General features: G+C 47.5%; 7 protein-coding genes across 8 annotated transcripts; 2 read left to right on the top strand and 5 right to left on the bottom strand.

Annotated features, from left to right (window-relative positions):
• The first annotated feature begins 6,043 nt into the window (after positions 1 to 6,043).
• On the top strand, positions 6,044 to 10,399 carry LOC127675824 (rhox homeobox family member 2-like). The gene is made up of 5 exons (XM_052171948.1): positions 6,044 to 6,067; positions 6,877 to 6,997; positions 7,156 to 7,522; positions 9,088 to 9,133; positions 10,349 to 10,399. Exons 1-5 carry the CDS (start codon positions 6,044 to 6,046, stop codon positions 10,397 to 10,399), a joined length of 609 nt encoding a protein of 202 aa, XP_052027908.1.
• A 51,517-nt stretch (positions 10,400 to 61,916) lies between these two features.
• LOC127675777 (rhox homeobox family member 2-like) lies at positions 61,917 to 63,947 on the bottom strand. Its single transcript, XM_052171881.1, has 4 exons — positions 63,866 to 63,947; positions 63,220 to 63,682; positions 62,554 to 62,599; positions 61,917 to 62,012 (listed from the first exon to the last, which is right to left on the bottom strand). Exons 1-4 carry the CDS (start codon positions 63,945 to 63,947, stop codon positions 61,917 to 61,919), a joined length of 687 nt encoding a protein of 228 aa, XP_052027841.1.
• A 9,502-nt stretch (positions 63,948 to 73,449) lies between these two features.
• LOC127675784 (rhox homeobox family member 1-like) lies at positions 73,450 to 75,472 on the bottom strand. The gene is made up of 4 exons (XM_052171888.1): positions 75,391 to 75,472; positions 74,744 to 75,206; positions 74,073 to 74,118; positions 73,450 to 73,545 (listed from the first exon to the last, which is right to left on the bottom strand). The coding sequence occupies exons 1-4, from the start codon at positions 75,470 to 75,472 to the stop codon at positions 73,450 to 73,452; spliced, it is 687 nt and encodes a 228-aa protein (XP_052027848.1).
• Positions 75,473 to 86,122: 10,650 nt separating this feature from the next.
• On the bottom strand, positions 86,123 to 98,832 carry LOC127675744 (rhox homeobox family member 2-like). Of its 2 annotated transcripts, none has more exons than XM_052171828.1 (4): positions 98,674 to 98,832; positions 98,066 to 98,528; positions 86,701 to 86,746; positions 86,123 to 86,170 (listed from the first exon to the last, which is right to left on the bottom strand). In XM_052171828.1, exons 1-4 carry the CDS (start codon positions 98,753 to 98,755, stop codon positions 86,123 to 86,125), a joined length of 639 nt encoding a protein of 212 aa, XP_052027788.1. In that variant the 5' UTR covers positions 98,756 to 98,832. The 2 variants fall into 2 exon arrangements, with proteins under 2 accessions (XP_052027788.1, XP_052027789.1); XM_052171829.1 differs by lacking the exons at positions 86,123 to 86,170; positions 86,701 to 86,746 and adding exons at positions 95,860 to 95,865; positions 97,312 to 97,357.
• Positions 98,833 to 104,418: 5,586 nt separating this feature from the next.
• LOC127674656 (uncharacterized) lies at positions 104,419 to 109,357 on the top strand. Its single transcript, XM_052170324.1, is given in 9 exon segments — positions 104,419 to 104,485; positions 104,584 to 104,669; positions 105,135 to 105,621; positions 105,684 to 106,410; positions 106,446 to 106,767; positions 106,770 to 108,584; positions 108,586 to 108,943; positions 108,946 to 109,317; positions 109,320 to 109,357. Coding segments are annotated over 9 exon segments (4,272 nt in total).
• Positions 109,358 to 115,754: 6,397 nt separating this feature from the next.
• Positions 115,755 to 117,776, bottom strand: LOC127675771 (rhox homeobox family member 2-like). Its single transcript, XM_052171873.1, has 4 exons — positions 117,695 to 117,776; positions 117,048 to 117,510; positions 116,384 to 116,429; positions 115,755 to 115,850 (listed from the first exon to the last, which is right to left on the bottom strand). The coding sequence occupies exons 1-4, from the start codon at positions 117,774 to 117,776 to the stop codon at positions 115,755 to 115,757; spliced, it is 687 nt and encodes a 228-aa protein (XP_052027833.1).
• Positions 117,777 to 126,997: 9,221 nt separating this feature from the next.
• Positions 126,998 to 129,075, bottom strand: LOC127674331 (rhox homeobox family member 2-like). The gene is made up of 4 exons (XM_052170094.1): positions 129,006 to 129,075; positions 128,359 to 128,821; positions 127,627 to 127,672; positions 126,998 to 127,093 (listed from the first exon to the last, which is right to left on the bottom strand). The coding sequence occupies exons 1-4, from the start codon at positions 129,073 to 129,075 to the stop codon at positions 126,998 to 127,000; spliced, it is 675 nt and encodes a 224-aa protein (XP_052026054.1).
• Positions 129,076 to 141,560: the final 12,485 nt, after the last annotated feature.

Raw genomic sequence — 141,560 nt, 5'->3', positions numbered from 1 at the left:
GTTACTGAAGTCAGAGTGTTCCTTGGTGTCACCGTATGTCAAAAGGACAATTTTTATAGATTACTTTTAAAGTCTCTCTCTCTCTCTCTCTCTGTATGTGTGTGTGTGTGTCTGTATTTTTATATGTGTATATGTGTGTGTGTATGTGTGCATCTGTGTTTGTATGTGTATATGTGTATGTGTCTCTCTGTGTGTGTCTGTGTGTGTGTGTCTGTATTTGTATGAGTATATGTGTATATGTGTGTGTGTCTCTGTGTGTGTGTGTATGTGTGTGTCTGTGTTTGTATGTGTGTATGTGTTGCTGTGTGTGTGTCTCTGTGTGTGTGTATGTGTGTGTCTGTGTTTGTATGTGTGTATGTGTTGCTGTGTGTGTGTCTCTGTGTGTGTCTGTGTTTGTATGTGTGTACGTGTTGCTGTGTGTGTGTGTGTGTGTGTGTGTGTGTGTGTGTGTGTGTGTGTGATTCAACCACATGTTTGGGTAGCTGTGGATGTCAGTAGAAGATTCTGGACTCCCATAGTTGAAGTGACAAGTCATTGTGAGCCAGGGGGCATGGGTTCTGGGAATGCAATTCAGGTTCTTTAGAGGCCCAGGTGCTCTTAATCCTTGGGCTATCTCGGCAGTCACCTCAAAAAAATCTTTGCCATCTGTGGTCTTTGTGGGTAGAAAATGAGATCAGAAGGCTCACTGTGCAGCCTGGGCATGGTTCAAATGGAAAATGCCTGGAAGGGGCAATTTGACTGTGAGGTAGTTCCCAGGCAGAGCCCAGCTCTCAGAAAGCTGATAAGTTAGACAGGCACCTGTGGGAATGTGGAAAGGACACATTCCAAATGCCGGGTCCTCTGGCCAGTGCCTAGGGAAGCCATGCAGATAAGGTCACCCATCCTTAGAACTCTTGTGACCATGCTGCTGCATCTGCCCGAAAGTGCTGATAAGGAACTTCAGAGGGCTCAAAGATAAGAGAGAGAAGCCAGGTGCTCCATGTTTGGTCCATTTTCCGGGAACTATTTTGCAGTGCTGGCGCCAGAAAGCCTGGGCTTCCCACATTCCAGGCAAGGCCTGCACCCTGAAGCAGTCCGTCAGCTCCTCACAGAATTAGAGCAGTGAGACACCAGGGTCTTCTGAGCAAGATAATATTAATATAAAATCTATTGAGACAGATTCGAGGGCAGCCAATATTACACAATGTGTTTTCTGATTTATAGTCCTGATTATCATACAGAACAAATCCCTCTTCCTTCCATCTTCCTTCCATTGTAGAGATGGTTTAAGAAGAGGAGAGAGCAGTTCAGGAGAGGACAGAGTCAGCCAGGCATGAGTGGTGGTGCTCCTCCGGGGACCCACTCCACCTCTCTGTGAAGATGGTGCAGGAGCCCTAGTGTATCACCCTTGACCTGGAGACAGGTGCAGACTCCTGCTTACTTCCACCAACATGTTATTACATCTTTATTCCCTAAGCTCTTGAATATGAAATAAATAGATTCTCACTTTATTTGCTTCATGTGTCTTCTGGAATAGTATGGTATGTGTCTCCCTTTCCAAGGAAATGCTATTTATTTATTTATTTATATTTATTTTTATTAATCATTCTATATGTTTACAACTCAAATGATATCCCTCTTCCATGTTATCCCCTCCACCACTCTCCCATCCCACATCTGCCCTCCCTCCTCCCTTTTGCCTGTATGAGAGTGCTCCCCCACCTGCCCACACTCTCCTGCCCCACCGCTCCAGCATCCTGTTCCTGTCGAGCATCAAACCTCCTCAGGACCCTACCGTTGCTGTGCAACAAGGCCATCGTCTGCCACATATGTATCAGGAGCCATGGGTCCTCCATGAACACTCCTTGGTTGTTGGTCTAGACTCTGGGAGAACTGGGTGGTCAGCCCGGACTATGTTATTCTTCCAGTGGAGGTACAATCCCTTCTACTCCTCCAGTCCTTCTGCCAGCTCCCCTCCAGCTTCCCTGAGCTCAGCCTGGGGGGTCCTGCAAGCATCAGCTTCTGCATTGGTCAGTTGCTGGCCAGACCTTCCATGGACCTGCCACGCCTGTCTGAAAGCACCTCTTGACCATAACAAAAGTGGTGTTTGTTGTCTGCAAACATGATGTGTCCCCGGGTGGGTCCTTTTCTGGTTTTCCCTTCCTTCAGTCTCTGTTCCATTTTCTGCTAGTGTTCTTCCTTTGGACAGGAATGTTTCTGGGTTCAACAAACTTTGAGATGGGTGGGTGGCCCCATCCCTCAACCAGGGGCTGTGCCTATCTACTGGAGGTGGTAGTCTCTGTCCCCCTTGTCTGTGCCTTAGGGCTAAAATCTATCCCCTTGGGTTCTGGGAGCCTCACGTTTTTCTGATGTCTAAGAGCCTCCAGAGGCCGGGCCTCAGAACAAGGTCTCCTTCTGTGGGGTGAAGTTACTATGTGACCGTCCATAGCCATTTAATATCACAGACGGTTATCATATGTCACGGTGAGTTTGCAATGACCCATACATTGCTTTGTCCTGTATTTTGAGCTCTCCCTCCTCACCCTGGACATACTGTACCCCAGATTTGCAAGAGCAACAAGGAAAACCCCCAAGAAAAGACAGCCTTCATCCGGAAAGAGTGGGTTCCAGCCACAGGCGGCATTCCATATGCACCGTTGAGTATGAGAGAACAATTCTGGGAGGTCTTTGATTGCATGTATGTTTGTATGTTTGTTTTGTGTTTGTTTTCCTGGTATGTTTGAAGTGGACAGAGCATCGGTAATACAGATGAGGATCTTTTAAGTAGATACTAGCTAGAGACATCTGGAAGGAGTGACTCTCCTTTGAAAAATATCTGTGTGATTCTGTCGGCAATCCTGTAGGCCTTTTCTGGATTAATGATTGACATGTGAGAGTCTCTCTCACTGTGGGAAGGAGCATCCCTGTGCAGGTCATTCTGGAGCACAGAGAGTGCAGTCTGAACAAGCCACGTGGGCCAAGCCAGAAAGCAGGATCCTTCATGGCTTCAGCTCCTGCCTCCAGTTCCTGCCTCCACATCCTAGTATTGGGGCTCTTGAAATCGTTCAGCTCCCCTCTTCCCCAACATTTCCTGAGCCAGAGATACAGGAACTGTGTGTCAGTGTATTCACTGGGGCTGGGCTCCCCAGGATCCTCTGTTCCCTGCACCTTCTCCAGTGATGGTCTCCATTTACTTCAGAGACACGATTCTTCCATGAGGAGTAGTGATTATAGCCTGAATTTTTCAACCCTTACTTCTTATGATGGTTCTTAAATGCTTTAAGCTCCATTTTAGCCCACCACCCACCAGAGGGAGTGGAAAAGAAAGACTACGGGGAAGTGGACCTGTTTAGACATGGTTCTTTGGGGGCAACTTCTGTCTGTGTCCTCCGGCAATCAGCATTTCAGTTCACAGGTCAGCAATGGCGGCTCAATCCACTCCCAGTCACTTCAGGGATCCACCAGCCGTCCGTTTGGTCGTCTAGATAGCGAACAGGAATCAGCAGTGGTGGCCCTATCTACCCGAGCCCTCCAGGCCTCGGCCTAGGCACCAGTCAGCAGGAGGCACCAGGACTGAAGTCAGGAGAAGGTTTTGTCTGTGCCTCTCTCAGTGAAGCAAAGATCAGGGAAGACCAGAGACTCACGGCCATTGCAGTGACAGTTAGCTCTATAGGCAAGCCTAGCTAAGCCTCCATCATCACTGTCCCTGGAGTCTTTTTCTACTTCCTCCAAAGGTTCCTTGTCCTCCACCAATCTTCTCTCAGTCTGCGTTTGCCTCAGCACACATCTTGCCTCATCTGACATCACTCTGCCAAGCCTCCCAAATTCACAGAAGCAGTGGGAAACTGCAGCACACCACCAGGTGGTTTTCAGCCCCTTTCTCTCTATGGAGTCCCGACAAACAGAGCTCGACTGTGCCCTGTAAGGCAGACCAGCACGTGCCTGTCCTTACGGATCCTTCACCACAGGTCCTTTCATGTGCTTGCTTCACCGGGACATCCTTCCTCTAGTGTCTGCTTCAGCTGAATGTTTCTTCACAAGTCTGCCTTAGTTTTTCACCGGGTCAACTTCAGGAAAACACTCCATCATGGTTTGCCCCAGCCAAACACCATCCAATACATCTGACATTCCAAAGAACCCTTAAGTTTTCACTTCAGGTAATCATACTTATCTACTTCAGGTAATCATACTTATCTAAGGATATAAATATATGATGTATAATGTAGCTCTGAATTATGCTAGTCTTTCAAAATGACAGTAGTAGCTTCTCTTCTAAGATTCATGATCTCAGGAGCCCTGCTGTATCAACCAGGATTCTTGTAGTAGGGATATTTTCCCTTTAGTTGAGTGTGCCCTAATAGGCCAAATCAACAGCTGGTGACTTTCACCAACATGTGTCGCTTCTTACACCTCTATGCATATTTCGTGCTGGTCATTATTGTGATCCAGACCTATGTCATCATTGATACACTGCTCCCCCCCACACACAGCCTTGGCAGTGTGCATAGCAATTTCTTGTAGCATGCCAGCTAGACCCACAGGGAGGGTGCTTTCAGGATATATTCAGCTGCTGTAGAGTGTCTTCAGAAACAGGGGGTAACCAATAGGTGCATACATTGTCAGTATTTGGGGAGTTCTTTGAACCACTCTCAGCACTCATTCAAAAGGAGATTTGCAAACGTCCTCCCCTGAAGGGCTGGACAGATACCTGCATGGTTCTGGGGTCTACTGTTCTGGCACAGGACCCAGGTAAGCTTTCACATGGGACACCCACACACACCTGCACATACCAGTGCAGACACATGCACATGCGTGCACATCACTTCTAAAAAATGTTAACAAATGAAAACTTCCCGATTAGCAATTAACTGAATTCTTATCTTCAATTACATACTTTCTTTTTCTGTATTCCGCTCTGGAAAAATTACATTGAAATTCCCATAAGTTCATCCAGGTTTTCCATTAATGTTTATTCTAGAAATTCTTTCCAACTTTTCATGATTTTCATCACAGTATTATAGCCTATGCTTAATCAATTGTAATTGTTAAATATACTTTTATTTTTAACTGATTTTTAAGATATTCAAAATATTGATTCTGTAATATTGAATGCAGTGTATATATGTGTGATATATACATATATACACATATACATCAGATTCAGAACACACTTTGGAAATGTCATGTTACCCACACAGAGCCTTTCATAAACTGCCAAGTATTCAAATATACCATAGTGATGGCTTGTAAAATCAAAATGGCTTTCTGTCTGTCTATCTACCTGACTCTTCCTCTGTCTCCTCCCTGTCTCCCTGTATCTGTTCCCTGCATCTATGTCTCTCTGCATCTGTGTCTCTCTGTGTGTCTGTCTCTGTCTCTCTGGTTGTTGTAGTTGCTGCTGATGATTGGGATCTGTATGTTTATATGATTTTTTTGGTTTTTTTGGATACAGGATCTCATGTAGCTCAGGCTAACCTGTAGCTTCCTGTTTATCTATAGAAGACTTCTGTTTGGTGCTTTAGTTGCCTGTAAGTTGCTACTGTAAGCAAGCCCACACCTCTGCTCCTGTTTGTTACTCCAATTAAACCAATCACATCATCGAACTAGACTCGATATAGTAAGGCTATATCAAGTCTTGTCATGTACTCCAACACTGAACACTCCATCGGCTTCTGTCTGCCCAAGGTGTTGGAACACTTAGAAGACAGCTTGTGCCATGTGGCTTTGCATGCCCTCAGCATATGCTCTCTACAAAGGTATTAGGGTTCAGGGTGCAATTGTCTATAACAATTCTAGTTCTTCAGTGACCCTACTGCATCAAGTGTGATGGGACAGTGTTCTAAACAGCCTACTGCTAGGTAGGAAAGACAAGGCAGTCTGGGAAGATAGCTCATTTGGTAAAGTGTACAAGCCTGAAGAGCTGAGTTCGAGTCCCATACCCTCCCCAATTGCAGACTTTCTTATGCTCATCTGCCACTTCGGCACTGATGGCATCAAGTCCCACACGTTCCTAGGAGTTGCTGACCAGTGCTAGTCTAGCCTGCTTCGTGACCTCTCAAAGGTTATGGTAGAGTTCCTGAAGGTGCCTGTATATACACATGTCCGCGTACATGAACACATGGATCTGTACATAATCACCTCTTTAAAAGACAGTATACATAAAAGGTGACTCTTAACGCTCGCTTAGCCATATAAAGTCATATGGAGAATTTTATAACATAGACTCAAAGGAATCCCACCACACAACAGATCATGCTAATGGGTTGTAACCCATCTTAATGGTAGTTAGCAGTGCTAAACAGTGTAAATCACCCCAGTTTCCCAGCAGATGTGTATGTGTGTGTGTGTGTGTGTGTGTGTGTGTGTGTGTCTGCGCTAGGTCTTCAGAGCAGCCAGCACCCTCTATATGTACTCTTTTCAATATCTTACAGCTATCCTGTGATCATATTTCCTTTATTTCTGCCAAGCACCAGCTTCCAGATGTAGAATAGCAGAACAAGAGGTGTCCACCAACATTTCTCACCAGACCCCTGAGCTCCTGGGAAAACTGTTCTTACTCCCTGAAAATTCGTTGGAACAGTTCAGCATATTCCCTGCTCTGGGAAGATACTTCCCCAAGGCCAGAGTAATCAGCAGGCCCACAGCCTAGAAGCCCAATTTTACACCCCCACATTCCCACGGCTTGTACCCTTCTTGAAAGTACACTCTGCTCATTGCAACCCCAATCTGCTGTTACTGGTTGTATCTGAAAGATGCTCAAGCCACAATAAATGGCATTGAGAAGGCAGGCTAGTCAGGCTGGCTGTGACTGACTAGATACATTGTAATGTGGCCTAGGCCAGAAGAGAACACTTCCAGGTCATGGGTCAAAGCTTTTGTTCTTAATGCTGAACGAAGGAAGAGGTTAAGCCCAGAATCTCCAGAAGCAGGAGCGCTGTCAACAGCATCCACGCTATGGAACCTCAAGAAGTCACCCAGTCGTCTCATCTGAGAGATGATCAAATTAAAGAAAGCAATGGTGAGGATGGGGATGGGACAGATGCTCTAATTATCTCTCTCATTTTGCAGACTAAGAGACACATGCTTGCAGGCTCCGTCTGTAGTCCTTCTTTGTCCCTCCCCACTTGCCCTGGACTCTGATTCCCAGATCATTCTCTTCTTGTTTCCTCCTTTCAGAAGCAACAGCATGGATAGTCTTACAGGATATGAAGGAAAGAGAGGAGAAAGAAGGTGTCCAGTGCTACCCTGTGTTGGAGGCCATAGCTGCAGAAGGAGAAGGTGCAGATGAAGAAGAATCCAGAGAGGAAACTCCTGCTGGCAATTCGGCCTCCGTAGATGGCAGAAGCTATGATGATGTGACCAGCAGCAGTGGCCAGGATGACGGTCAACTAGAGGAGCCAATCCCCGGGGGCATGAAGGGCCGTCGGGTTCTCCCACGTCCACCAGGACAGCTGCCCCGCAACCGCTACAGGTTCACTGAATTCCAGCTCCAGGAGTTGGAGCGCATTTTCGAACGCAATCACTATCCCAGTGCTGCTGCCCGGTAAGAACGTTGTCAGGCTTGTACTTGGGAGCACCAAATGCTCCCGAGAGGCATCCGGATGGTTCTTTCCCTCCTGAAATAGAATCTACCTGCAGGCTATAGACTCCCACACCCTAGTCTTTTGCACTTGGGTTTTGGGATGAGGTGGGGGAGGCAAAACAGGAATGAAGATATTTTCATGCAGTATTTAAATGAATCAACGAATGGTTTGAATGGGGGTGTAAAGTCTGAAGGTGGCTGAGGAAATACAGGATGGTCTTTGTTTAAAATATGATTGTACATCGCGTAGCTTTTGCATTACATTATATTTTTCTAAGTGCCTTGAAACATTTTTCTTCCTCACTGATTGTATTGTTGATTGTTGATTATTTTGCAGGATTGGATAGGGTGTATTTTTCCCCCTTAAAATTTCTATTCAAGGAAAAGAAAACTGTTCCTAAAAGCAAGATAGAGTCCTGGGCATGGTGACTTGTAGCCTGAGCAACAGAAGTGAGGAGAGAGGCTCACTGCAAATTCCAGGACATCTTGATCTATAGCCCTGATCTGTCAGCCAATCCATCAACCAACCAGCCAGCCAGCCAGCCAGCCAGCCAACCAACCAGCCAAGCTGGTTGGACCCAATCAAAGCTGTTGGTGGTAGTCCTTGTTTGTAATCATACCACTTGGACACCTGGGAGGTGGCAGAATGAGGGTGAGAAGGTCCCTGACAGCTACAATAGCTCTCGGAGGCCTGTGCCACAGGACACCTCAAGCAAAAGGAAGCTTCTCTAGAGCTGGGATTGCCAGAGGGCAACCCCACTGCATGTTTTTCCTCCTCCACTCTCCCTTTTCACCCTCCTCCCTTCTCCTACCTCACCCCTCTCCTTCCTTTCTCCCCACCCTCCCCTTGTTATCTCTCAGTCCTCCTCCTTTGCTGATAGAGGAACTCACTCCACAGCCCAGATTGGTCTGAAACTTTCAGGGAGCCTCATTCTGGTAGTCCAGACCTGCGCCTCTGCCAGCCTTGTGAGATCTTTGACACCATTTTGTGCCTGCTGTGGTATTATTATTTTGTGGTTTACTATTTAGGATTCAGTCAATGGGTTTGGATATTTTTGCATGATAGTGAAACATTAGAAATTCCCATGTACTTTCTATTAATCCATTTCCTTACATTTGAATTTGGCTTTCCAGCCCAACAAAGTTCCTAAAACCTTCTTTCGTCTGTGTATTTTTGTTCACAGCTTTTTGTTTTCTTTTCTTTTTGTGGGCAGTGTCCCAGGCACCGCCACCTGCTGGTGTCAGTAACATTTCTTGTAATGTTTTCTGTTTCGCTGATTTTCAAGTTGTTTCTGGGTGTCTCTGGGACATACTCAGTTTTTCACATTTCAATCTATAGCAGATTGAAAAAAAGAAAAAATTGTTGGTAGAAATACCAATACCTTTTAAAAGCGTCAAAATCCTCAAGGTGAATGTCACAGAAGGGAAATGGTGCTAAACATTTAAAAAGAAGATATAAAGTGCCCTTCTTATTTTTATTGTATCCATGAGGCCAAATACTGAACATTTTCATCTTTTGCCCACAGAAGGGAGCTCGCGAGATGGATAGGTGTGACAGAATCCAGAGTGGAGGTCAGTAACTAGAAAAAAATATAGGCCTTCTAGAACTTGCTTCAGGTTATGAATACCTTTGCCCAGTGGATGAAATTGTATTGTATTTTTTTTTAATTTTATTTTGTTCTGAGGCATGGTCTCTCTACATAGCCCTGGCTGTCCTGAAACTTATTATGAGACTATGCTAGCCTCAAGTACACAGAGATCCACCTGCCTCTGCTGAGATTAAAGACATGTGCTAGCGTGCCTGGCTGGGAAATAAATTTTGAACTTTGTGGGGTTTATACATGGAAAATGGAACAAGAAAGTTCCACAATACTAAAATGTCTCACTTTCAGTGGGAGCATGACTTCCTAAATGTAAAAAGTAAATATATAGTATTGAACCGTATGGAGTTCATAACCCCCTGGGGACTACAGACACAATCTGGATTATAGTTAGTTAAATGTATTAAAGTTGCTAGCAGGAGAACAGTCTCTGAGCCAAACTTGACTTAGCCCCAGTGAAACTGGGTGCGGGAAAATTTTTAAAAGGGAAATCACAAGAAGACCTTGAGTATCTTGCATAGGCAGCCAAGAACTGTTCTGCTTTGACAGGATTAAGTGGTTAAGAACGCCTAAAAATAGTCCTTGAATGTCTGCACAAGCCTATTATAGAAGAAAAATGCAGTTAGTCATATCATAACAACATAGATGGTCCTAGCTGTACATTTTTGGGTGGAGGGGTCACTGAGTCAGGATTACTGGGAACTTATTTTCCAGGGACTGGATAGAGTCAGAAACAAATGACTGGTGGGTACCAAGATGGATGCCTAACACAAAAAGGAGGGTTTTTTTTAGTCATCACAGAACTTGTTTTATTCCTTAAACATAAGGAGACTCTATTTTATTATGCATTTATGAATAGATTATTAATACATGTGCTAAATCACAGAATAAATATTCATTATACATACAAAGAGTTGTACAAATTATATAGATACATAGAGGATATATGAGCCATTCAAATTAGTGCAGCTTAGGTGATAATGAATTATTTTGAATAATAAACTATTCTAAAACTCTATACTCATGGAGGGAGTTTATAAACATTCAGAACTTGGAGTGCCCCTCATGAAATTAGAGCAAGAAAGAAGGTTCTTTCACTGGTGTATAAACTTATATGATCGGTTCTTCAGTTATGATCCTGACTGTTCAAGACACTAAGACAACTGCTTTGTCTCTTTCATTGTAGAACTGGTTTAAGAGTAGGAGAGCCAAATACCGGAAATGCCTGAGGATGTAAATGCTCTGACGTGCTCCTCATGGGGTTCCCTGCAGCTGCACCTTCCCCTACAGATTGCGGAGGAGCGCTAGAGAAACACCTTTGCCCAGGAGACAGAAGCAGAGGAGATTTTGTTGCCACCAATGCATTATTTCTCTCTCTCTCTCTCTCTCTCTCTCTCTCTCTCTCTCTCTCTCTCTCTCTCTCTCTCTCTCTCTCTCCCTCTCTCTCATCTATCCCATCCTTATCTCCTTAGCTCTTTTATTTGCAATAAAGTGGTGAAATCTCAATATATTCGCTTCATGAGGTTTTGGGGATTGTTAGTATGATATGTGTGTAAATTGTCAAGAAATTGCCATTTAAAAAGAATGACAAAGTTCTCTTCCACAAGGTGATACCACGAGCATATCGCAGACACATCTCAAGTATGAGAGTGTGTTACCTCTGACCACGTAGTCCCCTCTACCCACCTCCTGCTCATAATAGATCTGTTCTCTCTCTTTCTTTCTCTCTCTCTCTCTCTCTCTCTCTCTCTCTCTCTCTCTCTGGAAACATTGGAGAAAACAATGCTTAAGTGTGTGTATGTGGAGGGGGGCAGGGGAAGGATGTGGGAATCTTACTTTTAGGTACAACACAGAAATTAAGAAAATTAACCCAACATCCTTTGAAGCTGCACTGAAGGAGGAAGCATCACCTATTGAGTACATTCACATTGTTTTGGATGTACAATCTCAACATATTCACATAAAGTCAGTCAGTGAACCTTTTGTGTATATGTGCCCAAATACATGTTCATATAGAAAGTATACATAGGCTAGAAGGTGTGTGTGTATCTGTGTGTGTGTGTGTGTGTGCATGTGTGTACATGTGCCTGTGTGTGTGCGTGTGCATGTGTATGTATGTGTGTGTATGTGTGTGTGTGTGTGTGTGTGTTCATGTCAGAGAACCTTAGATGCTGTTCCTCAAGTGCCATCCACTTGTCTTTTGTGGCAGGGTCAGTCACTGAACGGAAACTCACCAAGTGATCTAGACTGGGTGGTCAGGAACCGGGCTTTCCCACCTCCCCAGCTCTGTGATTGCAAGGACATGCCATTGCTCCTGGCTTTTAAGCATGGCTGCGGGGGACTGACCTCATGTTCCTGTGTGTCCCCACACTTTGCAAGACAAACACTTTGCAAACTGAACTGTCTTCTCAGCCCCTGTAGACATGATGATCACATGTAAAAGAGATCAGTTCTTATGGTCAGATAATGAACAGGGGCTTCATTTTCTAGTATCAGATTATGTTAATGCTGAGCATGTGCCTGTGGCTTGGATTTCTGCTGTCTACCAAGGCTATAAATTAGACAAGCTCAGTGAATGATCCAGGTCCTATTTTATGATCCGTGACAACAGAAATCATCAGTAGCCCCAGGGGTCCAGTCTCTGCCACCTCCAGAGGAAATTAACTTTCTGTTGCCTGCTCCTGTTGAAATTTGGACTCCCTGGGTGCCTGCTGGTCTCCCTAGCTGACATTATTAGGTATGGGGATTCCTCCATTGCCTAAGGAGCTATAGAATCTATTTGCATTAAACCATTAATTTTTCTTCTGCTTTTCTATAAATACTTTCTGAGGATGGACTTCTATGGTTGCCTATTAATATAATTTAACCTTGAAGCAGCACTTGGATAGCATGAGTCCCAAGATTGTAATTAATTGTTTTCTTGTTTTCTCTAGTTACCTTTTATAAAATGGTCCTTGGCCCCTTTGGTGAGGTACAGTGTTTTCACTTCAACAATATTAAGTTGGTAACATTATAGGGGGAAGTTGTGATTTTAAACAACTGGAAGGAAGGATAATAGATAAAATAATATTGTTACATATGTAAAGGGTGCTAAAAGCATAGCTCTAAACTAATGTTCACTTCTGTCTTGTTTCTACTGGGAGTTTGCTAGTGTCGTGGGTTCTTGAGGTAAGGAATAAGCCTGCCCCTTGGCAGGCCTAGTACTGGATAGCTATGGTCTCAGTGCAAGTCATTGAAATATTCATTTTGTCAAAGTTGTTTTATGATTTTCATACCAAATTTTTGAATGTTCTTAAAATCAAGGAGAAGCATTTTTTGAATTGTACCCACGGGGAATCCAAGTTTACATTGACTTCAGTTTAAATACATATTTTGCTACCTTTTAGTACTTAATTTTGTATTCCATCCTTGAGAGTTGAATATCAGCCCATCTGTATGTCTATTTGGCTGTGAAAGCAGATTATTTCTCTTTGAAATTATTCTCTGGAGCATTGTAGAGTTCTGAGCCTGCCTAGGAACCACGCCCACTAGACTCCAGGCTGTGGAATCTCTCACATGCTCATTTAGATGACCACATGATCTTACCTGACTGCGCATAACTTTGTTTCTTCAGTATATTCTAATTATTGCTAATTATCTTCCAGAAGGAGCACTAGGGGGTGGGGGTATAGCAGACATAACTGTGACTAAAAACAAATCTCCTAGCTCATAAAAAGAAAACCACCAGACTTCAGTATGATTTCTGTATTTTGTTTTCTGAGGCAGGTACTAATATACCCCATGCTGGTCTTCAGTTTTCTATGTAGTCAAGGATGAGCTTGAACCTCTCTGATCCTCCTGCCTCCACCTCCCCAGAACTGGAATTACAGCTTGGCATCACCACGCCCTCTTTTTGAGGTACTCAGGATCAGACCCAGGGCTTCATACACGCCAGCCAAGCCCGGTCTCACAGCATCATATCCCCAAGCTGTAGTGTGAAGTAGATGTAGTACATTATCAGCACTTGGGAAGAGAGAGACAGGCAGACATCTTTGAGTTTGACATAGTCTGCATAATAAATTCAAGTCCAGCCAAGGCCACATAGGAAGACCAAGTGAAATAAAATAAAATTCCTCCTGTTATAATCTCAGGTAGAAAGGGACTGGTTTGACATGTTCGAGTCCTAATCAGAGAACGCATAAGATAACTTTGTATGTCACTGACCATTAGATTGCACAGAGTACTTCTTATTGCTTTAATTGTATGAAGGTATGAAGTTGTAGATCAGGATTATAGTGGTTGCCTAGAACTCATATTCCAATCTTAGCACTGCAAAAAAAAAAAAACCTCCCTGAGCAACCTACTCAGAGCATAACATGTGTACACACACACACACACACACACACACACACACACACTCCTCACAAACTCTCAGTGAGCACCAGTTTGGTGTCAGGAACTGCGGTACAATTAACCATTTTCCATATTAACAGAAGCAAGAAATTAGAATAGGCCTAGGTGTTCATCAGAACATGACTGAGTAGTGAAAATGTATGATACTTTCTGTGGGTATAATAAAACACTCTGACTAAAATCAACTTAGAGGGTGCAAAGATTTATTTCAGTTTACAGGTTCTGGTTTATCACTAAGGAAAGTCAAGGAAAGCACACAAGCAGGAGCAGAGAGGCAGGAAGCACACAGTAACAGTGCTTGCTGGCTCTGTCATGGGTTCATGTGTAGTTTTCTACCACAGCCAAGGACCACCTGCTAAGGGAACAGTAAAGCTCCCACTGGGCTGGGCTCTCCTATATCAACTAACAATAAAGACAATCCTCTCCAAACATACCCAAACCATGGTCTGATCTGGACAGTCTCTCAATTGATACATTCCCTAGGTGACTCTAGGCCCTGTCAAGTTGACCAATAAAACCAACTAAGGTATGATACATATGCACAATGAAATTTTATTCAACTATGAATAAAAACAAAATTATAAAACTTTCAGGAAAACAGGTGGAACTGGAAAAACATACTAAGTGACAAAAACCTATGCACTTAAAGGCTAACACCACATATTCTTTCTCATATACAGATCGTCTAATTTTTATTCATGGTATATTTATGCGGTGGTTAATGTATATAGTTGCTGGGAAACTAGAAAGGGACCCGTGGGGCAGGTGGGAAAAAAGCTTAAAGGGAGTGGGAGAGGAAAAGTAATATAGTAGATGTGATATTAAAATGCAAAGAGACATACAAGGCTAGAAAATGTTTAAGCATGGATGGGGTAAGACAGGGAGATGGAGGAAAGAAGAAGGAAAGGAGGGGATGAGAGAGATGGTCAAATATAACTAAATATGTACAAAATACCATAAGGAAACCTGTCACTTTATCAGCTCATTGAAAACTAAGAGCAAATCTGGAGTTGCCAGTCTCGGAGACGTTACTGAACACTTAAAACAACACAAGAGGACCAGGCATTTGGAATGGATGCTTTCCTGTTTCCATTAGAGACCATTTAACTAAACACCCAGTGGAATTATTTCCTCACTCCAGGGTCTGAAGATTTATAAATCCCTTCTTTAAGCATAGAATTTAAACTTGAATTGTACTACTAAAGATGTGTTGGTATCACAGAGTTCCTATCAATATGAATAATTTCTATGTCATATGTAACCCTAATATGAATTACACATAGAATCACTATCTAAAGGACAGTGGTTTTAGCAATCAAACATTTAATAAGTTCCATATGTGTGTGTTTTACATACATGTATATATAGTTTATATACTTATATACACATATGAGATATAACATTTCTGATTTAGAACACATGTGTTCATATTTTCTAAGGCTTAAAAAGATGTACATGAAGAATAAACGTGATATTCTTTGTTCCTTGAGTAAATCATGTTCCTCTTAGAAACAGCTCATTCCTGAATGCGGGGGCTTTCTTGTGCCATTGTGTACCCACAAAGGCTGAAAAGTCTTAATCTTATTTTGTGAAGCATGAGGAGTTGAACAACAGATGTGACTTCTCCAGTGGCTGCCCTTACAGATTGCTGTCACGGGGTATGTTGACCTACACTCTGGTTTCAGTCAGTCATGTGCGTCCGTCCATCTTATAAGACTCTCCCTGAGGGCAAATGATGCAAATGTTCAGGACGTGGCATTGCAGATGAAGTAAAACATGTAAAGTCCATTTCACCTTCTTGTGTAAATGCTTTGCCTGTCAAATCCCCACATCTACACTATTCTCTAGTATTCACCTTGAAGCTTTCCTTGAGGATTCGTTTTAATTATGGGCACGACACAATGAGAACCTATTTGGGAAGGGAGTCTCAGTGAGAGATTGTTAAAAAGTAGGGCCCGTGGTCACGGCTGTGCAGGTTTGTCTTAATTGGGTTAAATGAGGGGGAAAACATTTCATGGGTTGGGCTCTGAACTGAATGAGGTGAAAGTTAGCTGAACTCTGACATGTACGCATTCCGTCACTACTCTGTGTTCTTGACTATGAACATTATGTGACTAGCTGCTTCAAATCCCTACCATATGTACTTCCTAGATTAATGGATTGGAGATGTGAGCTAAATATGAATGTGTTTACCTTTAAGTTGCTTGGGCAGGGCTTACCTGACAGGAAAGGAAACTAAAATATTTGCTTTAAGGAATTTTCCCTCAGGCACCAATTTTAAGGTGATATTATTTAAAAAGTATTGATATGAATTATTTTCTAATACAGTTAATGTTGTGCATTATACAGTTAAAATACAACAATTAATCAAGAGAGAATCAAAAATATTACAGAGACTTCAAAGGCACACTCTCAGCCATACCTTGTTTCTCTCCCCTTTCTTCTTTTTTCTTTTTAAAAATTTATTGATTTTATTCTTATGTGCATTGGTGTTTTGCCTGCATGTATATCTGTGTGAGGGTGGCAGATCTTGGAATCACAGACAGTCGTGTGCTGTCATGTGGGTGCCAGGAATTGAATCCGGATTTTTGAAGAGCAGTCAGGGCTGAGTCATCTCTCCAGCCTCTTCTTTCCCCTTTCTAACAGGACTCGGTTTATAAGAATAAACATTGTTCAAACATTTCAAACCAGATTCGCTTAAATATGGAAAGAAAAATCACTGGCTTCCCCCACCCACATAAACCAACTGGCATATCTGTCATTTCCACCAAAGCTCAACCGAAGGCCAAACAAGCCTAGACAGTATGGAGTCTCCAATTGGTTTTATTTTCGTATGGGAAGAAAGGGACCTGGAAAACAACCAAATGGCACCCTGAACCATCTTGTAGTTCTACCGAACTCCAGACCAAGCAGGACAGTCAGTTTAGCTTGTTGTAGCTGAGATTGTGGGTCAGTGAACACAAAGAAGCCATCGGTATGCCAAGCTGCATTTTGCTCTCTGTGTCTCCAATGAAGGACTTTGATTTCTGTTACCGATGCCCCTAGCCACAGCTGCTTGTACCACCGTCCTCGGAAACACAATGGTCCATGAAGTCTTGAGCAACAGTACAAACATGGTCTCTTCCTCTTGGAATTCCTCATGGAATTCTCTTCCCTCAACTGCTGCTGCTGCTGCTCCCTTAGCAGACTGACCCTATACACTGTTTTTCTTGATTCTTCCCTCTCAAGTCAAAAACAGCAATGGAAAGGAGGACACACGAAAGAATCGGAGGGATTTGTGGAAGGAACAGTGAAAAGATACAGAGTGAGTTGGCCAATGGGAAGCTTGTGTCCTCTTCCTTCTCCTGGGCAACACTGGCTTCTTGGATATTGGAAAAGTACTGGTCCAATCCAGGTACTGACCATACCTCTTTGTTCTTCCTTGACTCCCAAACCAAGCAAGAAGATGATATCAGAGATACAGCCTAGAGGAATCTCCATGCCCTGACTCTGGTAGATGAAGCTATATGCCTCTACAGACTGAGACAAATCCCCTTGTAGTTCATAAGTGAAAATAGAGGTATGGCATTTCTCTATTTGGGGTTTACTTCTGATGGTTAGCCCAGATGATAATGTCTCAAGGCAAAGAAAGTCCCTCCTTGCTGACAGTTACTGTGGGTTGAGCCTGTGCTCATATCAGTAGCAGAAGTGCAAGGCTGCAATGAACATGCTCACAGGAGAGGTACAGAACATGGGTCTCCAAGTTGCAGCTCAGTTGATCCTTCTGTCCTTGGTACAATAATGTCTTAGAGTTTCTATTGCTGTGATCAAACAACATGACCAAGGCAGCGAATAGAATGAGTTTATTTGGGGTTTAGAGTTCTAGAGGGTTAGGGTCTGTGATGGCAGGGGCAGCAGGCAATGGGCATAATGGCTGGAAGCTGAGAGCTGAGGGTTCACATCTTCAACTGCAACAGGAAAAGCAGGAAACAGAGGTAACAAACTCAAAGTGGTGGTGCTAATCTTTGGGCTTTCAAAGCCACCACCAGAGACATCCTTCCTCCATCAAGGCTACGTGCCCTAAGCCTGCTCAAATAAGGTAACCAAACGAGTGCCTTGAATTCAAATGCCAGAGACTATGGAGGGCATTTCTTAACCAAACCACCACTTTGCACTCTCTGGATCCTTTAGTCTCATGGGTGCAAGGTAAGCTCACCAGAGAGTACTACACAGACACTCTTAAAGCCAAAAAGAAAGTCTTGGGTTTTTTTGTTTGTTTTGTTTTTGTTTTTGTTTTTTTGCTGGCTAGCAGCTGCACAAGTAACTTACCCAAATCATGCAGCACAAGCCTTACAGCCATTTGTCTTCTGTGCCCAAAACTTAGATCCTGGTTGTCATACTTCAGTCAGCTAGGTTTAGTGTCGAAAGCATCCAAGTAAGGCAGTGACGTATGGTTTGGTGACTGGGGTTGGTGCTGGTAGCTATGGAGGCCCCTCTTGACCCCTGCCTGCTGATGGCATTTACAGTGTCAGCACTAATGATGGAAGCAAAACTTAATTTATATGGGGCCAGCAAGAATGCCTAGAGAGAAACTCTGAATGTTTTTAACTCTTTTTTTAATAAATATTTTTATTTTCTATATTATTTGTTTACATTCCAAATGATTTCCCCTTTCCCAGATCCCCCCTCCCCATATGTCCCATAAACCTTCTTCTCTCCATGCTTTTAACTCTTAAGTGGCTGCTGAGAAAGAAAAGAATAGAGAGAAGGTCATGCCTGTACACGTACACACACACGCGCGTGTGTGTGTGTGTGTGTGTGTGTATGCATATATGTGTGTACATACAGATATATATACACATACATATATTTGAGATCCCCAACACCCACACTTCATTTTATTTTTTTTTCTCTCAGCCTTTTTATAGCCAGTGAAAAACAGTCTCAACAAGACAGCTGAACTTGCCAGTGACAGTAAGGGCAAGCAGGCAAAGATCGAAAGCTTCCTTCTTCCACATCCTTTTAAGTGGACTACCATCAAAACATATGGCCTAGACTTAGGGTGGATCTTCAATCTTCAAATAATTAAGAAAATCTGATTAGGAAAACTGCTGGTCATCATTCCTCTTTGGAAGTTGATTAGGGCCTAGAGTCATAAGGCAAAGGTAACCATGGAGAAGGAATTTGGTATAGCAATGCCTACCAAAAGGAGGGGTTTACCACAAACATTGGCAACGAATCTTTGCAGAAAAGACTTCTGGATAATTGGAAGATTTTATTCAGAGCTTAAAAAATTGAAGTCACATCTGGGAAGTAAGTGAATCTGATAAAACTATGGGTTAGATCCTGAGGAGAGAACAGCAGAGAGCCTGGGTACTGTTGGCTTCATTCTCTTCATCAGTAACTCCAAGCACAGGCTTTCCTGCAGCTTGGCTGAGTTCCCTGTTCAACAGTCCATCTGAAACCAGAGCTTCCTTAGGATGCAAGTATGTGGGACATAAATCTTAACCACCCACCGTATCGTAACGGGCTGAGTCCATATTCTTCTAGAAGAAAGTTGGTACTGGTATCAAATCTGATTCTTTGCCTTTTCCTTACATCAGAAGGATATCTCCACCATTTCCAAGATACTTTGTCTCCAGGACTTCAGACTCGGTTGAGCTGCAAGAAAGTGTGTGGTGCTGAGTGTCATAAAACTGTCAGTGACTGTTGTCAACAGCCTCCATCTGCTTCCCTCTTTACGGACCCAATATGGCTCAAAGATCTACCAGTGCTTGGTTCCTGTCCCAGGTTCACTGCCAATACTTGCATAAAGGAGCAAACAAAAATAAATTATGGATGTTGTGTTTCAATGGCTCCTAACAAGAGACATCTCTCTAACCAGATGGATGCTGATGACCTACAGATTTCTGACCAGCTCTGAGTCTGTCTCCAGGCAGATGAGAACCTTTGTGGCCTTGTCAACCTCTGTGACTGGTCCATTTACAACCCGGATATCATCTGCCTCCCCAAGGTCATCATGTCTCACGAGAAGGTAAATGCGAGGCATGACCCGCTCTGGCTCCATTTGAGATTGCTGCTGCTAGTGCTTCAGCCTTTGTTCTTTCCTCCTGGTGTCACAGAGGTACCAGCCCTTCCCTTGGCACTGTTTGGCTTAGCTGAAACATTCTCTGAGAAGGCAACGCCTGTTCAGATTACCAACAAGCACACTGACAAAAATAAAGAGTTATACGAAAGGAGGTGTGGTGGCATCCTTGGAATAACCAGTAAACTGTTGAAGGATAAGCAGGATACAAAATATATCTCTGGACACATCTTCCAAATGATAGGGTTCAAAATATTAAGCCAGGAAGCCCACTGAGGTGGGGGACCCTTCAGGCGATGTTACCTCATAGCCTGTTTATGACATTCGCTGGCTCTCTGAGTACCTACTAAGTGTCAACTGGGTGACCAACTAATGAGAGTGGAAATTCTATTCTAGTTGTAGGGTTCTGATAAGCAGTACCAGCATGTGTGAGCAAGCACTGAGTGTGCTTGGGAGGTTAAGTGCTGTGGTAAGGATGGTGTCAGGCCAGAGAGACCCCGAGCAGAAGCATTCAATAAAGTGAGTAGACTTGGCTCAGTACACACTGATGCCAGAATCTGGTGTGCTAATCTGAGCTAGAGTCTCAAACTGCACTTGTGTGACACATGGTTGTGGTGGGCAGAATTTCTGTCTGAGAATTTTGAGAACTTTATCCTTGGGTGAGAATCAGCTTTCAGGCTAGTTAATGCCTATTTGTCCCAGCTAATTGTGATTCCAAATGATGAGTTAATATTCAGAACAATGAAAACTTCCTTAAGGCTCTGAACAGAAAAAAGCCTGTTTTTTTGGTCTCATTCTAGAACATGATATTGATATAACTGGAATGACTTATATCAGAATCTCAGGACTATATCTCTTATTTTGAGACAGGGTTTATCTGTAAAAACCTGACCATCCTGGAATTCTCTGTGTAGATCAGCTTGACCTCAAACTCACAGAGATCTGCCTGCCTCTGCTTCCCAAGTGCCAGAATCAAAGGCCTGTGTGCCACTACCTGGTTAAGGACTGTACTCTTAAAGGACATCCAGATTTTCTCCATGGTTTTGAATTATTCCTCTACTCCTTAACAAAGTGTCTATATTTTCTTGCCTCTAAGAACTGTGAAAGGCTCATAAATGCTCTGTAGTGTGCAGATAGCTGATATTTTCTTATTGAAGAGATGATTCATTTGTTTAAATTGAATCTATGATTAAACTTTTATAGTTTATGAAAAAAATTCTCACTGGTGTGGCCAAAACAAAATCAAGTTGCTAACCAAGATTATCCGAAACATATGCATCCCTATGCAGGACTCTGAGATGATTTGTGGGAATGATTCACAGCCTCAAGACCTGCCTTCAGCAGGGAGCTCTCAGTCAAAACTAGAGAACAGACGAAAGTAAACAAAGGGAGGGGTATATGCAGATTCCCTGTGAAACTTTGTCAGAGCTGTGAGGTAAAACTTCTCCTGGGAGAAGTCTTGCTCCTCTGACACCTGGGGTTCTGAGATTCTCACCACAGGTGTGGAATTGTGTGTGGAAAAGCTAGTACAATAAGGCCCTGGCTACACTCAGAGGGAAGGTGAAATGTCCCAAACAGGCCTGCTTCCATCAGTGTATCCCACAGGTCACCATTAATGGAGCTTTGTGACAAAGCTCCTGGCCCTTGGTCCCTGTCTCTTGGCTCCTGACCACTGGACCCTGACCCCTGACCTCTGGCTCCCAACTCCCGGCTCCCGGCTCTTGGCTCTGGCTCCCAGCTCCTCGGCCCTGGCCCCTGGGAACTGGTTCCTCGCCCCTGGCCCCTGACTCCTGACTCATGGCTCCTGACCCCTGGCTCCGGTTCCCAGTTCCTGGATCCTGACCCCTGGCCTCTGCCTCCCGACCCCTGGTCCCTGGCTCCTGGCTCCTGACTCATAGCCCCTGCCCCCTGGGTCGTGGGTCCTGGCTCCTGGCTCCGGTTCCCAGCTCCTGGCTCCTGACCCCTGGTCTCTGCCTCCCGACCCCTGGTCCCTGGATCCTGGCTCCTGACTCATAGCCCCTGCCCCCTGGATCCTGGCTCCTGGGTCCTGGCTCCTGGGTCCTGGCCCCTGGCTCCTGGCTCCTGGCTCCTGGCTCCTGGCTCCTGGCTCCTGACTCGTAGCCCCTGCCCCCTGGGTCCTGGGTCCTGGGTCCTGGGTCCTGGGTCCTGGGTCCTGGGTCCTGGGTCCTGGGTCCTGGGTCCTGGGTCCTGGGTCATCAGTCACAGAAAGCATTATTAGAATGGTGGGTGCAAAGATGGTTCTCTATGGTTCCTTCATGACCACCAAGAGAATGTGACCTGAGACAGCTGGTAGATCTGTGAGCATTGGCTTCTTCTATTTCACCCACGCCCCATGGAGAGGCTGTTATTAAGGTGTGCCTGAAATCACAGAGAGAAGGAGGTCAGCTTAGCCTATTGAATAATAAATATCACCATGGAGAAAACAAGCAAGCATTCAGATGCCACTGAGGCCTGAAGCTATGGGGTACAACCTGTATTCTCATGCTTGAAATACTTAATGAGACAGTTGGCATTGCTGAGGGGTAGATGGCCTCCCAAGTGTGACCCTGGCCTCCGTCCTCTTTGCCACAGGCAGAGAAGGCACGAGGAGTGTCTACCGCCATGTGCCTGCGAGTGATTCACCCGTAGTAAGGATCAGCTGTGTGTCAGGGTAGACAGTCAGCTGAGTCAGCTGCCTCTCCCCTACAGTTTCAACACTTTTGATAGCTTCTTCCAAGATTAAATGACGTGTCTAGATTATGAGGGGCTCCAGGTCCTTGATACCCTCCCAGTACTTCATAATAGGATACTGACATCTGACTACGGGATATGAAGCTGCCCCTTGCTGCTCTTGATAAGTGTTCATTTCTGTTAGGAAAAATACAGAAGTCCCAAAATGTACTCCTATTTCCTGTCCTAAGCAAGGAAAGGGCCGGCTCTAACCAGTCCCCTTCATTGTGAAGTCAGTGATGAGTAAGAAGGAACTCTGGAGATGTTTAGATAGCAGAGCGTCTCCGACAGTGCCTTAAGCAAGGCTTCCATGTCAGGCCAGGGTTCCGCCCTCCCTGTTCCCACTCTCCGCCATTTCCCCTCCCGGGAGCACTAGAAACAAGTCTCTGGCCTCTCCCTTTCCACCCCTTAAGGTTCTCATTCCCTATTTTGTCCCAGACAGTTCCACTTAAACATTTGCTTCCTAGCCGCATAAGATAGACGTTTAACTGTTGCTTCTGCCAGAGCCGAGTGTTCCTCTTCCTGCTCTTCCTGACCTCCTAACCCTGCTCCCATCACCCTTCTCCAGAGACACCCTTAGCAGGAACCAGGTAGAAGTCCTAGGAAAGGTGGTGTCAGACAGCCTGGAGGTGGGAGAGAGGTTAACAATGACCATAAAGATTAAGGGACTCCATCTTCCCTTGTTCTTCCGGGATAGCGTGGCCATTCTGTGTCCCAGCTCTGCTCCTGATCTGATCTGCCTTTTGCAATCATTTTAATAAAAAATTTCCAAGGTGGATCTGAGATGTGGAACCCCCTTTGTCTCAGAGAGGATCCCAAAGAAGGGTTGGTACTGGTTGTAAGCTGATTTTTTAATCAGAAAGAAAGGATAGCATGGTAATGTTCCCTGACCAAGACAATCCTGTGCCATACATTGAGGAATTTCTTTTGTTTTATTGGATATTTTCTTTATTTAGATTTCAAATGTTATTCCCCTTCCACTTTTCTCCTCTGGAACCCCATATCCCACTCCCCCTGCCCCTGCCTCTATGAGGGTGCTCTCCTCCCCCCCACTGCAGCCTTCCCACCCTGGCATTCCCCTACAGTGGAGCATTGAACACTCCCAGGACCCAGGGCCTCTCCTCCCACTGATGTCCAACAAGGCCATCCTTTTTGCCACATATGTAGCCAGCTCCATGGGTCCCTCCATGTGTATTCATTGGTTGGTGCTCCAGTCCCTGAGATCCCCAAGGTGTCTGACCTGTTGACACTTAATACCTAACTCAGCTCCTTCAGTTGCTTCTCCAACTCCAATGGGGAACTGTGAACTCAGTCCAAGGGTTGGCTGCAATCATCTGCCTCTGTATTTTTCATGTTCTGGCAGAGCCTCTCAAAAGATGGCCATACCAGATTCCTGTCAGCAAGCATTTCTTGACATCCTCAATAGTGTCTGGGTTTGGCGATTGTATATGTGATAGATTTCCAGGTTGAATAGTCTCTGGATGACCTTTCCTTCAGTCTCTGCTTCACATTTTGTCTCCATATTTGCTCCCATGAGTATTTTGTCCCCCTTATAAGAAGCACTGAAGCATCCACACTTTAGTCTCCCTTCTTCTTGAGCTTCATGTGCTCTGTGAATTATACCTTGGGTATTCCAAACTTTTGGGTTAATATCTACTTATCAGTGAGTGCATACTGTGTGTGTTCTTTTGTGGTTGGGTTATCTATTTTCAAGTTCCATCCATTTGCCTGTGAATTTTGTGAAGTCATTGTTTTTTGTTTGTTTGCTTGATTTGCTTTGGGTTTTTTTGAGATAGGGATTCTCTGTGTAGCCCTGGTTGTCCTGGAACTCACTCTGTATAAGTAGGCCATTCCTATAGCCTAGAGATATATGTTCTAAACATAGAACACAGTGCTATAAAACTGCAAGCTTCTCTGCATGATGCCTAAGAATGGTCCCTTATAGATCTCTCATTTTAGAGATGTAAACACTGATGTTCAGAGAATGAACTTACCCTTTGCGGTAATCCTTTTTATTTAAAATCTGTTTGTTTGTTTGTTTGTTTGTTTGTTTGTTTATTGTTGTGTGTGGATATAACGGGGGACGAGTGCACATGCCCCAGTGTGTGTGTGTGTGTGTGTGTGTGTGTGTGTGTGTGGTGTGTTTGTGTGTGTGTGTGTGTGTGGTGTGTGTGTGTGTGTGTGTGGTGTGTGTGTGTGGTGTGTGTGTGTGTGTGTGTGTGTGTGTGTGTGCAGATCAGAAGACACCTTTGTGGAGGTGGTTCTTTCCTTTCCCCTTAAGTTTAATTCTGGGATTAAACTAGGGTTCACCAGGTTTGTGTAACAAGAGCCTTTAGCCACCTCAAGTTAGTCTTCTGTGTAGAGTTACAGCCCTAAGAACTGGGAATGTAGTCTTTCTGCCAGTACAGATATTACTTAGTGAACGTTAATTCTTTCTTAAAGAAAAGCAGTTTTCAAATATCTTTAAACTCTATCCACAGGGACTAGAGGAATGGCTCAGTGGTTAGGAGCACTTGGTGCTCTGGTAGATGACTCCAGTTTGATTCCTAGCACCCATGTGATGTTTTTCAATCATCCACAATGCCAATTTCAGGGAATCCAATACACTCTTCTGACCTCTGAGGGCATCACATATGCATGTGGTATGCATACATACATACATACATACATCCCACATAATCCAGTATGAATGAATCTAATAAAAATAAAAGTTTCCACTTTAAGGACTAAAACAATCCAGTTAAAGAAGAACATGGACCCAGAACTACGGAAGACTAAAACTAGAAAACCTCAACAGAATTTAGTGCAATCTACTTGAGAACAAAACAAAACTTGCAAAGTCCTTGGCGGCTTTCCACCCAGAAAGTTGATTCAGTGATTAAAATGCACACTGGGGTTTTGGCCATTTGTTGAACTGGGGATACAATTGAACAACTTGAGGGGCCTGACTCTACTTTTTATAGAATTACCTCAAACTAAGCAATCAAACTCTTTTGCGATGTCCAGTCCCCCTGCCTGGTCTGTGGAGTGCATGCCTATCACAGTGATGGCAACAGTGTTTGTTGTTGGCCTTCAGGAGAGATGACAGTCTGATAAAAGTATCTTACATATGTATTTTCTTTTTGAAAATGAACAATTTTTTAGATAATAACATAAGTCCATCATTTCTCCCTTCCCTTTTCTCTTTTGTGTATGCCCACACTTTTTTTCAAACTCACGACCCCCTTGTCTTTAATTGTTGTTACACATGAATGTATTTAAATAAATATACAAATACAACCTACTCAGTCCATATAATGGTATGTATTTGCTTGCTATTTGCTCTGTGACTGTGAAAATGTATAAAGTTGAAACAAAGAACAGTGCAGTAGTATCTTCTGTCATCATACACTATTTGATTTTAATCATCTTCTCTTCACTCTTTGCAATGCTGATAAAAATTAATGTTCACACTAAGGTTCTTGTCTTCTGCCAAAGACCACAGTGCTGCATATTGCCAGGAACTTGACTGTGGGGCCTGGACCTCTGGAGTTTGAAGGAAGTGTCTCAGTCACACAAACAGCTCTTCTCCCATCAATCATTTGAACGAGGAATTATTCAGCCTTCAAGCATTGGGAGAAAGGTGTTCTTCTTTCTCTAGGAATGAATAGGGGTAATATCTAGGCTGGAGAAAAAGAACATTACATTTAATGTGTTGTAGCGAGAGCTAATACCAAATATTCAAACCATTCAACATCCAAAATAATGAACTTTCTGAGCACCTCTTTCTTCCCTTAACCACCTTGCAAAGACATGGTCTCCCTAACTAGTCCTTGTAGTTAGAAAGTGTAGAAGACCACACTTTCATCTGAACCAAACTTGGTTTGGGTTTTAGATGTATCAGAACAAGTGACTGGGCTTGGTACCACAGTTTAAGCAGAGGCCTTTTGAGCAAGCCACTGAGCTTCAATGGTAACCATAACACTTTTTAAATTTCATAAACTTTCTCTTCATGTGAATTAATCATTTCCAAATTGCCAAAACTTCCCATATTTACTTATCTTGTTGAAGTCATAGTATACTTGTGAGTTAGCGAGGGAGTGTTCCTAGGGTGAATAAGACTAGTTTAGAGAATGGATTTTAGAACAACAGACTTAAAATGACTCGGGTCACAGCTGGAATCCAGGAATTCTCTGTGTTTGCTTAATGGGAAGTCCTTCCTAGTATCGATAAGAGTTGAGTCCAAAGTCAACTAAAACTCAACAAAAATCGCCTGGGATTCTTAGACTCCTTGTTTAAAAGACCCTGATATGGAATATGAGACAGCACATGCCAGGTAGAGAGATTCATTTAGCTTAAGAACCTTTAAGAACTTCGAAAATACACAGATACTGCTTTTAGCTGAATTAAAATGAGAAATGAATATTCATAGGTGCTCTCGAATCTTTCTAGGCTTTGTAGTCATTCGGAGTAAGGGAGAGTCCAAGAGAGCAGTATCTGCAAAACTAGACTACTGACATGGGGACAAACTTCTGCAATGTTGAGGCCAAACTAGAATTTTCTTGCTTGTAGGAAGGAAGGATTGGCCTTGAGAAGTGTCTTGTCTTTAAAAGGTAGCTTCACCTGTCCAGAACTGATGCTTTCTGGTCACCCACTGCTATCCTTGTCTGTAGAATTGTCCAGTTTTAGACTCAATCCAGGTAACTCAGTCTTACCTGCTCCCCACCCCAAATGTTCTCACTCTTCTGCAAAGGGTGAATTCTACCTCTTGGCTTGGATCCAGACACATTCCCAAGTGTCATGAGGCCTGTATGTTTGCTCTTGAGACGTAAACCAGGTCGAGTGGACCTGAAATGCTGTCTAGATGTCTTGTGTCTGAAGTACCTCAAGGCATCTCTTTGCTTAAATTGCTGCCAATGACAAACGAGCAATTCACTCACTTAATGTGTGTTCTAGAAGTAACTAAACTCAGCTACTTTCTATCTTGACTGACCTGGAGTTTGCTGTGTAGACCAGGCTGGCCTAGAACTCACCAGCCTTAGCCTCCAAGTGCAAATTGAAAGTATATACCAGCATGCCTGGCCCTTAATCATATTTTTTTATGTTGAGACAACCGTTTTAATGTTTAATTTCTCCAAAATATTTTAAATAGAAAGCTTCAGAATGGCCTGTAAAATTATCATGTGTACATGGTCTTTGATGTGTATTGTTGCTGAAAAATCTTGTACATTATAAATGGTTTTTGAAAAAATCCAGAGTAGTGGAAGTTGTACAATTAAAATGATAACTAAAATACTAATAAAATGAAAATAAGACCAAACATAAAGGAAAGGGGAATGAGAAGGAGAGAGCTGTGAGGCAGGAGGAGAATGAGTGCAGGACTGGAAACCCAGGTTCAAAGCCTGAGCTGGGCACATCCTACGAACATTCTGTCTGGCTTCCAACTTGTTCATCCATGAAAGGATTAGTAGTAATAGTAGTGGTAGTAGTAGTAGTAGTAGTAGTAGTAGTAGTAGTAGTAGTAGTTGTAGTTGTAGTAGTAATATGAGACAAAGTTAGCAAAAGGACACTCATGACACAGCTGCTTTTCTCCGCCATGCCTAAGAACTCACTGCCATCACCTTCAGCCTGGGGTATATAGTTTACCACCTTCCTCTCTCTGTGCTTGTTCCTTTTCCTTTCTGGGGCCATCCTGTACTAAATAGCCAGGGAAACTGAATGATGGAAATGGGAATTTGGCCCTATGACAGACATGATTATGATTTTTTAAAAGGCCATTTATGAGCTGGGTTCAGAAAGGGCATTTCATACAAGGATATGAGTAGGACATCATTTCCATATATCTAGTAGTGAAGCACAATGGGCTCCCAAAATAGAACCCTGTCAGCAGGTAGAAAGAGACACTTTCTTGTCACACATCTGGCACTAATCACACATGAAACAGCCAATTAGAGGCAGGGGAAAATAGAAACTCAACCAGGTCTATAGCAAGCGCCCAGCTCAGGGAACTCTTCAAACTCTAAAGAGAAACTGCAATCAGGTCCATGAACTACTGGATACTCCAGAGCCCAGACAGTGTGTGTGTGTGTGTGTGTGTGTGTGTGTGTGTGTGTGTGTGTGTGTTGTTGTTGTTGTTGTTGTCGTCGTTGTTGTTGTTGTTGTATGATGTAAACACTGAAGAGAATTCTGTATGTGTTTGCTAAGTAGTTCTAGTCACCATTCTAAATCCCCATCCTTGCACTTTCTCAACAGGTGCTTTGGTGTTCTTCACAGAATGTCTGAACACCTTAATCATATGAAAATCCTAGATCCACTGTGAGCGACAAGGAATGATTTTCACTACACCACAAATGTGCAAAGCTAGCTGATAAGACATTCAGAGGATCTGCCCCTGCTGCTGACTACCCCTCTGATCCAGACTGAAGATTGCTGTGGATCACAGCCTAGAGTCAGCTGTGGCACACAATTCTACCACCACACTGATCCCATTGAACCTCAACCTGGTGGAAGGGATTGATGGTACCACATGCAGCAGCCTATGGGTGGAGAATGTCAAGGGAGATTTTCCTGGGTAGAATCAGAACCCAAACAGATGCTCTGGTGAACCCCAGTGTAGCCAGGCACCTGATGCATTGATCCTTCACCCTTGCTTTTATCTCTGTCTTTCTCTCGCTGCTCTTTCCAGATATGAGACCTCATTCTAAGAACTTGGTAATTATATGGGGGAGAAGTAGATACGGTAACAAATACATTGTTTTACCGAGAAGCAGAGGTCCCAGCAGCAGCAGGAAACTGACTGGCAATGGCAATAGTCTTAGTTAGGGTTTCTATTGCTGTGATAAAACATCAGGACCAAAACCAATTTGAGGACAAAAAGGTTTATCTCAACTTACAGTTCTACACCACAATCCATCACTGAAGAAAGTCAGGGCAGAAACATAAAACATGACAGGAATCTGGGCAAAGAAGCTAATACAGAGGCCATGTAGGAGTGGTGCTTGCTGCCCTGCACCTCATGGCTTACTCATTCTTGCTTTTGTGGCACCCACCGTCTGCAGCCCAGGAGTGGCACTGCCCACAGTGAGCTGGGCCCCCATATATCAATCATTAATCAAGAAAATGTCCTAGTACTTGGCCACAGGGCAATCTGATCAGGGGATTTTCTTCGTTGAGGTTCTATTTCTTTTGTTTCTTTAGCAGAAGGAAAAAGGTCTTGGGACTCACAGTTCCAAAGGGTGAGATGAGCATCATGGCAGGGAACGTGGCAGCAGGCAGACAGGCATGGTGCTGTCTTATCCAGAAGACTGAGGCAGAAATAGAGCTAACAGGGAGTGCTATGAGCTTTTGAAACCTCAAAGCCTACCCCCAGTAGGCCTCCTAGATGGCCACACCTCCTAATCCTTCCCAAGTAGTTCCACCAACTAGGAACCAAGAATTTAAATATATGAACCTATTTGGCTTAGTCTCATTCCAACCACCACACAAACATAACCAGCTTGTCTCATAACTGGTTAGTAGTTTAATGAGCTCATGCCTTTGAAGATTCCAGCAGCTTATTTGCACACTTACCTATGTCTTCTGAACACAGAATGTGTTCTTGTTGAACTAGTTTAAAATAAACCAGCAACAACCACAAATGATAAGCCCTGTCACAAGCAGACAGAAACACTGTGCTGATTGCCGAAGAAGAAAATTAAACAAAAAACCAAAAAAAACCCAACAAAACAGTTGGGTGGTGGTGTTGCATGTCTGTAATCGCAGCACTTGGAAAGCAGAGGCAGGCAGGCCTTAGTTGGAGGCCAGCCTGGTCTACAGAAGCAAGTTCCAGGGTTTAGTGGAGGTTTAGAAAAACTCTTGCTTGTGCCACAAAAAGTTGACACAAAATAGACCTGTCAACAGCGAATTGTGGATTAAAGAGGTCCTAACTCTCTGTGCTGAACCATTGGCAACTGAAAGATTCTGGCTCTCTGCCCTCCATCCCTGCCTAAAGTGTTTCTGATGGCGTTTGAACTTCCTAACATATGTTTGCGAACACTAAGCATAAAGACCCCACAAGTGTAGAAGGCAGAAGGCATCAAAGTAAAGGACTTGCCAGTATCTGGATGCATCCTTTTTCCTATGATAAGAGAAGAAAATTGCTTTTGTTCAGACAGACATATATCAGGCCTTACCCTATGGGCCAAATAAGAGACACCCAGGCATCCCTGCCACATTTGACCAGACTTCTGTCTGCAAGTCTCTAATAAACTACTCTTCATGCAATTCTCGATCCTCTTTGCATAGTCTCATGGCGTCTCATAGCTGCTTCTCATACACTGGGTCTAGGATTTTCAAAAGAAGGTCTAAAAACACAACACAATATTTTCAACTGTAAATCCCAGTCTCTGGTATCATTAGTTACTTCTATCATTATAATCTCTGTAGCTGTTCCTTCAGGGCATGGCACAGCCACTGCAAACATGATCTCACAGCACCTGAGCAGCCTGCACTGAGCCTGCACAAAATAGACCTGTCAACAGCCAATTGTGGGTTAAAGAGGTCCTAACTCTCTGTGCTGAACTATTGGCAACTGAAAGATTCTGGAGGAGGTACAGTCACTACCTTCAGTTGTATAAAAAACGATGAGACCTCTAGGATCAAGTGAACAGTTCCAAATGCATGTTTACACAGACAATCCTGGTTAAAATCAGTGGGTCCCAAAGCAATGGTAAGAACACAGGAGAAGGATATGTATGAAAGCTGCCTTGTAGTACCTCTGTCATTAGGATCATAAGGAAAGTAATGAAGAGGATTATAAAAGAAAGGAGTTGGAGAACCACTCTTCACACTATAATGTTATTTATGGTAGCAACATAATTTAGTGCTATGGATAACCATTTGGTACATGGAAGATAAATCTAGCAAGGACCATTAAGATAAGGACAAATGACATAGAACTCAGAAGCCAAGAAGTCATTTTCCTCTATGCCTAATCCTTATCCCATGTGGAATAAATATTTAACTCTATGGACAACTAGGGTTACTTCAGTAATACTGAACTCCACAGAACCACAAACTAGAAATTTCCATGAGAATGTGAAAACCAACGTCTTCCCAATCAAATATTATGAGTTGTAAGTTAAATGATTTATTGATCTCTCAGTTAAATGAGCTATTGATCTAACTGACAAATCGTTGTAGCCAGATACCTAGTACATCAGGTATGTAGACTTCAAATCTGTGACTCCAGAGCTCCCAAGATGGTCCAGTGGCCCAAGGTGCTTGCTAATACTGATGATGAGTTTGATCCCCAAGACCTACATACTACAAGGAAAGAACAAACCTTTGCAAGGTGTCCTTTGACCTCGATAAATCCATCTGTACAAATGCATACAAACACACACACACACACACACGTGCATGTAATAAGTCTACAGACTTATTTATCCTTCTCAATGGCAAATGGCTATGTCTACTGCTTCCTTCAAACTCTAGAGGCCCAGGCCCCACAGTCAAGTTCCTGGCAAAATGCAACACTGTGGTCTTCATCAAAAGGCCATCCAGAGATTTCAGAAAATGCACATGCCACACTCTACAGCCCGGACAGTGAGCATGGACACCTGCAGCACAGGTGTCCCCATGATGTGTTCCACCAAGCTTAACGATCCCACTGTGTGAATGAACTGGATAACCAGCATGATTCTGCCTCTTGGAGCCATCGATTCCTGTGTCCTCGAACACAAGTGGAGGCCTGCTTTAATCCCTTTAATCTCTTCTACATTCAGAGAGTAAGGATTTCCCAAGCCTTTTTTGAGTGGCAGACTGGCCACAGTAAAAGATAGGGTGGGTCAAGGTAGCTCCAATTTTCCAGTCTCTGGGACCCTGGGTGCCATGGTTACCCCTGATCCTGTATGAAACAGCTATCCTTGACACATATCTTAGATGCATTCTGTTGTTCAGGAATTTATCTTTTCTGTTAGAATTGTTCGTCCCTATCTTCCCCATGTGAGCTGGATGCCCTTTGCCAATTAAGTAGGTCCATTCAATCTCTGGGAAAGAGGCACACAGGATATACTCTGATGACATGATCACTCCATAGTAAGGTTAAGGGAAAGGTTTCCTATTGTAGATACAAAGGAGAAAGAGAACAGCTAGAGGCATCTGAAAGAGTCCAAAGCAGAGAGAGAACGAAGTAGAGGAAACATGGCCATCAGATGACAAGGATATCTGGGAGAGTCAGGCGAATAGTAGGGCATAGAGAATAGAGAAAAGAGTGGGCAAAACAGGAACTGGTCAGGAAACGAAAGAGTAAGAACAGCAGGTTATAAGGAGAAAAAGTAGCAGCCGGAAGAGAGACCATGAGCTGGAGGGAGTTTAGAGTAAGGGAGGCTGTGAGAAAGCTAGGGTGTCAGCCTGGACTTTGAACTGTGTAACAAGTACCTGTGAGACTGCGGGAGGCTGAAGAGCAGCATGAACTTTGATATGCTGATAAGAGGGTCACACGTAGCCCACACCTTTAACCCATACCTTCTGCCAGAGGTAAAGGAAGTGACTCTTTTGGCAGACAGAAACCAGGTCACAGAGCTCCCGAGGAATGCTAGCTTTTATCAAAATGTCAGAAATCCTCCTAGAGTTTACATTGAGCTAGTTTCTGGATATTTGGACTCCCTTTTGGCATTGGAGAATGCAACTCTCCTTTGGACTGGACAGTGGGGAAACAGCCTTGTAATTCCTCTGTTGTTAGGACCTTAAAGAAGGTGGTGATGATGGCCGAGCCAGCTGGTTATAACTACTCCTTCCCACGCTACACTTCTATTGGACAGTAACACAGTTCAGTGCTATGGTTAACTATTGCTACCTGAATGAGATGTGCCAAGGATCACTAAGATAAACAGGAAATGGCATGTGACTAAGGAGTCATTGTCCACCACCCTAGTCCCCATTGCCTGTGGAATGACACTTGTTTCATTTCTTCTGTACCTCCCAATGTGTCACTCCATCCCACTTAGCATGACAACCCTAGGGCCAAGGGTCCAACAGAATATAGGGTCACCTATGAGAGTAGAGAAGGAAAGGGTAATGTCTCAAAATAACCACAATTAAATGTGTCTCAGTCCTGAGTCCACACAGGAAACTCACAGAGGCACACCATGATGGCTTCTGAGAGACAGGAGTGCTTAGGGCTATAAGCCGTGTAATCCCAGAGAGCATCTCCTGCCTCAATTTCAACCATCTGCAGGAAATAAAGGCATTCACTAATATCTGCCTCCTACAAATGTCCTGGTCCTTAATGCAACTCTGAAGTTTGCTTCAAGGAAGTTGGCCCAGAAAAAAGAGGAGTAAGAGGTAGATTCTGTCTCTGTCTGAGTCACAGAGCCCTCTGGTATTGGCTGGAAGCCCTGGTGGCCTGGGTCCCTCTGTGTGCTATCAGCTATCTGGGGTCCTGCTTCCCGACCAGAGACACATTATGACTAGACAAGGAAAAGGGACTTTTACTAGGTTTAAGGTCACAATACCACAAAAAGCGACACAGCCTAACAAGTCTGCTTATATTACCTAAAAAGGAGTCTTTGGGCTAATCTTGGATATTTGTGAAGAGAATCTTGTATCTTAGCACCAGTTGCCACCATGGAAGCTTGTGTTCACATCCATCCCAGCCTTACATCCAAAGTTGGCCTAAAGTACCAGGCACAGCAGGCCCTGTCTAGGCCTCCAGGGGAGCTCCTCCCATCTGTCTAGGTGAAAATGCTTTCAGAGTCATCTGGGGTCTAAGGTCAGTAGCACAAAGTGTTTTCCAAAGTGAGCCACGCCTACAGAAGACAAGACAGTCGCCGTGGTCTTCTTGTCATTTTTTTTTTGTCAAGAAATCCCTAGAGTATTCAAGACTGCCAGTCTTGGCATACAGGTAATCTAATAGGCTGATCATCAGAATGTTGTTCAGGGCAGCCAGGAGAGCAAGGCAGAATCCAACATCCCATACTTAGTAGGGGGCCAGGTTGCCTCATCTCTAGTATCTTTGCTAGTTTGAAGGAAAATGGTCATCAATATAAATGGAAAGAATTTATCTTTAACATTACTAGTGATCTTTCAATCGATTTTAGCAATGCTTTAGTAGTGCTTTACGGGTGCTCAGTGCCACAGGGAGATGGCGGCTTTCCCTTACCTTCGCCATGTATGTCAAGGCTTTACTCGCCTGATTGCCTGTAATAGAGGTATACTTTCTACCCCTGGTCAGTCTTTACACCGCATCTATGTATAGTCACGGGGAAATATTGCTTCTTGGGAAATGTCTTCCCAATTAAGTAGCCTCCATGGAGCTGTAGCAAATGGGAGGTGCTCAGCTGAGTTCTCAATATCCCCAGGCTTGGGAATGATTAAGGGATATCCAACTCAGTCAGGATACTTCATGAAAGAGGGGGACTAAATAGATACCCTAGGAATAACATGATTATTGAGCCAAGCACCATACACACCTATAAACACTGAATATGTCCGGCATCACTTTCTTGGATATTCAATGGTCTTGAGCTCCTCACCTCCACATATCCTCTTCCTAGGAACTAAAAATAAACACTGGATGGACTCCAGCTCAGCTAGAGCACTAACCCATACCTGTGTACCACTCAATAGGCAGGTCAGGGAGAAGTAGATGACAATTATACAAACCCACTGTGGATGTAGAGAGGCTGTTCAAACAAGTCACAGGGCAGGAAGCAGATGATTCTGGACTGAAATCACAGGATATACTTTTGTTCATGATGTCCTGGAGCTTGTATAGGTTGGCTGTCATGGCGAAACTTGGTAGTCAACTTGACAACATCTGGAGATATCTAAAACCCAAGAAGCTAACTAGATTTATGAGGACTTGTCTTGAGTGGATCATTTGAGAGGGGAAGACACACCTTAAGTCTGGGCAGCCCTCTCGAATGGACGTAGAAGAAGGAAGCGTTTGCCCTCCTTCTCAGTGTCAAGCTCATCAACCCTGTTGCTTCAAGCTCCTTTGAAGGTACTAGAAACTGCTTTTGAATTCCAAAAGAGACCAAAGACCAGCTGCCCTCTAGGAATCCTCCCAGACTCTAGTACCAGATTATTATATCAAAATTCCCAGACAAAAGCAATTTAAAGGGGTTTATTTGGTGTCATGCCACCAAGATGCAGTCCACCATGAAAAGACATCATGGTGGGAGGAGCTCAAGGCAACCAATCACGTTGCATCCATGGCCAGGAAGAAAAACCTGGCAAACGTGAATGTTTGTTCTCTGTTCACACTCTCCTCTTCATTCAGTGTGGGACCTCCCAACCCATTGAATTGTGCCACCCATAGTTAAGGTGAGCCTTCCCACATCAGTTAATTTAGGCAATCCCTGTGGTAATCTGAGTGATAAATATCCCTGCAGTCTAGAGCATTTGAATATTTGGTCCCCGGTTGGTGCTTCTACTCAATGTGTGGCCTTGCTGGAGAAAGTATGTCACTGAGGTTAGGCTTTGAGTGGGAAAAGCCTCACCTGCTTCTATTTTGCTCTCCCTGCTTCATGCTTGAGGTTTGGAGATGTAAGTTCTTAGCTTCCTGCTCCGGAAATACATCTCTGCTCTGCTTTCATGGACTCTTATCCCTCTAGAACCAGAATCCTGTGGGGAGCTAATGAAGTTCTGGGTGAATATGCATTATTGACATGAGAATGACCTTTCAAGGACCTCAGTTCCCCAGACACATGGTAAATGGCAAGGCTCTTCCCCTAGCCTTAGTATGGATGTTGACAGTGTCTAGAAAATATTAACCACAGTTTCTTCCTCCTAGATGACTGGAGCCTGAAGTCTACTCCTACAAAGTTCTAAAACTGCGATTTGCCAACCCTCAATCTCTTTCAGACTGCATGTAATGAATTCCTTTAGTTTCCCTGGTACTGGTGTGTCTCCATCAGAGCCCACAACTCACCCAATCCCAGAGTATTAATTAATTAATTAATTAATTAATTAAATTATTAATTCCCCATCACTTTTCTCAGGTCAGTCTCAGAGCAATGCAGGTCACAGCATAAGCTCTATTTATTTTTTAAGTTGCTTTGGTTATGGTTCTTTATCATAGCATTAGAGAAACAGCCAATACATACTCTTACAGGCATACCCAGAGACCTATCTCCTTAGGTAGTTGTAGATGCTGTAAAGTTGACACTATTGCCCGTCGCACTACCTTAATTAGCTTGGAGTCAACCCAGTCACACTGATTGCTTGGATGCACACTCAGCCTAGAGCAAGCCACATTCCCCAAGACTTTATTTGCTCCCAGGCACCCTATAAGAATCACCGCTAACTGAAAGCTCAGGTCCAGCATTGGACAGGCCAATACTTCACAGAGGTCCCGGTTAGGCAAATGAAGCAACTCGCCTCTCTCTCACGGTAATCAGGTGTTAAACTGTGTTAAAATTGCTGTTAGTTTCACCAGGCAGAGCTCACTTGGGAAGTCTTTTGGAAGAGCAAGTCGGAGGAGGGAAGGACACTACAATACCTGCAAAGTCCATTAACCTGGGCCCATGGGGACTCACAAAAACTGAACCATCAACCAAAGAGCATACAGGGACTGGACCTAGCCACTGTCCCCCATTCCAGTCTGTAGCAAATGTACAGTTTGGTCTTCATGTGGGTCCCGTAATAACTGGTGCAGTAGCTGACTCTGAATCTGTTGCTTGGTACTGGATGCCCTTCCCGTACCTGAACTGCCTGGCTGGGCCTCAGTGGGAGAGGATGTGCTCAATTCTGCTGGGGCTTGATGTCCCAGGGCAGGATAGTCCCTAAGGGGAGGGCATAATGGGGGAAGAGATTTGTATGGGTGGGACTAGGAGGAGAGGAAGGAGGGGGACTGTGATTGGTATGTAAAGTGAATAAGTAAATAAATAAATACTGTTAGTTTTAATGATAAGTCCTTCAGGTTTCTATTTGTGTTGATCAGTTTTCTGAATAAGCAAGGAGCATGGGACCAGAGCAATTTGACTCCCTAATTAGCTGTTATTAGACTCTCTCTTGCTACCCAAGCTGCCTCAAGCACAGGGACTATCTAACACCCCCCCCCCCAGATTATCCTAATGCCTGCATCAGCTGTCTCAAACATTCTACAGAAGTCTTGACACTGTTACAAAAGACCTATCTGATTGGCCCATCTCCTAAAGCACAGCCCCAGTCAGGATAATTTGAAGCTGTAGATACCAGGTACTCAACCAGGTACAAGCTTGACTTAACCATTTCCACCTTTGCTCTGAGGCGAGCTCTTTCCCTGGTTGGTGGCAGGATCAAAAATGCAAGCTTTAAGGACTGAAATTGGTGCTATATAGTGAACTATGATTAATCAAGCAAAAAGCTGTGATCGGTTCAAATACCCCTTTGGGATTTTGCTTATATAGGTTACACTGAGGCTCCATTCCTACAATCATCTGGAGACAATCTTGTCTTGCTTTCCTTGCTGTTTCCTTTGTTTGACAACAAGTCTAATAATGGCCTTTCTGGAATGAGGTGGCCTTTTCGTGTCTACTTTCAGGGTAGCAGGCTATACTAGAAACACAAAGAACTCAGAGTCAGAAGTGTGGCAGAAGTAAGGACACAGTGACATCAGAGGAGCCAGCTTGACAGCTTAGTACCCACTGAGGCTGATGTTGGCACTGGCTCTATTTTGACAGTGTACTCATTTACTCTGTTAAAGACTGGCTTTTAAGATGACTCAGATTTTGTGCAGTGATTTATTTTTGAAACAATGAAGGTGAAGAAATAAGTATTTGTTTGAGGGTGGTTTTGTTTGTTTGTTTGTTGTTTTTTGCAATTTCATGCATTCATTTTGAGCTGTCAGGAGTTTCCAGTAAGCACCCCCCACGCCCTGTTCTCAGCAGGTTCTTGCACACCGAAAGAACAGTGTAAGGCGGGTAGGGGGGATGGCTCAGTGGGTAGAATGCTCCCCACGAATCCAGGAAGAGCTGAGTTCAAATCTCCAAGTCCACAAGAAGCTGGAGAGTATGCACCTTTAATCCCAGTGTTTCTGTGGTGAAATGGGAGATGAAGATAAACGAATGCTAGGGAATTCACATGACAGTCAGCTTGTCGGTAGCAGAGAAAATAAGGGGAGCCTGTCTTAAACAAAGCAGCAGGTGAGGACTGACAACCAAGGACTGTTGCCTGCCACTGGATCCCCTTCTACCTGAATGGCCCGGCTGCACCTCAGTGGTAGAGGATGTGCTCAATCCTGCTGGGACTAGATGTCCCAGGGCAAGGTGGGAGCTGGGGGGTGGGGGGGTTGCCACTTCTCTCAAGAGAAGGGGAGGCTGGAGTCAACCCAGTCACACTGACCTCTCTCCACACATACCCATGGCTATATGTAAACCTACAGACACATACATGTGCATTCACACACAAACACATCAATGACATGTACACACAGAATCACACGCTCACAACCAAACGATGTAAGCACCATCTTTCTCTGAATACAGACCTGAAGTCAACATTGTGCCTGTCTCTCCTGTCTGCATGGGTGTGTGCCAGCGGTGGCACAAGGAGGAAAGAAAGCTCTGGGGACCTAAATGTGGTTACATAACTGCATATAGCACTCTTGCTCTACTTTCCATGATGGCAATAAATATCCATGAGTTTTGAGGCATTCGGTCTCATTCTAGAGAGGGCGTGGAATCTATTTCACTCTAACAAACACAGAACAAATTGAAAGCATCCCCCCATTACTGCAAATGATCGTATGTGTATAATTTTTCTCATTTTATTGCTGACTTCATATATTTTAATCGTATTCACGACCATCCCCAATTCCTACCAGATCTATCTGCGAACAACACTGTGTCTTTTTAAACAAAATGAAACAAAATCAAGTACAGCTTAAGCTGCCAATATCCTCTTGCATGTGTGGCTGTCAGTGCTGGTGGAGAGTGTAAGTGAGGATACAAACTTCCGTCCATCACTAAGGAGCTACTGGCTTGAAAGAAGAGAGTCGGTTTTCCATTAGTATAATTTTAGTTTTTTTCTCAGCTTAAGACTTTTTGGTAGTCAACTGGGGCCCATGTGCCTTTTGTATCTTTATTACTATGGTTTCTTCTTTGGGACTCTTTCAGTCTCTCTGTCCCTCTGTCTCTCTCTCTCTCTCTCTCTCTCTCTCTCTCTCTCTCTCTCTCTGTGTGTGTGTGTGTGTGTCTCTCTGTCTCTCTCTGTCTCTCTTCTTCCCTTCCCCTCCATCCCTTCCTCTATCCCTTCCACCCTCTCTTTTTCCTAAGTTTGTGGGTACTTCCTGAGAAAAGGTTGACCAAAATTTTCATCTTTCATATCTACCCTTTCCATGAGGTTTAAGCAGATACAGCAGCCTTCCCACGTATTCATGAGCTGGATAGAAGGAATGTGGAGTGCCCAGGCCCTAGCTCTAGGCAGTGTGAACATCCAGACCATCACGGGGGTTAGGTTAATGTGGGTAAGTGATCTCACTCCAGAGGCTGTCTATTAGTATTGGGAGCTTAAACCCACTGCAGGAGATAGAGTCCCAAGATCCTACAGGGCCCAGATTCTAGTCCACACAGTGGCCCTGGTTCCCCAAGCTGACCACATAGTTCCCATATGTATCTTGTGTGCTGTCTGCTTTTTGTTGTAGTAGAATTCCAGGGACTCTTCAACATTCTCTGCCCTGGCACCCTAATCCTCCTGTAGAGTCTTCTGGCTCCTGAACCATATCATTCCCAGGTGCTGGCAGGTGAACAACAGCAGCTCTCACACGTTTGTTCCCCCACTGTTGCCTGACCAGGAAGTGCCTCCATCTATCCCCCAGGCCTTCCACGTGTTGCGTCTTCCTGTCATGTTTACCAAAATCGAACACAGTACGAAAAGGTTATATCGCTTTTATCTACTACTTCCTCGAAGCATCCCTAATGAGGTTCAGTGGCACAGATGGTAGGGACTGTCTTATTTAGTACTCTGTTCATATTGGCCTCCATATGCATGTGTACCCAAATGTTCACCCAAACACACACACACACACTCCACAGTCTCTCTCTCTGTCTCTGTCTCTCTGTCTCTGTCTCTCTGTCTGTCTCTCTCTCTCTGAAAAAAGAAAGAAAAATACTAAGATCAAATAAGGCACTGAAAGAGCTTATTGCTTTGATCATTTGTTTCTTCAAAGATGCCATACTGAGCGAGTGGAGTTAGCTGAAGGCACTGTCTTAGCCAGTTGCCAGCACTCTCATATAGCAGGGCTTCTGTGGCACTTGATCACTCAGAGCAAGGATAATGCAACAACAGCCCTTACTCAGATCATTTTGGTTATATTTCTATTAGAGCTACAAATGCCCCATTCATTCATCTTGGGGACTCATACACAAAAATTTATCCAACAAAGTTAGAGCACTAATTTGACATCAAAGAACACATCTACTAAAATCTAGTACAAACCTTGCAATGGGTTTAATGGAAGTTACAAACAGGAGCAGAGGTTTGAGTTTGTGAACAACAGCCTGAACAACTTAGGAGCAGTTAAGGCACCCAAGGACAGTCTCTCTCCCCATGCAGGAACTTACTGCTTATATATGCTTGAAGATGAGTGAAGGGGTGATCACCCCCTCCTTAGCGACCTACAAACTCCAGTACACTCCCTCCTGTGCACCCACCCAGAAAAGCCCCACATCTCCTCCAGGAGGGAATGTTAATGGATTTAATCTTGTCTCCCTTGTGTAGTCACATCTGCTGTGAGTATAGGAGACATCAGCTAGGCTGTGCCTGGAGGACACTGGACAACAATACCAGACAGGTAACACAGGAACAGAAAGGAAGAGAACCAATCAGATTTTAGTTGAGACAAATATTGCTAAACTAGGTACTGGTTATATCTGTAACCAGGGTGTGCCAGAAGGAGCTGCTATTGGACTTTTGTGAGCTTCGAATGGTGCTGCACCCCTATAGACCCAGCACCCAGACTATGATGAAAGGACAGTCATTGCTTCAAAGTCCTCTTTAAATACATAGGCAGTTAGAAGCTAGCCAGGGCTACATGAGATGCTGAAAAATTACATAAACATACAAAACTAATTCACCAGCAGCATCTACACAAAGCAAAGAGACAGACAGACCGACTAACCAACAGACAGAGGAAGACTCAGCCAGATAGACAGACAGAAAGCCATTTTGATTTTAGAAGCCATCACTTGGTATATTTGGATACTTCGCAGTTTATGAAAAGTTCTGTATGTGTAACATGACATTTACAAAGTGTGCTCTGGCCAGGCAGTGGTGGCACACGCCTGTAATCCCAGCACTCTGGGAGGCAGAGGCAGGCAGATTTCTGAGTTCGAGGCCAGCCTGGTCTACAGAGTGAGTTCCAGAATAGCCAGGGCTACACACAGAAACCCTGTCTCAAAAAAAAAACAAAAACAAAAAAACAAAAAAAAAACAAACAAAAAAAAAAAAACAAATCCAACCCCCCCAAAAGACCAAAACAAACAAACAAACAAACAAAAAAACAAAGTGTGCTCTGAATCTGTGTAATAAATGTGCTTGGCAATAAAAGTATGTATATCCCTGTACGTATACATACACATACACACATACAATACATACACATACACATATACACACTCATACACATATACAATACATATACGTATACATATATCTTCATTCAATATTACAGAATCAATATTTTGAATATCTCAAAAATCAGTTAAAAAGTATATTTAAAAATTACAATTGATCAAACATAGGTTATAATATGATGGAAATCATGAAAGCTTGGAAAGCATTTCTAGGGTTGGGGATTTAGCTCAGTGGTAGAGCGCTTGCCTAGCAAGCACAAGGCCCTAGGTTTAGTCCTCAGCTCTGAAAAAAAGAAAAGACAAAGGAACAAAAAGACCAAAAAAAAAAAAACCCACAAGGTAACCTGGAAGCATTTCTAAAATAAACATTAATGAAAAACCTGGATGAACCTATAGAAATTTGAATATAATTTTTCCAGAACAGAATAGAGGCAAAGACAGTATGTAATCAAAGATGAGAGTTTAGTTAATTACTAATCGGGAAGTTGTCTTTTGTTTTGTCAGATGTGTTGGATGGTGTTTGGCTGGGGAAAACCATGATGGAGTGTTTTCCTGAAGTTGACCCGGTGAAAAATTAAGGCAGACTTGTGAAGAAACATTCAGCTGAAGCAGACACTAGAGGAAGGATGTCCCGGTGAAGCAAGCGCATGAAAGGACCTGTGGTGAAGGATCCGTAAGGACAGGCACATGCTGGTCTGCCTTACAGGGCACAGTCGAGCTCCGTTTGTCGGGACTCCATAGAGAGAAAGGGGCTGAAAACCACCTAGTGGTGTGCTGCAGTTTCCCACTGCTTCTGTGAATTTGGGAGGCTTAGCAGAGTGATGTCAGATGAGACAAGATGTGTGCTGAGGCAAAGGCTGACTGAGAGAAGATTGGTGGAGGACAAGGAACCTTTGGAGGAAGTAGAAAAAGACTCCAGGGACAGTGATGATGGAGGCTTAGCTAGGCTTGCCTATAGAGCTAACTGTCACTGCAATGGCCATGAGTCTCTGGTCTTCCCTGATCTTTGCTTCACTGAGAGAGGCACAGACAAAACCTTCTCCTGACTTCAGTCCTGGTACCTACTGCTGACTGGTGCCTAGGCCGAGGCCTGGAGGGCTCGGGTAGATAGGGCCACCGCTGCTGATTCCTGTTCGCTATCTAGACGACCAAACAGATGGCTGGTGGATCCCTGAAGTGACTGGGAGTGGATTGAGCCGCCATTGCTGACCTGTGAACTGAAATGCTGATTGCCGGAGGACACAGACAGAAGTTGCCCCCAAAGAACCATGTCTAAACAGGTCCACTTCCCCGTAGTCTTTCTTTTCCACTCCCTCTGGTGGGTGGTGGGCTAAAATGGAGCTTAAAGCATTTAAGAACCATCATAAGAAGTAAGGGTTGAAAAATTCAGGCTATAATCACTACTCCTCATGGAAGAATCGTGTCTCTGAAGTAAATGGAGACCATCACTGGAGAAGGTGCAGGGAACAGAGGATCCTGGGGAGCCCAGCCCCAGTGAATACACTGACACACAGTTCTTGTATCTCTGGCTCAGGAAATGTTGGGGAAGAGGGGAGCTGAACGATTTCAAGAGCCCCAATACTAGGATGTGGAGGCAGGAACTGGAGGCAGGAGCTGAAGCCATGAAGGATCCTGCTTTCTGGCTTGGCCCGCGTGGCTTGTTCAGACTGCACTCTCTATGCTCCAGAATGACCTGCACAGGGATGCTCCTTCCCACAGTGAGAGAGACTCTCACATGTCAATCATTAATCCAGAAAAGGCCTACAGGATTGCCGACAGAATCACACAGATATTTTTCAAAGGAGAGTCCCTCCTTCCAGATGTCTCTAGCTAGTATCTACTTAAAAAAATCCTCATCTGTATTACCGATGCTCTGTCCACTTCAAACATACCAGGAAAACAAACACAAAACAAACATACAAACATACATGCAATCAAAGACCTCCCAGAATTGTTCTCTCATACTCAACGGTGCATATGGAATGCCGCCTGTGGCTGGAACCCACTCTTTCCGGATGAAGGCTGTCTTTTCTTGGGGGTTTTCCTTGTTGCTCTTGCAAATCTGGGGTACAGTATGTCCAGGGTGAGGATGGAGAGCTCATAATACAGGACAAAGCAATGTATGGGTCATTGGAAACTCACTGTGACATATGATAACCCTCTGTGATATTAAATGGCTATGGACGGTCACATAGTAACTTCACCCCACAGAAGGAGACCTTGTTCTGAGGCCCGGCCTCTGGAGGCTCTTAGACATCAGAAAAACGTGAGGCTCCCAGAACCCAAGGGGATAGATTTTAGCCCTAAGGCACAGACAAGGGGGACAGAGACTACCACCTCCAGTAGATAGGCACAGCCCCTGGTTGAGGGATGGGGCCACCCACCCATCTCAAAGTTTGTTGAACCCAGAAACATTCCTGTCCAAAGGAAGAACACTAGCAGAAATGGAACAGAGACTGAAGGAAGGGAAAACCAGAAATGGACCCACCCGGGGACACATCATGTTTGCAGACAACAAACACCTCTTTTGTTGTGATCAAGAGGTGCTTTCAGACAGGCTTGGCAGGTCCATGGAAGGTCTGGCCAGCAACTGACCAATGCAGAAGCTGATGCTTGCAGGACCCCCCAGGCTGAGCTCAGGGAAGCTGGAGGGGAGCTGGCAGAAGGACTGGAGGAGTAGAAGGGATTGTACCTCCACTGGAAGAATAACATAGTCCGGGCTGACCACCCAGTTCTCCCAGAGTCTAGACCAACAACCAAGGAGTGTTCATGGAGGACCCATGGCTCCTGATACATATGTGGCAGACGATGGCCTTGTTGCACAGCAACGGTAGGGTCCTGAGGAGGTTTGATGCTCGACAGGAACAGGATGCTGGAGCGGTGGGGCAGGAGAGTGTGGGCAGGTGGGGGAGCACTCTCATACAGGCAAAAGGGAGGAGGGAGGGCAGATGTGGGATGGGAGGGTGGTGGAGGGGATAACATGGAAGAGGGATATCATTTGAGTTGTAAACATATAGAATGATTAATAAAAATAAATATAAATAAATAAATAAATAGCATTTCCTTGGAAAGGGAGACACATACCATCCTATTCCAGAAGACACATGAAGCAAATAAAGTGAGAATCTATTTATTTCATATTCAAGAGCTTAGGGAATAAAGATGTAATAACATGTTGGTGGAAGTAAGCAGGTGTCTGCACCTGTCTCCAGGTCAAGGGTGATACACTAGGGCTCCTGCACCATCTTCACAGAGAGGTGGAGTGGGTCCCCGGAGGAGCACCACCACTCATGCCTGGCTGACTCTGTCCTCTCCTGAACTGCTCTCTCCTCTTCTTAAACCATCTCTACAATGGAAGGAAGATGGAAGGAAGAGGGATTTGTTCTGTATGATAATCAGGACTATAAATCAGAAAACACATTGTGTAATATTGGCTGCCTCGAATCTGTCTCAATAGATTTTATATTAATATTATCTTGCTCAGAAGACCCTGGTGTCTCACTGCTCTAATTCTGTGAGGAGCTGACGGCCTGCTTCAGGGTGCAGGCCTTGCCTGGAATGTGGGAAGCCCAGGCTTTCTGGCGCCAGCACTGCAAAATAGTTCCCGGAAAATGGACCAAACTTGGAGCACCTGGCTTCTTTCTCTTATCTTCGAGCCCTCTGAAGTTCCTTATCAGCACTTTCGGGCAGATGCAGCAGCATGGTCACAAGAGTTCTAAGGATGGGTGACCTTATCTGCATGGCTTCCCTAGGCACTGGCCGGAGGACCCGGCATTTGGAATGTGTCCTTTCCACATTCCCACAGGTGCCTGTCTACCTTATCAGCTTTCTGAGAGCTGGGCTCTGCCTGGGAACTACCTCACAGTCAAATTGCCCCTTCCAGGCATTTTCCATTTGAACCATGCCCAGGCTGCACAGTGAGCCTTCTGATCTCATTTTCTACCCACAAAGACCACAGATGGCAAGATTTTTTTGGGGTGACTGCCGAGATGGCCCAAGGATTAAGAGCACCTGGGCCTCTAAAGAACCTGAATTGCATTCCCAGAACCCATGCCCCCTGGCTCACAATGACTTGTCACTTCAACTATGGGAGTCCAGAATCTTCTACTGACATCCACAGCTACCCAAACATGTGGTTGTCTCACACACACACACACACACACACACATACACACACACACACACACACAGAGACACACACATAGCAACACATACACACATACAAACACAGACGCACACATACACACACACACAGAGACACACACAGCAACACATACACACATACAAACACAGACACACACATACACACACACACAGAGACACACACACAGCAACACATACACACATACAAACACAGACACACACATACACACACACACAGAGACACACACACATATACACATATACTCATACAAATACAGACACACACACACAGACACACACAGAGAGACACATGCACATATACACATACAAACACAGATGCACACATACACACACACATATACACATATAAAAATACAGACACAGACACACACACACACACACATACAGAGAGAGAGAGAGAGAGAGAGAGAGAGAGAGAGAGAGAGAGACTTTAAAAGTAATCTAAAAAAATTGTCCTTTTGACATACGGTGACACAAAGGAACACTCTGACTTCAGTAACAGGACAACCATATAACCATATCGGAGACTTGAAGAAAGTTCTGGAATGGCTGTGCAGTCAACTGGCTTTCTGTTTCTCGCTCACCTGCAGCTTGGCCTCAGTCACACCCATACACCTTGCCAGCTGTTTTCTGAGACAAAAAACAAAAACAAAAACAGGCAGACCTTCAATACTTGGTACCACAGATGAAGTAAAGCCTAAAGGACACTTGGTTTTTGAAAAGATTTGTCTCAATCTCCTACCCTCTAGGCACTCAATTTCTACAGGTTACTTTGATTCATTTGCAAGGTACTATCAATAGACATAAAAACCTAAGCACATATCCAATAACACACTTGAAAACCACTAACATAGACAGGAAAAATGAGCTTGTTGCTATCTGTGGTAGAGCTTAATGCTGTCTCAGATTAACACAGTAGGAAGCGAGAGCTACAGACACAAGTGCACACGTGAAAAAGCTGTGTGAACACTAAAGACAGAAGGAGAAATGCAAACAAAGAGGATTACTTCCTGGAGATCAGATGAGGACTCCTAACATTCAGTGAACCCACACTGATGTCCAGCACGCTGATCAGCAGGAAAACGACACACTACATCGCTTCATGTACTGTGACAGGGTGTGCGTGCATGTGCATTTGTGCTGCTATGTGTGTCTGTGTGTGAGTCTGTGTGTCTGTGTGTCAGTGTGTCTGTGTGTCTGTCTGTCTATATGTCTCCCTGTGTATCTGTGTGTGTTTCTGTGTCTGTGTTTATCTGTGTGTGTGTCTTTGTGTGTTTGTGTGTGTCTGTGTGTGTCTCTCTGTGTCTCTGTGTGTGCGTGTGTGTAAGTGTGCGTGTGCTTGTGCGTGTACATATGCGTGGGCACACGCAGGTGCAATCATTGCCTGTGGCCACAGTGTTCTTGTGAAGATCAGAGTAAACCTTGAAGGACTTGGTTATCTCTGGGTCCCAGGCCAGCATGACCATTTAAGTGCTGAGAAGTCCCAAGAACTTAAATGATAAAGCACACCAGACACAAAAGAAATGTTACAAATCCCTCAGTGCTGGCCAAGCAGTTCTGAATCCCCAGCAGGAGGGAGTCACAAACGAGGGGTTCCCTGCGAGTTCCAGGCTCTCCCTGCTGCAGATGGGAGACCCTGCACAACACAACCAGAAGGAAAGAGATACAAAAGCAGAACTAGGCCTAAACCTGCAGCAGAGGCATACTTCTCTGCACCTGGGGACTCCAGGAGTCACCACATAGCGCAGGCTAGGCCATCTCGGTGCTGAGACCAAAGGAAGAAACCACCATACCCAACACTGAGGCTTATCTGGATGGACAATTTTCTTGGGGCAGAGCACCACATTTTCAGGAAATACTAAAAGCAGCAATAAAGACAAAGGTGCTGCCCATGTCTTACATTAGCAATCACAGAGGGAACTAAGCAGGATATAAAAATGTATCAGCACATTGCCTGACTGTCACCCCGTATCATCCCAACCACATCTCGGTCTTCTGAGGCCTGGCCTCACAGGTTAGCTCAGCAGACACTGACAAAGGTGTGTACTTGCTCCCAGTAGACACGACAGGAGCCGGGCTCCACTGCCTTTTGTACAGCTCCCACTCCCATCCCAGAAGCCCGGGACAGCAAGGCAGGGGTCTGGTAGGCTGGAAAACTTAAGAACTGCTCTCAGTTGTAGCCTTAGTTCTAAAAGGCAAAATGGAGGCAGACAAGACTACACCCCAGATAAACCTGCTTGCAGGGGAGCCTGATTTTGAGCCCAGGGCCCACACATAGGAAGATCAGAAGCAAGTCAGGTAACGCTGGCTTCTGACATCCACACACGAGGTAGAGATCTTGCTCCCACCCGGGACTGACAAAATCCCCAGACAGCAAGGAACCCTTACAATGCAATCTAAGGTTTGTAATAAATGGAGAGGAGCAGGACAGCGGCCAGAGAGTCAGAGGCCTGTCTGTGCCAGCTCGCTCCCTCCTTGAAGGACTGAAGCCACACAATGTGCTTACCCTTCCTCAGCACAGAGATGGGGATTTCTCTGGAAAATCTCTTCCAGCTCCTCCAGCTGTCGCTCTGTAAATCTGTCACGGAGGCGACGGCGGGGCACCAGCACTGGCACAGGCTGTGTAGTGGACACCAACATTGGCATGGCCCGAATGCGAGGCAGTACTGGCATGGCCCGAATGCGAGGCACTACGACTGGTATGGGCCGTACACAGGTCATCCGGACTGGAATAGGCTGTTGCCCAGACTCTGGCCGATGTGGATTGCGAGACTCCTCCACTGCTCTATGTCGTGCCCTGGACACAGGCACTGGCACAGGCGGTGCTTGAGGCACAGGGATGGGCACAGGCGGTGCTTGAGGCACAGGGATGGACACAGGCGGTGCTTGAGGCACAGGGATGGGCACAGGCGGTGCTTGAGGCACAGTGATGGGCACAGGCGGTGCTTGAGGCACAGGGATGGGCACAGGCGGAGCTTGAGGCACAGTGAGGAGCATAGGCTGTACGCGGGGTACAGTGATGGGCACTTGCTCGACACGGGGCACACTAACAGGCACAGAGGAGGCCTGTGGCACAGGAACAGGCAAAGGCTCTACCTGGTACACAGGAACCTGCACGTGCTGTGTCTGAGGCACAGTGATCGGCACAGGCTCTATGTAGGGCGCACTAACAGGCATAGAGTGGGCCTGTGGCACAGGGACAGGCAAAGGCACTACGTGGGGCATCGTAAGAGGAATACACTGTGAGTGAGGCACACAGGTGGGCCTGGGTTGTACATGGGGCACACTAACAGGCACAGAGCGGACCTGTGGCACAGGAATAGGCAAGGGCTGTACACAGGGCGGAGGAACCTGCACACGCCCTGTGTGGGCCACATGAACAGGTATAGTATGAGCAGGAGGCACAGTGATTGGCACGGGCTGCACCTGGGGCACGGGACCAGGCATTGGCTGGGTCTGAGGCACAGGTAAAGGCATAGGCTGTACATGGGGCCCTGGAAGTGGGCTCAAAGCAATGGGCATGGGCTGTACCCAGGGCAGAGAAAAAGGCACAGGCTGCCCATGGGGTAGAGTGATGGGCACAGGCTGTGATGCGGGAACAGTAACGGGCACGGGCTGGACCTGGGGCACCGTGACTGGCATGCGATGCACGTGGGGCACAGGAAAAGACTGGGTCTGGGGCCCGCTGATCCGCACATGGGGCACAGGTATGGGCGCAGGCTGTACACGCGGCACCCTTAGGGGCACAGAGTGTACCCGGGGTCTCAATTGTGGCATCCACTGGACACGAGACCTCACCACCGGCACCGGCCGCGCATCCTCGGTGCCCCGCCTGCCCTCAGCGACTGGCTTCCGAGGCCGAGGCTCCTCTATCTTCTGGCTGCAGCTGCCTGCGGCCCCCTGGGTCGGGTCATCCCTGTCCCCCGGAGCGTCCACAGCAGCAGGATCTTCTCCGGTCTTCCCCTTTCTCCTCAGTTCCCCCAGGTCCTCCACGCCTCTCCACTTTGCTGCTGAGGCTCCCAGCCCAGGGCTCGACCGGTCACTCTCTTCCCCATTCGTTCCCTCTCCATCGGCGGAGGCGGCGGCGGGGGGCACGACCAGCCCTGCTTCCTCTCCTGAAAGTGAGGAAACAGAGACCACCGGCCTGGTGACAGGACCCAGGGTGCTGCAGATGGCCATGGTGTCGGGTCCGGCCTGGTGACAGGACCCAGGGTGCTGCACATGGCCATGGCGTCGGGTCCGGCCTGGTGACAGGACCCAGGGTGCTGCACATGGCCATGGCGTCGACACCGGCCTGGTGACAGGACCCAGGGTGCTGCGCATGGCCATGGCGTCGGGTCCGGCCTGGAGACAGGACCCAGGGTGCTGCAGATGGCCATGGCGTCCAGTCCGGCCTGGTGACAGGACTCAGGGTACTGCACATGGCCATGGCGTCGGGTCCGGCCTGGTGACAGGACCCAGGGTGCTGCACATGGCCATGGCGTCGACACCGGCCTGGTGACAGGACCCAGGGTGCTGCGCATGGCCATGGCGTCGGGTCCGGCCTGGAGACAGGACCCAGGGTGCTGCAGATGGCCATGGCGTCGAGTCCGGCCTGGTGACAGGACTCAGGGTACTGCACATGGCCATGGCGTCGGGTCCGGCCTGGTGACAGGACCCAGGGTGCTGCAGATGGCCATGGCGTCGGGTCTGGCCTGGTGACAGGACCCAGGGTGCTGCACATGACCATGGTGTCGGGTCCGGCCTGGTGACAGGACCCAGGGTGCTGCACATGGCCATGGCGTCGACACCGGCCTGGTGACAGGACCCAGGGTGCTGCGCATGGCCATGGCGTCGGGTCCGGCCTGGAGACAGGACCCAGGGTGCTGCAGATGGCCATGGCGTCGAGTCCGGCCTGGTGACAGGACTCAGGGAACTGCACATGGCCATGGCGTCGGGTCCGGCCTGGTGACAGGACCCAGGGTGCTGCAGATGGCCATGGCGTCGGGTCCGGCCTGGTGACAGGACCCAGGGTGCTGCGCATGGCCATGGCGTCGGGTCCGGCCTGGTGACAGGACCCAGGGTGCTGCACATGACCATGGTGTCGGGTCCGGCCTGGTGACAGGACCCAGGGTGCTGCACATGACCATGGTGTCGACACCGGCCTGGTGACAGGACCCAGGGTGCTGCGCATGGCCATGGCGTCGGGTCCGGCCTGGTGACAGGACCCAGGGTGCTGCACATGGCCATGGCGTCGGGTCCGGCCTGGTGACAGGACCCAGGGTGCTGCACATGGCCATGGCGTCGGGTCCGGCCTGGTGACAGGACCCAGGGTGCTGCAGATGGCCATGGCGTCGGGTCTGGCCTGGTGACAGGACCCAGGGTACTGCACATGGCCATGGCGTCGGGTCTGGCCTGGTGACAGGACCCAGGGTGCTGCACATGGCCATGGCGTCGGGTCTGGCCTGGTGACAGGACCCAGGGTGCTGCACATGGCCATGGCGTCGGGTCCGGCCTGGTGACAGGACCCAGGGTGCTGCAGATGGCCATGGCGTCGGGTCAGGCGACGCCTGCTGCACACAGACCCCGTCCAGGCCGCGCTGCCGGACACGCCTTCCCTCAGGGAAGTGGCCAACCCACCACTCCTAGCCCGCACTGACCCTGCTGCGGCTGTTCCCCGTCACGGGGTGCGGAGTTGGTGTGTCCACGCTCCATGCCCGGCTTCCCAGCAAAGGCGCTTGAGGTCCGCCGCAGTCCCTTGAGCTCCTTCACACTCTGAGCTGGAGCCCCCTAGCGTTCTGGAGGAGGGAGCTGTAGGACAGCAGCAAGGGTTCCCTGCCAGCCTAGGGGACAGCAACCCAGGATATCTTATCCAATCAGGGCGCCCCTTCCTGGCTTCCGGGCTTGATTGACAGTTGCTATGGGTTGAGCCTCCGAAGAGGAAAACTTGAGAGAACTTTGGAGCTGCACTGAACAAGGGGGTGCTTGTAGGGAGGGGGCAACTGAGGTGTAGACAGACCCTTTCAGGTGCAACTTGCTGGGTCTTTTTGTCCTGCTGAAGTAACTTCCTAGGGAAGTGGGCGGGGCAACCGGAAGTAACAGTAGATGCCCCTGTTGCTATGGTTGCCTGTGCTGAAAAACATCCCTTGGTCTAGGGAAAGCGACTGGGTCCCCAGTCCTTAGCCCAGACCTGATATTAAGCCGTCGAGGAGTCTATCCAGGACGATGTTCCTTTGGGCGTTCACAGAATGTGAAGCACACTTAGTGTATGGTGCTTCCATGCCCTGCGGTTACCTGATCGTGGCCACGATTGTGTGGCCGCTGGCTCAGTGGACACATCAGAGGACTCACCTTCACCATGGCGACTGGGCGCGAAATGGAGGGGGGAGGGTCGGGGAGGGACTTCAGAATTTTTAGTAGTCCTTATAACATTTGTTAGGTGCGTGCAAGGGCACAAAGAAACACAGACAGACAGACAGACAGACAGACAGGCATGCATGAACGCATGGACACAAGCACACACGCTTGCACGCACTGAAAGGACAAAGTGTCAAGGGCAGGCTTTGATGCCTTGGTCTCCATCCCATAACGGTCAGCCAACTGTCACTGGCCTAGTCTGATCCTACGGTTGTCACCTTTTCCCAACATGCTCTGCTCAATCTAAGACTAGAAAGGCCCTACACGTCTAGCATATGCACATCCAGTTCCTTTCCTGGTGTGGCACTATGTGGTAGCCCTGATGCCAGAGTAGTAGTTTTTCCTCGTGGACAGGCTGCTGTCAGAGTTCTGGGGAACTAACTCAGGAGCAAATCTGCACGATTGTTTCCTGTCTCTTTGTATAACTTGAAAGTGCTCTTGACAAGGTGTGCAGGAGCCGATGATAGTTTGTCTGTCTCATTCTGCACAGTATTGGAAAGACCCCATTCAGGGACCGAGACTGTAGCCCCATTAGCTGAGCGCTTGTCTAGAATGCACAGAGCCCTGCCTTAGACTGTTCCAACTGCCGAAAGCCACCGGATGTCCCTCTCTGTGATGCCTGTTACATGACCACCCAAGGGTCAGGGGCAACTTCAGTCATCTGTGCTGAGATGGGTTTACACCCCACAACAGTCAAAACAGCCACTCTGAAAGCAGCAATGGAAATACCCCATTCCTTTCCATCAGCTGGTGCTGCTGTCTCCATTCTTCTATAAAACAGCGAGGGATGGGACTCATTGAATTCACAAGTTTCACAGAAGACAGATCCACATTATAGATAAATAGACTGTGTCTGCTCAGTGTTGAGGGAAACTGATGGAGGCCTGTCCCCCTTCAGCCTGCACAGGTTAGAGTCGCCTGCCACTTTTGAGTTGAATGTTCACTGGCCTGCTTCCCTGAATCCCGAGACTGGCCTTGAGAAAGTCCCAGACTGACAATCTTACTGAACTCGTGAGCCTGGGAACATACTGGATGAACCACACCAACAGCCTACGGGGACAATGGCAGGGACTTCCACGATCCTGTTTCTGCTCCCACATGGTCAGAACAGGGATGTGATAGGCACTGGTGACACAGGCAAGGCTCATTCCCTGGTAATAATGTGAGGCCACAGAAAGAACTGTGCTGTGACAGGGCCACTGAAGGTGACAGAGGCATGCTGCCCCCAGCAGGAAGGCCGCTTTGCCAGTCTGTTAGCATCTCACTTAGGGAACAGCATACATCCGCATTCCACATTCAGACAGAGAAATATCGTGAAATCTTCCTCTTTAGTGTTACAGTGGTGGGAGTGGAGACAGAGAAGCATGGCTGTCCCTCAGGAAAGGCAAGCCTGTGACTCCACACAGCCCATGGATCTCCACGGGGCTCCTGGAGTTATGCTGCCCTAGGGCTCCTCTGGGTCCATCATGCAAATGTGGTCCTGGATCCCACAGGCTGTGCTCCTGAGCAGTGCTTTCTTCGCACTGGCCCTCTGCTTGTCTCTCCTGTTGTTAAACCACATCTGAAGGCAGAGGAGAACAGGGAAAGTGTCAATGTGCTGGGCCATTGCTGACAAGGACACATGCTGTACCAATCACTGCCATTCAGTACCACATAGTAGAAGGTGTGGGGAGATGCGCAGACAGCATGGTCTGTTGCATGCACCGCTCCATCAGTGTTGGAGACAATGGCTCTATGTAGCCCTGCCTTCTACATACAAACTTGAAAATGACCTTAGCAATCACTTCTTTACACAAAGTCTCAGCATACCTGCTCCTGCAGATCACACATGGACAGCAGCAGTTATATGCTCAGTGCTAGAACATGGTAAGCAGGACGTGTGAACATAACTTGGACTTCCAATGTGTACTTTTACTGGAACCATATTCACCCATGTTGTTGGGCCTCACATAAGTTCAATATTCCTGGTTTGCATGGTTTTGCTCCTCAGACAAGTCTTTGAGGGCATTTAAACTTGCCCTCTCCCCAAGCTGTTGGGACACTTTGGGCCTTGGGGTCCAAAGGAGGCGACATCTGAACTAAAATCAATCTTCCAAGCTTAACTGGACTGTGCTCTGAAGAAAACTCCCAAAGGAGGAGGAGCCAGCACAGCCTGTGCTGCTAAGCTGCATGCAGGTCAATCTGGCCTTTCCACACACCTGTCACTCTTGGAGAGCGCTCTGTGGGCACATTATTGACTTTTCCCAATAGTTAGAGACTGCTCTTTACTTAGTTAAGTGTGTGGGACCAATTGATTCTCAGGACCTTAATGCAGCTGAAGGCTTGCATGGCCTGGATTCATCCTCCATCTGCTCAATTATCCACCAGAGTGTCCTTGACTTCTGCATGACCCCACTGAAGGTCCCTGGGAAGGACAACCGTGTAGAAGGAATTGAACAGGAGCTCCTGCCTATGCAGATATGCATGCACGGTCCCGGATTCTGCCTGTGTACAATAACAGTCTATGCTGTGGAATTCCCTTGGAGGCTCACAAGGAATGTGAGCAAGGTATGGTAGTTCTGCCTTTCCTTTACCTCCAGGAAGTCAGGTACCTCCAGGACTGGCAAAGAGCACTAGCTGGAGGGAAGTACTTCTGCCTTCTGACCGAGAAGCCGGGGACTTCTCTCAAAGTGTGGGAGTGAGGACATATCTACGGGAGGTGCCCCAGCCCATGACCAGAGGTGCAGTCTGGGTGGACTGCCCCCCACCTTGCGTTCTCAGATCCACTGACCTGCACCTTGGTTTCAGGCACATTCATGCGGCTCGCAAGCACCCCTGTGTGTAGAGAAAAACACAAAGACCATTAGTCCAGATCCTGGGAAAGTCAGAGGATGGGCATGACATGTTCTCCCAGTCCTCCTCAGCTCCACAGGAACACTCAAGTGGCTGACACAACCAGGCTCCTTTTAGAAAGGATTCACCTTACCACAATATTTAAAGTGGTGTGTTCCATACGCCTCGTTGGTCCAGACAATGTTTACCAACATCAGTTAGCTCACACTGATAATTTTCATGGAGTGTTTTCTAAGTGAACAGAGGAGCAGAAGTCTATGATGAAAGTGATGTGCAAAACTAGAACACAGGAAAATGTTGAAATATATGCAAGGCTGTGTGACGGCAGCATGGTATTCACCCAACTGCTTTTCAAGTAAATTCTTCAAGGACTAATGAACTGACCAGGCAGGATCAGGGGTGGGGAAAGAAAACAGGATGGATTGGACAGCACTGGGAATGACTCTTCCATGCACCACAGCACTCAAGAGCTGAGGGTGGAGACCTGGACTTCCAACAACTGCAAACTGAGCTGGAAGGATCCCACTAGCAGGTCTGAGTGAGCTCATGGTGACGTCCATGGTCAGCCTTAGGAAGTCAGAGAGACCCTTCTCAGGACACACAACCAATAAGGGGAGGCTGAGAACCACAGCAGGCTGGCTCAGATTTTTATCCCGAATTTAGAAAACCAGAGAGAGGAGGATTATATCATTTAAAAGGCTCACCTAGATTACCCTGACGCTTCCATTGCTGTCAGGAACCCAAGCAAAGTCCATTTTCAAAACCCAACCATCCCCTCAGTATTAACAAATAAGAAAAGGGTGGCTGTGGTCATGATTTTTTGTGGACTGCCCAAGGAGCATATTCAAAATCCTGGATTCAACCCTAGCCACTGGCAAACAAAGGAAATGACAAGGACAAGCAGGATATGGGAAAACAACATTAGAAAAGAATGTTGTCAAGACGTCTTATCTAGTATGGTAGGTCTAGGTGACAAGGGCCACCTCACCAGTGTTGTTGAGGGAGGAGAGACAAAGGGAAAGCTTCTGCATGTGTGTGTGTGTGTGTGTGTGTGTGTGTGTGTGTGTAAAGTTCAATTCAGACAACAGAGGCACAATAGAATTGAGTCTGAAAGGACTCAATCCAGTCCCTGAATTTCAGGGTTAACCTAAGAAAGACCAGAAACCTAGGGCTGAGAGGTATTTGACACTCCAGGTGACAGCCCCCACTCCCTCTAGCCACAAGGCAAAAATAACCTTCAATTCCCAAGGGGAGGGATTCTAAACAATGAGGGTCAATGTGCAAGCAAGGGTGTGACAGTCAGACTCAAAGGGGACTGACCAGCAGGGATTCCATGGCCAAAAAGTCCAAGAACTGTGCTAACTCAGTCAGGAAAGGGACTTGGAGCTCCCTTGCGGGATGCTTTTAGAGTTTTCCTGTTTAGACAAGGAAGGAATTTGTCAGGTTGTGGGCTGCAAGACCAAGGGAAATGTTTCTTACTCTTTGTCAAGGGAATCACCTTGTAGAGCTGTGTCAGACAAATCACAAGTTACTTGATGCTGCTGTGTCAGAATAGTTGAGACAGATCCTCCATTCTCATTTCTAGGGTGGCCACCAGTATTGAGAAGGGAGGGAAAGGGGCATATGAGCAATAAGCCACCGCTTTCCTGTCTCCACTGAATGACTCATGGACCCTGATGCCACAAAGGACCTTCCCCACTCCCATCTCTGAGCACTGTTTACCAGTAGCTGGCAAGCGATTGTGGATGACAGGGCCCAGGAGGAGTAAAGGTCAGCTCAACAGGAGCGCTAGCCCTGGAGGTCGGGTGCCCAGCACACACCTGGTGAGCACATCCGGGTACTCAGTTTCTTGGAACACAGTGTTCATCTCTTGCACCTGCCACTGTGTGAAGCTGAAAGGGATCCGGTGCCTTCTGCCCTGGCGCTTGGGAATCGCAGCCAGTGGGAAGTCTGGCTCCTCCTGGTCAGTCTCCATGGACTCCTGGTCCCTCTGGTCACCTTCAGGGTCCAGGTCATAGTCAGGGGACAAGTAGTCGTAGTTCAGTATGCCCTGTTGGTCTTCAGAGATATCCTGGCTTTGATGGTCAACAGAGGGTCAACCTGCTGATACTGCTGCCCCTGCTCAGAGGGGGAGCCGCTCTCCTGCTCATAACCCTGGAGATGAAAGTAGAAGTCCTCATCATAGTCATACTGAGGCTCCATGGCTTCTGCTCCTCCCCAACACAGAGGTATTCCATTTGCTGTATATTAATCAGGAGCCTTGCCTGGAGGCATCCAGGAAGTTGGGGACTTGCAGGCTCAGGTCCTCCCCTTTCCAGACTGCTATTGGCCCTCTGTGCTTCCTTTCCCAGTGCGTGGGCCTCTGAAGTGAGCATGGGGTACTGAATGGCCAGAATTACGGGGTACTTCGAGGCAGGCTGTACCTGGACACTGAATCTTCCTTTAAAAACAGTGGATCAGGTGCCCCGTGCAGTCCTGGCCACTGCTCTTGGACCCCACAGAGGACCATTGGAATGTGGCTGTGGGAGAGATTGCAAGCTGACTGTAGCATGGAGTGTGGGGTTGAGGGCAAAAGCTCTTATGAGATTTAAGGCTTGGGTGTGCTACCGGGGAAGTTTTCATTATCCCAGACTGGACACTGCCGTGTCTATAGGTTACATCAGATGATTTTCAGTGAACCCGGTCAGCTCTGGATGTCTGTGCTACAAGAGTCTTCAAGGACTATGAAAGCACAGGCCAGTCACAGATTTTCACCTTTGGCACTGGCAACTTGGTCTGTTATTTTGTTGGGGGGGAGTGCTTTATTCAACACCATACTGTAAGGAACCCAAAGCTGCCCTTGAAACGAGGTAATATACTCTAGATTGCTGGTGACGATCCTTTAGCAGTGACTTTGGATAATAACCAGTTATAGTATTTCTCATGTCTGCCAAGGCTGAACTGCATGGGCTGATGCCCTCTTGGTGTAGTGATGTAGATAAACAACTTAGGGGTGAGGTATATTGGAACAATACCTTCATGAAGTAGGCACTATAGGCGCGTTAAGGGAACAAGCAGAAGGGGTGCTGTTTAGTCCTCCTGCAAGTGTGACTCCTCTGATTCAATGTGTCCCAGGATCATGGGGATTGTGGTGGAGTGTTAATAGGACCCAAGATGGTAAATGAAGTGTTTTCCTTTGGTTTTTGACTTTGCATTTTATTTGGGACAGGCTCTCTTTAATCCCAGGCTATGCTGAACACTAAATGTCCCATCAACACTGTTACAACACACCGGCCTATGGCAGTTCTACCTGAGTGTTTCACATCTCAGGTGTGCATGGAGATACCTGGTCATGATCAGCTAACAGATTTCAAAAGACAGCTAATACAAGTGACTGCCTAGCTGTCTATAGAGCTGCTCACGGCAGGGCAGCTGACAGGAATTGTAAATCTGGTTGAGGTCAGATTTCTCCCCCTATCCATACCATCTGAAATCAATGGCTAGACCTAGGAGAGCCTTGTGAAACAGTTGCAGCCATAGGCAGACTGAAGCAGGCCAGCTGTGTTTTGGAGGAGTAAATAGCCAGCGTCCATTGAAGGGGGTCAGGGAGCATTGCCTGTTTTAGGTGAAAGGGCTTCACGAAAAGATCCAGAAGAGGGGAGGTGAGCATTGGGTGGAGATATACTCTGAGCACTCTCTGGGGCGCAAAAAGCTCTTTAACTGCATGGCAAGTCCAGCAATAACATTAGTACATCAGAGTCCCTGTCAGTAGTGGCAGTGACCTCGGGAACTCTAGTCCCCAAGGAAACTCGCAGGAAACAGGTTATGGCCCCTTCAGGAGAAGTGCTGTGTGGGTCATGGCCCCTTCATGTGGCAGGGCTGTGTGGAGTTTGGATAGCTGGCAGAAGGGCTGTTTACAAACTTTCCTCAGTGAACAGCAGAGTTTCTCCTTCTCCTAATGTGTCAGTGGAAGCTCTATCCCTCAGACAGGTTCCTCAGGGTAGGCTTTCTGATCAGAACCAAAGAACTCTTTTGAACACCTCTTTAGATGGTTTCCCACCAAGCTCTGCCCGTTTCCCGAAGGGGCCTACTCGGAGAGACACTCAGAGTGGTCCCTTGCACAGCACTCCGACCTACAGCAAAGAGACACCTTATCTAAATGGTAGGAAGGTCAGTCAGCATCTGATTCAGGCTTGCAGTCACCTAGAGCTTGTGCCAACAGGGCTGCCTCTGCTGATGGATGCACATGTTGGGCTGCAATGACCTCCAAGAGAAGACATTCCACCAAGGAGGAAATCTCCTGAAGACTCAAGACCTTCCAAATTGAGGTGACATGTTTCACGATACAGAGAGCTCATTATGACACAGAAAGGAAAGAGCTCAATTCCTTCCTTTGGGCTTAGTAGAGAGCTGTTCACATTTCTCACGACTCCCTATAGAGGGTCAAGGGCACATCTCCTGTCCACACCATGGACTACAGGACGAGAACCCTAAGCCACCTCTAGATTCAATTCAAGGACCCTTGGCCCCGTGAAATGGCTGATGGCACTGGATGTGGCATCAAGCTGTCTGGAGATAACAGTTTGTACTTGGAAGTTTGGTGGCAAGTACCCAAATGGAACTCAGAAAATTAATCTTTTTGCTGGAACATCAAACCAAGATCCCAGGGTTCCTTCTCTGTATACCTCAGGATCCCTAGTCAGCCCATCTCTCTTTCTCTCTGAATTCCCAAGGTAGATCTCCTCTGTGAGAACTTGGTGATTATCTAAGGGGAAAAAGATGGTTGTGAAATACCAACAGGAAGTCAGCTAGGAGCAAGAGCCCTGGTGGGAGTGTCAGCTGCTGCAACAGCAGCAGGACCAGGTGGTGGGGGGGGGGGGGGCGGGGGATCTGGAAGACATGGGAGGTCTTCCTGTGGGAGGAAGGTGGAGGATTTCGGGATATCAGGTTCCCAGAGACCACCTGAAGCCCCTGGAAACCACTGTTCCCCCCCCCCACACACACACACACTTGGAAGACTGAGAAGAGCTCTCAGAGTTTCCAAACCCCCATGGACCTAGGAGATAAGGGCTAGGCGCCATCAGGCTCACACAGCCTGAAGGCAAGAGCTCTGCTCAGACTTTATTCCTCCCTCCAGATCCTCCTGCAGCCTTCCCTGTGCAAAGACAGGGAAGTTTATGGAGGCCTCCGGGACCCGCCAGCTTTGCTCATCACCAAATACGTCATGTCTCCTGACCAGCTCAGAGTCGATTCCATTTGCTGTAGGTGTTTGCTCCTGGAGAGACTCACAGCTGGACAATGCACAGTAATTAAGAGAGTATGGACTCCACGGGGAATGGGTTCTCCTGTGACCGAATGAGTCGAACCAGCCTAGCGAATGCGGAGTGTAAAGGCATGTTTAGTGTTGCAGCTCTAGGGCAAGTACACTGACCTTACAGGTCTGTGAAGCCACAAGGCGGGGCTGGGGTAAAGGTTTCTTTAAGGGGCGTGGGGGAGTTGAGATGTGATGGTGAGGTACTGGGGTCATAGCCTTATTTGGGGAAATTTGGGCCCTGTGGGCGGATCTTAGGTGCCGTGGCCATGTTGGAATCCGGAACTAGGGGCTTGCTTTGTCCAGTGTTTTGTGCAGGCTTTTGGAAGGCAGGCTTTTGGGCGGGCTTTTTGAAAACCCTGGCTCTTTCGCGGGCTTTTTCAAGGGCGGGCTTTTCAAGGGCGGGCTTTTGCAAGGGCAGGCTTTTGCTAGCACAGGCTTCTGATAAGGAGAGGAGGGCGGGGACATCTTGGTTCAGGCCATCTTTTTTTTGTCCCTAAACTACCTCCCTAATACTCAGTTGGAAATGGGACATCTCTATCATACCCTTGGTCACAAGGTATAGGTAGGGACGATTGAGGGCGATCCTTCACATATGGCAGGAGAGACTGTTTCATGTTGCCAGGGGCTCTTCCTTTTTATACACCTAGAGCTCCTGGGAAGTAAACTCTGTCTCCCCCCCACACACCAAATCTCATGCACTGAGAGTTCTATGAGGCCAGGGAACAAATACAGAGAGAACTGGTCTCTACTGAGCTGGCATGGGTGGGACCTTGTGCTCTGTGGACCTAATAGGAATCAGCATCGTCTCTCAGGCCTGGATGGACAGATTCCCTTCTCCCTCTGAAGCAGCAGGACCTCTGGCCAGAGTGGCTCCCCTCCTGCTCTGAAGGTCCTCATATAATGTCCCCATTCCTCCTGCCCATCAAACCTGGGAGTAGCCTCTGGGATATTTCCTACAATGTCACAGTGTAAGGGGTCTGGGAAGGGCTTATTGGAGTGTGGGTGGGAACAGCCATGTCTAGAAACAGACTGTCCTACCATAGGGGATTTTCCCTCCCTGTCCTTATAATGACTTGTTTACACATTGGCAGTGATTGCAGCTGGCCATGGTCCCTTTATAGATGAAGGCCTCCTTGTTCTTCTGTCTGCATGGCATGGCTGGCACTGACTAGTATCCTTCAGATATTCATACCCATAGTTTAGTAACATCAAAGACAATGGAGCCAACATATTTAGAATCCACCTCTTTATTGCTGAAATTAATGTAGGGAAGAAAGGTTATCATGGCCATCATGGGTGGCTCAGAGGAAGCCGTCCTCATGAGGCTCCAGGACAGGGGTGGCACTCAAGTGCTTCTCCAAAATCTTCAGGGAGAGTCGCTCTCAGGAATCCCTGGCAGTTCGCGGAGCATTATTCGTCTCCTGTTGCGCTGGAAAAGGCATCTCCTCATTCGAAACCAATTCTAGAAGCAGGAGACAGAGAGGCTTTAGCACACTGAACTCTATTATTATTAAAGAACACATCCTGGCATGTTTTATGCCCTCTTCAGTTGACCAATAGTTTGGAAGGTATTCAGAACCCATCCTCAGGCCTCCTGTATGCTAGTCATGAGCTCTAGCACTGAGCCACTCCCCCAGAAGCATCACTACACCGTTTAAATACCCAGAAACTGTTTATGGCTCTAACCCCAGGAGGGGTTGAAGAGGTTCCTCAGGGATATTCTGATATTCAGTATGCTGGAAGCAACAGGGTTCATTATCACTGAAAGAATAAAAACACCTTGCCAAGAAGCCCCTTGGGACATGGGACACCACACCCAGTCTTTCATCCCTGGGACAGACCCAAAATATTGACTCTTCTCTCCATCCTTGATATATTTCATGCCTTTCTTCAGGAAAGAATTCACATGTTCCTAACATAGATCGTGGGCGTTACCTGGGAATGGCTGTGGAAATGTATGAAAACTCTCCAGCCCAGATTATTTATTTTTTAAATACACTTACCTGCACATCACATTCATCCACACCCATCCAGCGTGCAAGGTCTCTCCTAAAAGGAAGAAGTTCCAACATTTAGGCTTTGGGACGGAAAACAAGTGTGTAAGGTCACTCCTGGTGTGTTTATATATGTTTGTGTCCACATACATGTGTATGCATACGTATTTACTTACACTCACTATTCTTAACATGTACCTGAAACCCAGCTTTAGCAACAGGTTTTTTCAGAGACCAAATTTAAGAGCATCCCCCACAGCACAGATGCCTCCTTAGTGTACCCAAAGTGTAAATCTCAGTAAAGAGAGCATCCAGGTTGAAAGGTATTGACAAACTTTTAACCCAAGGTGGACTGCCTCCTGCTTTTCCCAGCCACGCCCCAGACTTCTCACCCATAGGTCCAGAGAGTCATTTAGAACACCAAACACCTTCTAAATGTTATAATTGTGAACAGCACAACAAAACCCATTGGTTTCCTGTCTGCATAGCTCCCTTAGCCCTACCCCGGGGTCTCACTGCAGACAGACAGTCCTAATTGCAGGCTGAAGGTCCTAACTGCAGCTGATCCAGGCCATTACTTCAGCAGGGAAGAGAGGGCCAGGGAGAGCGAAAGGACACTCTGGACCAGCCTGTGCTATCCATACATGAGGCGCCAAGCACTGGCCATCTACTTACCTTACTCGCAAGGTGGGGAAGCGAGTCTCTCGGAAAAGGCGCTCCAGGTCACGCAGCTGAGACTGGGTGAACCTGGAGCGGCTGTATCTTTGGTGAGCCGGCCTGATCCCAGCTGCTTGATTTCTGCTGCCCTCAGGAATGGCTGCCTCTCCCTGAGGCAGTTGGTGATCGCTCCTGTTTTGGACACCTTCTTGCTCCATCATGTCATCCTCTGAGCTAGAAGCCCCGTCGCCATCATGCCTTCCTTCCATTTCTTCTTCCTTCTTTCCTCCCTCCTCTCCTACTCCTGCGGCTTCCTGAGTGACACTGCACTGGGCAGGCTCTTCTTGAGCAAGCTTGCCTCCAGGGACCTCGCCCTCAGCGCATTGGCCCTGATCAAGCCCACCCTGAGCAAGCCAGCTCAGCACAAGCCCTTTCTTGTCTCCTCCTTCCTCTCCAGCCCGGGAGACCACCGCATTCCCACCTGAAAGACAGAAGGAAGATACAGAGATAAAGATCTGAGCACCGCGGCCCAGGGAGCTCAGGAAATTCCGGAGAGGGACCACAGGCAGGGCTCGGTAACTGTACCCAAGTACATGTGCACTCTGCTTTCTACCCTGTTTCTCCCTGTATTTCACCAAAGTCCACTCAGAACCAGTTTACTCACCATGGTGTTGTTCCTGGTCCCCCTCGGCTCCCATACTCAGAGGCCTTTGGAAAGGTTGGCAGCTGTCTTGAGGAGTCTCCATAGCGAGAATCTCTGGATCCGACCCTGCTCCCAAAGAGGCTTCCAATGCAATGTGCTCACAGTTCCAGCCCCAGAATATATACCTCTGCTATGATCCTTGACCCGGAAGGGTTTTCTCCTCTGGTGCCTCATTCAAATTAGAGTGCGTCCAGAGAGAGTTTCTTCCCTGGCTTCCTGCACAGTCGCAGTGGCTGTGGGCCTGTTCCCTGAGGCACTAGAGCAGAAGCACTTCAGTTCTGCACAGAGCAGAGCAGAGTCCTTTAACACAAGGACTGCAGCCAGTGGGGGTGGGCAGGAGAGAACATGTGGCTCTAAGTTCAGGCACCCCTGTAGCCCTGGTTAAACCTGAAGGGTCCAAATTCATTCTGGAGGAGCAACACAAAGACCTTCTCAAGCTCTGCAGGCACTTGAATCCTGATGAATAATTTTATATAATTATGTAAAAGACGTCAGAACAAATGGCAAAGGCACATTAATAAAGCGCCACAAATAGGACTCTGCCCCATATGACCAATATCATGGTTTGCCCAGATGAACACACTCTTTGCTGCCCCTAAGATGGTTGTTCTGCCCTGAGTAGCCCTGTTTGGTGGCAAATATTCAGGAAAGCCTGTGCTGGTGAGATCCTTCTGAGAGACTGTGTTCCCAACCAGGCTGAGTTCCACCTGTTTCCACAAGTGCAATCTCAGCAAGTGTTTTTGTGGGAAGCAATCTTTCTGTGCCTAGCTGTATCAGACCCAAGGACCCCCGGAAGTCCCAAGGACATTCGTGGTCACCAAAGATCCACCTTGGACACTGGATACAAAGTAGTTGTCTCACAGCCATGGAGGTCAAAGGCCTGTGTGGAATAAGCAATTCTGGATGCCAGTTTTACCAAGGAAGAAAGAATCTGAGGAACATTTAGAGAAATTCTCCATAGTTCATGATGTCCTCCAGATTTAAAAATGCTAAGGACCTCCATGATCTCCTGGGCTATTTTTGTAATAGGATGATTGCCAGACCTGGACAATGGCTGAGGTAATTGTTAGCATCTGAGTGAGTTCTCTGAGGTGGAAGAGGCTGAGACAGTGGGGGGGACGTCATGGTCAGACCCAGGCAGGAAAATGGTCAAGCTCTGTTCTCCTATTGCCTGTGTAGTTAGGGGGGCTGAACCAATCCTCCCTGTCCCTGTCCCCATTTTTGGTCTTTGTTGACCTTGACTCTCTGCTCCCCATTAGTCCCCAGGTGACATCACATCCTCTGAGATGTCAGCTCCTCCAGTCTACTCTTATTTCTCCTCTCTCTTCTCACAGCTACCAAGAAGCAGCTGCGATTGGTGGTCCTTTTCGCTGTGCCTCCCTCAGGGTTGTGAGTCCCTTCTGGAAACAGGGAAGGGAGGCTCACTGGGAAGCTCCCTTCACTTACTCTCAGGATTGGCTGCTGTAGAAGCAGGGCTCTATTAGAAAGGAGAGGGCCATGTGTGCTGTCCTTTAGGACTTGTTGGGCTGCCTGGTCTGCTGACAGGAGCTGCAAAGAAAGCCTTGTCGGTTTGTCTGTCTCAAGTGAGCCGAAAAATCTCTATGTTTGTCCTCCTTAGTGGTTCTGGTGTGGCTGTTTCCAGGTTAACTCTCCTTGTAGCCCTAGCATCTCTGCATCCTATGTGAGCAACTTGCACATTTGACCTTGGGTGCCTTGTTCTCACCACCACCAGAGGCCGAGCTCCTGCATCAGTATCAACGCTGGATTCTGAGATGATTTTCCCCAGATGCTGCTCCCAGGGTGTGCAGGGATCAGGTAAGAAGACATCATGCCTTCAGAGTGGCCCCAAGTCTCTTCATTGCCATGCCTTTCTGTATAGGCCCTGGGACCCTGGGCTCATTGTTTGATCTCTGGCAGTTTCTGTCCAGGGCTTAGCACCAGGAGTTATGCATACAGGTTTGGTTCTCTGATGACTCAGCAAGCTGTGTAGCACATATGTGCTGTGGGGTGGACAATGGTCAGCACCAGGGCCTGCTCTGCTTCAAGCTGTTATCTAGGTGAGGCTGGAACCCAGCACCTATCTCTGCCTTTCCCATGATCCTCCTTGCCTTGTCATTCCTGTTGGTCCCAGGGGATGCTCTCCACTCTCATGTCTCCCTAGGAAGTCTGCTGCTAGCTGGCAGCCCACTGTTAATCCCTGTCTAGCCCCGCTGTAGCAGGAAACCTGAACCCCTGCACCCCTTTTACATTAGAACAGCAGAGGGTTGTATGAGAGCTCAATTTCCTGCCACAGGACAATTTCTTTAGCAATCTTCTGGGACTAACTCTGGGGCAGACATGAATGAATGAAGTCTTGTGTCTCCTCCTTGTTTGGTCACATGTTCACAGATTTAGGTCACTGCTTGTCATCCTTACTAACGCTGTAACGTTTAGCAACCTCATTTAATACTGTTCCTCGTGCTGTAGTGACCCCTAACCATAAAAGCATTTTCCTTACTACTTCATAGCTGTAATTTTGCTACTCTAGTGAATGGTAATGTAATATTTGTGTTTTACAATGGTCTTTAGTAACCTCTGTGAAAGGGACATTAGACTCCCAAAGGGTTTGGCCCATAGGCAGGTTGAGATCTGTTGCTTTAGGTTAAGAAATGTCATTTGGAACTTCTATAATATTTTTCCAGCCCACGCTGCTCATCCTAGTTGGTAAATGAATGACCTGCCTGCACACCGTGTTTCCTGAGGGATTACTTTGTCAGCCTAAGCATATATCCACACGCAGGCTTATACACAGACACATTTACATGTAATCACACATGCAGAAACATCCTCAGTCAAAACCATCTCATCCCACTGACCCATCCTCTAGACAGAACATACTCTGCAGAGTGTAAGAGTCGTTGAAGAAAAATGGAATTCATAAATGGAAAGTGGTTATAAGTTTCACAAAGTTAGTTGCCAGGAGGTGAGACAGAGGGAACAGTCACACTGTTTTATTGAGGAGCACTAGTTGAAAAACTAAACAAAAACAAAAGCTTGAGTCACTGCCCATCTAAAACCCAAGGCAATGCTAAGTTTACCTTAAGAGCATTAAGCCATTTAGAAGCAAGTCCCCAGCTTCAAGAACAAATATAATTGGAAAATGAAATCTTTGATCAACTCTTATATCTGTACTACAGCATATTATCACAAACAGAAGCAATAATAACTGACAATGTTTTCTCAGATTTGAGCCATCTTCCACAGACCTGTGGTCTGCATTATTAGGGACTCTTTATATTTTGTGACCTGGCTGTGTCCAGGTTCGCTCTCCTATGAGGCCTTTGTGATCATAGTACAGTTTACAGTGATCCCTATGCTTCCCAGTTATGCGCAGCTCACTATGTCATTTTTCTATTCTCTACTTGGAACTCCATGACCATCAAGGGAAAACCAGGGCTTTCTAGATTCTTCCTAGAACCTTGGGCAAGAAAGATGTGTGCCTCCACCTATGGGAGCTGAGCTGCAACTGCATCTTAAGTTGCAGCTGCCTGCTGGAACTCCAACTCTCTGTGTCCATCTCTCAGTGTTTCTCTCCTTTCTCTCTGATCTCTGTGCTCTATCTTTGTCTCTCTGTATCTCTATCTCTGTCTGTGTGTGTGTGTGCTCGGTCGTGTGAGCCCCTGTGTGTGCCTGTGTGTGTGTGTGTCTGTGTTTGTCTCTCTCTGCCTCTGTGTGCCTGTGTATGTGTGTGTGTGTGTGTGTGTGTGTGTATTGTGTGTGTGTACATGGATAATGAAGAGTAAGCCCCTCTCTGAACCAGGAAAGGACTCGGCAGATCACTTCCTGGATCCTGACTTTCAGTCACCTACATCTCTGGACTGTCCTTAATTAACCCTTCTGGTATGCTCTACCCCAGCCACAGGCCCTGGAGCATTGTGACTTAACCACTTTGGTATCCAGGCTGTATCCAGTCTACAGGTCCAGTCCCTGGTTCCAGGTCTTGTCCTTCAGGGGCTCAGTAAGAAGACTTCCTGGTATATTTGTGAGAGACACATGGTTGAAAGAGACACGGATAGATAGAAAGGGAGGACAGGACTGGGAGGTAGGTGACAGACATCTAGGAGGATAATACAATCAAGAAGGAGAAGATGGGCTGGGCGTGGTGGCACACACCTTTAAAGCCACCATTTGGGAGGCAGAGGCAGGCAGATTTCAGAGTTGGAGGTCAGCCTGGTCTACTGAGTGGGTTCTAGGAAAGACAGGGCTACACACACAGAGAAACCCTGTCTTGAACCCCCCCCCCAAAAAAAATGAAAGAAAGGAATAAAGAAAACAAAAGAAGGAAAGGATGGAGTAGCATCCAGCTAAGTGGAATTAGGGCTGGTTAAAGAGGTGCACAAATTCTGAGATCCAAGGAGAAAGTTGGAACTGGGGGCACCCAGCAGGGTCCAGCACAGAGTTCGCTGAGTAGTCAGCAGACATGCAGGGCTGTGAGGACATGGTGTGACTAGGACAGACTGTGTGTACCAGGACAAGGGTGACACAGGACACAGGTGTTGCTGGAGGACCACAACTGGTGATTTTTCATGTCAGGTCAGCCTGGTCAACTAGGGTTCAGTATCCAGAAGGCAACACCTGGGTCCTTATATAATCTGCAAAACCCTAAATCTACCTCTGTGGGCCTCAAAGACAAAGCTGTTTCTCCTGCTAATAATTTTTGGTGTGTGGCCAGTTGGTGATATAACACACCCATGCTGGCAGAGAAAGGCCTGTTCTTCCTGGATGTGAGCTTAGACTAGCATACCCAACCCTATGACACCCATCAAGACAAGTTACTAGTAGAAACTAATTGTAAAGGCTCAACATGTTTGGGTTTGACAGTGATGCTCACTGTAGAATTATGTCTAAGCACAAAACTGGAAAAGGCCTTGATGTCATTCATCAGGGTACTGATTCAAAGGACAAAATTCTCACCTGAAGCAAGATGATTTTGCAGACTCTCAGCTGCCGGGCTGTTACAAGTGCAGTCAGGTTGGCCTTTTCCAAACTCTAACCCAACAGTCTTCCTCTCCTGCTCAGACACTGCCCACAGCTGCCCACAGCTGCCCACAGCTGCCCACTGCCTTTCTGGCTTTGCCAGAGACCATGGCTGCCCTCCTCTGACTCATTTTCCCTTTGAATTTTTCATCAGCCACTGTTCCTTGGGCCAGTGTTGCTCTTTCTGATTTTCTTCCTGGCAGGCACTGCTTTTAAGCTGGACTCCACAGCTCTCTCCAGTCTACACTGCCTGCTTTATCCCTCCTGTGTGTGACTCTGCACTGCCACTGCTACATCCTATGACTGAGTTGGCGCTCCCTGAGGACCTCTGAGGATTAGAGGCGTTTGTGGTGCTGGATGGGCTCCTCTGAGCAGAGGACATTTGCTGGGAGCAAGGAAGCATTTACGGGGGTAGCCTGTCCCCCTGGTAAGAGGGAAGGCAGTCCAGCCATCCACCAACACCAAACCTGCTGAGGCTGAGAGGGTGTGCATTTCTCTTGCTACCAGATAACAGCAGTGTGCCTACACTTTGTCATGTGAATGAATGCCTGAGGGACTGAAGGATAGTCTCTAGCAGGCCTTGGGAACAATCTTCCTTCTCTGATGACCAAGATCCCAGTCAGTTCCAAGAGCTGGTTGAGAACTGAATTGCATGTGTGAGATAGATTCCAAAGCCTTTCCAGGCTAGAGCCAGGAGCCAGATGGGCTCATATTGGTTAGAAGGGTAATATCAAAGGTGTGCTCTGTGTATGTGTGTTTGTGCGTGTGTGTGTGTGCGCGCGCGCGCGCGCGTGTGTGTGTGTGTGTGTGTGTGTGTTCCTTTTCCCTTTTGTTCCACAGCCAGGTGAGGGGCTTGGTTTGATTTCATTTGTTCCTGAGTGTCACAGTCTTCCCCTAGGACCTTGCAATTGATTGTCTCTGTGACCTGTCCAACAGCCTGTTCCTGTTTGGTGGCTGCTGCCCTGAAGGTAGGGCCACTGGACCACAGCCAGTGGTCTCTAGCCTCAGTCAGATACCTCTCCAGCCTGGGCTGTTGCAGTAGAACTCCCATCTCCTACATTGAGGGGTCTCCCAGGCACTGCCATCAGGGTCACCATAGGGGTCCCTTTTACTCATATCTACCACCCAGACAAGGCCCACCTTCCTGGGCCTGCCCTCTAACTCAGACTTTGAAGAGTTCTCAGCTTTTTTAAGTCAGGATTTGGAGCAGGACTTCAGACTCCTGATTAGGTGATGAAGGTCTCCACGCTGCTGCCTCTCCACTGCTCAAGGACAGGGTCTGCAAGGCCTTTGTCTGTTGGGTGGCTCTTCCTGAGGAGATATGAACCAAATATACAGATTCGCAGATTCACCTATGGTCAAGCAAATATGTGTTTCATCCTGAGAACCAATCTCTGTATTCTGGTTTTCAAACAGGAGAGTATCTGAGGTTATAAGAGCATAAGTCACTCAAATGTAGTTTTAACTTTGAACATCTCACTATAGCATGAGTGACAACTCTTGAGAGCTGTGTCGCTGGAGCTCTTTCTAAAATTTGCGGGTACTTGGAGGGTCCCTTCTCCCCAGTGTTTCATTTACTTGTTTTACAACCCGTGGGAGGGCTCCTGTGAATGTAGTGATTCTTCTGAACTTAGTGAGTCTCCAGAGCTTCCCGAGTCTCTCTTCTGTTTTGAGAGCAGGGTTTCTCAGTGTTATCCTGACCTTCCTGGCACACACTCCTAGACCAAGCTACCATCAAACTCAGAGATCTGCCTACCCCTGCCTCCCAAGGCATGTACCCCCACCTGGCTTCACTTAGTGAAGCTTTTCAGAGACTCTGATTCGTCTCCCTTCAAGAAATAATGTTTCAAGTCAGAGTAAATAACTAGCTGTATATCTCTGAAGGGGGGTGTGAAAGGGCCCCTTAAAAACCTAACACATATTGGGGGACAGTGTACACAAAGTCCCATTCTACCACTCCAGCTCAGAAACCTCTAACTCCCAGCATGCAGGCTATGCTCCTGGGAATTTCCAGAACCACGGTACAACCTTATGAGACATTTGTGTGCCTTCTCCCACCAGCTATGGACAGACTCAGGTTTCCCCTCAGAGGCACTGAAATCTACCAGGTCTTGGTTTCCTGCCCTTGGACCCACTGAGGCAGAGAGAAGGCAGGCTGCCAAGAGCACTAGCCAACAGGCACCCACATAATCTTTACCCCCAGAAGGCACTGGGTCTGAACACATTCAGGGTCCTGAGGCACACTTCTAGGCTGCCTTCTCAATGGAGCCTTCTCTGATATGAGCTTCTTACAGTTCATCTTCTTGGTAGCCATGGGGAAAACAAAGAACCATGCAGATTAAATTAACTTTCTCAACTTCCCACAGGAAGATAACCATTTAGTCAGTGATTCCTGTGACAATGCCATTCCCCATGGTGAGGTGGGCTGGGAGTTTTATGTCTGAACTGAATTGGAGGTTGGCATCTCATGCATACAGACATCACACAGAGCTCTAGTCTTACATGATATACTAGAGGTGATTTACCACCTACAAACACCTAGGCCCTGGAAAGATGTCTGAAAGCACTGCTGAAGCGGTATGAAAATCTATTTGAAGATCACTGCTAGTAGTGAGTACAAGGTCTTTAGAGTTAGGTTGTTTGTACCTGTTGTAATGTCTGCTTTCCAGGAAGGAATCCAAGACATAGGAAAATGGGACCATTTGCTGCAGGATTCTCCCATACTGCCTAGGTGGCCTTGAGCAAACAGACTGTGAGAAAGCCAGCCAATTTCTTCATGTCATTGCCTACAGTCCCCAATGCTCACAGGACACTGAGACCATCATGGAAGGTACCGGGCTGGTTGTCCTGGCTACTGTAAGTGCAAGCCCCCACACTACTGACCTCAGCAAACTCTAGATGACTTTGAAACTTTTCCCTCCTATGGGAGATGGTGGAAAACTCCCCCTGGAGGCCTAGAAGAAAGGTGTGGTTCTGCTAAAGGGGAAGGGCTAAGATTGGTTCAAGCATAGTCCTCTGTGGCTAAGACACAAGACTGTGATTGGGCCAATTGTTCTTTCTCAGATGGCGAAAGCAGGCTGCTTGTTGTTGCAGCACTAAACCCAGCAACAACTGTTTTTCCTAGCCCACTCGCTATTTCTATCTGGCTGGAGCAAACGGACCCCATTCAGCTTGTCAGCCCGTGACATAGGATAGCAGCCTTCTGGGACTCATGCCAGCTGGTCCTACAACCCAGAAGCACAGACACAAAACTCCCTGTTGATCTCACCTTGTTAGTCCAGACACTGCTGCAGGGCTGACAGAGAAAGACCTGCTCTACCCTAAGCATCCATTGCTGTGTCAGAAGAGATGTAAACTATGACCATTTCCATCTGAGAGGTGGGTAAGCTGAGGCACGGGTACTCTCTGAGGTTGGGGAGGACACCCACCCTCATGAATGCATCCTGCCCTTGGAAAGACCCCATGGGACCCTTTTGTGACTTCCTGCTTAGACACTAGATTGTTCCATACACCCAGATATCTGAGAGATTTCTTCCCTGTCTCTAAGGCTCAGAAGGTGACTGCACTTCTGTCTAGCTGTCCTCTTCCCAGAGTTTGGAGACTTAATGGGGACTGAAGAGTTGAGTGACTTGCCATGAGGGTGTGTTCTCAGTGAATAGGCAGAGGTCACCTGGCTCAGAGTGCAGGAAAGATTAGTGGTGGGGGACTCAGATCACAGTCCTGGCTTTAGCCCTGACCAGTACCAGGCAGATAACCCAAGGGCTCGGAATCACCCTCCCACTGGCAGAACTCTTATGCCAGCACCTGCAGAGACTGGGGAACCATGCATAGCCCCACTCTGACACTCCCTCCAGATTCACTGTGGTGCCAATGCTGGGTAGCCCTCAATAGTCCCCTAGGCCTGAATTGTCTTGCTCGTGGTCATGGGCCTGAAATTCATCCTCTACTCTCCTCAGAGTAGAAATCCTCCCTCTGGCCTAGATGGACAGATTCCCTTCTACCTTTGAAGCAGCAGGACCTCTGGCCAAGTGGCTCCCCTCCTGCTCTGAAGGTCTTCACATAATGTCCCCATTCCTCCTGCCCATCAAACCTGGGAGTAGCCTCTGGGATATTTCCTACAATGTCACAGTGTAGGGGGTCTGGGAAGGGCTTATTGGAGTGTGGGTGGGAACATCCATGTCTAGAAACAGACTGTCCTACCATAGGGGATTTTCCCTCCCTGTCCTTATAATGACTTGTTTCCACATTGGTTGTGATTGCAGCTGGCCATGGTCCCTTTATAGATGAAGGCCTCCTTGTTCTTCTGTCTGCATGGCATGGCTGGCACTGACTAGTATCCTTCAGATATTCATACCCATAATTCAGTAACATCAAAGACAATGGAGCCAACATATTTAGAATCCACCTCTTTATTGCTGAAATTAATGTAGGGAAGAAAAGGTTATCATGGCCACCAGGGGTGGCTCAGAGGAAGCCGTCCTCATTGAGCTCCAGGACAGGGGTGGCACTCAAGTGCTTCTCCAAAATCTTCAGGGAGAGTCGCTCTCAGGAAGTGGTGGCAGTTCACAGAGCACTATTCGTCTCCTGTTGCGCTTGGAAATGGATCTCCTCATTCGAAACCAATTCTAGAAGCAGGAGACAGAGATGCTTTAGCACACTGAACTCTATTATTATTAAAGCACACATCCTGGCATGTTTTATGCCCTCTTCAGTTGACCAATAGTTTGGGAGGAATTCAGAACCCATCCTAGGGCCGTGAGTGTGTTAGGCATGAGCTCTAGCACTGAGCCACTCCCCCAGAAGAATCACTGCATCCTTTAAATACCCAGAAACTGTTTATTGCCCCTAGAGGGGCTGAAGAGGTTCCTCGGGGATATTCTGATATTCGGTATGCTGGAACCAACAGGGTTCATTATCACTGAAAGAATAAAAACACCTTGCCAAGAAGCCCACTGGGACATGGGACACCACACCCAGTCTTTCCTCCCTGGGACAGACCCAAAATATTGACTCTTCTCAACATCCTTGATAAATATCATGCCTTTCTTCAGGAAAGAACTCACAAATAGCTCGTGGGCATTTCCTGGGAATGGCTGTGCGAGAGTATCAAAAACTCTCCAACCCAGATGATTTGTTTTTTCTGAATACTTACTAGCACATCACATTCATCCACACCCATGCTGCGTGCAAGATCTCTCCTAGAGGAAAGAAGAAGTTCCAAAATTTAGGCCTTGTGGTGGAAATCAAGTGTATAAGGTCATTCCTGATGTGTTTATATATGTTTGCATCCACATTTGTGTGTGCATGCGTATTTACTTACACTCACTATTCTTAACATGTACCTTAAACTGATCTTTAGCAATGGGTTTCTTTCAGAGACCAAATTTAAGAGCATCCCCAAAGCACAGATGCCTCCTTAGTGTACCCAAAGTGTAAATCTCAGTAAAGAGAGCATCCAGGATAAAAGGTATTGACAAACTTTTAACCCTAGGTGGAGAGCCTCCTGCTTTTCCCAGCCACGCCCCAGACTTCTCACTCATAGGTACAGAGAGAGACTCATTTACAACACCAAACACCTTCTAAATGTCCAAAGCTTGAACAGGGCAACAAAACCCATTGGTTTCCTGTCTGCATAGCTCCCTTAGCCCTACCCCGGGGTCTCACTGCAGACACACAGTCCTAATGGGAGGCTGAAGGTTCTAACTGCAGCTGATCCGTGCCATTATTTCAGCAGGGAAGAGAGGGCCAGGGAGAGCGAAAAGACACGCTGGACCAGCCTGCACTACCCATACATGAGGCGCCAAGCACTGGCCATCTGCTTACCTTGCTCGCAAGCAGGGATAGTGAGATTCTTTGAAGAGGCGCTCCAGGTCACGCAGCTGAGAGGGGGTGAAGATAGTGAGGCGGTATCTTTGGTGAGCCAGCCTGATCCCAGCTACTTGATGTCTGCTGCCCTCAGGAATGGCTGCCTCTCCCTGAGGCTGTTGGTGATCGCTCCTGCTTTGGACACCTTCTTGATCGATCGCATCATCCTCGGAGCTAGAAGCCCCATCGCCATCATGCCTTCCTTCCATTTCTTCTTCCTTCTTTCCTCCCTCCTCTCCTACTCCTGCGGCTTCCAGAGGGAGACTGCACTGAGCAGGCTCTTCTTGAACACGCTTGCTTCCAGCGACCTCGTGCTCAGTGCGTTCACCCTGATCAAGCCCACCCTGAGCAAGCCCGCTCAGCACAAGCCCTTTCTTGTCTCCTCCTTCCTCTCCAGCCCGGGATACCACTGCATTCCAACCTGAAAGACAGAAGGAAGATACAGAGATAAAGATCTGAGCACCGCGGCCCAGGGAGCTCAGGAAATTCCGGAGATGGACCACAGGCGGGGCTCGGTAACCGAACCCAAGTGCGTGTGCACTCTTCTTTCTACCGCCGTTTCTCCCCGAATTTCACCAAAGTCCACTCAGAACCAGTTTACTCACCATGTTGTTGTTCCTGGTCATTCTCAGCACCCAGACTCAGAGGCCTTTGGAAAGGTTGGCGGCTGTCTTGAGGAGTCTCCATAGCGAGAATCTCTGGATCCGACCCGGCTCCCAAAGAGGCTTCCAATGCAATGTGCTCACAGTTCCGGCCCCAGAATATATACCTCTGCTCAGATCCAACACCCGGAAGGGTTTTCTCCTCTGGCGCCTCACTCAGATTACAGTGCGTCCAGAGAGAGGTGCTGCCCCGGCTTCCTGCACAGTCCCAGTGGCTGTGGGCGTGTTCCCTGAGGTGCAAGAGCAGAAGCACTTCAGTTCTGCCTAGAACAGAGCAGAGTCCTTTAACAAAAGGAATGTAGCCAGTGGGGGTGGGTAGGAGCAGAACATGTGGCTCTAAGTTCGGGCACACCTGTAACCCTGGTTAAACCTGAAGGGTCCAAATTCATTCTGGAGGAGCAACACAAAGACCTTCTCAAACTCAGCAGGCACTTGAGGCCTGATGAATAATTTTATATAATTATGTAAAAGACGTCAGAACAAATGGCAAAGGCACATTAATAAAGCGCTACAAATCTTACTCTATCACATATGACACACATCGTGGTTTGCCCAGATGTACACCCTCTTTGCTGCCCATAAGATGTTTGTTCTGCCCTGAGTAACCCTGTTTGGTGGCAAATATTCAGGAAAGCCTGTGCTGGTGAGATCCTTCTGAGAGACTGTGTTCCCAACAGGGCTGAATTCAATCTGTTTCCACAAGTGCAATCTCAGCAAGTGTTTGTGTGGGAAGCAATCTTTCTGTGCCTAGCTGTATCAGACCCAAGGACCCCCGGAAGTCCCAAGGACATTCGTGGTCACCAAAGATCCACCTTGGACACTGGATACAAAGTACTTGTCTCACAGCCATGGAGGTCAAAGGCCTGTGTGGAATAAGCAATTCTGGATGCCAGTTTTACCAAGGAAGAAAGAATCTGAGGAACATTTAGAGAAATTCTCCATAGTTCATGATGTCCTCCAGATTAAAAAATTCCATGGACCTCCATGATCTCGTGGGCTATTTTTGTAATAGGATGATTGCCAGACCTGGACAATGGCTGAGGTACTTGTTAGCATCTGAGTGAGTTCTCTGAGGTGGAAGAGGCTGAGGCAGTGGGGGGACGTCATGGTCAGACCCAGGCAGGAAAATGGTCAAGCTCTGTTCTCCTATTGCCTGTGTAGTTAGGGGGGCTGAACCAATCCTCCCTGTCCCTGTCCCCATTTTTGGTCTTTGTTGACCTTGACTCTCTGCTCCCCATTAGTCCCCAGGTGACATCGCATCCTCTGAGATGTCAGCTCCTCCAGTCTACTCTTATTTCTCCTCTCTCTTCTCACAGCTACCAAGAAGCAGCTGCGATTGGTGGTCCTTTTCGCTGTGCCTCCCTCAGGGTTGTGAGTCCCTTCTGGAAACAGGGAAGGGAGGCTCACTGGGAAGCTCCCTTCACTTACTCTCAGGATTGGCTGCTGTAGAAGCAGGGCTCTATTAGAAAGGAGAGGGCCATGTGTGCTGTCCTTTAGGACTTGTTGGGCTGCCTGGTCTGCTGACAGGAGCTGCAAAGAAAGCCTTGTCGGTTTGTCTGTCTCAAGTGAGCCGAAAAATCTCTATGTTTGTCCTCCTTAGTGGTTCTGGTGTGGCTGTTTCCAGGTTAACTCTCCTTGTAGCCCTAGCATCTCTGCATCCTATGTGAGCAACTTGCACATTTGACCTTGGGTGCCTTGTTCTCACCACCACCAGAGGCCGAGCTCCTGCATCAGTATCAACGCTGGATTCTGAGATGATTTTCCCCAGATGCTGCTCCCAGGGTGTGCAGGGATCAGGTAAGAAGACATCATGCCTTCAGAGTGGCCCCAAGTCTCTTCATTGCCATGCCTTTCTGTATAGGCCCTGGGACCCTGGGCTCATTGTTTGATCTCTGGCAGTTTCTGTCCAGGGCTTAGCACCAGGAGTTATGCATACAGGTTTGGTTCTCTGATGACTCAGCAAGCTGTGTAGCACATATGTGCTGTGGGGTGGACAATGGTCAGCACCAGGGCCTGCTCTGCTTCAAGCTGTTATCTAGGTGAGGCTGGAACCCAGCACCTATCTCTGCCTTTCCCATGATCCTCCTTGCCTTGTCATTCCTGTTGGTCCCAGGGGATGCTCTCCACTCTCTTGTCTCCCTAGGAAGTCTGCTGCTAGCTGGCAGCCCACTGTTAATCCCTGTCTAGCCCCGCTGTAGCAGGAAACCTGAACCCCTGCCCACCTTTTACATTAGAACAGCAGAGGGTTGTATGAGAGCTCAATTTCCTGCCACAGGAGACTTTCTTAAGCTATCTTCTGGGACTAACTCTGGGGCAGACATGAATGAATGAAGTCTTGTGTCTCCTCCTTGTTTGGTCACATGTTCAAAGATTTAGGTCACTGCTTGTCATCCTTACTAACGCTGTAACGTTTAGCAACCTCATTTAATACTGTTCCTCGTGCTGTAGTGACCCCTAACCATAAAAGCATTTTCCTTACTACTTCATAGCTGTAATTTTGCTACTCTAGTGAATGGTAATATAATATTTGTGTTTTACAATGGTCTTTAGTAACCTCTGTGAAAGGGACATTAGACTCCCAAAGGGTTTGGCCCTATGCAGGTTGAGAACTGTTGCTTTAGGTTAAGAAATGTCATTTGGAACTTCTATAATATTTTTCTGGCTCACTCTGCTCATCCTAGTTGGTAGATGAATGACCTACCTGCACACCATGTTTCCTGAGGTATTACTTTGTCAGTCTTAGCATATATCCACACGCAGGCTTATACACAGACACATTTACATGTAATCACACATGCAGAAACATCCTCAGTCAAAACCATCCCATCCCACTGACCCATCCTCTAGACAGAACATACTCTGCAGAGTGTAAGAGTCGTTGCAGAAAAATGGAATTAATAAAATGAAAGTTGTTATAAGTTTCATAAAGCTTGTTATAGCGAGGAGGTGAGACAAAGGGAACTGTCAGACTTAGGAGCACTAGTTGACAAACTAAACAAAAACAAAAGCTTAAATCACTACCTATCTAAAACCCAAGGCAATGCTAAGTTTACCTTAAGAGAATTAAGGGAATTCAAGCTAGCCATTTAGAAGCAATTCCCCAGCTTCAAAAGAACCATAATTATTGGAAAATGAAATCTTTGATCAACTATTATATCTGGACTACAGCATATTATCACAAACAGAAGGAACAATAGTCGAGGAAATTTTCTCAGATTTGAGCCATCCTCCACAGATCTGTGGTCTGCATTATTAGGGACTCTTGATATTTTGTGACCTGGCTGTGGCCAGGTTCGCTCTCCTATGAGGCCTTTGTGATCATAGTACAGTATACAGTGATCCCTATGCTTCCCAGTTATGCGCAGCTCACTATGTCATTTTTCTATTCTCTACTTGGAACTCCATGACCATCAAGGGAAAACCAGGTCTTTCTAGATTCTTCCTAGAACCTTGGGCGAGAAAGACGTGTGCTGCCACCCATGGGAGCTGAGCTGCAACTGCAGCTTAAGTTGCAGCTGCCTGCTGGAACTCCAGCTCTCTGTGTCCATCTCTCAGTGTTTCTCTCCTCTCTCTCTGTCTCTGCGCTCTATCTTTGTCTCTCTGTGTCTCTGTCTCTGTCTGTGTGTGTGTGCTCGGTCGTGTGAGCCCCTGTGTGTGCCTGTGTGTGCGTCTCTGTGTCTGACACTCTCTGCCTCTGTATGCATGTGTGTGTATATGTGTGTGTGTGTGTGTGTGTGTGTGTGTGTGTGTGTGTGTGTGTGTGTAGAGGGATAATGAAGAGTAAGCCCCTCTCTGAACCAGGAAAGGAGTGGATATTTATTTCAGGTCCTGGATCCTTTCAGTCACCTACATGTGTTTATGCCTGTGTGTGTGTGTGTGTGTGTGTGTGTGTGTGTGTGTGTGTGTGCGTGTACAGGGATAATGAAGAGTAAGCCCCTCTATGAACCAGGAAAGGTCTCGGCAGATCAGGTCCTGGATCCTGACTTTCAGTCACCTACATCTCTGGACTGTCCTTAATTCTGGAATGCTCTACCCCAGCCACAGGCCCTAGAGTGTTGTGATTTAACCACTTTGGTATCCAGGCTGTATCCAGGCCATAGGTCCATTCCCTGGTTCCAGGTCTCTTCCTTCAGGGGATCAGTAAGAAGACTTCCTGGTATATTTGTGAGAGACACATGGTTGAAAGAGACATGGATAGATAGAGAGGGAGGTCAGGACTGGGAGGTAGGTGACAGACATCTAGGAGGATGATACAATCAAGAAGGAGAGGATGGGCTGGGCAGTAGGGGCACATGCCTGTAAAGCCACCACTTGGGAGGCAGAGGCAGGCAGATTTTTGAGTTTGAGGCCAGTCTGGTGTAGTGAATGAGTTCCAGGAAAGACAGGGCTATACCAAAACCCAGATAAAAACGAAAGAAACAAAGAAGGAAGGAAGGAAGGAAAGAAAGATAAGAACAGAACAGAAAAGAAGAGAAAAGAAAAAAGAAAAGAAAAGAAAAGAAAAGAAGTAGAGGATGGAGTAGTGTTCAGCTAAGAGGAATTAGGGCAGGGGACAGAGGTGCACAAATTCTGAGATCCAAGGAGAAAGTTGGAACTGGGGGCACCCAGCAGGGTCCACCACAGAGGCCGCTGAGTAGTCAGCAGACTTGCAGGGCTGTGAGGACATGGTGTGACTAGGACAGACTGTGTGTACCAGGACAAGGGTGACACAGGACACAGGTGTTGCTGGAGGACCACAACTGGTGATTTTTCATGTCAGGTCAGCCTGGTCAACTAGGGTTCAGTATCCAGAAGGCAACCCCTGGGTCCTTACATAATCTGCAAAACCCTAAATCTACCTCTGTGGAACTCAATGACAAATAAAGATGCTTCTTCCTGCTAATAATTTTTGGTGTGTTGGACTCTGGGCGACATAAAACCAATGCCACACCCCCATACTGGCAGAGAAAGGCCTGTTCTTCCTGGATGTGAGCTTAGACTAGCATATTAAACCCAATGACACCTACCAAAGCAACTTACAAGTAGAAATTGTTTGGGAAGGTTCAACATGTATGGACCTGGCAGTGATACTCACTGCAGAATATTGTCTGAAAAGAAATCTGGGAAAGACCTTGAAGTCCATCATCAGGGGATTGATTCCACAGAGAAAATTCACACCTGAAACAAGATGATTTTGCAGATCATGAGCCACCAGGCTATTACAAGTGCAGTCAGGGAGGCCTTTCACAAACTGCGACCCAAGTCTTTTGCTCCCCTGCTCAGACACTGCCAACAGCTACCCACAGCTGCCCACGGCTACCCATAGCTACCCACAGCTGCCCACAGCTGCCCACTGCCCTTCTGGCTTTGCCAGAGTCTAGGACTTCCCTTCCCTGACTCATTTTCCATTTGAATTTGTCACCAGCCACTGTTCCTTGGGCCACCATTATGCTTTCTGATTACTTTCTTTCTGATTTTCTTCCTGGCAGGCACAGCTTTTAAGGAGGACTCCACAGCTCTATCCAGTCTACACTGCCTGCTCTATCCCTCCTGTGTGTGACTCTGCACTGACACTGCTACATCCTATGACTGAGTTGGTGCTCCCTGAGGACCTCTGAGGATTAGAGGCCTTTGTGGTGCTGGATGGGCTCCTATGAGCAGAGGACATTTGCTGGAAGCAAGGAAGCATTTAGGGGGGTAGCCTGTCCCCCTGGTAAGAGGGAAGGCAGTCCACCCGTCCACCAACACCAAACCTGCTGAGGCTGAGAGGGTGTGCATTTCTCTTGCTACCAGATAGCAGCAGTGTGCCTACACTTTGTGATGTGAATGAATGCTGAGGGACTGAAGGAGGGTTGGGGGCAGGATGGAAGGCATAAATACCCACAGGAACCCTAGCACCATCTGCTCACCAAGCTCCCAGGAGTCCCATGCACTGAGGGCCTCCCCTCCCACAGCTTACACTACAGCTCTGGTGTCCCTAACCCTGAGAACTGCTTAACTCCATTTGACTGACCTGGAGCAGCAGAGGCCTCCACAAGACCCTGCTGTGGCCTCCCTAACAACAGGCACAGGATCACAACGCTTGGTACTTTGGGAGACCAAGCCCACAAACCCTTTCTTCCCCGACACCCTCCTCCATAGATGGTCTATTCTTATCTTGGTTTCATGTCTTGCCCTCCCTCCAAGAAGAAAACAGACACTCAGTGAAGGGAAAACTAATCAAACCAACCAACCAGCCAACAAACAAACAAACAAGAGGAACTTTTATTTTCTGAGCAGAACACTTTAAACAGCCAGAGTGGACACTACAATGGGAGAGAGGAAGAGGACTCCAACCAATTGGGAGATGGTGGTAGTGTGTCAACAGTTCTCAGCAGGCTTCAGTGTGGCCAGCCAACCCACCATCAAGGGTCCCAACAGCAGGGTCTGAGAGAGTCTCAGTTTACCATCTGGGAGCAGATCACTTTCAGAGCACGACTACAGAGAGTGAGCCACTGTCAGCAGAAGTTTCAGATCTCCTCTCTCCTGCGTTTCTCAAAGGCTGGAGGAAATACCCTGCTTGTGGCTGAAGCAACAAGTCTCACAGGCCGTGGCTGCCATGGTGTATCTCAGATCAAAGCAGCATCTCTCAGAGCCTTAGTGGGAACAGGAAGAACACCCCTTGTCTGAGTGTGCTCACAGTGGGCCTGTCTCTAGCAGGCCTCGGGAACAATCTTCCTTCTCTGATGACCAAGGTCCCAGTCAGTTCCAAGAGCTTGTTGAGAACTGAATTTCATGTGTAAGATAGATTCCAATGCCTTTCCAGACCACAGCCAGGAGCCAGACAGGCTAATATTAGTTAGAAGGGTAGAGTATCAAAGGTGTGGTGTGTGTGTGTGTAGGAATGTGTGTGTGTGTGTGTGTGTGTGTGTATGTGTTCCATTTACATTTTGTTCCGCAGCCAGGTGAGGGGCTTGGTTTGATTTCATTTGCTCCTAAGTGTCACAGTCGTCCCCTAGGACCTTGCAATTAATTGTCACTCTGACCTGTACAACAGCCTGTTCCTGTTTGGTGGCTGCTGCCCTGAAGGTAGGGCCACTGGACCACAGCCAGTGGTCTCCAGCCTCAGTCAGATACCTCTCCAGCCTGGGCTGTTGCAGTAGAACTCCCATCTCCTACATTGAGGGGTCTCCCAGGCACTGTTATCAGGATCACCATAGGGGTCCCTTTTACTCATATCTACCCCACCCAGACAAGGCCCACCTTCCTGGGCCTGCCCTCTAACTCAGACTTTGAAGAGTTCTCAGCTTTTTTAAGTCAGGATTTGGAGGAGAACCTCAGACTGCTCATTAGATGTCAAAGGTCTCCACGCTGCTGCCTCTGCACTGCTCAAGGATGGCATCTGCAAGGCCTTTACTAGTTGGGGGCCTCTTCCTGGGGAGATATGAACCAAATATACAGATTCACAGATTCACCTATAGTAAAGCAAATATGTGTTCCACTCAGAGAACCGATCTCTGTATTCTGCTTTTCAAACAGGAGAGTATCTGAGGTTAGAAGAGCATAAGTCACTCAAATGTAGTTTTATATTTGAAAGCCCCACTATAGCATGAGTGACAACTCATGACACCTGTGTCCCTGGAGATCTTTCTACAATTTGGGGGTACCTGGAGGCTCCCCTCTCCCTATTGTTTCATTTCATTGTTTTACAACCCATGCGAGGGTTCCTATGAATGTTGTGATTCTTCTGAACTTAGAGAGTTTCCTTAGCTTCCTGAGTCTTTTCTCTGTATTGAGAGCAGGGTTTCTCAGGGTCACCCTGACCATCCAGGAACTCCATCCTAGACCAGGCTGCCATTAAACTCAGAGATCTGCCTGCCCGCGCCTACCAAGAACTGGGATTAAAGGCATGCACCACCACCTGGCTTGGCTTCCTGAGTCTTTTCAGAGTCTCTGCCCCCTCTCCCTTCAAGAAAGAATGTTTCAATTCAGAGTAAATAGCTAGCTGTATAACTCTGAAGGGGTGTGTGAACGGGTCCCTTAAAAACCTAACACAGATTGGGGCCAGTGTACACAAACGCACATTCTACCACTCCAGCTCAGAAATCTCTAACATGCAGATTGTGCTGCTGGGAATCTCCGGACCCATGGCAAAGCCTTATGAGACATTTGTGTGCCTTCTCCCACCAACTATCGACAGACTCAGGTTTCCCCTCAGAGGCACTGAAATCTACCAGGTGTTGGTTTCCTACCCTTGGATCCACTGAGGCAGAGAGAAGGCAGGCTGCCAAGAGCACTACCCAACAGGCACCCACATAATCTTTACCCCCAGAAAGCACCTGGCCTGAACATATTCAGGGTCCTGGGGCACACTTCTGGGCAGCCTTCTCTGAAGCCTTCTCAGATATGAGCTTCTTACACTTCATCTTCTTGCTAGGCCTGGGGAAAACAAAGAACCGTGCAGATTCCATTAGCTTTCTCACCCTCCCACAGGAAGATAACCATTTAGTCAGTGACTTCCCGTGACAATGCCATTCCCCATGGTGAGGTGAGCTGGGAGTTTTATGTCTGAACTGAATGGGAGGTTGGCATCCCATGCATACAGAGAGGACACAGGGGTCTAGTCTTACATGATATACTTTAGGTGATTTACCCCCCCCCCACCACCACCACAACCACTGAGGAAAGTCATTGTCAAGCACTGCTGAAGAGCTATTAAAATCTGTTTGAAGATCACTACTAGTAGTGAGTACAAGGTCTTTAGAGTTAGGTTGTTTGTACCTGTTGTAATGTCTGCTTTCCAGGAAGGAAGACAAGACATAGGAAAATGGGACCATTTGCTGCAGGATTCTCCCATACTGCCTAGGTGGCCTTGAGCAAACAGACTGTGAGAAAGCCAGCCAATTTCTTCATGTCATTGCCTGCAGTCCCCAATGCTCACAGGACACTGACACCATCATGGAAGGTTCCGGGCTGCTTGTTCTGGTTCCTGTAAGTGCAAGCCCCCACACTACTGACCTCAGCAAACTCTAGATAACTTTGAAACTTTTCCCTCCTCTGGGAGATGGTGGAAAACTCCCCCTGGAGGCCTAGAAGAAAGGTGTGGTTCTGCTAAAGGGGAAGGGCTAAGATTGGTTCAAGCATAGTCCTCCATGGCTAAGACACAAGACTGTGATTGGGCCAAGTGTTTCTGCTCAGATGTTGAAAGCAGGCTGCCTAGGCTGTGATGCTGCAGCACTAAACCCAGCAACAACTGATTTTCCTAGCCCACTCGCTATTTCTATCTGGCTGGAGCAAACGGACCCCATTCAGCTTGTCAGCCCGTGACATAGGATAGCAGCCTTCTGGGACTCATGCCAGCTGGTCCTACAGCCCAGACACAAAACTCCCTGTTGATCTCACCTTGTTAGTCCAGGAACTGCAGCTGGGCTGACACAGAAGGACCCGCTCTACTCTGAGCACCAATGGCTGTGTGGGAAGAGATGTAAACTACAACCATTTCTGTCTAAGAGGTGGGTAAACTGAGGCATGGGTACTATCTGAGGCTGGCAAGGGCCCCCACTCTCATGAGTGCATCCTGACCTTGGAAAGACCTCCTGGAACCCTTTTGTGACTTCCTGCTTAGACACTAGCTGGCCTTATTCACCCAGATTTCTGAGTTATTTCCTCCCTGTCTCACAGCCTCAGAAGGTGACTGAACTTTTGCCTAGCTGCCCTATTCCCAGAGTTGGGAGACTTAATGGGGACTGAAGAGTTGAGTGACTTCCCATGAGCGTGTGTCCTCAGTAAATAGGCAGAAGTCACCTGGGTCAGAGTGCAGGAAACATTGGTGGTGGGGGACTCAGATCACAGCCCTGGCTGTAGCCCTGACCAGTACCAGGCAGATAACCCAAGGACTAGGAATCACCCTCCCACTGGCAGAACTCTTATGCCAGCACCTGCAGAGACTGGGGAACCATGCATAGCCCCACTCTGACACTCCCTCCAGATTCACTGTGGTGCCAATGCTGGGTAGCCCTCAATAGGCCCCTAGGCCTGAATTGTCTTGCTCGTTCGTGGTCATGGGCCTGAAATTCATCCTCTACTCTCCTCAGAGTAGAAATCCTCCCTCTGGCCTAGATGGACAGATTCCCTTCTACCTTTGAAGCAGCAGGACCTCTGGCCAGAGTGGCTCCCCTCCTGCTCTGAAGGTCCTCACATAATGTCCCCATTCCTCCTGCCCATCAAACCTGGGAGTAGCCTCTGGGATATTTCCACAGTATAACACAGGGTAGGGGGTCTGGGAAGGGCTTATTGGAGTGTGGGTGGGAACAGCCATGTCTACAAACGGGCTGTCCTCCCATAGGGGATTTTCCCTCCTTGTCCTTATAATGACTTGTTTCCACATTGGCAGTGATTGCAGCTTGCCACAGTACTTTTATAGATGAAGGCCTCCTTGTTTCTCTGTCTCCATTGCATGTCTGGGACTGACTAGTATTCTTTGGATATTTATACCAGTAGTTCAGTAACATCAAAGACAACGGAGCCAACATATTTAGAATCCACCTCTTTATTGCTGAAATAAATGTAGGGAAGAAAAGGTCATCACAGCCATCATGGGTGGCTCAGAAGAAGCTGTTCTTATTGGGCTCCAGGACAGGGGTGACACTCAAGTGCTTCTCCAAAATCTTCAGGGAGAGTCATTCTTAGGAAGTGGTGGCAGTTCAGAGAGCATTATTCATCTCCTGTTGTGCTTGGAAAGGTATCTCCTCATTCGAAACCAATTCTAGAAGCAGGAGACAGAGATGCTTTAGCACACTGAACTCTATTATTATTAAAGCACACATCCTGGCATGTTTTATGCCCTCTTCAGTTGACCAATAGTTTGGGAGGTATTCAGAACCCATCCTGGGGCTGACTGTATGCTAGGCATGAGCTCTAGCACTGAGCCACTCCCCCAGAAACATCACTACACCGTTTAAATACCCAGAAACTGTTTATGGCTCTAACCCCAGGAGGGGTTGAAGAGGTTCCTCGGGTGTATTCTGATATTCAGTATGCTGGAACCAACAGGGTCCATTCTCACTGAAAGAATAAAAACACCTTGCCAAGAAGCCCCCTGGGACATGGGACACCACACCCAGTCTTTCATCCCTGGGACAGACCCACAATATTGACTCTTCTCCCATCCTTGATATATTTCATGCCTTTCTTCAGGAAAGAATTCACAGGTAGATCATGGGCGTTTCCTGGGCTTGCTGTGGAATGTATCAAAAACTCTCCAGCCCAGATGATATGTTTTTTCTGAATACTTACGTGCACAGCACATTCATCCACACCCATGCTGCATGCAAGATCTCTCCTAAATGGAAGAAGTTCCAACATTTAGGATTTGTGGTCGAAATCAAGTGTGTAAGGGCACTCCCAATGTCTTTATATATGCTTGTGTCCACATTTGTGTGTGCATACGTGTTTACTTACACACACTATTCTTAACATGCATCTGAAACCCATCTTTACCAACATGTTTTGTTCAGAGCCAAATTTAAGAGCATGCCCCAAAGCACAGATGCCTCCTTAGTGTACCCAAAGTGTAAATCTCAGTAAAGAGAGCATCCAGGATGAAAGGTATTGACAAACAGAGAATTTTATCTGTGGAATCAATCCCCTGATGATGGACATCAAAGTCTTTTCCAGAATTCTGTTCAGACGAAATTCTTCAGTGAGACTCAGTGCCAAAACCCTACATTTTGAGACTTTACACTCAGTTTCTACTAGTAAGTTGTCTTGATGGGTGTCATAGGGTTGGGTATGCTAGTCTAAGCTCACATCCAGGAAGAACAGGCCTTTCTCTGCCAGCATGGGTGTGTTATTTCACCAACTGGCCACACACCAAAAATTATTAGCAGGAGAAACAGCTTTGTCTTTGAGGCCCACAGAGGTAGATTTAGGGTTTTGCAGATTATGTAAGGGCCCAGGGGTTGCCTTCTGGATACTGAACCCTAGTTGACCAGGTTGACCTGACATGAAAAATCACCAGCTGTGGTCCTCCAGCAATACTTGTGGCCTGTGTCACCCTTGTACTGGTAGACACAGTCTGTCCTAGTCACACCATGTCCTCACAGCCCTGCATGTCTGCTGACTACTCAGCGACCTCTGTGCTGGACCCTGCTGGGTGCCCCCAGTTCCAACTTTCTCCTTGGATCTCAGAATTTGTGCACTTCTTTAACCAGCCCTAATTCTACTTAGCTGGATGCTACTCCAACCTCTACTCCTTTTCTTTTCTTTTCTTTCCTTCTTTCCTTCTTAATATCTTTCTTTCTTTATTCTTCCTTGCTTCCTTCCTTTCTTACTTGCTTCTTTCTTTCGTTTTTCCTTCCTTCCTTCCTTCCTTCCTTCCTTTTTTTCTTTCTTTCCTTCTTCATTTTATGTTTTTTTAATACATGGTTTCTCGATATAGTCTTGTCTTTCCTGGAACTCATTCACTACACCAGACTGGCCTTGAACTCAAAAATCTGCCTGCCTCTGCCTCCCAAGTGCTGGGATTAAAGGCATGTGCCCCTACTGCCCAGCCCATCCTCTCCTTTTTGATTGTATCATCCTCCTAGATGTCTGTCACCTACCTCCCAGTCCTGACCTCCCTCTCTATCTCTCCGTGTCTCTTTGAACCATGTGTCTCTCACAAATATACCAGGAAGACTTCTTACTGAGCCACTGAAGGACTAGACCTGGAACCAGGGACTGAACCTGTGGCCTGGATACAGCCGGAATACCAAAGTGGTTAAGTCACAACACTCCAGGGCCTGTGGCTGGGGTAGAGCATACCAGAAGGGTTTGTTAAGAATAGTCCAGAGATGTAGGTGACTGAAAGGATCCAGGACCTGCTCTGCCCACTCCTTTCCTGGTTCAGAGAGGGGCTCACTCTTCATTATCCTTATACACACACACACACACACACAGATACACACACACACACGCGCACACACACACACACAGGCATACACACACAGGCACACAGAGGCAGAGAGTGTCAGACACAGAGACGCACACACAGGCACACACACGGGCTCACACGACCGAGCACACACACACACACACAGAGGCAGAGACACAGAGATACAGAGAGACAAAGATAGAGACAGAGAGAGAGAGAGAGAGAGGAGAGAAACACTGAGAGATGGACACAAAGAGCTGGAGTTCCAGCAGGCAGCTGCAACTTAAGCTGCAGTTGCAGCTCAGCTCCCATAGGTGGAGGCACACATCTTTCTTGCCCAAGGTTCTAGGAAGAATCTAGAAAGACCTGGTTTTCCCTTGATGGTCATGGAGTTCCAAGTAGAGAATAGAAAAATGACATAGTGAGCTGCGCATAACTGGGAAGCATAGGGATCACTGTATACTGTACTATGATCACAAAGGCCTCATAGGAGAGCGAACCTGGCCACAGCCAGGTCACAAAATATCAAGAGTCCCTAATAATGCAGACCACAGATCTGTGGAGGGTGGCTCAAATCTGAGAAAATTTCCCTAGTTATTATCCCTTCTGTTTGCCTTTCTAAAACCCAAGGCAATGCTAAGTTTACATTAGGAGCATTAAGGGAATTCAAACTAGCACTTTTGGATACAAGTCCCCAGTTTCAAGAAGAAACATAATGATTGGAAAATGAAATCTTTGATCAACCCTTATATCTGTACTATGACATATTATCACAAACAGAAGGAATAATAACTGACAATGTTTTCTCAGATTTGAGCCATCCTCCACAGATCTGTGGTCTGCATTATTAGGGACTCTTGATATTTTGTGACCTGGCTGTGGCCAGGTTCGCTCTCCTATGAGGCCTTTGTGATCATAGTACAGTATACAGTGATCCCTATGCTTCCCAGTTATGCGCAGCTCACTATGTCATTTTTCTATTCTCTACTTGGAACTCCATGACCATCAAGGGAAAACCAGGTCTTTCTAGATTCTTCCTAGAACCTTGGGCGAGAAAGATGTGTGCTGCCACCTATGGGAGCTGAGCTGCAACTGCAGCTTAAGTTGCAGCTGCCTGCTGGAACTCCAGCTCTTTGTGTCCATCTCTCCCTGTTTCTCTCCTTTCTCTCTGTCTCTGCGCTCTATCTTTGTCTCTCTGTGTCTCTGTGTCTCTGTCTGTGTGTGTGTGTGCTCGGTCGTGTGAGCCCCTGTGTGTGCCTGTGTGTGCGTCTCTGTGTCTGACACTCTCTGCCTCTGTGTGCCTGTGTGTGTATGCCTGTGTGCCTGTGTGTGTGTGTGTGTGTGTGTGTGTGTGTGTGTGTGTGTGTACAGGGATAATGAAGAGTAAGCTCCTCTCTGAACCAGGAAAGGACTCGGCAGATCACTTCCTGGATCCTGACTTTCAGTCACCTACATCTCTGGACTGTCCTTAATTAACCCTTCTGGTATGCTCTACCCCAGCCACAGGCCCTGCAGCATTGTGACTTAACCACTTTGGTGTCCAGGCTGTATCCAGGCCACAGGTCCAGTCCCTGGTTGCAGGTCTCTTCCTTCAGGGGCTCAGTAAGAAGACTTCCTGGTATATTTGTGAGAGACACACAGTCGAAAGAGACACGGAGAGATAGATAGAAAGGTCAGGACTGGGAGGAAGGTGGGCAGACATCTAGGAGGATGATACAATGAAGAAGAGGACGATGGATTAGCTTCCAGCTGAAAGGAGTTAGGGCTGGGGAAAGTGGTCCACAAATTACGAGATCCAAGGAGAAAGTTGGAACTGGGGGCACCCAGCAGGGTCCAGGACAGAGGCCGCTGAGTAGTCAGCAGACATGCAGGGGTGTGAGGACATGGTGTGACTAGGACAGAGTCTGTGTACCAGTACAAGGGTGACACAGGACACAGGTGTTGCTGGAGGACCACAGCTGGTGATTTTTCATGTCAGGTCAGCCTGGTCAACTAGTGTTCAGTATCCAGAAGGCAACCCCTGGGTCCTTACATAATCTGCAAAACCCTAAATCTACCTCTGTGGGACTCAAAGACAAGTAAAGATGCTTCCTCCTCCTAATAATTTTTGGTTGTGGACAGTTGGCAACATAACACCCCCAACCCAACCCCATGCTGGCAGAGAAAGGCCTGTTCTTCCTGGATTTGAGCTTAGAATAGCATACGCAGCTCTATGAGGCCCAGCAAGGCAACTTACTAGTAGAAACTGATTGTGTAGACTCAACATGTATGGATTTTGCAGTGATACTCACTGCAGAATTACGTCTAACCAGAAAATTACAAAAGGCCTTGATGTCCATCATCAAAGGATTGATTCCATAAAGAAAATTCTCACCTGAAGAAAGATGATTTTGAAGACCTTGATCCATGAGACTTTTACAAGTGCAGTCAGGGTTGCCTTTCCCAAACTGCACCCCGAGTCTCTTGCTCCCCTGCTCAGACACTGCCCACAGCTGCCCATGGTTGCCCACAGCTGCCCATGGCTGCCTGCAGCTGCCCACAGCTGCCCACTGCCCTTCTGTCCTTACCAAAGACCAGGGCTGCCCTCCTCTGACTCATTTTCCCTTTGAATTTGTCACCAGCCCCTGTTCCTTGGGCCAGTGTTGCTCTTTCTGATTTTCTCCCTAGCACGCACTGCTTTTAAGCTGGACTCCACAGCTCTCTCCAGTCTACACTGCCTGCTTTATCCCTCCTGTGTGTGACTCTGCACTGCCACTGCTACATCCTATGACTGAGTTGGCGCTCCCTGAGGATTTCTGAGGAGTATAGGCCCTTGTGGTTCTGGATGTGCTCCTATGAGCAGAGGACATTTGCTGGAAGCAAGGAAGCATTTAGGGGGGTAGCCTGTCCCCCTGGTAAGAGGGAAGGCAGTCCACCCGTCCACCAACACCAAACCTGCTGAGGCTGAGAGGGTGTGCATTTCTCTTGCTACCAGATAGCAGCAGTGTGCCTACACTTTGTCATGTGAATGAATGCTGAGGGACTGAAGGAGGGTTGGGGGCAGGATGGAAGGCATAAATACCCACAGGAACCCTAGCACCATCTCCTCACCAAGCTCCCAGGAGTCCCATGCATTGAGGGTCCCCCTCCCACAGCTTACACTACACCTCTGGTGTCCCTAACCCTGAGAACTGCTTAACTCCATTTGACTGACCTGGAGCAACAGAGGCCTCCACAAGACCCTGCTGTGGCCACCCTAACAACAGGCACAGGATCACAACGCTTGGTACTTTGTGAGACCAAGCCCACAAACCCTTCCTTCCCCAACACCCTCCTCCACAGTTGGTCTATTCTTATCTTGGTTTCATGTCTTGCCCTCCCTCCAGGAAGAAAACAGACACTCAGTGAAGGGAAAACCAATCAAACCAATCAACCAACAAACAAACAAAGAAACAAGAGGAACTTTTATTTTCTGAGCAGAACACTTTAAACAGCCAGAGTGGACACTACAATGGGAGAGAGGAAGAGGACTCCAACCAATTGGGAGATGTTGGCAGTGTTTCAACAGTTAGTTCTCAGCAGGCTTCAGTGTGGCCTGCCAACCCACCATCAAGGGTCCCAACAGCAGGGTCTGAGAGAGTCTCAGTTTACCATCTGGGAGCAGATCACTTTCAGAGCACGACTACAGAGAGTGAGCCACTGTTAGCAGAAGTTTCAGATCTCCTCTCTCCTGCGTTTCTCAAAGGCTGGAGGAAATTCCCTGCTTGTGGCTGAAGCAACAAGTCTCACAGGCCGTGGCTGCCATGGTGTATCTAAGATCAAAGCAGCATCTCTCAGAGTCATAGTGGGAACAGGAAGAACACCCCTTGTCTGAGTGTGCTCACAGTGGGCCTGTCTCTAGCAGGCCTCGGGAACAATCTTCCTTCTCTGATGACCAAGGTCCCAGTCAGTTCCAAGAGCTGTTTGAGAACTGAATTGCATGTGTGAGATAGATTCCAAAGCCTTTCCAGACCACAGCCAGGAGCCAGACAGTCTCATATTGGTTAGAAGGGTAGTATCAAAGGTGTGGTGTGTGTGTGTGTGTGTGTGTGTGTGTGTGTGTGTGTGTGTGTGTGTTCCTTTTCATGTTTGTTCCACAGCCAGTTGAGGGGCTTGTTCCTAATTGTCACAGTTTTACCCTAGGACCTTGCAATTAATTGTCACTCTGAGCCTTCCAACAGCCTGTTCCTGTTTGGTGGCTGCTGCCCTGAAGGTAGGGCCGCTGGACCACAGCCAGTGATCTCCAGCCTCAGTCAGATACCTCTCCAGCCTGGGCTGTTTCAGTAGAACTCCCATATACTACATTGAGAGGTCTCCCAGGCACTGCTATCAGGATCACCATAGGGGTCCTCTTTACTTATATCAACCCTACCCAGCCAAGGCCCACCTTCCTGGGCCTGCCCTCTAACTCAGACTTTGAGTTCTGTGCCTTTTTATGTCAGGATATGGAGCAGGACTTCAGACTGCTCATTAGGTGTTGAAGGTCTCCACGCTGCCACCTCTGCACTGCTCAAGGATGGCATCTGCAGGGCCTTTGTCAGTTGGGTGCCTCTTCCTGGGGAGATATGAACCAAATATACAGATTCACAGATTCACCTATTGTTAAGCAAATAAGTGTTCTACCCGGAGAACCGATCTCTGTATTCTGTTTTTCAAACAGGAGAGTCTCTGAGGTTAAAAGAGCATAAGTCACTCAAATGTAGTTTTATCTTTGAAAGTCCCACTATAGCATGAGTGACAACTCATGACATCTGTGACCCTGGAACTCTTTCTACAATCTGCAGGTACCTGGATGGTCCCCACTCCTCGGTGCTTTATTTATTTGTTTTACAACCCTTGGGAGGGATCCTGTGAATGTTGTGATTCTTCTGAACTTAGTGAGTTTCCTTAGCTTCCTGAGTCTCCTTTCTGTATTGAGAGCAGGGTTTCTCAGGGTCACCCTGACCATCCAGGAACTCCATCCTAGACCAGGCTGCCATTAAACTCAGAGATCTGCTGGCCCTGCCTCCCAAGAACTGGGATTAAAGCATACACCATCACCTGGCTTCACTTCCTGAGTCTTTTCAGAGCCTCTGAACCATCTCCCTTCAAGAAAGAATATTTCAATTCAGAGTAAATAACTAGCTGTATAACTCTGAAGGGTGTGTGTGAAAGGGTCCCTTAAAAACCTAAAACAGATTGGGGCCAGTGTACACAAAGTACCATTCTACCACTCCAGCTCAGAAACCTCTAACTCCCAGCATGCAGGTTATGCTCCTGGGAATTTCCAGACCCATTGCATAGTGATTTCCTGTGACAATGCGATTCCCCATGGTTAGGTGGGCTGGGAGTTTTAAGTCTGAACCAAGTGGGAGGGGGCATCCCATGCATACAGACATCACACAGAGCTCTAGTCTTACAGGATATACTAGAGGTCATTTACCCCCTATCACCACCTAAGCACTGGAAATGTGTCTGAAAGCACTGCTGAAGAGGTATTAAAATCTGTTTGAAGATCACTACTAGTAGTGAGTACAAGGTCTTTAGAGTTAGGTTGTTTGTATCTGTTGTAATGTCTGCTTTCCAGGAAGGAATCCAAGACATCGGAAAATGGGACCATTTGCTGCAGGATTCTCCCATACTGCCTAGGTGGCCTTGAGCAAACAGACTGTGAGAAAGCCAGGCAATTTCTTCATGTCATTGCCTGCTCACAGGACACAGTGTCCCGAATGCTCACAGGACACTGACACCATCATGGAAGGTTCCGGGCTGCTTGTTCTGGTTCCTGTAAGTGCAAGCCCCCACACTACTGACCTCAGCAAACTCTAGATAACTTTGAAACTTTTCCCTCCTCTGGGAGATGGTGGAAAACTCCCCCTGGAGGCCTAGAAGAAAGGTGTGGTTCTGCTAAAGGGGAATGGCTAAGATTGGTTCAAGCATAGTCCTCCATGGCTAAGACACAAGACTGTGATTGGGCCAAGTGTTCTTTCTCAGATGTTGAAAGCAGGCTGCCTAGGCTGTGATGCTGCAGCACTAAACCCAGCAACAACTGTTTTTCCTAGCCCACTCGCTATTTCTATCTGGCTGGAGCAAACGGACCCCATTCAGCTTGTCAGCCCGTGACATAGGATAGCAGCCTTCTGGGACTCATGCCAGCTGGTCCTACAGCCCAGACACAAAACTCCCTGTTGATCTCACCTTGTTAGTCCAGGCACTACAGCTGGGCTGACACAGAAAGACCCGCTGTACTCTGAGCACCAATGGCTGTGTGGGAAGAGATGTAAACTACAACCATTTCTGTCTAAGAGGTGGGTAAACTGAGGCATTGGTACTATCTGAGGTTGGCGAGGACCCCCACTCTCATGAGTGCATCCTGACCTTGGAAAGACCTCCTGGAACCCTTTTGTGACTTCCTGCTTAGACACTAGCTGGCCCTATTCACCCAGATTTCTGAGTTATTTCCTCCCTGTCTCACAGCCTCAGAAGGTGACTGAACTTTTGCCTAGCTGCCCTCTTCCCAGAGTTGGGAGGCTTAATGGGGACTGAAGAGTTGAGTGACTTCCCATAAGGGTGTGTGCTCAGTGAATAGGCAGAAGTCACCTGGGTCAGAGTGCAGGAAAGATTGGTGCTGGGAGACTCAGACACAGTCCTGGCTGTAGCCCTGACCAGTACCAGGCAGATAACCCAAGGGCTGGGAATCACCCTCTCACTGGCAGAACTCTTATGCCAGCACCTGCAGAGACTGGGGAACCATGCATAGCCCCACTCTGACACTCCCCCTAGATTCACTGTGGTGCCAATGCTGGGTAGCCCTCAATAGTCCCCTAGCCCCAAATTGTCTTGCTCGTGGTCATGGGCCTGAAATTCATCCTCTACTCTCCTCAGAGTAGAGATCCTTCCTCTGGCCCAGATGGACAGATTCCCTTCTCCCTCTGAAGCAGCAGGACCTCAGGCCAGAGTGGCTCCCCTCCTGCTCTGAAGGTCCTCACATAATGTCCCCATTCCTCCTGCCCATCAAACCTGGGAGTAGCCTCTGGGATATTTCCTACACTGTCACAGGGGAGGGGTCCTTGGAAGGGCTTATTGGAGGGTGGGTGGGAACATCCATGTCTAGAAACAGGCTTTTCTCCAGTAGGGGCTTTTGCCTCCCTGTCCTTATAATGACTTGTTTCCACATTGAATGTGATGGCAGCTTGTCATGGTCCCTTTATAGATGAAGGCCTCCTTGTTTGTTGGCATGGCATGTCTGGGACCAACTAGTATACTTCAAATATTCATACTCATAATTCATTAACATCAAAGACAATGGAGCCAACATATTTAGAATCCACCTCTTTATTGCTGAAATAAATGTAGGGAAGGAAATGTTATCATGGCCATCATGGGTGGCTCAGAGGAAGCCGTCCTATCTGGCTCCAGGACAGGGGTGGAACTCACGTGCTTCTCCAAAATCTTCAGGGAGAGTCGCTCTCAGGAAGTGGTCACAGTTCACAGAGCAATATTCGTCTCCTGTCGCGCTTGGAAAGGGATCTCCTCATCTGAAACTAATTCTAGAAGCAGGAGACAGAGATGCTTTAGCACATTGTTCTCTATTATTATTAAAGAACACATCCTGGCATGTTTTATTCCCTCTTCAGTTGACCTATAGCTTGGGAGGAATTCAGAATCCATCCTAGGGCCGTGGGTGTGCTAGGCATGAGCTCTAGCACTGAGCCACGCCCCCAGAAACATCACTGCATCCTTTAAATACCCAGAAACTGTTTATTGCTTTAATCCCTAGAAGGGTTGAAGAGGTCCCATGGGGGTATTCTGATATTCAGTATGCTGGAAGCAACAGGGTTCATGATCATTGAAAGAATAAAAACACGTTGCCAAGAAGCCCCCGGGGACCTGGGATACCACACCCAGTCTTCCAGCCCTGGGACAGACCCAAAATATTGATTCTTCTCCCAATCCTTGATATATTTCATGCATTTTTTCAGGAAGTAATTCACAGGTAGCTCGTGGGCATTTCCAGGGATAGAGGGCTAATATCCAATTTATACAAGGAACTCAAGAAGTTAGACCCCAGGGAACCAAATAACCCTATTGAAAAAATGGGGTGCAGATCTAAACAAAGAATTTTCACCTTAAGAAATTCAGATGGCTGAGAAGCACCTTAATAAATGCTCAACATCATTGGTTATTAGGGAAATGCAAATCAAAACAACCCTAAGATTTCACCTCGCACCAGTCAGAATGGCTAAGGTCAAAAACTCAGGAGACAGCAGGTGTTGGCGAGGATGTGGAGAAAGAGAAACACTCCTCCACTGCTGGTGGGGCTGTAAGATGGTACAACCACTTTGGAAATCAGTCTGGCAGTTCCTCAGAAAACTGGACATGACACTTTCGGAGGACCCTGCTATACCACTCCTGGGCATATATCCAAAGGATTCCCTGGCATGCAATAAGGACACATGCTCCACTATGTTCATAGCAGCCTTATTTATAATAGCCAGAAGCTGGAAAGAACCCAGATGTCCCTCAATGGAGGAATGGATACAGAAACTGTGTTATATTTACACAATGGAATACTACTCAGCAATTAGAAACAATGAATTCATGAAATTTTTAGGCAAATGGTTTGATCTGGAAAATATCATCCTAAGTGAGGTAACCCAATCACAAAAGAATACACATGGAATGCAATCTCTGATAAGTGGATATTAACTAGCCCAGAAGCTCTGAATACCCAAGACTCAAGTAGCATATCAAATGACTCCCATGAAGAAATATGGAGAGGGTCCTGATCCTGGAAATGATTGATCTAGCATTGTAGGGGAGTGCCAGGACAGAGAAAAAGGAGGGAGGTGATGGGAGTATGGGTAAAGAGAAAGCTTATGGGACATATGGGGAGGGAGGAACTGGGAAAGGGGAAAGCATTTTGGAATGTAAACAAAGAATTTAGGGGAAAAAACTTTCCAGCCTAGATGATTTGTTTTTTTGTGAATACTTACCAGCACAGCACATCCATCCACACCCATGCTGTGTGCAAGATCTCTCCTAAAGGGAAGAAGTTCCAACATTTAGGCTTTGTGGTGGAAATCAAGCACGTAATGTCACTCCCGATGTGGTTGTATATGTTTGTGTCCACATTTGTGTGTGCATACGTGTTTACATACAATGTGGTGGAAATCAAGCACGTAATGTCACTCCCGATGTGGTTGTATATGTTTGTGTCCACATTTGTGTGTGCATACGTGTTTACATACACTCACTATTCTTAACATGTACCTGAAACCCAGCTTTAGCAACGGGTTTTTTCAGAGACCAAATTTAAGAGCATCCCCCACAGCACAGATGCCTCCTTAGTGTACCCAAAGTGTAAAACTCAGTAAAGAGAGCATCCAGGATGAAAGGTATTGACAAACTTTTAACCTGAGGTGGACTGCTTCCTGTTTTTCCCAGCCACGCCCCAGACTTCTCACTCACAGGTCCAGAGAGTCATTTAGAACACCAAACACCTTCTAAATGTCATAATTGTGAACAGCACAACAAAACCCATTGGTTTCCTGTCTGCATAGCTCCCTTAGCCCTACCCCGGGGTCTCACTGCAGACAGACAGTCCTAATGGCAGGCTGAAGGTCCTAACTGCAGCTGATCCGTGCCATTATTTCAGCAGGGAAGAGAGGGCCAAGGAGAGCGAGAGGACACTCTGGACCAGCCTGCACTACCCATACATGAGGCACCAAGCACTGGCCATCTGCTTACCTTACTCGAAAGGAGGGATAGTGAGATTCTTGGAAGAGGCGCTCCAGGTCACGCAGCTGAGAGTGGGTGAAGATAGTGGGGCAGTTTCGGTGGTGAGCCAGCCTGATCCCAGCTGCTTGATTTCTGCTGCCCTCAGGAATGGCTGCCTCTCCCTGAGGCTGTTGGTGATCGCTCCTGCTTTGGACACCTTCTTGCTCAATCACATCATCCTCGGAGATAGAAGCCCCATCGCCATCATGCCTTCCTTCCATTTCTTCTTCCTTCTTTCCTCCCTCCTCTCCTACTCCTGCGGCTTCCAGAGGGAGACTGGACTGAGCAGGCTCTTCTTGAACACGCTTGCTTCCAGCGACCTCGTGCTCAGTGCGTTCACCCTGATCAAGCCCACCCTGAGCAAGCACGCTCAGCACAAGCCCTTTCTTGTCTCCTCCTTCCTCTCCAGCCCCGGAGACCACCGCATTCCCACCTGAAAGACAGAAGGAAGATACAGAGATAAAGATCTGAGCACCGGGGCCCAGGGAGCTCAGGAAATTCCGGAGATGGACCACAGGCGGGGCTCGGTAACCGAACCCAAGTGCGTGTGCACTCTTCTTTCTAACCAGTTTACTCACCATGCTGTTGTTCCTGATCCTTCTCAGCTCCCAGACTCCGAGGCCTTTGGAAAGGTTGGCGGCTGTCTTGAGGAGTCTCCATAGCGAGAATCTCTGGATCCGATCCTGCTCCCAAAGAGGCTTCCAATACAATGTGCTCACAGTTCTGGCCTCTGTGAAAAGGACATTAAACTCCCAGAGGGATTTGGCCCTGTGAGGGTTGAGAAACGTTGCTTTAGGTTAAGAAATGTCATTTGGAACTTCTATAATATTTTCTGGCCCACTCTGCACATCCTAGTTGGTCACAGTTCCGGCCCCAGATTATATACCTCTGCTTTGATCTTCCACCAGAAAGGGTTTTCTCCTTTGGTGCCTCAATCAGATTACAGGGCGTCCAGAGAGACTTTCTGCCCTGGCTTCCTGCACAGTCGCAGTGGCTGTTGGCATGTGGTTACATGTTCACAGATTTAGGTAAGTGCTTGTCATCTGCACTAATGCTGTAATATTTAGAGACCTCATTTAATAGTGTTCCTCATGCTGTAGTGACTCCTAACCATAAAACCATTTTCCTTGCTACTTCATAGCTGTAATTTTGATACTCTACTGAATGGTAATATAACTTTAGAGTTTTACAATGGTCTTGGGTGACCTCTGTGGAAGGGACATTAGACTCCCAAAGGGGTTGGGCCCTATGCAGATTGAGAACAGTTGCTTTAGGTTAAGAAATGTCATTTGGAACTTCTATAATACTTTTCCGGCTCACTCTGCTCATCCTAGTTGGTAGATGAATGACCTACCTGCACACCGTGTTTCCTGAGGGATTACTTTGTCAGCCTAAGCATATGTCCACATGCAGGCTTATACACAGACACATTCACATGTAATCACACATGCAGAAACATCCTCAGTCAAAACCATCCCATCCCACTGACCCATCCTCTAGACAGAACATACTCTGCAGAGTGTAAGAGTCGTTGCAGAAAAAAATGAAATTAATAAAAAAAAAGTCATTATAAGTTTCACAAAGCTAGTGATAGCCAGGAGGTGAGACAAAGGGAACTGTCAGACTGAGGAGCACTAGTTGAAAAACTAAACAAAAACAAAAGCTTGAATCACCGCCTACCTAAAAACCCAAGGCAGTGCTAAGTTTACCTTAAGAACATTAAAGGAATTCAAGCTAGCCATTTAGAAGCAAGTCCCCAGCTTCAAGAACAAATATAATGATTGGAAAATGAAATCTTTGATCAACTCTTATATCTGTACTATGACATATTATCACAAACAGAAGGAACAATAGTCGAGGAAATTTTCTCAGATTTGAGCCATCCTCCACAGACCTGTGGTCTGCATTATTAGGGACTCTTGATATTTTGTGACCTGGCTGTGTCCAGGTTCGCTCTCCTATGAGGCCTTTGTGATCATAGTACAGTATACAGTGATCTCTATGCTTCCCAGTTATGACCAGCTCACTATGTCATTTTTCTATTCTCTACTTGGAACTCCATGACCATCAAGGGAAAACCAGGGCTTTCTAGATTCTTCCTAGAACCTTGGGCGAGAAAGACGTGTGCTGCCACCTATGGGAGTTGAGCTGCAACTGCATCTTAAGTTGCAGCTGCCTGCTGGAACTCCAGCTCTGTGTCCATCTCTCAGTGTTTCTCTCCTCTCTCCCTGTCTCTGCGCTCTATCTTTGTCTCTCTGTATCTCTGTCTCTGTCTCTGTGTGTGTGTGCTCGGTCGTGTGAGCCCCTGTGTGTGCCTGTGTGTGTGTCTCTGTGTCTATCTCTTTCTGCCTCTGTGCATGTGTGTATATACCTGTGTGTGTGTGTGTGTGTGTGTGTGTGAGTGTGTTCGTGCATACAGGCATATAGGCCTGTGTGTGTGGGGGGGGTCTGTCTGTCTGTCTCTGTCTCTGCCTCTGTGTGTGTGCTCAGGCCTGTGAGCCCCTCTGTGTGCCTGTGTGTGTCTCTGTGTCTGTCTCTCTCTGTCTCTGTGTGTATGTTTGTGTATGCGCGCGCGCGCGCGCGCGTGTGTGTGTGTGTGTGTGTGTGTGTATGAGTGTGTATATAGAGGGATAATGAAAAGTAAGCCCCTCTCTGAACTAGGAAAGAAGTGGATAGTTCAGGTCCTGGATCCTTTCAGTCACCTACATGTGTGTATGCCTGTGTGTGTGTGTGTGTGTGTGTGTGTGTGTGTGTGTGTGTGTATGTTTGTGTATGCGCGCGTGCGTGCGTGTGTGTGTGTGTGTGTGTGTGTGAGTGTGTGTATAGAGGGATAATGAAAAGTAAGCCCCTCTCTGAACTAGGAAAGAAGTGGATAGTTCAGGTCCTGGATCCTTTCAGTCACCTACATGTGTGTATGCCTGTGTGTGTGTGTGTGTATCTGTGTGTGTGTGTGTATAAGGATAATGAAGAGTGAGCCCCTCTCTGAACCAGGAAAGGAGTGGGCAGAGCAGGTCCTGGATCCTCTCAGTCACCTACATCTCTGGAGTGTTCTTAATTAACCCTTCTGGTATGCTCTACCCCAGCCACAGGCCCTGGAGTGTTGTGACTTAACCACTTTGGTGTCCAGGCTGTATCCAGGCCACAGGTTCAGTCCCTGGTTCCAGGTCTCGTCCTTCAGGGACTCAGTAAGAAGTCTTCCTGGTATATTTGTGAGAGACACATGGTTCAAAGAGACACGGATAGATAGAGAGGGACATCATGACTGGGAGGAAGGTGGACAGACATCTAGACAATCAAGAAGGAGAGGATGGGCTGGGCAGTGGTGGCACATACCTTTAAATACACCACTTGGGAGGTAGAGACAGGCAGATTTCTGAGTTCAAGGCCAGCCTGGTGTACTGAGTGAGTTCCAGGAAAAGCAGGGCTATACTGAGAAACCCTGTATGGAAAAACCACAAAAAAGAAAGAAAGAAAGAAAGAAAGAAAGAAAGAAAGAAAGAAAGAAAGAAAGAAAGAAAGAAAGAAAGAAAGAAAGAAAGAAAGAAAGGAAGGAAGGAAGGAAGGAAGGAAGGAAGGAAGGAAGGAAGGAAGAAAGGAAGGAAGGAAGAAGGAAGAAGGAAGGAAAGAAAAGAAAAGAACAGAAGGAGAGGTTGGAATAGGATCCAGCTGAAAGGAATTAAGGCTGGGGAAAGTGGTGCACAAATTCTGAGATCCAAGGAGAAAGTTGGAACTGGGGGCACCCAGCAGGGTCCACCACAGAGGCCGCTGAGTAGTCAGCAGACATGCAGGGATGTGAGGACATGGTGTGACTAGGACAGACTGTGTGTACCAGGACAAGGGTGACACAGGACACAGATGTTGCTGGAGGACCACAGCTGGTGATTTTTCATGTCAGGTCAGCCTGGTCAACTAGGGTTCAGTATCCAGAAGGCAACCCCTGGGTCCTTACATAATCTGCAAAACCCTAAATCTACCTCTGTGGGACTCAAAGACAAAGATGTCTCTTTGTGCTAATAATTTTTGGTGTGTGGACATTGGCCAACATAACACCCCGACCACATTCCCATACTGGCAGAGAAAGGCCTGTTCTTCCTGGATGTATCCTTAGAATAGCATACCCAACCATATGACACTCATCAAGGCAACTTACAAGTAGAAACTGATTGTGAAGGATCAACATGTATGGATTTGGCCATGACTCTCACTGCAGAATATCGTCTGAAAAGAAATCTGAAAAAGACCTTGAAGTCCATCATCAGGGGATTGATTCCACAGAGAAAATTTTCACCTGAAGCCAGATGATTTTGCAGACCATGAGACCCTAGGCTGTTACAAGAGCAGTCAGGGGGGCCTTTCTCAAATTTCAACCCAACTCTCTTGCTCCCCTGTTCAGACACTGCCCACAGCTGCCCACTGCTGCACACATCTGCCCATGGCTGTCCACAACTGCCCACTGCCCTTCTGTCCTTGCCACAGACCATGGCTTCCCTCCCCTGACTCATTTTCCATTTGAATTTGTCACCAGCCCCTGTTCCTTGGGCCACCTTTGCTCTTTCTGATTTTCTTCCTGGCACGCACAGCATTTAAGCTGGACTCCACAGCTCTCTCCAGTCTACACTGCCTGATTTACCTCTCCTGTGTGTGACTCTGCATTGACACTGCTACATCCTATGACTGAGTTGGTGTTCCCTGAAGACCTCTGAGGATCAGAGGCCTTTGCGGTGCTGGATGTGCTCCTATGAGCAGAGGACATTTTCTGGGATCAAGGAAGCATTTAGGGGGGTAGCCTTTCCCCCTGGTAAGAGGGAAGGCAGTCCAGCCGTCCACCAACACCAAACCTGCTGAGGCTGAGAGGGTGTGCATTTCTCTTACTACCAGATAGCAGCAGTGTGCCTACACTTTGTGATGTGAATGAATGCTGAGGGACTGAAGGAGGGTTGGGGCAGGATGGAAGGCATAGATACCCACAGGAACCCTAGCACCATCTTCTCACCAAGCTCCCAGGAGTCCCATGCACTGAGGGCCTCCCCTCCCACAGTTTACACTACACCTCTGGTGTCCCTAACCCTGAGAACTGCTTAACTCCATTTGACTGACCTGGAGCAGCAGAGGCCTCCACAAGACCCTGCTGTGGCCTCCCTAACAACAGGCACAGGATCACAATGCTTGGCACTTTGGGAGACCAAGCCCACAAGCCCTTCCTTCCCTGACACCCTCCTCCACAGATGGTCTATTCTTATCTTGGTTTCATGTCTTGCCCTCCCTTCAGGAAGAAAGTGGACACTCAGTGAAAGGAAAACCAAACAAACCAACTTAGCAGAAGTTTCAGATCTCCTCCTCTCTCCTGCTCTTCTCAAAGGCTGGAGGAAATTCCCTGCTTGTGGCTGAAGCAACAAGTCTCACAGGCCGTGGCTGCCATGGTGTATCTAAGATCAAAGCAGCATCTCTCAGAGCCTTAGTGGGAACAGGAAGAACACCCCTTGTCTGAGTGTGCTCACAGTGGGCCTGTCTCTAGCAGGCCTCGGGAACAATCTTCCTTCTCTGATGACCACAATCCCAGTCAGTTCCAAGAGCTGTTTGAGAACTGAATTGCATGTGTGAGATAGATTCCACAGCCTTTCCAGACCAAAGCCAGGAGCCAGACAGTGTCTGTGTGTTCCTTTTCATGTTTGTTCCACAGCCAGGTGAGGGGCTTGCTTTGATTTCATTTGTTCATAAGTGTCACAGTCGTCCCCTAGGACCTTGCAATTGAGTGTCACTCTGACCTGTCCAACAGCCTGTTTCTGTTTGGTGGCTGTTGCCCTGAAGGTAGGGCTGCTGGACCACAGCCAGTGGTCTCCAGCCTCAGTCAGATTCTTCTCCAGCCTGGGCTGTTGCAGTAGAACTCCCATCTCCTACATTGAGGGGTCTCCCAGGCACTGCCATCAGGATCAACATTAGGGGTCCCTTTTGCTTATATCAACCCTACCCATCCAAGGCCCACCTTCCTGGGCCTGCCCTCTAACTCAGACTTTGAAGAGTTCTCTGACTTTTTATGTCAGGATTTGGAGCAGGACCTCAAACTCCTGATTGAAGATCTCCACGCCGCTGCCTCCCCACTGCTTAAGGACAGCATCTACAGGGCCTTTGCCAGGTGGGTGCCTCTTCCTGAGGAGGTATGAACCAAATATATAGATTCACAGATTCACCTATGGCAAATCAAATATGTGTTCCACCCAGAAACCCAATCCCAGTATTCTGGTTTTCAAACAGAATATAAGAGTTTATAAGAGTGTGAGTCACTCAAATGTCGTTTTATCTTTGAAAGTACCACCATAGCAGGAATGACACTGTGGGGGCTCATCATCCAGGATCCCCATAACACCCAGGAACCAAGAAGACCCCTGGGAGGTACGTTTGTTTGAGTGTCTGAGTGTGGTGCTGCTGTGTCTGTGTTTTGGTTTCGATTCGTAGCTGAACAGAGCAGACGTGGAATCCCGCTCTCGCAGCTGCCGCTGTGGGCCCTAAGGACCCAGTGGCTGCGGAGGGGGATGCCCCAGAACCACAGGCTGCGACCCTGGAGGATGCTCCAAGGGTGAGAGAAGGTCAGGAGAGCCTGACCGTGTTTTTCCAGAACGAAGGAGACGGAGCGCTCCTTCTCCCAGAGAGAGAGAGAGAGAGAGAGAGAGAGAGAGAGAGAGAGAGAGAGAGAGAGAGAGAGAGAACAGAACCCTGCTCCATCAGAAGTTGCGTTTGGTTGGTTGTTCAATACCAGACGTGGGCGAGAGTGTTTGGACATACTAGTGTCTGTTGTTTGTGTTCTGTTTTTGTGGGTTTTTTTGTTTCTTGCCATGGGACAGACAGTGAAGACCCCTTTGTCTTGACTAAGGTGCACTGGACGGACGTTAGGGCAAGAGGACGGAATTTGTCAGTAAAAGTTAAGAAAAAACCCTGGCAGACTTTCTGTACCTCGGAATGGCCTACTTTCGGAGTAGGCTGGCCCCCCATAGGGACTTTTGATTTGCCCACTATCAGGGCCGTGAGGGCCATTGTCTTTCAGGAAGGACCAGGATCGCACCCGGACCAACAGCCGTACATCACGGTATGGGAGGATCTGGCACGGTCTCCACCTGAATGGGTCGGGCCATTCCTTCCTCCTCACCGTCCTGCCTCCAAGATCCTGGCTGTCCGGGAAGGTGCTGCAGACGAGAAACCGAAACCACAGCCGAAAGAAGATAGAGGATGCAGCGTTTTGCCAGCGCCCATCCCAAAGATTTACCCTGAGATAGAAGGACCCCCTGAGTGGCCCACTCCCCCACCCTCACCTAATCCTCGAGTCCCGCCACCAGAACCCCAACCCTCAGCTCTGCCAGCCCCCCTCCAGCTCCAGCTCCTGAAGCCGGAGAAAGGGAGGGCCCTTTCACAGGAACAAGAAGTCGGCGAAGAGCCACCCCTGAGGGACCAGCTGACTCCACGGTGGCACTTCCCCTTAGGGCTGTCGGTGCACCCCCAAACCCAAATGACCAGAACAGCTTGCAGCTTTTACAGTACTGGCCTTTCTCTTCCTCTGACCTTTATAACTGGAAAATTAATCACCTCCCTTTTTTAGATAATCCATCGGGGCTTACAGGTCTAATAGAGTCTCTGAGGTATTCTCATCAGCCCACCTGAGATGATTGCCAGCAGCTTTTACAGACCTTGTTTACCACTGAGGAGAAAGAGAGGATCCTTCTTGAGGCCCAGAAGAATGTCCGAGACCATGCCAGACACCCTGTCCAGACCCCTGAGAGGATAGATGAAGGAATCCCCTTGTCGGGCCCTCAATGGGATTATAACATGGCGCAAGGTAGGGAACGGCTGTCCAGTTACCGTCGGGATCTAGTGGCGGGTCTCAGAGTTGCCCCACAAAGGCCCACAAATTTGGCTAAGGTAAGAGAGGTCATGCAGGGGTCGACTAAACCCCCTTCAGTTTTTTTGGAGAGGCTCATGGAGGCATACAGAAGATATACCCCCTTCGACCCTACGTCTGAAGGGCAGCGAGCTTCTGTAATCATGGCTTTTATTGGACAGTCGGCCCCTGACATTAGAAAGAAATTGCAACAGATTGAGGGACTGCAGGATTATACAATAAGGGATGTGGCTAGAGCGTCTGAGAAAGTGTATCTCAAAAGGGAGACAGAGGAAGAGAAGCAAGAACGAGAAAAGAGAGAGAGGAGAGAGGATGAGGATAGGAGAGAGAAAAGGCAAGAGAAGAGTCTGACTAGGATACTGGCCACAGTAGTAGACAGGGATAGGAGAGACAGGAACAGACAGCTAGGGAACCTGGGAAGCGGGAGATGGCAGGAGCCAAGGAGACCCAGAAGAGACCATACCCCTTGGAGAAAGATCAATGTGCACACCGTAGAGGAAAAGGACACTGGGCCCATGAGTTCCCCAAGAAGAAGGTATTGTCCCTCGAGAATGATGAAGACTAGGGGAGACGGGGCTTGGCTCCCCTCCCCGAGTCTAGGATAACCCTGCAAGCGGAGGTGACTCCCACAAGTTTCTTGATCAATACAGGTGCAGAATACTCGGTACTGAAAACTCCTTTGGGTAAGGTCAAAAATGAAACGACGCTGGTAATCAGGACCATGGAACAGAAACCCTACCCGTGGACCACCTCTCCGATGGTAGACTTAGTAGACGGAAGAATGTAGTAACCCCCTCATTTCTAGTCATTCCTGAGTGCCCTATACCCCTACTAGGAAGGGATTTGCTGACTAAATTAAAGGCACAAATAGCTTTCACCCCCTCCGGACCAGAATTGTCCTGGGGAACTGCACCTCCCCAGGCTCTGGGAGTATCTTTGCAATTAGGAGAAGAATACCAGATTTATCAGAAAAAGACTGCCACCCCTGAGGGGCTGAAAGACTGGCTCACCCGGTTTCCCCTGGCTTGGGCTGAAACAGGAGGAATGGGAATGGCAAAACAGGCCCCTCCAGTAGTGGTAGAGCTCAAGTCTGGAGCCACCCCCATTAGGATCCGACAGTACCCAATGGAGAAGGAAGCTCGGGAAGGGATACGCCCTCACATTGACCGGCTAATCCAAGAGGGGATCCTGGTCCCCTGTCAATCCACGTGGAACACCCCCCCTCTTCCAGTAAAGAAACCGGGGATGGGTGATTATCGTCCTGTGCAAGACCTTAGAGAGGTTAACAAAAGGATACAGGACATACACCCCACCGTTCCAAACCCCTATAATCTGCTCAGCACGCTGCCGCCTGAACGAGTCTGGTATACGGTGTTAGATCTTAAAGATGCCTTCTTTTGTCTGAGATTGCACCCTAACAGTCAGCCCCTGTTCACCTTTGAATGGTGGGATCCTGAGAGTGGCAGGACAGGACAGCTCACCCGGACAAGGTTACCCCAAGGGTTCAAAAATTCTCCCACCCTGTTTGACAAGGCCTTACATCGGGACTTGGCTCCTTTTCCAGCCAGCAATCCACAGGCGACCCTCTTGCAATTCATAGATGGTCTTCTCCTTGCGACAGAGACACGCGAAGAATGCGAGCGTGGAACACAGAATCTCCTGGCTGAGCTAAGTGAGTTGGGGTACCGGGTCTCGGCTAAAAAGGCACAGGTGTGCCAGACTGAGGTGACCTATTTGGGATATACCCTGAAGAATGGACAGCGATGGCTCACGGAAGCCAGAAAACGGACAGTGACACAGATCCCGACCCCAACCACCTCTGGCCAGGTAAGAGAATTCCTGGGAACAGCAGGATTCTGCAGACTCTGGATCCCAGGGTTTGCCACCATGGTGGCCCCTTTATACCCCTTGACAAGAGAAAAGGGGGAATTTATTTGGACTAAGGAACACCAATTGGCCTTTGAAACACTCAAAAAGGCACTGCTGCAGGCCCCCGCCCTAGCACTACCTGACCTGAAGAAACCCTTTACCCTGTACATCGATGAGAGAAATGGAGTGGCAAGGCGGGTCCTCACCCAGACATTGGGACCTTGGAAGCGCCCTGTAGCCTACCTGTCAAAGAAATTAGACCCAGTAGCCAGCGGATGGCCCTCGTGTCTACGGGCAATTGCAGCTACTGCAGTGCTAGTAAAAGATGCTGATAAACTGACTATGGGCCAGAATGTGACCATAGTGGCCCCGCATGCCCTTGAAAGTATCATCCGGCAGCCCCCAGACCGCTGGATAACTAATGCCAGAATGACCCACTGCCAGAGTTTATTGCTGACTGAGCGGGTGACCTTTGCTCCACCTGCTATTCTCAACCCTGCCACCTTACTGCCTGAAGCTGACGAAGCCCCTGTACATCACTGTGGGGATATACTGGCTGAGGAAGCCGAGACCCTGTCAGACTTAAGTGATCAACCCTGGCCTGGGGCAATGACTTAGTTTACCGATAGAAACAGCTTCGTGGTAAAAGGTAAGCGCAGGGCTAGAGCAGCGGTAGTAGATAAGAAGTCTGTCATATGGGCCAGTAGCTTACCAGAAGGAACATCAGCCCAAAAAAGCAGAGCTCATTGCCCTAACCCAGGCTTTGAGGCTGGCAGAAGGAAAAGCTGTCAATATCTACACTGACAGCTGATACACCTTTGCAATCGCTCACATTCATGGGGCAATATACCGACAGCGCAGATTATTAACTTCCGCTAGAAAAGAGATCAAAAATAAAGAAGAAATTCTCAGTCCGCTAGAAGCTGTTCATTTGCCCCGCAAGGTGGCAATCATTCACTGTCCAGGACATCAGAGGGGAACTGGGCCAATAGAAAGTAGAAATCAAATGGCAGACCGGGTGGCAAAAGATGCAGCACAAGGACCACAAATATTGACAATTAGAGCCTCATCACAAACTGCCGAGGAGACCTTAGAAAAATGACTCTCACAAGAGAAGAGGGGCTAGAATATTTACCTAACATACACCGTCTCACCCACCTGGGAGAGAAAAAAATGGTAAAACTGATTGGTAAGTCCCCTTATCATATTCCGCAGCTTCAAAAGATGATAGAAGACCTAGTAAAGAATTGTCAAGCTTACGCACTCACTAACGCAGTGCCGAATAAGACCCATTGCGGAAAACGTTTAAGGGGGGATAGACCAGGGACCTATTGGGAAGTTGATTTTGCTGAGGTAAAACCAGCAAGGTACGGAAATAAATACCTTCTAGTTTTTATAGACACTTTCTCAGGGTGGGCAGAAGCATTTTCTACCAAGAGAGAGACAGCTAACATGGTGGCCAAGAAGATACTTGAAGAAATTTTTCCCCATTTTGGAATACCTAAGATAATTGGGTCAGACAACGGGCCTGCCTTTGTCGCCCAGGTAAGTCAGGGATTGGCCAGACAACTGGGGATAAATTGGAAGTTACATTGTGCCTATAGACCCCAGAGTTCACGACAGGTAGAAAGGATGACTAGAACTCTAAAAGAGACCTTAACTAAATTGACCTTAGAAACCAACGGGAACGACTGGACAGTCCTTCTCCCCTATGCCCTGTATTTTGGGTTCGAAATACTCCCGGAGCTTCAGGTTTAACACCCTTTGAACTAATGTTTGGTGCACCCCCACCCATTCACATAACCATTGAAAGTGGAGCTTGCCCTGATGCGCTCCCCTCCCCCGTTCCTTCGTCTCACCTTCTAGCTCCTTTAAAGGCTCTCGAGATCGTAAGAAAGGAAATCTGGGAACAACTGAAAGAAACCTAAACCACTTGCGACTTGCAGGTGCCGCACCAATTCGAAATGGGAGATACGGTCCTGGTGAGGAGACACCAAGCAGGGAACCTTGAACCTCGGTAGAAAGGACCCTACCTAGTACTGCTGACCACACCGACCGCTGTAAAGGTAGAAGGAATCCTCACCTGGGTCCACGCTTCACATGTTAAGAAGGTTCCCCCAGGAACTGATCAAGATGAATGGACTCTGGAAAAGACTGGTAATCCTCTTAAGTTGTGTCTGCGTCGCCAGAACAACACTGAGTGGAGACTTCAACCCACACACACCGATTTGGCAAACTTGGGAGGTACTCAGTGAGGAGGGGAACACTGTCTGGTCGACCGCCGCAACGCACCCTCCATGGATTTGGTGGCTGGATCTCATGCCCGATATTTGTAAATTAGCAGCAGGATCACTTTCTTGGGATATCCCTGATCACACTGACCTACTTAAACCACCAGCTGAAAAGCAGTGTGTCCCAAGTGGGATTGGGAGTACATATGGGTGCTCGGGACAGTTTTATGGAGCGAACCTCCAGTCTGCGGCTTTTTATGTATGCCCTGCCCAAGGACAAGTCTGGAATCTCCGGCATAAGTGTGGAGGGGCATCAGATTTCTATTGTGCTACATGGAGTTGTGAGACTACAGGAGACATTTATTGGAATCCCTCTTCTTGGGACCTGATCACTGTGAAAAGAAACAGTAGCTATGACAGACCAAACCAAGGTGAGAGAGACGGTTCTAAATACCCTGAAAATGGATGTGCCCATAACAGCAGCCCAAATGGGGCCTGCAAAGGTAACTACAGTAACCCGATCCTTATAAAATTCACTGATAAAGGGAAGCAAGAGCATCAGAGCTGGTTCAGGGGAAACAGTTGGGGTTTGTGGGTGCATGCCTCCGGAGCAGATCCCTGTTTGATTTTCAAAATTAAATTGACAATAGAAAAACCTCCCACGGTACTCATTAGACCTAACAAGATCCTCCCGGAACAAGACCCACCTGCCAAGCCCAAACCCCTGACCCCTATAACCGTCCCCTCTGCTCCCGTAAAGTCCCTTAATATAGCCACCCCTCGTGGACCCCCGACCATAATCCCGACGTACCCTTCAACGGGACAAAGACTATTTAATCTGGTCAAGGGAGCTTTTTATGCCCTAAACAACACTGATCCTGAGGCTACTACAAACTGCTGGTTGTGTTTATCCTCAGGCCCCCCTTACTATGAGGGGATCGCTTACAGTGGAGATTTCAATAAAACTAGTAGTCATGCTTCCTGCTCATGGGGAGCAGGAAAAAAGTTAACCCTGACCGATGTGACAGCGTCAGGGGGAAACGCCGGTCTGTGCATAGGGACTCCACCTCCCTCCCACCGCCATCTGTGTGACCTGATTCACTCCGTAGATAAGACAGATTCCAGTTACTACCTTGTATCTACTCTGGTTGGATGGTGGGCCTGTAACACTAGACTTACCCCTTGTGTATCTACTAATGTCTTCGACCCCTCTCGGGACTTTTGTGTCATGGTTCAGCTTTTACCCCGAGTATATTATCACCCTGCTTCCTACCTAGAAGATAGAGACACCGGCAGAAGAGATAAAAGGGAGCCAGTTTCTCTAACTCTAGCAATGATGTTAGGGGCTGGTCTTGCAGTGGGAGTAGGGACGGGTGTGACAGCACTGATAGAAGGAAGACAAGGAGCTCAGTCCTTCCAGTCTCTTAAAGAAGCTATAAATAAAGATCTAGAAATGTTAGAAAAATCCATAAATGCCTTAGAAAAATCTTTGACCTCCTTATCAGAAGTAGTGTTACAGAATAGAAGAGGATTAGACTTGTTGTTTTTAAAGGAAGGAGGACTATGCACAGCTTTAAAGGAAGAGTGTTGTTTTTACGCGGACCACACAGGAGTAGTCAGAGATTCCATACAGAAATTAAGAGAAAGGCTTAAAAAGAGAAAGCGGGAACGAGGAGACATCTAGGAGGATGATACAATCAAGAAGGAGAGCATGGGCTGGGCAGTGGTGGCACATGCCTTTAATCCCAGTACTTGGGAGGCAGAGGCAGGTAGATTTCTGAGTTCGAGGACAGCCTTGTCTACCTAGTGAGTTGCAGGAAAGACAGGGATATACTGAGAAAGACTATATCGAAAAACCACAAAAAAAGAAAGAAAGAAAGAAAAAGAAAGAAAGAAAGAAAGAAAGAAAGAAAGAAAGAAAGAAAGAAAGAAGGAAAGAAAGGAGTAGAGGTTGGATTAGCATCCAGCTGAAAGGAATTAGGGCTGGGGAAAGTGGTGCACAAATTCTGAGATCCAAGGAGAAAGTTGGAGCTGGGGGCACCCAGCAGGATCCAGGACAGAGGCCGCTGAGTAGTCAGCAGACATGCAGGGGTGTGAGGACATGGTGTGACTAGGACAGACTGTGTGTACCAGTACAAGGGTGACACAGGACACAGGTGTTGCTGGAGGACCACAGCTGGTGATTTTTCATGTCAGGTCAGCCTAGTCAGCTAGGACGCAGTATCCAGAAGGCAACCCCTGGGCCCTTACATAATCTGCAAAACCCTAAATCTACCTCTGTGGGCCTCAAAGACAAATAAAGATGCTTCCTCCTTCTAATAAATTTTAGATTTGTGGACATTGGGAGACATACCATCACACCACAACCCCATGATGGCAGAGAAAGGCCTGTTTTTCCTGGATGTGAGCATAGACTAGCATATGAAACCCTATGACACCCACAAAGGCAACTTACAAGTAGAAACTGATTGTGAAGGCTGAACATATATAGATGTGGCAGTGATACTCACTGCAGAATATCCTCTGAAAAGAAATCTGGAAAAGACCTTGATGTCCATCATCAGGGGATTGATTCGACAGAAAAAATTCACACCTGAAGCCAGATGATTTTGCAGATCATGAGCCACCAAGTTTTTACAAGTGCGGTCAGGGCGGCCTTTCCCAAACTGCAACCTGAGTCTTTTTCCCGCCTGCTCAGACACTGCCCACAGCTGCCCACAGCTGCCCACAGCTGCCCACTGCCCTTCTGTCCTTACCAAAGACCAGGGCTGCCCTCCTCTGACTCATTTTCCCTTTGAATTTGTCACCAGCCCCTGTTCCTTGGGCCAGCGTTGCTCTTTCTGATTTTCTTCCTGGCATGCACAGCATTTAAGCTGGACTCCACAGCTCTATCCAGTCTACACTGCCTGATTTATTCCTCCTGTGTGTGACTCTGCATTGACACTGCTACATCCTATGACTGAGTTGGCGCTCCCTGAGGATTTCTGAGGAGTATAGGCCAATGTGGTGCTGGATGTGCTCCTATGAGCAGAGGACATTTGCTGGGATCAAGGAAGCATTTAGGGGGGTAGCCTGTCCCCCTGGTAAGAGGGAAGGCAGTCCACCCGTCCACCAACACCAAACCTGCTGAGGCTGAGAGGGTGTGCATTTCTCTTGCTACCAGATAGCAGCAGTGTGCCTACACTTTGCCATGTGAAGGAATTCCTTCTCAGGTTTCCCCTCAGAGGCACTGAAATCTACCAGGTGTTGGTTTCCTGCCCTTGGACCCACTGAGGCAGAGAGAAGGCAGGCTGCCAAGAGCACTACCCAACAGGCACCTACATAATCTTTTCCCCCTAGAAGTCACCTGGCCTGAACACATTCAGGGTCCTGAGGCACACTTCTGGGCAGCCTTCTCTGAAGCCTTCTCAGATATGAGTTTCTTATAGTTCATCTTCTTGCTAGGCCTGGGGAAAACAAAGAACCGTGCAGATTCCATTAGCTTTCTCACCCTCCCACAGGAAGATAACCATTTAGTCAGTGATTCCCGTGACAATGCCATTCCCCATGGTGAGGTGGGCTGGGGGTTTTATGTCTGAACTGAATGGGAGGTTGGCATCCCATGCATACAGAGAGGACACAGGGGTCTAGTCTTACAGGATATACTTTAGGTGATTTACCCCCCCCCCACCACCACAACCACTGAGGAAAGTCATTGTCAAGCACTGCTGAAGAGCTATTAAAATCTATTTGAAGATCACTACTAGTAGTGAGTACAAGGTCTTTAGAGTTAGGTTGTTTTTACCTGTTGTAATGTCTGCTTTCCAGGAAGGAAGACAAGATATAGGAAAATGGGACCATTTGCTGCAGGATTTTCCCATACTGCCTAGGTGGCCTTGAGCAAACAGACTGTGAGAAAGCCAGCCAATTTCTTCATGTCATTGCCTGCAGTCCCCAATGCTCACAGGACACTGACACCATCATGGAAGGTTCTGGGCTGGTTGTCCTGGTTCCTGTAAGTGCAAGCCCCCACACTACTGACCTCAGCAAACTCTAGATAACTTTGAAACTTTTCCCACCTAGGGGAGATGGTGGAAAACTCCCCCTTGGAGGCCTAGAAGAAAGGTGTGGTTCTGCTAAAGGGGAAGGGCTAAGATTGGTTCAAGAATAGTCCTCCATAGCTACCACGACTGTGATTGGGCCAAGTGTTCTTTCTCAGATGTTGAAAGCAGGCTGCCTAGGCTGTGATGTTGCAGCACTAAACCCAGCAACAACTGATTTTCCTAGCCCACTCGCTATTTCTATCTGGCTGGAGCAAACGGACCCCATTCAGCTTGTCAGCCCGTGACATAGGATAGCAGCCTTCTGGGACTCATGCCAGCTGGTCCTACAACCCAGAAGCATAGACACAAAATTCCCTGTTGATCTCACCTTGTTATTCCAGGAACTGCTGCAGGGCTGACAGAGAAAGACCTGCTCTACCCTAAGCATCCATTGCTGTGTCAGAAGAGATGTAAACTATGACCATTTCCATCTGAGAGGTGGGTAAACTGAGGCACGGGTGCTCTCTGAGGTTGGGGAGGACCCCCACACTCGTGACTGCACCCTGCCCTTGTAAAGACCTCGTGGAACCCTTTTGTGACTTCCTGCATAGATACTAGCTGGCCCCATTCACACAGATTTCGCAGATATTTCCTCCCTGTCTCACAGCCTCAGAAGGTGACTGCACTTCTGCCTAGCTGCCCTCTTCCCAGAGTTGGGAGACTTAATGGGGACTGAAGAGATGCGTGACTTCCCATGAGGGTGTGTGCTCAGTGAATAGGCAGAAGTCACCAGGGTCAGAGTGCAGGAAAGATTGGTGGTGGGAGACTCAGATCACAGCCCTGGCTTTAGGCCTGACCAGTACCAGGCAGATAACCCAAGGGCTGGCAATCACCCTTCCACAGGCAGAACTCTTATGCCAGCACCTGCAGAGACTGGGGAACCATGCATAGCCCCATTCTGACACTCCCACCAGATTCACTGTGGTACCAATGCTGGGTAGCCCTAAATAGTCCCCTAGGCCTGAATAGTCTTACTCATGGTCATGGGCCTGAAATTCATCCTCTACTCTCCTCAGAGTAGAGATTCTCCCTCTGACCTGGATGGACAGATTCCCTTCTCCCTCTGAAGCAGCAGGACCTCAGGCCAAGTGGCTCCCCTCCTGCTCTGAAGGTCCTCACATAATGTCCCCATTCCTCCTGCCCATCAAACCTGGGAATAGCCTCTGGGATATTTCCTATACTGTCACAGGGTAAGGGGCCTTGGAAGGGCTTATTGGAGGGTGGGTGGGAACAGCCATGTCTAGAAGCAGCCTGTCCTCAAATAGGGGATTTTCCCTCCCTGTCCTTATAATGACTTGTTTCCACATTGGTTGTGATTGCAGCTGGCCATGGTCCCTTTATAGATGAAGGCCTCCTTGTTCTTCTGTCTGCATGGCATGTCTGGGACTGACTAGTATCCTTCAGATATTCATACCCATAGTTTAGTAACATCAAAGACAATGGAGCCAACATATTTAGAATCCACCTCTTTATTGCTGAAATTAATGTAGGGAAGAAAAGGTTATCATGGCCATCATGGGTGGCTCAGAAGAAGCCGTCCTCATTGAGCTCCAGGACAGGGGTGGCACTCAAGTGCTTCTCCAAAATCTTCAGGGAGAGTCGCTCTCAGGAAGTGGTGGCAGTTCACGGAGCATTATTTGTCTTATGTCGCGCTTGGAAAGGTATCTCCTCATCCGAAACCAATTCTAGAAACAGGAGACAGAGAGGCTTTAGCACATTGAACTCTATTATTATTAAAGAACACATCCTGGCATGTTTTATGCCCTCTTCAGTTGACCAATAGTTTGGGAGGAATTCAGAACCCATCCTCAGGCCTCCTGTATGCTAGGCATGAGCTCTAGCACTGAGCCACTCCCCCAGAAACATCACTACATCGTTTAAATACCCAGAAACTGTTTATTGCTCTAACCCCTAGAGGGGTTGAAGACGTTCCTTGGGTGTATTCTGATATTCAGTATGCTGGAACCAACAGGGTTCATTATCACTGAAAGAATAAAAACACCTTGCCAAGAAACCCCTGGGACATGGGACACCACACCCAGTCTTTCATCCCTGGGACAGACCCAAAATATTGACTCTTCTCTCCATCCTTGTTATATTTCATGCATTTCTTCAGGAAAGAATTCACAGGTAGCTGGTGGGCATTTCCTGGGATTGGCTGTGCAAAAGTATCAAAATCTCTCCAGCCCAAATGATTTGTTTTTTTGTGAATACTTACGAGCACAGCACATTCATCCACACCCATGCTGCGTGCAAGATTCCTCCTAAAGGGAAGAAATTTCAACATTTAGGCTTTGTGGTTGAAATCAAGCGTGTAAGGTCACTCCTGGTGTGTTTATATATGTTTGTGTCCACATTTGTGTGTGCATACGTGTTTACTTACACTCACTATTCTTAACATGTACCTGAAACCCAGCTTTAGCAACAGGTTTTTTCAGAGACCAAATTTAAGAGCATCCCCCACAGCACAGATGCCTCCTTAGTGTACCCAAAGTGTAAATCTCAGTAAAGAGAGCATCCAGGATGAAAGGTATTGACAAACTTTTAACCCAAGGTGGACTGCCTCCTGCTTTTCCCAGCCACGCCCCAGACTTCTCACCCATAGGTCCAGAGAGTCATTTAGAACACCAAACAACTTCTAAATGTTATAATTGTGAACAGCACAACAAAACCCATTGGTTTCCTGTCCTCCTAGCTCCCTTAGCCCTACCCTGGGGTCTCACTGCAGACAGACAGTCCTAATTCCAGGCTGAAGGTTCTAACTGCAGCTGATCCAGGCCATTATTTCAGCAGGGAAGAGAGGGCCAGGGAGAGCGAGAGGACACTCTGGACCAGCCTGTGCTACCCATACATGAGGCGCCAAGCACTGGCCATCTGCTTACCTTACTCGAAAGGAGGGATAGTGAGATTCTTGGAAGAGGCGCTCCAGGTCACGCAGCTGAGAGGGGGTGAAGATACTGGGGCAGTTTCGGTGGTGAGCCAGCCTCATTGCAGCTGCTTGATTTCTGCTGCCCTCAGGAATGGCTGCCTCTCCCTGAGGCTGTTGGTGATCGCTCCTGCTTTGGACACCTTCTTGCTCAATCACATCATCCTCGGAGATAGAAGCCCCATCGCCATCATGCCTTCCTTCCATTTCTTCTTCCTTCTTTCCTCCCTCCTCTCCTACTCCTGCGGCTTCCAGAGGGAGACTGGACTGAGCAGGCTCTTCTTGAACACGCTTGCTTCCAGCGACCTCGTGCTCAGTGCGTTCACCCTGATCAAGCCCACCCTGAGCAAGCCCGCTCAGCACAAGCCCTTTCTTGTCTCCTCCTTCCTCTCCAGCCCCAGAGACCACCGCATTCCCACCTGAAAGACAGAAGGAAGATACAGAGATAAAGATCTGAGCACCGCGGCCCAGGGAGCTCCGGAAATTCCGGAGATGGAGCACAGGCGGAGCTCGGTAACCGAACCCAAGTGCGTGTGCACTCTGCTTTCTACCGCCGTTTCTTCCCGAATTTCACCAAAGTCCACTCAGAACCAGTTTACTCACCATGCTGTTGTTCCTGGTCCCCCTCGGCTCCCAGACTCAGAGGCCTTTGGAAAGGTTGGCAGCTGTCTTGAGGAGTCTCCATAGCGAGAATCTCTGGAACCGACCCTGCTCCCAAAGAGGCTTCCAATGCAATGTGCTCACAGTTCCGGCCCCAGAATATTTACCTCTGCTCAGATCCAACACCCGGAAGGGTTTTCTCCCCTGACGCCTCACTCAGATTACAGTGAGTCCAGAGAGAGGTGCTGCCCCAGCTTCCTGCACAGTCACAGTGGCTGTGGGCGTGTTCCCTGAGGTGCAAGAGCAAAAGCACTTCAAGGCTGCAAAGTGCAGAGCAGAGTCCTTTAACAAAAGGAATGTAGCCAGTGGGGGTGGGCGGGAGCAGAACAGGTGGCTCTAAGTTCAGGCACACCTGTAGCCCTGGTTAAACCTGAAGGGTCCAAATTCATTCTGGAGGAGCAACACAAAGGCCTTCTCAACCTCAGCAGGCCCTTGAGCCCTGATGAATAATTTTATTTAATTATGCAAATGACTTCAGACCAAATGGCAAAGGCACATTAATAAAGCGCCACAAGTTGGACTCTGTCACATATGACCAATATCATGGTTTGCCCAGATGAACACACTCTTTGCTGGCCCTAAGATGATTTTTCTGCCCTGAGTAGCCCTGTTTGGTGGCAAATATTCAGGAAAGACTGGGCTGGGGAGATCCTTCTGAGAGACTGTGTTCCCAACCAGGCTGAGTTCCACCTGTATCCACAAGGTCAATCTCAGCAAGTGTTTGTGTGGGAAGCAATCTTTCTGTGCCTAGCTGTATCAGACCCAAGCACCCCCAGAAGTCCCAAGGACATTCGTGGTCATCAAATATCCACCTTGGACACTGGATCCAAAGTAGTTGTCTCACAGCCATGGAGGTCAAAGGCCTGTGTGGAATAAACAATTCTGGATGCCAGTTTTACCAAGGAAGAAAGAATCTGAGGAACATTTAGAGAAATTCTCCATAGTTCATGATGTCCTCCAGATTAAAAAAATGCTGAGGACCTCCATGATCTCGTGGGCTATTTTTGTAATAGGATGATTGCCAGACCTGGACAATGGCTGAGGTAATTGTTAGCATCTGAGTGAGTTCTCTGAGGTGGAAGAGGCTGAGACAGTGGGGGGACGTCATGATCAGACCCAGGCAGGAAAATGGTCAAGCTCTATTCTCCTATTGCCTGTGTAGTTAGGGGGGCTGAACCAATCCTCCCTGTCCCTGTCCCCATTTTTGGTCTTTGTTGACCTTGACTCTCTGCTCCCCATTAGTCCCCAGGTGACATCGCATCCTCTGAGATGTCACCTCCTCCAGTCTACTCTTATTTCTCCTCTCTCTTCTCACAGCTACCAAGAAGCAGCTGCGATTGGTGGTCATTTTCGCTGTGCCTCCCTCAGGGTTGTGAGTCCCTTCTGGAAACAGGGAAGGGAGGCTCACTGGGAAGCTCCCTTCACTTACTCTCAGGATTGGCTGCTGTAGAAGCAGGGCTCTATTAGAAAGGAGAGGGCCATGTGTGCTGTCCTTTAGGACTTGTTGGGCTGCCTGGTCTGCTGACAGGAGCTGCAAAGAAAGCCTTGTCGATTTGTCTGTCTCAAGTGAGCCGAAAAATCTCTATGTTTGTCCTCCTTAGTGGTTCTGGTGTGGCTGTTTCCAGGTTAACTCTCCTTGTAGCCCTAGCATCTCTGCATCCTATGTGAGCAACTTGCACATTTGACCTTGGGTGCCTTGTTCTCACCACCACCAGAGGCCTAGCTCCTGCGTCAGTATCAACGCTGGATTCTGAGATGATTTTCCCCAGATGCTGCTCCCAGGGTGTGCAGGGATCAGGTAAGAAGACATCATGCCTTCAGCGTGGCCCCAAGCCTCTTCATTGCCATGCCTTTCTGTATAGGCCCTGGGACCCTGGGCTCATTGTTTGATCTCTGGCAGTTTCTGTCCAGGGCTTAGCACCAGGAGTTATGCATACAGGTTTGGTTCTCTGATGACTCAGCAAGCTGTGTAGCACATATGTGCTGTGGGGTGGACAATGGTCAGCACCAGGGCCTGCTCTGCTTCAAGCTGTTATCTAGGTGAGGCTGGAACCCAGCACCTATCTCTGCCTTTCCCATGATCCTCCTTGCCTTGTCATTCCTGTTGGACCCAGGGGATGCTCTCCACTCTCTTGTCTCCCTAGGAAGTCTGCTGCTAGCTGGCAGCCCACTGTTAATCCCTGTCTAGCCCTGCTGTAGCAGGAAACCTGAACCCCTGCCCACCTTTTACCGTAGAACAGCAGAGGGTTGTATGAGAGCTCAATTTCCTGCCACAGGAGACTTTCTTAAGCTATCTTCTATGACTGACTCTGGGGAAGACATGAATGAATGATGTCTTGTGTCCCCTCCTTGTTTGGATACTCTTGATATTTTGTGACCTGGCTGTGGCCAGGTTCGCTCTCCTATGAGGCCTTTGTGATCATAGTACAGTATACAGTGATCCCTATGCTTCCCAGTTATGCGCAGCTCACTATGTCATTTTTCTATTCTCTACTTGGAACTCCATGACCATCAAGGGAAAACCAGAGCTTTCTAGATTTTTCCTAGAACCTTGGGCAAGAAAGATGTGTGCCTCCACCTATGGGAGCTGAGCTGCAACTGCAGCTTAAGTTGCAGCTGCCTGCTGGAACTCCAGCTCTGTGTCCATCTCTCCTTATTTCTCTCTTCTCTCCCTGTCTCTGCTCTCTTTTTCTCTCTATATCTCTCTCTGTCTCTCTGTGTGTGTGTGCATGTGTGTGTGTGTGTGTTCTCGATCATGTGAGCCCCTGTGTGTGTCTGTGTGTGTGTCTCTGTGTCTGTCTCTCTCTGCCTCTGTGTGCATGTGTGTGTATGCCTCTGTGTGTGTATGTGTGTGTGTGTGTGTATGCGTGCATGTATGCATACGAGCATATAGGACTGTGTGTGTGCATGTGTATGTGTGTGTATGTGTATGTGTTTGTGTCTGTCTGTCTGTCTGTCTCTGTCTCTACCTCTATGTGTGTGCTATGGCATGTGAGCCCCGGTGTGTGCCTGTGTGTGTGCCTCTGTGTCTGTCTCTCTCTGCCTCTGTGTGCATGTGTGTGTGTGCCTGTGTGTGTGTGTGTGTGTGCCTGTGTGTGTGTGTGTGTGTGTGTGTGTACAAGGATAATGAAGAGTGAGCCCCTCCCTGAACCACGAAAGGACTAAGCAGATCAGGTCCTGGATATTTTCATTCACCTACATCTCTGGATTGTCCTTAATTCTGGTATGCTCTACCCCAGCCACAGGCCCTAGAGTGTTGTGGTTTAACCACTTTGGTATCCAGGCTGTATCCAGGCCACAGGTCCAGTCCCTGGTTCCAGGTCTCGTCCTTCAGGGGCTCAGTAAGAAGTCTTCCTGGTATATTTGTGAGAGACACATGGTTCAAAGAGACACGGATAGATACAGAGGGAGGTCAGGACTGGGAGGTAGGTGGACAGACATCTAGGAGGATGATACAATGAAGAAGGGGACGATGGGCTGGGCAGTGGTGGCACATGCCTTTAAAGCCACCACTTGGGAGGCAGAGGGAGGCAGATTTCTGAGTTCAAGGCCAGCCTGATTTACTGAATGAGTTCCAGGAAAGACAGGGCTATACTGCGAAACCCTGTGTGGAAAAACCACAAACAAGAAAGAAAGAAAGAAAGAAAGAAAGAAAGAAAGAAAGAAAGAAAGAAAGAAAGAAAGAAAGAAAGAAAGAAAGAAAGAAAAGAAGAGAAGAGAAGAGAAAAGAAAAGAGAAAAGAAAAGAAAAGAAAAGAAAAGAAAAGAAGTAAAGTATAGAGCAGTGTGCAGCTAAGAGGTATTAGGGCTGGTTAAAGAGGTGCACAAAACATTAGATCCAAGGAGAAAGTTGGAGCTAGGGCACCCAGCAGGGTCCAGGACAGAGGCCGCTGAGTAGTCAGCAGACATGCAGTGGTATGAGGACATGGTGTGACTAGGACAGACTCTGTGTAAAAGTACAAGGGTGACACAGGACACAGGTGTTGCTGGAGGACCACAGCTGGCGATTTTTCATGTCAGGTCAGCCTGGTCAACTAGGGTTCAGTATCCAGAAGGCAACCCCTGGGTCCTTACATAATCTGCAAAACCCTAAATCTACCTCTGTGGGCCTCAAAGACAAATAAAGATGCTTTCTCCTCCTAATAATTTTTGGTGTGTGGACAGTGGGCAACATAACACCAATGCCACACCCCCATATTGGCAGAGAAAGGCCTGTTCTTCCTGGATGCAAGTTTAGAATAGCATACCCAACCTTATGACACCCAGCAAGGCAACTTACAAGTAGAAACTGATTGTAAAGGCTCAAAATGTATGGATTTGGCAGTGAGTCTCACTGCAGAATTCCATCTGAAAAGAAATCTGGAAAAGACCTTGATGTCCATCATCAAAGGATTGATTCCACAGAGAAAATTCACACCTGAAGCCAGATGATTTTGAAGACCGTGAGCCACCCGGCTATTACAAGTGCAGTCAGGGTGGCCTTTCACAAACTCCAACCCGACTCTGTTGCTCCCCTGCTCAGACACTGCCCACAGCTGCCCACAGCTGCCCTCAGCAACCCATAGCTGCCCACAGCTGCCCATGGCTGCCTGGAGCTGCTCACAGCTGCACACTGCCCTTCTGTCCTTGCCAAAGACCAGGGCTGCCCTCCCCTGACTCATTTTCCATTTGAATTTTTCACCAGCCCCTGTTCCTTGGGCCAGTGTTGCTCTTTCTGATTTTCTTCCTGGCATGCACAGCTTTTAAGCTGGACCCCACAGCTCTCTCCAGTCTACACTGCCTGCTTTATCCCTCCTGTGTGTGACTCTGCACTGCCACTGCTACATCCTATGACTGAGTTGTCATTCCCTGAGGACCTCTGAGGATCAGAGGCCCTTGTGGTGCTGGATGTGCTCCTATGAGCAGAGGACATTTGCTGGGATCAAGGAAGCATTTAGGGGGGTAGCCTGTCCCCCTGGTAAGAGGGAAGGCAGTCCACCCGTCCACCAACACCAAACCTGCTGAGGCTGAGAGGATGTGCATTTCTCTTGCTGCCAGATAGCAGCAGTGTGCCTACACTTTGTGATGTGAATGAATGCTGAGGGACTGAAGGAGGGTTGGGGCAGGATGGAAGGCTTCGATACCCACAGGAACCCTAGCACCATCTTCTCACCAAGCTCACAGGAGTCCCCTGAATTGAGGGCCTCCCCTCCCACAGCTTACACTACAGCTGGGAACCTCTGGTGTCCCTAAACCTGAGAATTTCTTAACTCCATTTCTAGACCCATGTCCCTGTCCTGGAGCAGCCGAGGCCTCCACAAGATCCTGCTGTGGCCTCCCTAACAACAGGCACAGGATCACAATGCTTGGCACTTTGGGAGACCAAGCCCACAAACCCTTTCTTCCCCGACACCCTCCTCCACAGTTGGTCTAGTCTTATCTTGGTTTCATGTCTTGCCCTCCTTCCAGGAAGAAAACAGGCACTCAGTGAAAGGAAAACCAATCAAACCAATCAACCAACAAACAAACAAACAAACAAGAGGAACTTTTATTTTCTGAGCAGAACACTTTAAACAGCCAGAGTGGACACTACAATGGGAGAGAGGAAGAGAACTCCAACCAATTGGGAGATGTTGGCAGTGTGTCAACAGTTAGTTCTCAGCAGGCTTCAGTGTGGCCAGCCAACCCACCATCAAGGGTCCCAACAGCAGGGTCTGAGAGAGTCTCAGTTTACCATCTGGGAGCAGATCACTTTCAGAGCACGACTACAGAGAGTGAGCCACTGTCAGCAGAAGTTTCAGATCTCCTCTCTCCTGCGTTTCTCAAAGGCTGGAGGAAATACCCTGCTTGTGGCTGAAGCAACAAGTCTCACAGGCCGTGGCTGCCATGGTGTATCTAAGATCAAAGCAGCATCTCTCAGAGCCTTAGTGGGAACAGGAAGAACACCCCTTGTCTGAGTGTGCTCACAGTGGGCCTGTCTCTAGCAGGCCTTGGGAACAATCTTCCTTCTCTGATGACCAAGATCCCAGTCAGTTCCAAGAGCTGGTTGAGAACTGAATTGCATGTATGAGATAGATTCCAAAGCTTTTCCAGACCAGAGCCAGGAGCCAGACAGGCTCATATTGGTTAGAAGGGTAGTATCAAAGGTGTGTGTGTGTGTGTGTGTGTGTGTGTGTGTGTGTGTGTGTCTTCCTTTTCTCTTTTGTTCGGCAGCCAGGTGAGGGGCTTGGATTGATATCATTTGTTCATAAGTGTCACAGTTGTCCCCTAGGACCTGTCCAACAGCCTGTTCCTGTTTGGTGGCTGCTGCCCTGAAGGTAGGGCCGCTGGACCACAGCCAGTGGTCTCCAGCCTCAGTCAGATTCTTCTACAGCCTGGGCTATTGCAGTAGAACTCCCATCTCCTACATTGAGGGGTCTCCCAGGCACTGCTATCAGGATCAACATTAGGAGTCCCTTTTACTCATATCTACCCCACCCTACAAGGCCCACCTTCCTGGGTCTGCCCTCTAACTCAGACTTTGAAGAGTTCTCTGATTTTTATGTCAGGATTTGGAGCAGGACTTCAGACTCCTGATTAGGTGTTGAAGGTCTCCACGCTGCTGCCTCTCCACTGCTCATAGACTGCATCTACAGGGCCTTTTCCAGTTGGGTGGCTCTTTCTGAGGAGATATGAACCAAATATACAGATTCACAGATTCACCTATGGTAAACCAAATATGTGTTCCACCCAGAGAACCTGTCACTGAACTAAGGTTTTCAAACAGGAGGGTATATGAGATTATAAGCACATAGTTCACACAAATGTAGATGCATCATTGAAAGGTCAACCTTAATGTGAGTGACACCTCATGACAGCTGTGTCCATGGAGTTCTTTGTACAATTTGTGGGGACCTGGAGGGTCATTTCTCTTCGGTGTTTCCTTTACCTGATTTACAACCTTTAGGAGGCTCCTGTGAATGTTCTGATTCTTCTGAACTTACTGAATATCCATAGTTTCCCTTGTCTACTTTCTTTTTTTTTAAACACAGTATCTCAGTGTCACCCTGGCTGTCCTGGTTTTCAAACAGGAGAGTATATAAGGTTATAAGAGCATAAGTCACTCAAATGTAGTTTTAACTTTGAAAGTCCCACTATAGCATGAGTGATAACTCATGACAGCTGTGTCCTTGGAGCACTTTCTACAATTTGCTGGTACCTGGAGGGTCCCCTCTCCCCAGTGTTTCATTTCATTGTTTTAGAACCCTTGGAAGGGTTCCTGTGAATGTTGTGATTCTTCTGAACTTAGTGAGTTTTCTTAGCTTCCCGAGTCTCTTTTTTGTTTGAGAGCAGGGTTTCTCAGGGTCACCCTGACTTTCCTGGCACTCACTCCTAGACAAGACTAACAGCAAATTCAGAGATCTTCCTGCCCCTGCCTCACAAGAACTGGGATTAAAGGCATGCACCACCACCTGGATTTGCTTCCTAAGTCTTTTCAGAGACTCTGACCGCTCTCCCTTCAATAAAGAATGTTTCAATTCAGAGTAAATAGCCAGCTGTATAACTCTGAAGGGGGGTGTTAAAGGGTTCCTTAAAATCCAAACACAGATTGGGGGACAGTGTACACAAAGGTGCATTCTACCACTGCAGCTCAGAAATCTCTAACTCCCAGAATGCAGATTGTGCTGTTGGGAATCTCCAGACCCACAGTACAACCTTATGAGACATTTGTGTGCCTTCTCCCACCAACTATGGACAGACTCAGGTTTCCCCTCAGAGGCACTGAAATCTACCTGGTGTTGGTTTCCTGCCCTTGGACCCACTGAGGCAGAGAGAAGGCAGGCTGCCAAGAGCACTACCCAACAGGCACCTACATAATCTTTACCCCCAGAAGGCACCGGGCCTGAACACATTCAGGGTCCTGAGGCACACTTCTGGGCAGCCTTCTCAATGGAGCCTTCTGGGATATGAGCTTCTTACAGTTCATCTTCTTGCTAGCCATGGGGAAAACAAAGAATTGAGCAGATTCCATTAGCTTTCTCAACCTCCCACAGGAAGATAACCATTTAATCAGTGACTTCCTGTGACAATACCATTCTCCATGGCGAGGTGGGCTGGGAGTTTTATGTCTGAACCGAGTGGTAGGGTGGCATCCCATGCATACAGATAGCACACAGAGGTCTAGACTTGCATGAAATACTAGAGGTGATTTAGCCCCCCATCACCACCTAGGCACAGGAAAGGTGTCTGAAAGCACTGCTGAAGTGGTATGAAAGTCTATTTGAAGATCAGTACTAGTAGTGAGTACAAGGTCTTTAGAGTTAGGTTGTTTGTATCTGTTGTAATGTCTGCTTTCCCAGAAGAAGCCAAGACATTGGAAAATGGGACCCTTTGCTGCAGGATTCTCCCATACTGCTCAGTGTTTTGGCACAGGCAACCTGGCTCAGAAAGCAGGAAACATTGGTGGTGGGGGACTCAGAACACAGTCCTGGCTGTAGCCCTGACCAGTACAGGCAGATAACCCAAGGGCTGGGAATCGCCCTCCCAAGGGCAGAACTCTTATGCCAGCACCTGCAGAGACTGGGGAACCATGCATAGCCCCACTCTGACACTCCCTCCAGATTCACTGTGGTGCCAATGCTGGGTAGCCCTCAATAGTCTACTAGCCCTGAATAGCCTTGCTCGTGGTCATGGGCCTGAAATTCATCCTCTTGTCTCATAGTAGAGATCCTCCTTCTGTCCTAGATGGACAGATTCCCTTCTCCCTCTGAAGCAGCAGGACCTCTGGCCAGAGTGGCTCCCCTCCTGCTCTGAAGGTCCTCACATAATGTCCCCATTCCTCCTGCCCATCAATCCTGGGAATAGCCTCTGGGATATTTCCTATACTGTCACAGGGTAAGGGGCCTTGGAAGGGCTTATTGGAGTGTGGGTGGGAACAGCCACATCTAGAAGCAGCCTGTCCTCAAATAGGGGATTTTCCCTCCTTGTCCTTATAATAACTTGTTTCCACATTGGTTGTGATTGCAGCTGGCCATGGTCCCTTTATAGATGAAGGCCTCCTTGTTCTTCTGTCTGCATGGCTGGGACTGACTAGTATCCTTCAGATATTCATACCCATAGTTTAGTAACATCAAAGACAATGGAGCCAACATATTTAGAATCCACCTCTTTATTGCTGAAATAAATGTAGGGAAGAAAAGGTTATCATGGCCATCAGGGGTGGCTCAGAGGAAGCTGTCCTCATTGAGCTCCAGGACAGGGGTGGCACTCAAGTGCTTCTCCAAAATCTTCAGGGAGAGTCGCTCTCAGGAAGTGGTGGCAGTTCACGGAGCATTATTTGTTTCATGTCGCACTTGAAAAGGTATCTCCTCATCCGAAACCAATTCTAGAAACAGGAGACAGAGATGCTTTAGCACACTGAACTCTATTATTATTAAAGCACACATCCTGGCATGTTTTATTCCCTCTTCAGTTGACCAATAGTTTGGGAGGAATTCAGAACCCATCCTGGGGCTGACTGTATGCTAGGCATGAGCTCTAGCACTGAGCCACTCCCCCAGAAACATCACTACATCGTTTAAATACCCAGAAACTGTTTATGGCTCTAACCCCAGGAGGGGTTGAAGACGTTCCTTGGGTGTATTCTGATATTCAGTATGCTGGAACCAACAGGGTTCATTATCACTGAAAGAATAAAAACACCTTGCCAAGAAGCCCACTGGGACATGGGACACCACACCCGGTCTTTCAGCCCTGGGACAGACCCAAAATATCGACTCTTCTCTCCATCCTTGATATATTTCATGCATTTCTTCAGGAAAGGGTTCACAGGCAGCTCATGGCCAGTTCTGGGAATGGCTGTGGAAACATACCAAAAACTCTCCAGCCCAGATGATTTGTTTTTTTCTGAATACTTACCACCACGTCATATTCATCCACACCCATGCTGCGTGCAAGATTCCTCCTAAAGGGAAGAAGAAGTTCCAACATTTAGGCTTTGTGGTCCAAAACAATTGTGTAAGGTCACTCCCGATGTGTTTATTTATGTTTGCATCCACATTTGTGTGTGCATACGTGTTTACTTACACTCACTATTCTTTTTTTTATTCGATATATTTTTTATTTACATTTCAAATGATTTCCCCTTTTACACTCACTATTCTTAACATGTACCTGAAACCCAGCTTTAGCAACGGGTTTTTTCAGAGACCAAATTTAAGAGCATCCCCCACAGCACAGATGCCTCCTTAGTGTACCCAAAGTGTAAAACTCAGTAAAGAGAGCATCCAGGATGAAAGGTATTGACAAACTTTTAACCCTAGGTGGAGAGCCTCCTGCTTTTCCCAGCCACGCCCCAGACTTCTCACCCATAGGTTCAGAGAGTCATTTAGAACACCAAACACCTTCTAAATGTCATAAATGGGAACAGCACAACAAAACCCATTGGTTTCCTGTCTGCATAGCTCCCTTAGCCCTACCCCGGGGTCTCACTGCAGACAGACAGTCCTAATGGCAGGCTGAAGGTTCTAACTGCAGCTGATCCGTGCCATTATTTCAGCAGGGAAGAGAGGGCCAGGGAGAGCGAGAGGACACTCTGGACCAGCCTGTGCTACCCATACATGAGGTGCCAAGCACTGGCCATCTGCTTACCTTACTCGAAAGGAGGGATAGTGAGATTCTTTGAAGAGGCGCTCCAGTTCATGCAGCTGACAGTGGGTGAAGATGTTGAGGCGGTATCTTTGGTGAGCCGGCCTCATCCCAGCTACTTGATGTCTGCTGCCCTCAGGAATGGCTGCCTTTCCCTGAGGCTGTTGGTGATCGCGCCTGCTTTGGACACCTTCTTGCTCCATCATGTCATCCTCGGAGCTAGAAGCCCCATCGCCATCATGCCTTCCTTCCATTTCTTCTTCCTTCTTTCCTCCCTCCTCTCCTACTCCTGCGGCTTCCTGAGTGACACTGCACTGGGCAGGCTCTTCTTGAACACGCTTGCCTCCAGCGACCTCGTGCTCAGTGCGTTCACCCTGATCAAGCCCACCCTGAGCAAGCCCGCTCAGCACAAGCCCTTTCTTGTCTCCTCCTTCCTCTCCAGCCCGGGAGACCACCGCATTCCCACCTGAAAGACAGAAGGAAGATACAGAGATAAAGATCTGAGCACCGGGGCCCAGGGAGCTCAGGAAATTCCGGAGATGGACCACAGGCGGAGCTCGGTAACCGAACCCAAGTGCATGTGCACTTTTCTTTCTACCGCCGTTTCTTCCCGAATTTCACCAAAGTCCACTCAGAACCAGTTTACTCACCATGTTGTTGTTCCTGGTCATTCTCAGCACCCAGACTCAGAGGGTTAGGGTTGTCTTGAGGAGTCTCCATAGCGAGAATCTCTGGATCCGACCCTGCTCCCAAAGAGGCTTCCAATGCAATGTGCTCACGGTTCCGGCCCCAGAATATTTACCTCTGCTCCGATCCTCCACCCGGAAGGGTTTTCTCCCCTGGCGCCTCACTCAGATTACAGTGCGTCCAGAGAGAGTTTCTGCCCCGGCTTCCTGCACAGTCGCAGCGGCTGTGGGCGTGTTCCCTGAGGTGCAAGAGCAGAAGCACTTCAGTGCTGAATAGAACAGAGCAGAGTTCTTTAACAAAAGGAATGTAGCCAGTGGGGGTGGGCGGGAGCAGAACAGGTGGCTCTAAGTTCAGGCACACCTGTAGCCCTGGTTAAACCTGAAGGGTCCAAATTCATTCTGGAGGAGCAACACAAAGGCCTTCTCAACCTCAGCAGGCCCTTGAACCCTGATGAATAATTTTATTTAATTATGCAAATGACTTCAGACCAAATGGCAAAGGCACATTAATAAAGCGCCACAAGTTGGACTCTGTCACATATGACCAATATCATGGTTTGCCCAGATGAACACACTCTTTGCTGGCCCTAAGATGATTTTTCTGCCCTGAGTAGCCCTGTTTGGTGGCAAATATTCAGGAAAGACTGGGCTGGGGAGATCCTCCTGAGAGACTGTGTTCCCAACCAGGCTGAGTTCCACCTGTTTCCACAAGTGCAATCTCAGCAAGTGTTTGTGTGGGAAGCAATCTTTCTGTACCTAGCTCTATCAGACCCAAGGACCCCAGGACTTCCAAGGACTTTTGTGGTCATCAAATATCCACCTTGGACACTGGATCCAAAGTAGTTGTCTCACAGCCATGGAGGTCAAAGGCCTGTGTGGAATAAACAATTCTGGATGCCAGTTTTACCAAGGAAGAGAGAAACTGAGGAACATTTAGAGAAATTCTCCATAGTTCATGATGTCCTCCAGATTAAAAAATGCTGAGGACCTCCATGATCTCGTGGGCTATTTTTGTAATAGGATGATTGCCAGACCTGGACAATGGCTGAGGTAATTGTTAGCATCTGAGTGAGTTCTCTGAGGTGGAAGAGGCTGAGACAGTGGGGGGACGTCATGATCAGACCCAGGCAGGAAAATGGTCAAGCTCTATTCTCCTATTGCCTGTGTAGTTAGGGGGGCTGAACCAATCCTCCCTGTCCCTGTCCCCATTTTTGGTCTTTGTTGACCTTGACTCTCTGCTCCCCATTAGTCCCCAGGTGACATCGCATCCTCTGAGATGTCACCTCCTCCAGTCTACTCTTATTTCTCCTCTCTCTTCTCACAGCTACCAAGAAGCAGCTGCGATTGGTGGTCCTTTTCGCTGTGCCTCCCTCAGGGTTGTGAGTCCCTTCTGGAAACAGGGAAGGGAGGCTCACTGGGAAGCTCCCTTCACTTACTCTCAGGATTGGCTGCTGTAGAAGCAGGGCTCTATTAGAAAGGAGAGGGCCATGTGTGCTGTCCTTTAGGACTTGTTGGGCTGCCTGGTCTGCTGACAGGAGCTGCAAAGAAAGCCTTGTCGGTTTGTCTGTCTCAAGTGAGCAGAAAAATCTCTATGTTTGTCCTCCTTAGTGGTTCTGGTGTGGCTGTTTCCAGGTTAACTCTCCTTGTAGCCCTAGCATCTCTGCATCCTATGTGAGCAACTTGCACATTTGACCTTGGGTGCCTTGTTCTCACCACCACCAGAGGCCTAGCTCCTGCGTCAGTATCAACGCTGGATTCTGAGATGATTTTCCCCAGATGCTGCTCCCAGGGTGTGCAGGGATCAGGTAAGAAGACATCATGCCTTCAGCGTGGCCCCAAGCCTCTTCATTGCCATGCCTTTCTGTATAGGCCCTGGGACCCTGGGCTCATTGTTTGATCTCTGGCAGTTTCTGTCCAGGGCTTAGCACCAGGAGTTATGCATACAGGTTTGGTTCTCTGATGACTCAGCAAGCTGTGTAGCACATATGTGCTGTGGGGTGGACAATGGTCAGCACCAGGGCCTGCTCTGCTTCAAGCTGTTATCTATGTGAGGCTGGAACCCAGCACCTATCTCTGCCTTTCCCCTGATCCTCCTTGCCTTGTCATTCCTGTTGGTCCCAGGGGATGCTCTCCACTCTCATGTCTCCCTAGGAAGTCTGCTGCTAGCTGGCAGCCCACTGTTAATCCCTGTCTAGCCCTGCTATAGCAGGAAACCTGAACCCCTGTCCACCTTTTACCGTAGAACAGCAGAGGGTTGTATGAGAGCTCAATTTCCTGCCACAGGAGACTTTCTTAAGCTATCTTCTGTGACTGACTCTGGGGAAGACATGAATGAATGATGTCTTGTGTCCCCTCCTTGTTTGGATACTCTTGATATTTTGTGACCTGGCTGTGGCCAGGTTCGCTCTCCTATGAGGCCTTTGTGATCATAGTACAGTATACAGTGATCCCTATGCTTCCCAGTTATGCGCAGCTCACTATGTCATTTTTCTATTCTCTACTTGGAACTCCATGACCATCAAGGGAAAACCAGGGCTTTCTAGATTCTTCCTAGAACCTTGGGCGAGAAAGATGTGTGCTGCCACCTATGGGAGCTGAGCTGCAACTGCAGCTTAAATTGCAGCTGCTTGCTGGAACTCCAGCTCTGTGTCCATCTCTCCCTATTTCTCTCTTCTCTCCCTGTCTCTGCTCTCTTTTTCTCTCTATATCTCTCTCTGTCTCTCTGTGTGTGTGTGCATGTGTGTGTGTGTGTGTTCTCGATCATGTGAGCCCCTGTGTGTGTCTGTGTGTGTGTCTCTGTGTCTGTCTCTCTCTGCCTCTGTGTGCATGTGTGTGTATGCCTCTGTGTGTGTATGTGTGTGTGTGTGTATGCGTGCATGTATGCATACGAGCATATAGGACTGTGTGTGTGCATGTGTATGTGTGTGTATGTGTATGTGTTTGTGTGTGTGCGTCTGTCTGTCTCTGTCTCTGCCTCTATGTGTGTGCTATGGCATGTGAGCCCCGGTGTGTGCCTGTGTGTGTGCCTCTGTGTCTGTCTCTCTCTGCCTCTGTGTGCATGTGTGTGTGTGCCTGTGTGTGTGTGTGTGTGTGTGTGTTCCGTTTCACGTTTGTTTCACAGCAAGGTGAGGGGCTTGGACTGATATCATTCATTCCTAAGTGTCACAGTCTTCCCCTAGGACCCTGCAATTGAGTGTCACTCTGACCTGTCCAACAGCCTGTTCCTGTTTGGTGGCTGCTGCCCTGAAGGTAGGGCTGCTGGACCACAGCCAGTGGTCTCCAGCCTCAGTCAGATACTTCTCCAGCCTGGGCTGTTGCAGTAGAACTCCCATCTCCTACATTGAGGGGTCTCCCAGGCACTGCAATCAGGATCAACATTAGGGGTCCCTTTTACTTATATCAACCCTACCCATCCAAGGCCCACCTTCCTGGGCCTGCCCTCTAACTCAGACTTTGAATAGTTCTCTGACTTTTTAAGTCAGGATCTGGAGCAGGACTTCAGTCTCCTGATTGAAGGTCTCCACGCTGCTGCCTCTCCACTGCTTAATGACAGCATCTGCAGGGCCTTTGTCAGTTGGGTGGCTCTTCCTGGGGAGATATGAACCAAATATACAGATTCACAGATTCACCTATGGTAAAGTCAATATGTGTTCCACCCAGAGAACCGGGTCACTGAACTTTGGTTTTCTTTTTTGGGGGTGGGGGGTGGGGGCATTTGGTTTTTTCAAGACAGGGTTTCTCTGTGTAGCCCTGGTTGTCCTGGAACTCACTCTGTAGACCAGGCTGGTCTCAAACTCAGAAATCCACCTCCTTCTGCCTCCCAGAGTGCTGAGATTACAGGTGTGCACCACCACCACCCGGCTTGAACTCTGGTTCTCAAACAGGAGAGTATATGAGGTTATAAGAGCGTAGATCACTCAATTGTAGATGCATCATTGAAAGCCCCACCATAGTATGAGTCCCCTCTTCCTGGTGATTCTTTTACTTGTTTTATAACCCTTGGGAGGGCTCCTGTGAATGTTGTGGTTCTTCTGAACTTAGTGAGTCTCCATAGCTTCCCGCGTCTCTTTTCTGTTTTGAGAGCAGGGTTTCTCAGTGTTACCCTGACCTTCCTGGCACTCATTCCTAGACCAGGATGCCATCAAACTCAGAGATATGCCTGACCCTGCCTCCAAAGTGCTAGGATTAAAGGGGAACCACCACCTGGCTTGGCTTCCTGAGTCTTTTCAGAGACTCTGACCCCTCTCCCTTCAAGAAAGAATGTTTCAATTCAGAGTAAATAGCTAGCTGTATAACTCTGAAGGGGGGTGTGAAAGGGTCCCTTAAAAACCTAACACAGATTGGGGGACAGTGTGCACAAAGTCCCATTCTACCACTCCAGCTCAGAAATCTCTAACTCCCAGCATGCAGGCTGTGCTGTTGGGAATCTCCAGACCCACAGTACAACCTTATGAGACATTTGTGTGCCTTCTCCCACCAACTATGGACTGACTCAGGTTTCCCCTCAGAGGCACTGAAATCTACCAGGTGTTGGTTTCCTACCCTTGGACCCACTGAGGCAGAGAGAAGGCAGGCTGCCAAGAGCACTACCCAACAGGCACCTACATAATCTTTTCCCCCTAGAAGTCACCTGGCCTGAACACATTCAGGGTCCTGAGGCACACGTCTGGGCAGCCTTCTCAATGGAGCCTTCTGGGATATGAGCTTCTTACAGTTCATCTTACAGATTAAATTAGCTTTCTCACCCTCCCACAGGAAGATAACCATTTAGTCAGTGACTTCCCGTGACAATGCCATTCCCCATGGTGAGGTGGGCTGGGGGTTTTATGTCTGAACTGAATGGGAGGTTGGCATCCCATGCATACAGAGAGGACACAGGGGTCTAGTCTTACAGGATATACTTTAGGTGATTTACCCCCCCCCACCTCAACCACTGAAGAAAGTCATTGTCAAGCACTGCTGAAGAGCTATTAAAATCTGTTTGAAGATCACTACTAGTAGTGAGTACAAGGTCTTTAGAGTTAGGTTGTTTGTACCTGTTGTAATGTCTGCTTTCCAGGAAGGAAGCCAAGACATAGGAAAATGGGACCATTTGCTGCAGGATTCTCCCATACTGCCTAGGTGGCCTTGAGCAAACAGACTGTGAGAAAGCCAGCCAATTTCTTCATGTCATTGCCTGCAGTCCCCAATGCTCACAGGACACTGACACCATCATGGAAGGTTCCGGGCTGGTTGTCTGGTTCCTGAAAGTGCAAGCCCTATGCTACTGACATCAGCAAACTCTAGATGACTTTGAAACGTTTCCCACCTAGGGGAGATGGTGGAAAACTCCCCCTTGGAGGCCTAGAAGAAAGGTGTGGTTCTGCTAAAGGGGAAGGGCTAAGATTGGTTCAAGCATAGTCCTCCATAGCTACCACGACTGTGATTGGGCCAAGTGTTTCTGCTCAGATGACAAAAGCAGGCTGCCTAGGCTGTGATGTTGCAGCACTAAACCCAGCAACAACTGTTTTTCCTAGCCGACTCGCTATTTCTATCTGGCTGGAGCAAACGGACCCCATTCAGCTTGTCAGCCCATGACATAGGATAGCAGCCTTCTGGGACTCATGCCAGCTGATCCTACAACCCAGAAGCACAGACACAAAAATCCCTGTTGATCTCCCCACTGTTGCAGGGCTGACAAAGACCTGCTCTACTCTAAGCACCAATGGCTGTGTGGGAAGAGATGCAAACTACTACTATTTCTGTCTAAGAGGTAGGTAAACTGAGGCACGGGTGCTATCTGAAGTTGGGGAGGACACCCACTCTCATGAATGCATCCTGCCCTTTAAAAGACCCCATTATAACCTTTTGTGACTTACTGCTTAGACACTAGCTTGCTCCATACACCCAGATTTCTGAGAGATTTCCTCCCTGTCTCACAGCCTCAGAAGGTGACTGCACTTCTGTCTAGCTGCCCTCTTCCCAGAGTTGGGAGACTTAATGGGGACTGAAGAGTTGCGTGACTTGCCATGAGGGTGTGTCCTCAGTGAATAGGCAGAGGTCACCTGGCTCAGAGTGCAGGAAAGATTGGTGGTGGGAGACTCAGATCACAGCCCTGGCTGTAGCCCTGACCAGTACCAGGCAGATAACCCAAGGGCTGGCAATCACCCTCCCACTGGCAAAACTCTTATGCCAGCACCTGCAGAGACTGGGGAACCATGCATAGCCCCACTCTGATACTCCCACCAGATTCACTGTGGTGCCAATCCTGGGCAGCCCTGAATTTGCTCATGGTCCCTGGCCTGACATTCAGCCTCTGCTCTCACCTATTGACACAGTAGCCTGTGGTTTCCCAATACATAATCCTCAGTTATGGGGTTGGGGATTTAGCTCAGTGGTAGAGAGCTTGCCTAGCAAGAGCAGGGCCCTGGGTTCATTCCTCAGCTCTGATTTAAGAGAAAATGAAAGAATGAAAGAAAAAGAAACAAAATGAAAAGAAAAGAATCCTTAGTTATGGTACTTGTACCAGGTCTTCACAAGAAAACAGTGGTGAAATGTTGGGTTGCTGAGGATGTTGGAGTGCTGAGACCACAATGAAGCCCGGGAGGAACCCTCCTGCTTGGGCTCACATGCCCCCACTCTCAGAAGCAGATGACTGCCTCAGTCTGACTCATGCTGTGGCCTTTGTCCTCTCTTACAGTCACACATCCCCTTAGGCAGCATGAGGAAAGTGGCTTCACATCATTGGAGATGGGGTCTGGTCTGAGAGTTTATCAGCAGACATTCCTGAGAGACAGGCACTTTTAACTGACAGACCCTGAAGCCATCCACAGTACCAGTGGCGCCAGTAAGTACATATCCATCCCTGCTCTGAGCAGGGGATTCTGGGATCACACGCAGATGCAGACACAGTAAAGAGACAGCCTACAGCAAGTTGCTGCAAGATAGAAAGGCAGCCCTCTCCCCAGTCATAGCTCTTCCACAGGTTTCTATATGGGAGCAGATCTGGAGGTACTGTAGACCACCATTCTCTATGGACAACACCTTTAATGTCCCATATGCTAACTTGGGGTAAACCCCTGATTCCAGCATCTGAGAAACAGCACTGTCCACTGCTCTGTCCAGCAGAGGCCCTGCCCAGGCCCAGCAATAAAAACCCTTGTGTTTCAGGCAGCAAAAAGGGAAACAGAGAGGTAAACAGTCCTGAGTCACCCAACAAGCTAAGAGAAGACATAGCAAAACAGAGGTTCTCTCTAGTACACAGAAGAGGCACAACCAGCAAGAGTAATGTGAGTCCTGGTACTTCGGTACTCCCAACTTATCCCACGTGGCAGAAGTCTACCCAGGTTCCATGGCCGTTCTCCCTCTGTGTCAACAGCATCCAGATCTAACACAGCCAGGTTAGCAACTACTCCATTTGGATGTAGCTGTTTGATACACTGAATTTTATTATTTTTTAAAACTGTACAAAGAGCATGTGTAGATGAGTTTTTCATGTACAAAATATAGGGGGTTTTGAAAGTCTGGGTGAGCTGGGCAGTGGTGGTGCACACCTTTAATCTCAGCACTTGGGAGGCAGAGGCAGGCAGATTTCTGAGTTTGAGGCCAGCCTGGTCTACAGAGTGAGTTCCAGGACAGCCAGGGCTACAGAGAGAAACCCTGTCTCAAAAAACCAAAAAAAAAAAAAAAAGAAAAAAAGAAAGAAAGAAAGAAAGAAAGAAAGAAAGAAAGAAAGAAAGAAAGAAAGAAAGAAAGAAAGAAAGAAAGAAAGAAAGAAAGAAAGTCTTGGTGATGGTGGTGCACGCCTTTAATCCCAGCATTTATGAGGCAGAGGCAAGCAGATCTTTGTGAGTTTGAGGCCAGCCTGCTCTACAGCACAAGTTCCAGGACAACCAGGGATGTTACACAGAGAAACCCTGTCTTGAGAAACCAAACAACAACAGCAACACACACACACACACACACACACACACACACAATGCAAAAGAAATTTGGGATGTGAAAGAAAAAATTCATCCTGCAAGTTATAATCAAAACTATTTCACCTTCTATAGTGTTGATTTGATGATGTACTAGGAAGTCGTTTCATTCAGGGTACAGCGCAACCTTTCAATTATTCATTAACAGATCAGACTGAGTCTCAGCACATATGAAGAGAACCATGACATGTTGTGATCATCACAGGCAGGGACTTAATGTGAGTGGGAGGTAGGACAATGTGCATGAAACAAATTCATTAGCTGATCAACAACACCAGAACTGGGTATCACTGCTTCAATTGTCCCTGGGAGACCCCCCCATCTCCGTCCTTCTTCTTCCTGTGCCTTGCAGTGAGGCTCCCTCACATTTATAAAGCAGAACTTAGAGTTGCAAAAGCAGCTCACTCATCAATTTTCCCCCAGCTCCTTCTTGGGACCCTGTTTCTGACTCAGAAGGAAAATCAAACACAATCAGAGAATCCTGTGTGCATGCGCAGGAAAGGGGCTGGGGGAGGAATTGAGGATCAATGCCCTCTGGGCTGCAAAGATTCTGTTGTCTTCTTTTGCTTCCTGGTGCAGCACGTTGAAATCCAGGAAGCACACCTTGATCCAGGCAAGAATGGATGAAATGACACGACCAGCATCTCCTGAGAGGAATGCTTTTGGAGGATCCCTTTGCTGATCAAAAGACACTGATTACTGCTGTCAGCAGCTTTACTGTCCACAAGTGATGCATTGTGCATGCAGCATAAGCAAGTACATTGAAAAACCTGTCAAAGCAATAGATCAAAGTGCACACAGTATTGTGTAGAGATCAAATCGAGGATACATGTGTCTGTTCCCCACCTTACTCACCCAAGTTATCCCTTGTCATTTATTGTTTATCCATAAGGAAATCAGATGATGATACTAATATGGAAAGGAGTGTTCAGACCCTGAGCATGACATATGCAAATGAAAGCTATCTGTGGCATATTTGATATGTGTACGCACCCTGAGGCATCCTGCATGACATATGAGAAAGAGGAGGAAAGGATCTACATTTCAGAGATGCTAAAATACTTAATAACTAAATACTGTGAGTTGTCTATTCACCTAAAAATATTCCAAGGCTAAATGTAAGGTGTTGGCAATTTTGGTAGGGTACTGGTCAAATTGAATTGGCTGTGAATAATTGTTGAGTACTGCACGCTTGTGTGAGGCTCTCTGCTTGTTTATAGGCACAGCACCTTCTATAATGGAGGAACCATGATTCTACCCATTTGCCATCTGAGAAAAGTAGACAAGTGAGGCATGGAGGAAACAAGGGGGAAGGGGCTCTGATGTGGGAAAGACAAGGCCTCCTGCAAGCTCGTGTTGCTTGGGGGAACACAAGAGCACATTTGAATGATGTTCCCATTCCTCAAGGCTGGCTGGAGGGAGACATCATACTGTATAAACCCTTCCGATCATTAAATGCCAGCAGCTACTTAAGACGTTTGATAGAGAGTATGCTGGACATTAGATAGATGTCCAGGTACCAGAGTCAGAGGTGATGACGGATGCCCACGGATAACGTGTTCCTGAGAAGCTGGCAACTCCTCTTGGGTAGCAGAATGTCTCAGAAGCCCTTTCAAAGCTGGCATTTCCAGACAGCCATTACATCCATATTATACATCTTGATCCAGAACATTCTCCGTCCTCCGACTCCACTTTACCCTCTTTGCCCAGCTCGGAGCCACTCCTGGCCACTGAGCACCACCACAAGGTTGCAACCCAGGCTCTCTCAGACTGACAGACGAGGGTTAAGGGTCACACTGACTTAAAACTCTTTTCTGACACATTCTGTGGCCTATTTTCTTGGCTTCTTGGTAGCTTGAGGATGTCTTAAGAAAATCACCTCAAACGACAAAATAACAGGCTAGGTAGGGAGAATTGAGAATCCCAAAGAAAAATGCATACTTCACAATAACAATGATTTTTTTTCAAGTGTAAGAGTTCCATGGAACTCCTATTTATTTCTCTTTTTCATCTGTTAAAATTCTGTTAGAATTTTTTCAGGAACTGGAGTGATGGCTCAGTGGTTAAGAGCACAAGCAGCTCTTCCCAAAGACCCAGGTTCAATTCTAAGCATCCACATGGCAGCTCAAAGCTGAATGTAACCCCAGTTCCGGGGGATTGACATACTCACACAGACCCATGTGCAGGCAAAACACCAATGCACATAAAAATAAATAATAATTTAAACCATTTTTCATCATATGTAGAACACTTCTGTGTTGTTCCGCTTTCTAGAATACCTGCATCTTGTTGTAATGGGAACATAACTCATTCTAGCAAGTGATTCACCCAGGTACTCAGAGAATATAGTAGAAATTCGAAAGCCGTATGACCAAGATCCTAGCTAGTGCTTGAGGGGGACAGGACTATTTAAAAGATGTCCACGGTTTATAAAAGGAGAGCTCTAACAGTGTGCATACCTTCGTCTGCAGCTGGCCCTAGCCTCTCACCTCAAGTTATATTTTCTGCGCAATTAAGCAAGTCTCTCTCCCCCATTGTATCTCCCCCCAGTATTGAAAATAGATTTTTTTCTCACATAATATACCCTGATTACGATGTCCTCTCCCTCTACTCCTCCCAGTTCCCCCCACCTTGCCTCCCATCTGGATCCAGTCTTGTTTTCTCTCTCATTAGAAAACACACAGGCTTCAAAATAGAACAAAACTGACAAACAGAAGGAAAAGAACCCAAGAAAAGAGACACACACACTCTGGAATCCAATAAAAATGCTAAACTAGAAACCATAGTATGTATGCAAAGGAACTGTAGGGTTGAAAAAGAGAGAAAAAAATTTCAAATGAAGAAGAAGAGGAAGAGGAGGAGGAGGAGGAGGAGGAGGAGGAGACCCTGACATTATGAGACAAGGTCCCTTCAACGATGTCCTTGAGGTCCTTACTGCTGGGCATGCAGCCTACCTACCTTCAAGAGTAGTTTGTCCCCCCAATGAGACTCCCCTGGAGAAAATGAAATTTTCATTTGCCAGTGGTTATCAATTGGCCATAGCTTCTGGCTTAGGGATAGGAGCACATGTCCATTTCTTCTTTCATCTGGTGTACATTGGTGCAGGCCGTGTGCACACTGCCTCAGTCTCTGTGAGTTCCTATGAGCTTTGATCCTGTTGATTTAGAGGACCTCGTTCTCCTGCTGCCCTCTTCTACTCTCTGACTCTTCTACTCTTTCTGCATCCTCTTTTGTGGGGTTCCCTGAACCCTGAAGGGAGGGATTTTGATGGAGACATCACATTTAGGGCTGTGTGTTTCAAGCTCAATCACAGCTGTGTGTCTCTGTATTCTCATCTGCTCCAGAAGGATATTTGTCGGGTGATGGTGACTGATAAGGACACCGATCTATGAGGACAGCACAATGTCATCAGCACTAATTTTATTGCTATATTCTTTTAGTGGAACGGTAACATTTGGTTTTCCCCTAGGTCCCTGTGCTATCTAGTCTCACGTTCTTGATCACCCATGCAGTGTCAGGTATGGGTTCCAACTTGTGAAGTGGGCGTTAAGTTAAATTGGCTATTAAAAAAGAATGAAATCATGAAATTCACATACAAATGGATGGAACTAGAGAAAAATCATTTTGAATGAGGTAATCCAGACCCAGAAAGACAAATCTGATACGATTTTTACTTATATGTGGCTAATAACTGGTAAGTCAGGGATAAGCATGCTACAATCTGTAGAATTACAGAGGGTAGGTATAGAGTAAGAGACAAGGGAGGACAGCTCTTCCCAATAGGAAAGGGAAATAGAATAGTTATGGATGGGAGCACTGGAATAGGAGGGTCAAGTTGGCAGGGAGAGAGAGAATGAGGAAAGTGACAGCTAAAATTAAGGCCCATTTGTGCAGTAGTATGGAAACCTAAAATAGTAGAAGCTTCCTAAAATATGTACAGGTTTGAAGGAGAGCAACTGAAATCACCAAATCATACAGGAGACATCTCTTGTCACCAGATGAAGCATCCAGGACTGGGAATGGGTTACATCTCATTCAAAGGGGTTGCCTGGGAAGATTGAAGCAACTCAGACTGTTTCCAAGACTATAGGTTGCTCTCCCCAAACTGATGGCAAGGCACCATTGCTGAAGACAACACCCATGCAACTCACTGGACATGGGGGAGTCAAGTCAGTGCTCCCATGGAGCAGCTACGCTAGTTTACAGATGCAGGGCGAAACTGCGGTTTTTAAGCATCTTCAATTCACAGTCTCTGGGCAATTTGGCCAATTCACAGAAACAAACAAGCACAGGCCCTGTTATCTTGAAACAAGTAAGACTTGCTCTCTGAGCAGGAAAATCTATTTCTCCAAGGCAATACTTGGCAAATACTTGGTTCTTCTGATAAGAAAGGGCTTTAATGAATAGGTAGCAAGTTCATAAAAACAAAAGTTCAGCAAACTTAATTTGTTATCAAGTCAGAAGTCTAATCTATCTCTTTTGGCTCCCTAGAGTGTTTAAACTACCTGCCTTAAAGAGGTGTTACGGGACCCCGCAACTTCCTTTTTATTTTCACCTAATT

This window comes from Apodemus sylvaticus, chromosome X, assembly GCF_947179515.1.
Source record: "Apodemus sylvaticus chromosome X, mApoSyl1.1, whole genome shotgun sequence".
Classification (NCBI taxonomy): Eukaryota; Metazoa; Chordata; class Mammalia; order Rodentia; family Muridae; genus Apodemus; species Apodemus sylvaticus.
This window is presented reverse-complemented; position numbering and strand designations above follow the sequence as displayed.

Excerpts from the sequence above, each read along its gene's own strand:
- LOC127675824 (XM_052171948.1), top strand. The coding sequence starts at position 6,044 with ATGGTAGAGTTCCTGAAGGTGCCT. Across the intron at positions 6,068-6,876 it reads TAGAGTTCCTGAAGGTGCCT|GAAGAGGTTAAGCCCAGAAT; the intron begins GTATATACACAT and ends TGCTGAACGAAG. Across the intron at positions 6,998-7,155 it reads TCAAATTAAAGAAAGCAATG|AAGCAACAGCATGGATAGTC; the intron begins GTGAGGATGGGG and ends TCCTCCTTTCAG.
- LOC127675777 (XM_052171881.1), bottom strand. The coding sequence starts at position 63,947 with ATGGAGACTCCTCAAGACAGCTGCCAACCTTTCCAAAGGCCTCTGAGT. Across the intron at positions 63,683-63,865 it reads GGACCAGGAACAACACCATG|GTGGGAATGCGGTGGTCTCC; the intron begins GTGAGTAAACTG and ends TCTGTCTTTCAG. Across the intron at positions 62,013-62,553 it reads TGGATGAATGTGATGTGCAG|AATTGGTTTCGAATGAGGAG; the intron begins GTAAGTGTATTT and ends TCCTGCTTCTAG.
- LOC127675784 (XM_052171888.1), bottom strand. The coding sequence starts at position 75,472 with ATGGAGACTCCTCAAGACAGCCGCCAACCTTTCCAAAGGCCTCTGAGT. Across the intron at positions 75,207-75,390 it reads TGACCAGGAACAACAACATG|GTTGGAATGCAGTGGTATCC; the intron begins GTGAGTAAACTG and ends TCTGTCTTTCAG. Across the intron at positions 73,546-74,072 it reads TGGATGAATGTGATGTGCTA|AATTGGTTTCGAATGAGGAG; the intron begins GTAAGTATTCAG and ends TCCTGCTTCTAG.
- LOC127675744 (XM_052171828.1), bottom strand. The coding sequence starts at position 98,755 with ATGGAGACTCCTCAAGACAGCCGCCAACCTTTCCAAAGGCCTCGGAGT. Across the intron at positions 98,529-98,673 it reads GGATCAGGAACAACAGCATG|GTGGGAATGCGGTGGTCTCC; the intron begins GTGAGTAAACTG and ends TCTGTCTTTCAG. Across the intron at positions 86,171-86,700 it reads TGGATGAATGTGCTGTGCAC|AATTGGTTTCGAATGAGGAG; the intron begins GTAAGTATTCAG and ends TCCTGCTTCTAG.
- LOC127675771 (XM_052171873.1), bottom strand. The coding sequence starts at position 117,776 with ATGGAGACTCCTCAAGACAGCTGCCAACCTTTCCAAAGGCCTCTGAGT. Across the intron at positions 116,430-117,047 it reads TATCCCTCCTTTCGAGTAAG|GAGGAATCTTGCACGCAGCA; the intron begins GTAAGCAGATGG and ends TCTTCCCTTTAG. Across the intron at positions 115,851-116,383 it reads TGGATGAATGTGCTGTGCTC|AATTGGTTTCGGATGAGGAG; the intron begins GTAAGTATTCAC and ends TCCTGTTTCTAG.
- LOC127674331 (XM_052170094.1), bottom strand. The coding sequence starts at position 129,075 with ATGGAGACTCCTCAAGACAACCCTAACCCTCTGAGTCTGGGTGCTGAG. Across the intron at positions 128,822-129,005 it reads TGACCAGGAACAACAACATG|GTGGGAATGCGGTGGTCTCC; the intron begins GTGAGTAAACTG and ends TCTGTCTTTCAG. Across the intron at positions 127,673-128,358 it reads TATCCCTCCTTTCGAGTAAG|GAGGAATCTTGCACGCAGCA; the intron begins GTAAGCAGATGG and ends TCTTCCCTTTAG.